General features: G+C 45.8%; 1 protein-coding gene across 7 annotated transcripts; it reads left to right on the top strand.

Annotated features, from left to right (window-relative positions):
• Positions 1-2,457: 2,457 nt before the first annotated feature.
• ZNF217 (zinc finger protein 217) lies at positions 2,458-39,089 on the top strand. 7 transcript variants are annotated; one of them, XM_047067465.1, is made up of 9 exons: positions 2,458-2,536; positions 3,315-3,527; positions 3,965-4,028; positions 13,325-13,401; positions 27,706-29,474; positions 32,831-32,947; positions 33,558-34,982; positions 36,843-36,974; positions 38,887-39,089. In XM_047067465.1, the coding sequence occupies exons 5-8, from the start codon at positions 28,082-28,084 to the stop codon at positions 36,950-36,952; spliced, it is 3,045 nt and encodes a 1,014-aa protein (XP_046923421.1). In that variant the 5' UTR covers positions 2,458-2,536; positions 3,315-3,527; positions 3,965-4,028; positions 13,325-13,401; positions 27,706-28,081; the 3' UTR covers positions 36,953-36,974; positions 38,887-39,089. The 7 variants fall into 7 exon arrangements, with proteins under 7 accessions (XP_046923421.1, XP_046923423.1, XP_046923420.1 ...); XM_047067467.1 differs by lacking the exon at positions 2,458-2,536 and adding an exon at positions 8,506-8,557 and having other exon boundaries at positions 2,972-3,527; XM_047067464.1 differs by lacking the exon at positions 2,458-2,536 and having other exon boundaries at positions 2,972-3,527.
• The last annotated feature ends 105,090 nt before the right edge of the window (positions 39,090-144,179 follow it).

The following is a 144,179-nucleotide window of genomic DNA, read 5'->3' on the forward strand; positions in this document are numbered from 1 at the left end:
TTTTTTTCCCCAAATAGTATTTTTTTTAAGCATCTGTCAAATCTGTCAGTCACCTGCTTAGGGCTATTGTACATTTCTCCAAAACCTCTGAAGTTCACGATAAATAATTGTTACAGTGGTTAAATCCAATGAGAATTTGACATTTCAATTAAGGTTGCAATTGTGTTGCCCCTGCCTTTTCAAAGATGATCAAATATATCACATTGGAAAACCGTGTAATCTTGTTTGGAAATCTTCCTCATGCACTTGCGTCCTGCCTGAGTTGTGCCAGAGAACTTTAATACAAATCAGAAACTTAATTTAAGTAATTGGTACTAAAAAAGAAGCTTCTGGTCCAGTACTTTGAATCTTTTTGGCTATTAATAACCAAGAGGACTGTATCTTCAAGTCGGTGAAGTGTTCACGTATTCTGTTCCCAACTGTGATCTCAGTATCTCTAGCGTGTCCGTGAAGTCTAGAGACAAAGGACATACATGATGCTATCACGGCCACTTTCAATCTGCAAAAATCAGCATACAAGAGGATGAAGAGTGTGACGAGTAAAACAAAGCAGAATAAAGAGGAACAAAGGGAATTATTAAGATAAATTAAAGAACACTGTCTCTGTTTCCAGACTTCATGGCACTCCTCTGTGAGAACCTGTGGGGTGGGTTGAGCCCATGAGTAGCTGGATGAAATGGGAAACTCCAGTGCAGGAAGTGCTACTTTTCTGATGCTGCTAATTAAGGAATGTGGAACCTTCCTTCTGAGTCAGCTTGGTGGCATGTTGAACTCCGTGCTGTTTGATGCTTACATGATTATTGCATGCAACTTTGGAAGTAAAACCAGTCTGTTCCCACTTAGCACTGAAGAGGCAAGAAGTGGTGTGTGTGTGTGTGTGTGTGTGTGTGTGTGTGTGTGTGTGTTTAGATGGTTCCTAACCTTTAAAATGGTCCGTGGCAGCTGGGCTTTTTATCAGCCGATCACATTTACAGCATGGTCTTAGATGGCAGGGTGCTACCCCAGAGAGAGGATTTGGGCCATTTATGAGTTCAGTGAAGTTACACAGGCATACCACAGCATTCTGGGGATTCACCACTATTACACAGCAATAAAAACGTCTCTGTGGGACTGCCAACTCTTCCTGTTTTTATAGAAAAATCATTTCAGAAAAATTGGAGGTAAGAAAAAAAGGTCCTACATATTCTGTTATCAAAAAACAACCCCTTACATTTTTTTTAAAAGACATTTTTTTTAATGCTGACATATTTATTTTGAGAGAGAGAGAGAGACACAGAGTGTGAGGGGAGGAGAGACAGAGAGAGACACACAGAATCCGAAGCAGACTCCAGGCTCTGAGCTGTCAGCACAGAGCCTGAGGAAGGGCTCGAACCCACGAACTGTGAGATCATGACCTGAGCTGAAGTCAGATGCTCAACAGAGTGAGCTCCCCTCCTTAAAAATTGTTAATAAAAATTTTGCAATGCATGTAAAGGTAGAGAGGATAGTAAAATGAATCCCCCCCCCATAGCCCTCACCCCGTTTTGCAATTTTAAGCACATTGCTTCGATTCTCCTGTTTTAAAAATTTGCTTAAGTATTATAAATTCTAACACGTCATTCTCCTCCTGTATGTTTCGGTGTATATCTCTAAAAAATACGTGCATTTTTTTCAAATAACCTACTATGTCTTTATCACAGTTAGTGAATTAACTGTAAGTTCCTGGTATCACATAATACCCAGTCCATACTAAAACGTCCCTGATAAGAAAACCAATTGAAACAATTTTACATATACCTGTATCTCCCTTTTTTGCTTACTAATAAGAAGACTTCTATTTTATTAAAAATGTGATTCTTGCGTCCTGATTTTTCCACTTGCTATTATAACTATTTCCCAGTGGCATATTTTCGCAGCTTTTAAATTTTGAAATGGCCGTGGGCAAGAGCGGGGATAACTTGGAAGACGAACCCTTTCTTTATTCGCGTGTTTCCCCATATACGGGGAGGGAGTATGTGTGTATTTTCCTTCCCCTTCTAGTAAATCTCGTTGCCATGAACATCTTTGTTCGCAGCCCCCTTGTCCTCTATTAGGACTATTTCCTTAGGACTGATTCCAGGAATGTTCTTGCTGCACCCAAATGTATGAACATTTGTCAGGCCCTTGACTTGCCTCGCGGAGTTGTTTACAAAAGGACTGTACCAATTTACACTTCCACTTACAAAGGATGAGAGCGCCTCTATTAAAATGCTTAAAGGCACTGCTTCCCCGAGCTCTTATAAATCACTGGCTAAGGCTGGCTTCTGTTTGTCATATGGTCGCAGCCATCACAAAATAAATAAATACACATTTTCTATAGCTCTAAAAACATGGCATGCACAGACTGCCAAACAACCACAGACTAACTCTGATTACACGAGGAAACCGGGTCTACTTGTTGAAAATGTGGTAATGAGATAGTTTCCACCCAGACGGGAAGCCCGGTTCTGGCGGGGGAGGGGCGCCCGCATTTCTTCTGGTCTCTGTCTACCCACCCGAGGAAGGTAGAAATGATCAGGTCAGCGAGCTCTTCTTTTCCTTTACCAATTTTTTTTTCTTTTTCTTTTTCCTTTTTTTTTTTTTTTTTAAAGCTGGGTGTCTTACTTGGGTCCGTACGGCTGAGCGGGCTGATGCAGAAATACTGGTGGAAACTAGCAGAGACTTCTGATGGCATATGTGTTTCCTGCGAGTGCAGCCTTGCAGCACGGGGGAACCGGGGATTAGGGGCAGAGCCATTTTATCGTCCAAATTCTACTTTGTTTCCTTGGGGACACGTTGTGCTTATTTGTTGACTTCAAATGAGAACTGCTTCAGGAGCGGTTCGTTTCTGTTCAGAGCGTTCTCGGTTTCTTACAAATCCTTGTAGAAAATTCGGTTGCGTGGGTTTGGGAGAAATTTATGGGACAGATTTTTTTTTTTTTTTTTTTGGAGGCAGGGAGAAAGAAGAAACTATCTCATTACTGTCGTGTTTATGGGGGGGGGGAGGGGAGAAAACAAGAAGGAACTTGATAAGAAAATACTTAGCAAGATGGTCCTTAAAAGCCCAGAATCTGAATCTTGAAATTCTTTTTTTTTGTTTTTTGTTTTTCTGGAAAAAGTTCAGGAAAGAGGTTTTATTATCCTCCTTTGCTTTCTTGCTGTTTTTGGCCCACTCAGTGGCTCCGAAGCAGTTCCTCAAAGCGAGTGGGGACAAAATATAATCTCTTAAAATATTTTTAAGAGGACGGGCAGGCTTGGTATTTGTAAAAATACGTCAACAAAATGTGCTAACCACAATTTTTTTTTTTTTTTTTAAGTTGTCAAAGAAGCCAAAGGGATTCGTTAAGCGGACGGGCTGTTTTAGAACGGAGACGTTCGGAGACAATAATGACTAAGGTCATTTTGGCTGATGTTTACTGAGCTGATGGCCGTGTGCCAGGCACCGTTTTAAGGTTTGGTTGTGATTAGCTCCTGTAACCTTCCAGAGCGGGCCCCGTGCAGCGGGCGGCGATGTTCTTCCCATTGTACAGGTGAGGCAGGCAAGTCGAGTCAGCAGGCTGAGGTTTCCCAGCAGCTGAGCTGGGAGCCAGGGTTTGGGTCTACGCTGGCTCTGAGGACCGTGTTTGATTCAGTTCCGGTTTCTGAGAAAATCTGCATGTTCGTTTTTGGGAGCTGCTGAGCCGAAGAAGCCCATTGGCTGTGAGTGAAATAGTGGGGTAGCTGGCTTTGGGTCCACCGCACTACGGAGGACCAAGGCAGACGGCTAATCTTCAGTGTAGACTCCTGATTTCTTGGTCACTCTATACCTCCCAGGGGCGTGGCTCTAACCTTAATCTCCTCTCCAGTATTTTCCCCAAACCCCAGCATCCTGTTTGAGGGTGTGGCTGGAGAGCTGTGGTCGGGAGACAGGGGCTCAGCCACCTGGCACGCTTCCCTGGAGCCACTCACCTCTGACCCTCTTCTTTAGGTGCCTCTCCGGTCTCGCTTGACCTCCAGTTTGGAGAAGGTGTCCAAAGAACCCTGAAAGGCAGGTAGGCATCTCCCAGCTTCCGCGAGGATCACTCGGATTGAGGTATCTTTCTTCAAAGACTTCCACTTGCTTTGTCTACACTGAGGAGTCGTTCTGGTGGTCAAGAGCTGCTCAGGTTCTGGAGTGGACAGACTCGGGGCCAGCTCTGTCTGTCTCACATCATAGAAACACTCTTGCTTCTCTTCTCCCGCCCAGAATAAGTACCCTGGCAGGGCCGTGCAGTGGTTGAGAACAGACCTGGTTCTGAGTGCGGGTGAGCTCCTGTGTGGCCGTGGGCAATGGTCTTTGTGACACCAGCCTGTCCTAATTGAACGCTCCCTATGTGCCAAATTCCCCCCAAAGCATTTTAGTAGTGAGGACTTATTTATTCCTCCAAATACACCTGTCAGTGATTACTCTTACCTCCGTCTGTAAAAGGCCAGGGGTGGAGGTGGGGAGGGAGCTCCAGTGAGACGGCAAAGGCAATAGTTGGGTAGCCCAGGGTCTTGGTTTGAACCTGGAAACCCGTTTCAAGAGCTCAGCCCTAGAACTCACTACCTGTCTCACCACTCGGAGGTGTGGCTTCTAATCTGGGTGACGAGGGTACCAATTCTGCCTGGGTATCCAGAAATGGTGCAAATAATGTACTTGGCCCATAAGAAGTACTTAATCAATGGTCACTATTATTATTCTCTAGTCTCCTGAGGCCAAAGTCAACCGCTTAGTACAGAACAGAATGGCATGAGTCAGCATGGGCTTTGGAATTTGTTCGGGCTAGAATTCTACTTCATTCTTGTTGTAGAATCTCAAGCAAGTTAAAGAAGTTAGTAAGGCAGAAAGTGAGTTAACCTCGAATGGCTACGGTCTCCTCATCTGCCAGATGAATTTAAGTCTACAGGTTATCAGGAGAATGAGAAAACACTATGATCGGGTAGGTCAGGTGTGGAATTAAGACTCTGGCACATAGCAGGGGCTCAATAAATTGTTTTATTTTTCCCTTTTTGTTACGCTTTGTCTTACCTCTTCTCACTGTTACCATTATCGTTGTTGTTGTTGTGCTGTTGTACTGAAAATATGGACACGCGTAAATATCTGAGTGATTGCAGCAAAGGAGGACTCTTGGTTTATCAGTTTGTTTAATAACACTCTTAATACCTCCGTCAGATCATTATTCCTCTGTTCATACTATTCACTGGCGCTCAGGTTCATCCAGAGTAACGTCCTGTCCTCACAATGCCCCACATGGTGTGGATCTCGTCCACCCTCGTTTTATGACTTGTGTCCCCTTAGTGCTCCATGCCAGTCACAACATCACGCCGGCTTCCTTGCTGTTCCTTGAACCACGGGGCATAACGCTTCAAGGTCTTTGCATGCCGATCCCTCAGCTGGGAGTGCTCTCTCCCCAGAGGGAGCCTCTACGTGGCTCCCACTGTCACCCCTTCTGATCTTTACTCAAATGTCTCCACCTGAGAAGTCTTCCCGGACTAGCCTGTTCAACATTACCCTCACCGGCTCCCTCGACTCTCTGGCCCCTTTCCCCGCCCCCTGTCTCCATAACACGAATCCTTTAATTCTTTAATTCTTTTCTAAAGATTTTACTAAAAAATTTTTAAAGTTTATTTATTTATTTTGAGGGAGGCGGGTGCAGAGAGAAGTAGAGAGAGAGAGAGAGAGAGAGAACCCCAAGCAGGCTCTGTACTACTGTTGGTGCCAAGCCCGATGTGGGGCTCGATCCCACAGATCATGAGATCATGACCTGAGCTGAAATCAAGAGTCAGATGCTTAACCGACTGAGCCACCCAGGAGCCCTGAGATTTTATTTTTAAGTAATCTCTATACCCAGTGTGGGACTTGAAAGCACAACCCCAAAATCAAGAGTCCCGTGCTCCACTGACTGAGCCAGCCAGGTGCCCCATAGCGCTGATCGTTTAATTCACGACAACATTAAGTGTTAACTCCGTGAGGATCGGCATTTTGGCGGGTTTGCTTTCCTGCTGTATTCCCAGCACCTAAAACAGTGCCTGGTACCCAGTTGGTCTTACTATTTGTTGAGTGAGACAGTAAATGAATGAGTGAATGGAAGAACCAGGGAGCATATTTACTTCAATTGAACAGCTGAATATTGGGATACTTTCCTGGGTGCTGTGATTTGGAGGAAACCGGCCTTCCCGTTGAGGAGTCTGTAGTCCATTCAGACAACATCCGGGGCTGGGCATAACCCAGCAAATGTCATAAAGGAGGCACTGAACAAAGAGAGTGACCGAACAAAGAGCATAGTGGCATGTGGAGAGGACCATGGGGGATGGGTAGGATGACTACAGACTGATTTTTGGACATATGTGGCATGTGGGTTTGGGGAGATTCAAAATGAAGGTGGGACAGGTAGTGGGCACAGAGCAAGGAGAAGGGTTAGTAGAGAATAGTTCATTAAAAAGCAGTATGTGGAGGGGCGCCTGGGTGGCGCAGTCGGTTAAGCGTCCGACTTCAGCCAGGTCACGATCTCGCGGTCCGTGAGTTCGAGCCCCGCGTCAGGCTCTGGGCGGATGGCTCGGAGCCTGGAGCCTGTTTCCGATTCTGTGTCTCCCTCTCTCTCTGCCCCTCCCCCGTTCATGCTCTGTCTCTCTCTGTCCCAAAAATAAAAAAAAAAAAAAACAAAAACGTTGAAAGGTCCGTGCTGCTGTCCCAAGGACCAAGAGTAATAAACCTTTAAAAAAAAAAAAAAAAAAAAAAAAAAAGCAGTATGTGGAAAAAAAAAGCAGTGTATGAAAATACTAAGTATTTTATTCTCCATTTTTAATTTCTCAGAGTATTTAATGTAGTTTGGAATTGTATGCTAATAGGCAGCTAATTTTTACTTATCTGGGTCAAATATGAGTGTGTTTTACATGTTAAAAGATTAAAATATTTAGCTGCCAGTAAAGGGTCCTGAATCGTTGCCCGTATTTGAGAATTAACCAGCTTTTATTCATGCATTTGCATATACATTTCTTTCTTATATTGAGACATGATTGGCATATAACCTCTTAGCTTCAGTTGTACAATATAATGATTCGATATTTGTATGTAATGTGAAATGATCAGCCTATATATTTCTGATCCCTGTGTAGTATAAACACGTGTATATATTATATATAATATACAAACGTACACATACATATGTTATATATATATATATATATATATGCATTTCCTTTAGAGAATATACTATTGTGTGTGTTTAAACCAAAGAATGGCATACCTTTTGTGGCTTCATTTATTTATTTACTCCATCATGTCTTGGTGATTTAGCACATGGGCATATATAGCACTATTTCATTCTTTCTGACTGCTGTCTATATTCTCAAATTTGGATATATCATAGTTTATGTGGTCATTTTTCTCTTGATGAACTTGTAGGTTGTTTCTTATTTGTCACGATTATAAACAAGGCTGCAATGAATATCCTTATGTATGCTTCTTTGAGCCCCTGAGTGATTATCTCTTCAGGGTAGTTACTATAATTATATGCTAATATATATATTTTTTGTTTGTTTTAATTTGTTTAATGTCTGTTTCTCCTATGAAAATATAAACTCCATGAGGACAGCAATCCAATTTGTTTTGTACCTCACTCTTTAATTACTACCTAGCCAGTGCCCGGGACAAAGGAGTGGTCAATAAATGTTTATGGAATGAATCTGGCTGAAAGGTTGGCTGGGGCCATGGTGTAGTTTTGCATCCTAAGAGAGGGAACTCGGACTTATTTGGGTAAATTGGAGAATTTTGTACAGGGCAGCAGAAGGATGGTTATTTGTGGTATTGAGGAAAAATTTACTAGGCTGGGAAGAAGACAGGTACTCGAGACCCGGTTATGAAATTATTATGCAGATCAGAAGGAAAAGACAGGATGGTAGGAATATGAAAGGAGAGGGTGCACTTGAGAGCTACTTGGATGATAGGATCTGTAAAACTGAGTAACTGATTAGCTGTGAGGGGCCATGTAAAGGAAGGCATGGAAAGTTGAGATCCATTCTAGGACATTTTCTCTTTTTTTCCTTTCTTTTCTTTTCTTTTCTTTTCTTTTCTTTTCTTTTCTTTTCTTTTCTTTCTTTTCTTTCTTTCTAGGACATTTTCTCTTTCTTTCTTTCTTTCTGGGACATTTTTTTCTTTTCCTTCCTTCCTTCCTTCCTTCCTTCCTTCCTTCCTTCCTTCCATTACTTTAGAGAGAGAGACACAGTTCAAGTGGGGAAGAGGGGCAGAGGGAGAGAGACAGAATCTTAACCAGGCTCCATGCTGAGCTTAGAGCCTGATGTGGGGCTCGATCTCACAACCCAGGGATCACGATCTGAGCCAAAATCAAGAGTCAGACACTCAACCTCAACCTACTGAGCCATCCAGGCGTCCCTAGGACATTTTTCATTTCACAGATGTTTATTGCCTCCCAGCTGTGTGCAAAAGAGCACTCTGCTAATTGCCTTTGGGACGTGAATTTGCATGACCTTTCTTCCCTACCTTCAAAGGAGATCTGGAGTCTACTGGGGACTTTGGAGGACTTGGAGGAAGAGTAAGCAGGTACATCAAGAATGCCAGGGAGGGACTGAGGTGGGAGGGGCTAGCCCCGGGGCAACCAAGTGAAATATTGTTGTTCCAGGATTGGGGGTGGGGAGGAATGCTGGGTGAGGATGTTTCAACCCTGCCCCAGAGACACTCACTCATGGCTGACTGGTGAACATTCAGGAAATAGGATGTCGAGAAATGTGCATCAGTGTAGATTTTTAGAAGAGAGGAGATTTCGGCTGGTGACAGAGCTGGGGTTTGACATAGGGTTCAAATGGCCCGCTGGCCTCAGTGTCATCTGGAAGGTTGGGGAACCAACTGTCAGCTGGGTGGCCTCAGGCGGGCTACTTACTCATCTTGAGTCTCAGTTTCCTCTTGTTAGAGCAAAGGCAGTGATAACTTCAAGGGGTGAGATTTGGCTAGTCCAGTGGCCAGGTAGGCTTATCGGTGACAGCTCTGAGTCTCTGAGCGCGCCCTCCACACGGGAGAGAAAGTAAACGGTGTCCTCCAGTTTGCCACGTCTTCTTTGTTGCACCAGGTGCCACCTTTCAGGAGCGAATCTCTCAAGGAAGAAACACTTAACTTGAAGTTCAGTGGGTCAGTTTTTCTTGCGTTTCTTTCCAGTCACATCCCAGTGTTGGTGGGATAAAGTCCCCCCACCAATCCCGCCTGCCGCATTATCAGGGATTTTGTTTTTATTCTAAGAGACATGGGGAGTTTTAGGCAGGACCCTGATGTAATCAGATTTGACTTCTGAAAAGATCAATGTGACTTCTGAAAAGATCGATGTGACAGAGAGGTGATTGTCTGCGCTTCTGCTGGAATGGTAGCTCGGTCCACGTAGAGCTCCCTTCCCTCGTAGTTGCGTCCCAGGCCCGTGGCAAACAATGCTGGCCACATTCTGTGGGTTGAATGCATGTTTGACCTCTCTGCATTTAAAGCAAGGCTAAAAGTAGCCGTTGTGTTACTAGGAGGATGTGATGATAATAGATGTAAAGTGCCTGGCACGCAGTTATTTATTTACTTATTTTTCCGTCCAGTATTTAATGAGCATCTGCTATGTGCTGGGCTTGGTTCAAGGTCCTGGGGAAGCACCAGCAGGGTGTGGGGGTAAGACTTGGCCAGTGTCGACACAGGAAAGGAGGCTGCCGTTTTATTGCCTCTGGGCCTTGGGAGAGCTGCTTAATCCCTCTCTGCCTGGGTTCTTTGTCTAATAAATGGAAAAATATAAACCCTACCTCACAGGGTCATTAGAGGGGTTAAATGAGTTACAAAGTGAAAAAGCACACATTAAGAATTCAATAAATGTTAGCGCTTGTCAGCTAGCCTCCCGGCCTGCTGGCTCTGCTGTTGGCAGAGGATCTCTTTGAAACTTTGGTGCTCTGGTCCGCACCATCCATCCATCCCGAGGCAGAGAAATAAATGCAGGAGGCACTGCTGGGTGGGAGTCTGGACAAGTGCCTGCCCTTAGTGGCGTTAACAGTCTGATTCAGACCAAAAAACCAAAACAAAACAAAACGCAAACCACAAAAACAAAAGAAAATGAAATCTCTAACCAGCTACACAGATAGCCCACTAGACCCTTAACTCACCCCGGAGGGAGAGATGGAAGGAAGAGGAGAAAACAGGACAAGGAGCCCGTATGCTCTTCTCAGCAAAGGGTGGAAGCTTGGGTGTCAGGACTCCTGTAAGTGCTGCCAGGGACGCTGAGGCCAGAGTCCCAGGTATACTCAAAGACAGTCCCACGTGGGGCGCCTGGGTGGCTCAGTCGGTTCAGCAACCGACTTCGGCTCAGGTCATGATCTCACGGTTTGTGGGTTCGAGCCCTGCGTCGGGCTCTGTGCTGACGGCTCGGAGCCTGGAGCCTGTTTCCGATTCTGGGTCTCCCTCCCTCCCTCTCTGCCCCTCTCCTGCTCGTGCTCTGTCTCAGAAATAAACATGAAAAAAAAAATAGTCCCACGAAAAAGTAGAGCCCTTTGTGGAGGGATACTCAGTGTTGAGGGGCAGAGTCGTCATAAAAGCCGCCCTGTGTTGTCAGACACCCAGCTCCCCTGTGGTTTGACCCCGACAAGCCAGCCGTCCAATGAGGCAGGCAGGGAAGGGGTTAGCATCCCCATTGGCAGATGAAGAAAGAGAGCCAAGATCCCAGGGACTGGCCTGAAGACCCAAATCTCAATTCCCTCCCCACCGGACCTCTCTGCAGCTAAGCTGCGTGTTTTACTATTCCTTTCGGTATGCGTTTGTTGTGAGCGCATCTACTGATCATTGCTGTGGGCAGACATCTATGCAGAGATGGAGTGGTAGTCGGAAATACATTTTCAGAGTTGAGGGGAAGGGCACCTGGGAGGTTGAGTTGGTTAAGCGTCTGACTCTTGGTTTGGGCTCCGGTACCGAGCTGGCGGTTCACGGGTCCAAGCTCCGAGAGAGCTGACCGTGCAGAGCCTGCTTGGGGTTCTCCCTTCCTCTCTCTCTGCCCCTCCCCATCTCATTCTCTCAAAATAAATAACAAATATGTGTTTGGGAGCCCTCAACATCTAGATGGCCTTTTGGGCCATTGGGCTGTGGATGGAATCATCTAGGGAATGAACAGGAAAAGAGACCACAGGGCACCAGCAATGGGCCTTGGGTGCTTCCAAGGCTGGAGGTCAGGGAGAGGCGAAGGAACCAGCCAAGGGTTCTGAGAAGGAGCCTCCAGTGAGGACCAGAGGGGGCGGTGGTGGAAATCGATAGAACGTGGGGTTCCAAAGCAAGGGAAAAAGTGTTTCAAGGGTGAGGAAGGGGTCAGCTCTATCAATATATGAGGCAGACATACTATCTGTTGTCTGTGTGTTTGTCTGTCTCCCTCTAAAAGGGGGCAAACGCTGGGGCGCCTGGGTGGCTCAGTCGGTTAAGCCTCTGACTTTGGCTCACTCCGGTCACGACCTCCTGGTTCGTGAGTTCCAGCCCCGAGTCAGGCTCTGCGCTGACACTCCCCCCACTTGTGCTCGGTCTCTTTCTCTCTCTAAAAAATAAATAAGCATTAAAAAAATAAATAAATAAAAAGGGACAAACGCTTTGTTTTGCTTCCCGCAAGCTCTGTCTCCTGTGCCTAGAACAATGCCGGGCCTCCCCACTCGCCCCTGCAAAACTCTGGGTTCACAGCTCTGTAATGTGTCTCATTTGATTCTCCAGAGTCTTATAGAAAAATAGGTATTTACATAATTAATAAGTATATATACTTCCTTTCCAGTTTTATTGAGATATGATTGACATATAACCTTGTATAAGCCTAAGGCGTACAACATAATGATTTGATGTAGGCATACGTTGCAAGATGATTAGTTAACATCCATCACTCCATATAGTTACAGTTCTTTTCCTTGTGATGAGAACTTTTAAGGCCTTCCTCCTGCTCTTCCACCTCTTCATCATCACCACATTTGGTGGAGAAGAAAACTGCAGCCCAGAGACACTAAATCATATTCTAAGGCTAATGCAGCTCTCAGAAGGTGTAATGGAATAGTTGAGACAGGACCCGTGGGGAGAAGAGGTCCCGAAACCTTGTCAGAGGGAAGCCACCCCCTCCCCACTCCCAGGCACAGAAGCCACCATCTTGAAAGAAAGGGTAGGGGGTGCCAGGCAAAGGGAGCCACAGGTCTGAAGGCTCTGGGTCAGAGGGAAGGCCTCAGGGCTGAAGCTTAGAATCCCACGGAAGGGCTTCCAAAACTTGAAGCTGCAGGTTAGGCAGGGGCCGGGTGTACAGAGTCGGGGAGGCCAGCTCTTGGAGTTTGTTCTTTAACCCCCCTCTCCCCTCCCCAGGCCATAGGAAGCCATTAAGCAGGGCGGTGACAGGATCTGATTTACCCTGTAAAAGATCTCGTGGACTTAGGGTGGAGCTTGTATTGAGGCAAACTTAGAAAGGAAGAAGGTGGCAGACGCCTTACGCGCTCCATGTATTTGGAGGAGAGGGTGAGAGGTGATGGTGCTGTGTTAGAGGCGGAGGGAAGTGGACAACGTTGAGCTATATTAACATAGAAATTAGTGGACTAAAGGTGCATGTAGGGTGATGGAGATGGAATAGAGTTGGACTTCTGGGTTTTGGCTTGAGTAAGTGGGCGGATCCACGTATCGAGATGAGAATGGGCATCAAATTTCAATAAACTTTGTTAGTCACCTTCCTCCTCCAACCCCTCCCCTTGTGCCAGAGCTCCCATCTAGAATATCAGGTGAGTGCAGAAAGGTTTCAAGGGGTGCTCTGAAAGTCATGTGACACATGTAATTAATATACATGTGTATATTTTATGTTTATTTATTTTTAGGTTTACTTTTGAGAGAGAGAGAGAGAGAGAGAGAGAGAGAGAGAGAGCACAAGTGGGGGAGGGGCAGAAAGAGAGGGGGTCAGAGGATCCATAGCGGGCTCGCTGCTGAGAGCCCGATGTGGGGCTCGAACTCGCGAACCCATGAGATCATGACCTGAGCTCAAGTTGGGCACTTAACCTACTGAGCCACCCAGGTGCCCCGACCCATGTCATTTTTTAAAGAAAGTTTATACATTTACATTGTGAGTGAAGTCAGCCTTGAAAAGCATCCAGGATATTGGCGGAAAACAAAAGTCGAGCCCGAAGAGCGGAGGGGGAATGGGACAGATACAGTTAAAAATCAACTGTGCTCTTTGCACATCATCAAGGTCGATTAATTTAATCAAGTCATGATTGCATCAAAACCTCAATTTGAATTGAGCCTTATACTTGGCCCCTCCCTTTTCGGTTTGCTTGGAAAAACCAGTAATCTCATCTCTTGCAGTATTGTTCCGAGCCAGGTGGGCTGGCAAACTCCGAGAGAAGTCTCCAGGCTCCAGACGCTGCCTCCACTTCTGAAAGGTGATTTCTGCGATTTATTTTTATCATCTATTATTGCGATGTTTTATAGAGGGCTTAAAATTTCGAGAGGACTTGAGTGGGATCAAGAAACTTACTGGAAGGAGAGTTGTGTGGCTTTCCCTGGAGTTGTTGGGTGATCCGTCCTTAATTTAGTGCATTCAGTCGTGTTAAAAGGGCTGCCCTGGTTTCCTTCTCAAATGTCCTTTGTAGTTAGCAGGAGCTGGCAAGGTTCGCCTTAACTTTTTCATTTTCTTTTCCTGCTGACTCCTCACTGCAGTTTTTCAGGTTTTCCTGCTCTGAACACTGCATTCTTTTAAGTCGAGTGTCTATGTTGGCTCCATTTCAGCTCCAAGGATTTACGTACAGTTTCCAAAACTGTTTTTCTGTGATAGTTCCACAGGAAAATAAATACTTGTGAAATGGGAAGATCGTATTGCATTGTTCTTCTAATGAAGGCGAAGTCTCCCAGGATGATTCCAATAAATGCTAAATGTAGCAAATTAGAAGGGTTTTTGTTTTTGTTATTAGATCTGAGAAGGCTGTGTCGCAGGCAGCATCTGGAGAGAAAACCAGAAGTTAGGGAAATGAAGAGGTCTCCTATCACGAGGATTAAATCAGAGATAATGGTGCAATTTTCTAAGCGTACACTGGGAAATATATCTTGAGGAGGGCCGGTCTGTTTGGATAATTGTGAAAAACGAGGTGTAGCTGATGTTTGTCGCGTTAAGGAGAGGTGAAGTGGGGCTTTTTCGACCTTTCTCCAAGTAACATGTGCAGAGCATCAGCTTCTATGGGAAGGGACGTTTCTGGTCCTATTCTTTGTTTGTGTTGCTTGCCTCTCCGCAGCACCTGACTCCTTGAGAGATAGTCTAGCTAGGAGTGATGGCAAAACAGGATTACTCGTGGGTGGAGCTAAGTTTATGCAGACCAACGCTTGGTTTTCCATTTTCATTTCATAGAATAATAATGAGTTCTTCCGCTTTTACTACAAGACCAAATGCTCCCAGTGTTCTCCTTTACTTTTGGAGTTTCCACTTTTAATTGTTTTGACTATGCATGCTTTCCAAGTAAATCTTAAGCGTGAGTCTTCCTGTTTTAAAGGGGGAGACTGTGTCTCACAGATGCCCTTACAGCAAATGCAGATCGTTCCATGTCCATTTAAAAACACAGTACGTGTTTGCAACCCAGCACTCAGTCACTGGCAGAATTTTTGCAACGATTTCCCAGTTTTATTGGCACATCTCCAGGAACAGGGTTCTTTGTAATTCTTTGCTCAAACATAAGGATGGCATACAAAACTCTGAGCCGATAGATCAGTGAAGACAATTCTCTTTTAATTTTAAAAGCTACAACATATACAAGGTTTTTGGGGGCGGGGTGGGGGGAGGAGGAGAGAAACAGTAACTAACAAACCATAGGATGCTATTATGCTAACAAAGTGGTAGCTTTGTAAGGGCACAGAGAAAAAGCACAACCGTTTTTTTTTTTTTTTTGCTCAGAAAATGATTCAGGAGCAACAAGGTCTGAGAGCCAGAAGCCTCATTGTTCTTAGTGGAACCATTATTTGTCAAAACATTTGATTGTTGCCCTATCCCTTCTGAAAAGTTTGGACTTTTCTTTTTGCTCAGTTTTGACACTAGAATTTTAACTCTCAGTGCTATTGTGTTTACAGCATTCAAGGTTTCAGAGTTCAAAGGTTATCCATTAACATGTAGAGTAAGGCTACACTTAATGTGGAGCCTCAACCTGGTTCCACTTGCTCGTAGTTTGTTTTTGTAGCAATGCTCCAAGCCCGCTGTTTGGAGAAGTTAAATGAAGTTTCTTGTTTATGAAGAGTGCCCTTGGATTGCGTGTTAGGATGTGACTACTTATAAGGGTTTAAAAACTATTTGAAAAGAAGGTATTTGTCTTCTCTGAGAAAAGGAACCTTAGTACTAGAAATGATCAACATCAGTGTACTTGGGTGGGGAAAAAAAAAAAAAAAAGGAGTTCTGGCCGAAGAATTTACTTCTGGCACTGCTAATTGTGAGTAAGTAATTGGTTCACTTCCTTTTTAAAAAAGACTCACCAGACCATATGTGGGGTTAGTAGTTATATATAAAATGACAGCAAAACATCACACTTGGCAAATTCTCCCCCTCTGCTAAGAAGCTGTCTCTCAAAATTCCATTTTCTATTAAGAACTCCACTGCTCACCAAGCAGAGCATTTATATAGCTCCCCATGTATTAAATATATCCTTTAAGTGCCTTTCTTGATAGGTTTTAAGTTTTTCCATTTTGGATACACCCATATCCCATTAAAAAAAAATACTTTGCTGTTTTGTTTTCGGTGAGTTGCCTAGCTCTGTTTACATTTGAATTCGTTTGCATTTTGGGGCAGAAAACTTCGTGGTTGTGATTGTTGCTTCTGTGGTTCCTCCTGGGGCGAACCTAAAATGAGGGAACACAGACAGGCCTTCGGAATCGTAACCTTTTTTCTCCTTTTGTGAGCAGGGAAGGGTAGGAAACGCTCTAAATACGTTGTTTCTGGGAAGGAGGGGGCAAGGCTAGTTTTGTCCCCCCCCCCCCCCCCGCAGTTTAAACTCGGTTTCCTCCACGTGGGTTTCTATCAAAGCCAAGTGGATTCTTGGAACCCAGGCCAAGTTTAGAAATCTCAAGTTATAATAGCGGCGCAAGTCGAGCCCTTTTGGAAAAACAACAATTACAGGATAGCTTTATCAAGATACCCATTAAACCATTTTAATCATGTCACCTCCGCGACCTTGCTCACACTTGACGAAAATCGGAAGATATGCTTGTGCACTTCACTTTCTGGCCTGCTCAAATGGGCGCAGAGGCTTCTGCTGGTAATTCGGGATGACCCGGAGTGCTACTACCCGCCCCTCCCTCGCCTGGGCACACCTTGCGAGGGAGGGGGAGGCGGCGAGGCTGAGGCCTGGATCTGCGCCTGCGCGCTGCCCCCGGGGGGGGGGCCCCCCCTTGCGTACCTGTCACTGGAACCGCCGGAGCGCGCGCGGGCCACGTTTAGCCGGATGGCGGGAGGCGGTGTGTGTGGAGAGGCGGGGGGTGGGGGGGGGGGAAACTGTGTGTGGGGGTGGTGAAAGGCGCGCGCGTGCGCGGGAATCTCAGGCGAGAACGGGAGTGCGCGCGCTCGTCGGCTCGCTCGCGTCCCGGAGGCGGAGTCCGCGGCGGTGGGCGGGGCAGGGGCGCGCCTGCGCGGACCACGTGGCTCGGGGGCGGGGCTCAGGGGCGGGGCCGCCGCGGCCGGTGAAGGCAGGAGGCGGGGCATCTCCGAGCGGCCGGGCCGAGGGAGGGCGCAACAGCTGCTCCCAGAGCACTTTCTGACCCAACAGTCCCCCAGCGCCGGACGCGCCGCGCCCCGGCGGCTCTAGGGACCCCCCGCGCCTGCACTGTCCCCGCGCGGACGAGTAGGGGGCGCCCGCGCCTTTGCCCCCCGTGCGCACCCCCGCCCCGCTCACCTTAGCCCCGCGCCCGAGGTGAGCCCGGCCCCCAAATCCCCCGGGCGGGGGAGGGGTGGGGGCGGGGGGGCTCTCCCTTGTTGGGGGGGGTGGGTCTTCCAGGCGCGGCTTCTCGAGGCGCCCGGGGAGATGGTTTCGCCCCGCGTCCAGTGGCCCCCCGTCTCTTTTGGGGGGCCGGTGCGGGCGCGGAAGCCGGGAGGTGTCCGCACAAAAGGCCGAGAGAAACTCCCCGTCGCCTCCCCTCCCTCCTGCCTTCCCCGCCCCCTCCCCTCCTCGCCTGCTCCCTCCTCATTCAAACCTCGGCTCGCTCGTGTGGTGTCAGTTCAGTCCCGGCCGCCGCCGAGCGAGGAAATGGCCGAGGAGCCGGAGCCGCAGGTAAAGGGGGTGCGCCCCCCGCCCGCGCCGGGCCCAGGGGCGCCGCGCGCCCCCTCCGGAGTCCCCCCGAGCCGCCCTCGAGTCTCCCGTGCTCGTTAGCTCGCCCCCCTCCCCGGATGACCCCCGCCCCGCCCGGCCCGGCCCCCGCTCGTGCTCTCTGTTCCGCTCCTCTAGGGCGCCCCCTCCCCACCCGGCTACGGAGCGATCCCGGCAGTGAGGAGGTGCGGGGCGAGCCCCCGGTGTGTACAGTGTTTTACCATCACACTCACTCTCGGGGACTGACGGGAGGGCTTGGGGGCGGGGGAGTCCCCCCTTCTCCGGCCCGGGCCGGGGGGCCGGCCGGAGAGAGCCGGGGGCTGCGTGCGTGCGTGGGTGGGTGGGGGGCTGTTCCGGAAAAGTTGGGTGGCTCCGCCGGGCGGCTCTCCGGGTTTGCCGGCTTGGCCGTGGGGGGCGGGCGGAGGTGAGGGGGCCGGCGCAGAGCCCCCCGCGATGGCCCCGAGGGGGGGCCGGGGCAACTTGGGAACAGCCAAAACAATGCGTCCTAACAGGCGTCCCCCGCAAACAATGGCCGGGACCGTCCACACGGGCCGGGCGGAGGGCGCGTCTACAGGGGCCGAGGGAGGGGCTTGGCGTCGCCGCAGACCCCGACGCACACCCCAACGAGTCCCCGGGCGCCCCCAAATCCGTCCCCGGGATGCCCGGTCTCCTGCCCATCCCTGAGTAGGCGGTGCACGGGCTGCGATTCCTGGATGTGTGTGATAAGGTGTTGTGTTTTTTTTTTTCCCTCTTTAATTTTAAAGATTTTTTGAAACTTTTTAAATAGCCCTTAAACGCTTAAAGAATATCTTTATAACTTAATTCTACTTGGAGTCCCAAAGCCAGCTGGAAGCAGAACTAGTAACTCTAAAGGGCAGGAAGGATTGAAATGTTCGCCTATAAGTGTTTCTTTCTTTCTTTCTTTTTTTTTAAAAGGGAAGTTTCTGCCAGGAGGCGCTGAGTGGCGAAACCGCGCAGTTTCAGATGTAGAGCCCTCTTCTCTCTAGCTTTGGCCCCAAAATGCGAGCTGCACGGGATGGGGAGGGGAGACGAGGGCGCTGCTGGGGGCCCCTGGAGGCCGGATTTGGGGCGGCCTGAGCGGTCCTGCCCGGATGGGGGCCAGACCTGCAGGCCGGTACCTGCGCCCCGGGGATCGGGACAGACGTCCAGGTCCCGGGTTGGAACCCGCATTTTGGGATTCAGGGAAGGGCCACCGAGGACGGGAAGTAGCATTCTTGGGCGGGTGGGATGGGGGTGGGGTGGGGTGGGCAGGCGGGGACTTTTCCTAAAGGTTTAGTTACAGGAACAGGAAAGAGCCACCAGTGGCCACTTCTGGGACCCCAGTGGCCTGCTTACACAGGGAGTAGCAGAAACTTTATTTTCTCTTTTTTTGTTTCCCCAAGAAAAGAATAGTCGCTTTGGAGTTTAAGGCTTTGCTGTGTTCCTCTTTGAAATTCCTTGAGCCTCAGTTTATCTTTCTGAATCAGCCTATAGGGCTTGAAGCGCTGGCTTGAACATTCCTAAACGTGTATTAAATGCAGGGCTGTTGCAGTGGTCCTTGGGCCAGTTTGGGGTCCTGTGGTATTTACTACATGCTACATACTAGCTGGTTTCCTCGCTTTCTAGATCATTTGGAACCATTAAGCTGTATGTTTTAAGAAGCCTAGGTCTGATTTAGTTCAGGTTGATTCAATTATGTCTTCATCGCTTTTGAGTTGGTTGAATGAGTTGACATGAGATTAAGCCCAACAAAAGAAAAGGCAGGGTAGCAACAGCTGCCGGCCAGGCCTGGCGACTAGGTAGGGGTCTTGGGAGGCCTTGCACCTTCTCTTTTGTATATGTTAAGAAGTACATTTAGAAATGTTCTGTTACTGTACGCCCCCCCTCCCCCGCCCCCCCATGGATGGATGCCCTGGTTGATATCAGCTAAGACTTGAAATACTAAATTTTATAACACTTTGAGTGAATAATCTAGCGTTTCTAAAAAGGCCTGTCGTGTCTGGAGGGGCAAGTGCGGAGTAATAACCTAATTGCTTTTTGTCTGAAAAATATAGCAGTCAAACCACTGGTTTGTGCTTGCTTAGTTAATGTGTCTAGGAACTTTTAAGGTGTGTCCTTTAATGGTAGATGACTTTTTCTGAGAAGTCCTGTTTATTTTAGATACTGTTTTGTTCAGTATCCCAAAGACTCGTATTAGTGTGTGTGCGTTTGATCCTGGTGTTCTAGTGAAAAACCCCTCCCACCGCCCCAAATTGCTTCCATTTTTAATCAGTTATAGAAGGTCTTAAATTCAAGAGGCAGTGTGACTTACTTAAAAATCCTCTTGTCAGTAGCCACAAGGCACACCATTTATTTGGCTTGTTTGTTCGAATAGGGTTAATAATCTGATTGCTTGGAATGTTAATTATTTAGCGTGAAGAAGAGGAAGCCTCCTCCTTGTCGGCTCCACATTGGTTTGCGTGCTGGGGGAGGAAGTGGGGGAGGATTATGACTTCTCCAGGCGAAGGACACACTTTTCCTTAGTGTCCAACTTGGTTCCAACCTTTTATCTTCACAGCACCTTCCAACGCTTGGCAGTGTGACCTTTGCTGTTTTTTAATAACTTGTTAAGATCGAAGTTTAGCAGTGGTCTGGGGTTCATATCCTTCCCTTTCACTTCCTAATCAAAAAAAGGAACTAATACACCACGTTGATAAAATTTGTAGAAAATATTTTCCCCCTTCACCCTGAAGAATCTATTTAGATAACAGCTTGATATCTCCCCCCCCCCCGCCCCCCCCAGGTAGTAGAGGGGAAGAGGACGGAGGAGTGCTAGGGTTTGCCTTTACTCTTTAAGGTGGAGGCTGATTTGCATTCTCTTTGTAAGCCTCCATTTTTTGGCAGTGGAACTTCTGGGAGGAGTAGCCGCCCGTCTCCCTTCCAGTGGACCTTTAAAGAGGAAATCAGAAAATAAGACTTCATCATCCAGTCGCTTACAAACTGATGAAATCATTAAGGAATATAATGGCCTGGCAACGACAGAGTCCCTCTCTCCTCATTTCAGATAATCACTTTACTCTCTTTTAACAACATTTATGATGAAATGGCATGTTTTTGCCACAGCAGGGTTGCCTTTTCCCAACCCTGGAGCACTCTTAATTCCGAGACGCTTGATTAGAGCCTCAGGGGTCCCCAAAGATGTGTTTTCCCACTTTATCAAATTACATTCTTTTCTCCCTGTTGTCACAAAAATGATATTGGTTGATAAGAACTTTTGAGTAGTTTTAATGACTCTTGACTGCCTACTATCTACTACTTGATTTAAAAAAAAAAAAGATACTTTGATCTGACTCTTTTAGGACTGTGCATGATCTGGACCCTTTTTTATGTTTCACGTGAAGCTGTGTTTCCATTTGCCCAAAGACCATTTCATTGTCTTTCAGTGTTCACATTGTCCCATCCCACACATGCCAGGATGGCCTGTGTGTTAGGTTTTTTGAGGTTGCTGGGGATGACTTATTTTAAATGGCTCATTGCTAATTTCCTATTTCAGTGTAACCCCCTGGCAGTTTGTTTAGTAAGTGAATTGGGAAGTTGAAGCCAAGGTCCCGAACAATGGCTATATATTTTCAAGGTTTAGAATTGTACAGTAGGAACGAGAAACCTGAGACCGTTGTATAAGCTGATGAGTATTCCACTAGAATAAAGTAAGTGCAAGGAGATTTTAATTTAAACGACTCCATCTGGAATACACCTGATAGTTTTCAAAGAGTTACTGAGGTGTTACAAGTAAAAACCTGGAAGGTGTTTACAGAATAGCTACTGAGCTGAAATGAAAGAAATCCTAATCATATTAAATGCTCCAAGTAGGGAAAGGTTTAGTTACAGCCTGTAAACTAAAGGAGGCTGGAAGAGCCTCGATTTGTACACCTCACCTCCAGATTTGGGGGGGGGGGAGGGGTGTTAACCAGATTAAAATGCACGTGGAAGAATGAATTACACAAAGACAGCAGGAAATTTCTGAAATTCGGGAGAGGGAAAGCTTGATCGTCCTAACCGAATGGCCTCCTTTTGGGGGCAGCAGAAAGTTCTTGAAGTGTTGGCTGTTAGGAAGGGAGGCGATCTGGACGATTCCTCTCCGACCGATAACACAGTTAGGCAAATTGGTAGTGGTGTGTGGGGCAGAGGATTTTGAATGGAGACCACGAGGGCAGCTGGAAGTCTGACTTTGAGGAAGTGCGACCACCGTCCTTCTCTAAAATCTGCCGTTCGGGACGAGGAAGCTCAACTCTTGTTTAGAGCTGGCTTCCAAATAAATGCTGGGGCTCCCCCCCCCCCCAGCAGCCAGCTGCCGCCACAGACCGCCCCTTTATGCTTAACATTGGAATGTTCATTAAACGACTTCACATTTGAACATTTGTTGACTGACTGTTCTTAACATCCCATTACTTCCTGCCCAGGCTAACTACATAACTGAGTTACTGGAAATCAGGGGCCAGTTTGGTAATTTTATGATCACATTGAGAAATAAAATTACTAAACCTGAAAAGACAGCCGGGGAAGTTAAATGAGAGAATTAGTTTGAATTCCTGGGCTTTTGTTCCGAAGCTTTACCTAAGTTGTTTTTGACCTCCGCATTCCTTCAATTCGGGCTGAAGAGCTTCTGTTACCCGGAGTCAGATGCCAGTTTTTTAATGGATTCGTTTGTGTTTTGTGTATCGTTGTTCATTAGTTGCCAGCGTGTCAGGAAACGTTTTGAATTTAAACTGTGGTTCTGTGGACCGGAGCTAGAGTCCACATCTGTTTTGTTCTCGAATCCCATTAGGAGAACTGCTTGTTTGTTTGTTTGTTTGTTTTTTCTCCTACCTCTGTCCATCGGGGTGACTTCAACACAGTTCATTTACACCAGAAGACGTGTGTTTTGGGTTTTTTAAAATCGGTGGCTAATTTTTTTTTTTCAGTCCAGCATACAAATCTAAGGAACAGTGATTATATACGTATTAATTGAAAGGAGAACTTTTCCCTGAGTTTTGAAAGCAAACAGGTGACTGAAAAGAGCCAGACCTACAACCTTAGTATTTACTCAACAGAGATAGGGAGGGGAATCTTTGAATGTTGGCTAAAGAAAGAGCGCCTGCCTTAAAAGGCCGTGCCCATGTTTATATTTAATCTGGTTCGTTAAATAGGGTATAATCAAGAGCACTCACCATTTGGCCTTGTGGAAAAAGTGGTGTAGGTGTGTGGGGTAGCGTTGTAGGGTTAGGGTTCTAGTTCCTTCTATACCTATATATGCAGTTATCTGTGTGTGCAGATACACAAGCGTTTCCTTTGTGGGGAGCGAGAGAATATAGGTAAAGATAGGTTGGCTTTTTTTTTATTGAAATCTCTCTTTGGTGCAGTTCTGTCTAACATCTTTCCAAAAGTAGTTAAGGTGTACTACTGGTGAAGTAGCAGGAATGGAATCTCACAGACCGCAAGGCTTCATCTGATGGCTGCATTAAAATTCTTGTTTTATTCATTTCCCTTATAGTTCTCTTTTTCCGATCAGGATGGGATTTGTCAAAGCCAGTTTACAGACCACAGGATCTGTTAATATTGATAATACCGAAACTAAAACTAGTTATGTGGCTTCAAGTTCACGTTGAGATCCTTTAACTGACCTTAATTGATTTGGAATGAATCAGGCAGAGTTTTTAATCCCGAGACTCAAATGTACGAATATGATTGTATATTTTTATAGTACTCTGGTCTCTAATTGTATTTAGAACTGAGCCCTTATTATAGTTTGAGGAAAATGAGATGGCCGTAGGATCTTCCCAGGCTTTGCCTTTGAACCGGCCAATGGCTTTTTTATTTTTAAGCCATTTGCTTTTGACTAGTTTTAGATTGTGGTGCTGAATATAACCTTTTGCATATTTTAATCTTTTCACTGAACTTTTAAACATCTTTTCACAGCTATATTAGGAAAGTTGGGTTGACCATTCAGCTCATGGGTGTGACCTTGGTGATTTCCTTGAAATCGTGTTGAAGGATTTAAAGTTACAGGTTTGGATTGTCGCTGTGGCGTAACTATGTACAGTTCTCCTCACTTGTCGGATTAAGGAAAAAACTCCTATGTGTAACGTACAGAAGGAACATTTATAGAAAAACTGTTAAGTTTCCTGACCAGATCTTGGAGATAATTTCGCCCTTTACAGGATACAAATGAAACAGGCCAGAGACTAGCAGTTCGTTTGGGTGAAATACTTTAATGATCATATATTTGGACACTTCAGTGACTCGGAGGGAAAAAGTAGAATTGCAGGAATACTGCATATTACTTAGTTATAAACAGAATTGTGTGTCTTTGACAGTTTTTGAGGACTTTGAATTCCTCTTGCTCCATCATAGGGTCATAAATATTCCATATCAAAAAATGTAAGATAACCTGTTTAGCTAAAGTGGAGGCATGCTGTCTGTAAAGGTTAACAGTGTGAGTACGTTTGTACATGAAGGACTATTCCCAAGTCACAGCAATTGTCAGCAAGGTGGCATTTCCTTCTAATTTGCTGTGCTTAAGCACAAATTATTGTATTTTTTTCATTAAGCATTGTATAATGTGTAATATTTGCTAATTTCAAAATCTGTAGATAGTGGCAGAATCTCCGGAGCTTTACTCACCAAGGAGCATCTGCTTTAAAACAAAACAAACAAACAAAAAACAGAAATGGCCTAAAGAGCATTAGACTTCTATATTAGGCACTTCTAAGCAGTATGGTTCCTACTGTTTTTCAAAGATTATGTTGTTGTAAATTTTTTTTAAAGTATCTAATCACAGTATAAAGTAATCACCAGGACTCTTGCGGAATACGAGGTTATGCCGGATAACCTCTTGCCTCGGGTGCCTTGGGGGTGTATAGCTGAAGGTTAAGTGTATCGTCTCCCTGAGTAAAGGTTTAAGAACTTTTTTTAAACACTGACAAACAATTTTGCAAACTGCCTTTCAGGAAGCCTAGTATGTTCTGAACGCTCAACTTCTCTGCAAACTAAAAGCATTTAGATTCTAGGGGTCGGATTAAGATCCTCCCCCTCCTTCCTCCTCCAGTTCTTTGTGAAGACAGACAACTTCCTGGGCCGGCAGTGCCTTGGTGTGCCTGCCGTGGCTTCTGTGTTGCTCCACCTGGAGAACGAGGCTCTAGGAAGGCTGTGTGTGGGTGTGCACTTCACTCGACTGGAATGGTTGTTATTAACAGTAATTAGATTAGAATGTGTATTTTTTGGTAAGTTTTGTTATTATTCAAGTATTATTGCAGTCACTGTTAAAGATTGGGGGTTTTGTTTAGCAGATTGGTTTTAAGTGATACAGGTAATTGGTTTATAGTTTAAGGAAGTGTTTAGTCTGCAAACGGTTTCTTAAGTCAAGAGTCCGAGGCATTTGTTGTCAGATTTTCCTAGCTTGTCCTGCACGTCTGTTTTGGTGGGTCAGTAAGGAGCGTAGTTTTAAATCTAAATGATAAGGTTTTGCCTATGCTGGTCAACTTCAGGGTAGGATTAATTAGGATTCTTGTTTTTTTATTATTACACCCTTGAAACTGCAGAGAATGGTAAATTAGATGGCAGCCATGGAGAGCCGTGTAGAAAGAAGTTCTCATGAACATTCGGGTTAATTTTAATATCAGATCAGTTCAGACTGGTGACTGTGGCCAGAGATGTGCATTACTGATTGTATACCTGTACTGATGATGTTAGTGTTTGTTAATTTATTCACCAGGGGTTTATCGAGGGCCCGACCCCATGCCAGGGACCCCTTCTAGGCATGGGGACATCATGGTGAACAAGGTCGACAGGGTCTCTGCTCCTGGGATCTTCAAACAGGTGGCCCAGGGTTTGCAGATGTTGGCTGAGTAGTAAGGATTGCCATGACTCACCGGGAGTCTAGTGCTCAGGACAGTTGGGCACAGTCGATGGCCATCACAATCTGTGCCAGAAGCTTCCCTTGAGGAGGAAGTGCTTCAGGTTTTGCCTGGGAGGTTCTCCTTCCCCATCTGACCCTCGTAGGAGACTGCTGGAGCTGGGGGGCCTAGGACGTCCTTCCCCTCATCTCCAGGCCTCTGTTCTGCTCCTACTTTTTTTTTTTTTTTTTTGCACTGTGTCTCCTTTACTAATCCTCTAGGTCTTGTGTTAGAAGCTGATGATGACTTCTTTAACCCAGATATTTGAACATTTCAGAGATAAAAATTGAAACTAAACTGAGGCATTTCCTTCTGGTCACGTCATTACCCTGGATTGGAAATAATAGGGATGTTATGTACCCACACCATGTTTCTAATTCAGAGGTTGAGTTTAGGAGTGGTGTCTTTTGGGGAAAGATTATTTGTAGGAAACTGGAGTTCCCCCAAACTTAAAATACCAGAGAGTAGTAAAATTTCTGACATACGTACACACACACACACACACACACACACACACAGGTCCAACATAGAGGACTAACTTTGATTTTGGCAAATTAGGACATTAAAAAAGGTACTGATTGCTATTGCCACTCTTTCATTTTAAAAAAGCTAGTTTGCAACCCCCAAATAGAAAGGACCTCAAATAGAGGACAGCCTCTATTCAAATTGAAATTAATCTGTGTCATTTTGTGTAGGACTCACTGAGTTGTTTCTCTGTTTTTCATCTAGATGTTGCCAGTGAAGACAGTGTTGTCAGTTTGATAACTGCTTGTCTAGAGTAGGTACTGTTATTTCTTCAGTTAAAATATTACCTGGTACACCGGCATTCAGTAAATACAGACTACATAGAACCCTAAATTATCAGTTACGTTTTTCAAATATCACTTAATATCTTGATTGGGAAAGCATCAAATATTCTTTGGTGTCTGTCTGTCCATACATGTAGCTCTGCCCCTGGAACCCTAGACATTGGGAACTCTTAAGGGTGATCCTGTAATTTAACTGCCTGCAGTAGGTAGATGAAGGTGAGGTAGGTCGGTGGTGGTGACAACTTTAAGGTTGTGACTTAGCCAGAACTAGAACTCGGGCCTTTGGAGTGTTCTGTTAAAGCCCACCAAGCTGGTAGCCAGCCCAAGACATTTATCCTCCATTGTGATCACAACAAAGGACTCAGAAATTAAGATAAAACACTTCAGTACCTTCTTTCTTTTCCCTAATCTTTGATCTGCAGCCTTATTTAGAAAAGCTTAATGTTAAAGATCTAGTGTATTCAAAACTAAAGATAGCAAAGAGCATGAGAATTTTCTTCTATTATGAGTGTAAAGAAGGGGAAGAAATGTTTCCTTGTCTTCTCTGAGCCTAGAGGCCCTTGCTCTTTGAGGAAGTGGAGAGAAGGAAAGTCAAGTCAAGGTGGTGGGAGTAGTTTGCAAGTCTTTTTGTTCTGTTGGGTGGAATTAACAGACTTCAGGTTAAGTAGCTGAGTCTATTTAGAAACAATTCTGTGCTTGCCAGAAAGGTGGAGGGGAGGGTGTTGGGTTTGGAGGTTAATTCTTCTCCAAGAATGAAAATTGGCTTCTAAATCTGAGCCTACAGAGCCACATAAAGTAATCATCCATTTTTCACCTGGCCAGTGCATAATGGGAAGGGTGGGTTAAAAGTGGGAGGACCCGTTTTCTGATGAAAGACTGAGCCATGTTGACCCTGCCGTGTGGAGGATTTTCAAGTGTACCCTCACCGAGTAGCCTGGTGTGTGTGTTTCCTTATTTGTTGTGTGCACAAGGGAGCCCTACCCTGACTTTTGTTGAAGGCAGTTTCTGCCTTCTGAAAAAGCAGCTGGGATTTGGGCGGTGGGTTGAGGGCTAGAATATCCTGTGAACCAAAATGATTCAGGTTCCCCTTGGCCACGATGAGCCTCATTCTGAGGTGTTCTGTAGTTTTTGAATGTGGATTTTAGGAAAGGTTCCTGTTCTCGTGTGTGTTGTTGGCCTGTGCGTGTGTGATCTTCGAGGGTGCTGTTCGGCATTTGTGTCTCTTGACTGTATAGAAGACAGTTTGAAGTTCGGGCTTTAAACGTTTTATTTAGAGAGGGCCTTACTTGGCATTCTTCACAGTTGGTATCGTCTCTAGATTTGCAGGGGCTCTTTGTAAGGACACACATTGCATTGCAGTGGCATTTAAACTGCATTCAGCTGAATTTAACCGTTTCTGTCTTGAATCTTAAAGTTTAGACTTCAATCATTAGAGCACCACGTTTTCAGTTTCTTCCCTGGATGAAAATCCAGCGATTTGGTAAGTGTCCTGATTGGGTAAAATGCTAACGATTTAATTAACGGGCATGTTTACCAGGATGCGCGATGTTAGTCGAAAGTGGAGCGGACGAACGAGGCACCTCTTCTGCCACGAGTGGACCAGCTGTGCGTCGTCCACACCGGGCTTCTCTTCCCTCTGGCCACAGCCAACTAACCATTTCTGTGGTTTTTGGTTTTTGTTTTTCCCCCTCTAGGTTTTGGAAATCCCTGGTCTCCAGGTTGCTGGGATTGACTTCTTGCTCAATTGAATCACTCACTCAATGGAGACAAAGAGAATGAACGCTCCGTGCTGACTCATATTTGAATCAAAGCGCTGGGGAGTCTGTCTGCCTTGTTTGTGCAAAGAACCAGTGGTTGGCTCTGCCACCGAGCTTCCTAAGACTTCTGAAGATAAGAAGCTACAGGAATATATACTTTGCTTTTGAACTTTTGTAACAAATACTTGTTCTCGTTTTAAGTCCAGGGCTGCTGGGGGCGTGAGTGACAAGTCTTACAAGTGGCCTTATTCCAGTTCCAGAAATCCCTCCACCGGATTCTTATTTTGTATACAATCCTAAAGTGCCAGGAAACATGCCAACTCAGTCCCTGCTGGTGTATATGGATGGACCAGAAGTTATTGGCAATTCTCTTGGTACCCAGATGGAGATAGATGATGCCGTGCCCATAAAAGGGACCACCACCGTTCCTTTCCGAGCTACGCAAGAGAAAAATATAATCCAGATCGAAGGATATATGCCCTTGGACTGCATGTTCTGCAATCAGACCTTCACGCATTCAGAAGACCTTAATAAACACGTCCTGATGCAACATCGGCCTATCCTTTGCGAGCCGGCCGTTTTGCGTGTGGAAGCGGAGTACCTGAGTCCTCTGGACAAGACTCAGGTGAGAACGGAGCCTCCGAAGGACAAGAACTGCAAAGAAAACGAAGAGTTCAGCTGTGAAGTGTGCGGGCAGACGTTCAGAGTCGCTTTCGACGTCGAGATCCACATGAAGAAGCATAAGGACTCCTTCACTTACGGCTGTCATGTGTGCGGACGGAGGTTCAAGGAGCCCTGGTTCCTTAAGAACCACATGCGGACACACACCGGCAAAGCGGGGGCCAAGAGCAAACTGCAGCCGGGCGCCGAGAGCCCCGCCACCATCAACGAGGTGGTTCAGGAGCACGTGGCCGAGAGCATCTCCTCTCCTTACAAAATCTGCATGGTTTGTGGCTTCCTGTTTCCAAATAAGGAAAGTCTGATCGATCACAGGAAGATGCACACCAAAGACACTGCTTCCGGCAGCGGAGGCACACAGACAGACTCTCCGCAGGGGGGGATGCCAGCTCCGGGGGAAGAGTTCCTGCAGTTCTTGAACTTGAGGCCCAAATCGCACCCCGAGACCGGGAAGAAGCCCACCAAATGGATACCTCAGCTCGATCCGTTCACCACCTATCAGGCCTGGCAGCTGGCCACCAAAGGAAAAGTCGCCGTCTGCCGAGAAGTGAAGGAGCAGCCAGGGCAGGAGGGCAGCACCGACAACGATGATTCGTGTTCCGAAAAAGAAGAGCTCGGGGAGATTTGGAACGCCGGAAAAAGCCATTCCGAAGGTTCTGGAAAGCCCAAGCCCAGCAAAAGCGGCTGCGCGGGCCTCTCCCAGGACAAGGAGAAGCCCAGACCCTCCGGCGGTGAAGTGCCTTCCGTGGAAGCCGACCCAAAGCTGTCCGGGAACAAAGAGAAGCCGACGCACTGCTCTGAGTGTGGCAAAGCCTTCCGGACCTACCACCAGCTGGTCTTGCACTCGAGGGTCCACAAGAAGGATCGGAGGGCCGACGCCGAATCGCCAACCATGTCTGTGGACGGAAGGCAGCCTAGGACGTGTTCTCCGGACCTAACCACCGCCCTGGACGAGAATGGAGCCGTCGATCGAGAAGGCGGTTCTGAAGATGGGTCTGAGGACGGACTTCCGGAAGGGCTCCATTTGGGTAAGTGAGGCGCTCCGTTGCGTGCTGTCCTTCCTCCGCCTCCAGTCCCGGACAGCGCTGGCAGGTCAGGGTCGGAGAGCCGGGGTTTGGGTCCAGGCTCTTCTGGTACCCTCCTCGTTGTAAGTTCACCTAACCTCTCAGGGCTTTGATTTTTCTCAAGCTTTCTTCCTGTTCTGAAAACTGTGTGATTTTTTTTTTTTTTTTTTTTTTAATATCTGGCTGACAAGCGACGCACATTATCTTAACTGGGGCAGTTTTGCCCCCAGCGGAACCTGGTAGTGTCTAGAGGTCTTTTTGGGTGTCACAACTGTGTTCGTGTTGTGCTGCTGGCGTCCGGTGGGTAGAGGCCAGGGATGCCGCCGAGTGTCCTCCCGTGCCCAGCACGCCCCCCCCCCCCCCCCCCAGCAAGTCATTGTGTGGTCCCAGTGTCCCGTGAGGTCAGGGTTGAGAGACCCTGGGCTTTGCTCCGTTCTTCCGGCCAACCTGATCTCATCTACAAAAGCAAGGTATCCTTCGATACAACAGACTTCCCCTTCCTTCAGTACCCAGCGTCATGCATTTATTCCAGATGGTTTTCTAGGGTCACGAAAGGCACTGGGAATGATATCAGCCAGAGCAAGGGTACTGAGAGAGTTTGGGGCTACCTGGTACCCTCTCCTCTCCTGTCTGGGGGGACTAGTGTTCGTTAACGGTTAGCTCAGGAACTAAGCCCATTTGTGCTCAAAACAGAGGGAACGCGAACGCACCAAAGATGTTTTAAAGGAATCTCGCTGCTCAGGTTTTCAATGTCCTAATGGCTTTTATAGGAGACAGAAGCTGTCACTGACACATTGTGTCTTGAGGCCCAGTGGACATTAGATCTAAGGCAGAGAGATCCCACCCGTGTGCTTCAGGCCTTGCCCATCTGCACTTAAACCAGAGACTTGGCATATCCACTTAGTAAGATTTGGTTTGAATAAAGGACTCTCCTGCTGGAAGACAGTTAAAAGAACCCCTGCGTCTTCAGCAGCCGAGTGATGGGAACGTGAATTAGTCTTAGAGAAACATGATCATTCACAAAAGTGGTCTTTGGTTTCAGCCGCTGCCGCCTTTCGCTGTAACTTGATGGCTGGCTAGTCAGAACTCGAGTGTGAGACCCAAGATGAGTTTGACCAGATGATCCTCCCCAAACCAGTGCCCTGGTTCTTTTTCTGATCACGTGATGGATGTGAGAACAAGCTGTTAGTTCCTCTGGAGTATTTAGAATGGTTGGACTTGGATGGGACACAAGGAAACCTAGCACTTAGCATACTACAGCCTTCGGGAATCTCGAAAGCACATTATGGTGTCTTAATGACATCATAAAGAAGGCCTTGAACACAGACCTCTATCTTTATAGTGGTCCCTGTTAGCGTGGGTCCCATTCTCAGGGGCATGTAGTAGTAAATGGGGAGATAATTAGGTCCGCCAGCTGCCCTGAAAGAAATGAAATGGCCAGTCACATTCTGCCAGCGGGTGGTGTGGGTGGTGTGGGCCGGAGAACCGGGTGGAAATCTTGGTGGTTGGGCAGATAGAATGCCCCATGATAATCACTGGGAGCGCCGCGACTTGCCTGGAGGCGGGTTCTCCCACTGCATTGTTTTGTGGCGGATTACAGGTTGCTTAACATTTCTTTTGCCCTGATTTCTGTTTGCAAAATTTGGTTCGTCAACCCTTGTCTTCCACCTCCCAAGGATCATTTCAACAGCCTATTGGTAAAAAAAGTTTGCAGTTCTTTAAAACTCAGAGGTGATGCCCAAGGAGCAGGAACCAGGTATATGTGGGCATTTCGTGTCCTTTGTTAAAAGAGAGGCATTTCATAACTTTTTGGGTATGATGCAACATAACAAATTCTGATGCATACTTGGGAGTAGGAAATTGCAGTAAAGTTCAGACTTGGCTAGGTGGGTGTGATTGGAAGACAAAGCTAGGCATTCTGTGTCGAGAGAATTGATTCTCCTTAATTTGTATCATGACGGGGGTGGTTTCCATTTGGCTTACTGTTTTTTTACCATCAACCTGGCTTTCTTTTAGATTTACTTTAAAGAAGATCAAAAGACAAAGTAAACATTTTGTTTTTATATTTGTTCTACTTGAAAATAGGTTTAACAGTGGTTATTCGTGTAATTCTTTAAGTCTTCATGACATCTTTTTCCATCAGTGCTTGTTCCTGCTGTTTGAGAATGTTTAGAGCTGGATACATTTTCCTCGGGGAGTTGAGGGGGAATCATGCAATCTGGTCTCTGTCGTACTGGAGGCTGCCCAAGGTTTGCTTATAAACTGCTTTGTAAATCTGTAAACCAAATATATACAGTCCAAAATGCAGAGTGAGGAAGGAGCAGGGAACGGAGGCCTTTCAAAGGTTGGAGTTTGGTTTTCAAGGCAAAATGGCCAGTTTAGTGATGCTCAATTTTAAGAGATGACTTCACTTCTCTTGTCCTCATTGTGCAGTGTGTGTAGTAAGAGGAGGTTGATCTAGAACTCTGACACTCAGTTTTGTGGGAGTGGGTATCTTAACTGGAGCAAGTCGGTCTTTTGGAGGGCTGGAGTTTAAATACAATAACCCTTTAAATGAGCGTCCCCGGCAGACCTTTACTCTCTTGTAGCAGAGATATATTCTCCTGGTCAGTGCAGAGTTTGAAGTTTCAAGTTTAACCCATTGTCACTTGGGGACAGATTCTGATTGGTCTCAGGTATATCTTGTCCACATGAGTGCTGGCGAATGATACGGTTTGCTTTCCAAAACATGCTAAATTTTGACAAACAAGGTGTTTGACCCAATGCCAAACCTTTTATTTTCTGTGAAGATTAGGTTGTGCTTGCTACCCTCTAGTGGTAGCTGGCCTGATCTTAGGATCGCCTTCTGTCTGGTTGGGAAAACTGGCAATTCATATTGGCTCAGTTTTCTAAATCAGTTACTCTGAAGAAGCTGGTTATTGCAGCCAGCGAGTGTAGGTCCAGCAGGCATGTCGCAGACGTGTTGGGAGAACAGAAAGTTGCCCATGCATGTCAGTCTGTTAAGTGATCTTTCCTGTGATTGAGGCAAATGAGGAACGGACTCTTTTAACGATCCACTAAGTTGGCTGTACTCAGGAAACAAAAAATAAAACAAAACAAAACAAAAAAGGCACGCATGTTAAAAAGCTTGCAAGACTTCAGATGACCTCCAAACAGTGTTTGGTATGTTCCTACCCTTTCTGGTTTACCCCAGCACTAACATATAAAAGCTATTTTATGCTTTTCCAAAAATGCTTCCATCAAAAATACTTAAAGCCCACTTGTCTTACTCATGTACTCGAGCTGTCTTCTTACATAAATATTTTTGTTTCTGCTTCAAGATAAAAATGATGATGGAGGAAAAATAAAGCATCTTACGTCCTCAAGAGAATGTAGTTACTGTGGGAAGTTTTTCCGTTCAAATTATTACCTCAATATTCATCTCAGAACGCACACAGGTAAGGAGCTTCCTAGATCTTTAATTCTTACTGGCTTAAACAATTATGATGCGGTTCTTTGTGTTTCTTTTTTTAATATTGTTGTTCAACTATTCTGTTAGATCCTTGGAGAATAGTTTGAGTCAATGTGTAGTGTGCTAATGGCAGTCTGTTAGTGTCATTTTGTAACTCGAGCTGTTCCTGATTTTGAACTTAGTTTATTTACTTTCTGACTATTGTAGCCTCTCATCTTATTACAACTTGCTCTTTATCTTTAGTATGTTTTAATGCCACAGCTTTTTTTGGTATTGGTTTTTATGATTTGGGATGAAACGAGAATATGTTTAGAATTGCCTTGAGATTGTAGAAGCAGCTGTACCATAATGGTTTACGAGGCTTAAGATTAAGTAAGTTTAAGGTGCACTATTTAAGACGCTATTCACATTTTCAAATACTCAGTGGAGTGAGGGTGATGAAGCAAGCAGCTGGGGAAAAACCCCAGATATGAAGGTCAGCAGGGAGAAAGGAAAAGGAAAGACCCTACATTCTCTCTTAGATGATTCTAGTTTCCAAAGATCTGGTTTGACGCTTTCCATAAACTCGTGTAATACAGTGACATTTGTTGTTTTAGGTGAAAAACCATACAAATGTGAATTCTGTGACTATGCTGCAGCCCAGAAGACCTCTCTGCGGTATCACCTGGAGAGACATCACAAGGACAAACAGATTGATGTTGCCGCGGAAGTCAAGAACGACGGGAAAAACCAGGAGCCCGAAGATGCACTACTTACCCCCGACAGTGCGCAAACCAAAAATTTGAAAAGATTTTTTGATGGTGCCAAAGATGTTAAAGGCAGCCCACCTGCAAAGCAACTTAAGGGGATGGCCTCTGCCTTTCCGAATGTTCTGGGCAGCACTGTCCTCTCACCAGTTCACAAAGATACTCAGGATTTCAATAAAAATGCAACCGATGACAGTACTGATAGAGTCTGCAAAACTCCTGCCCCCGCCTATTTGGATGCGTTACCCAAGAGAGCGGCGGGTGACCCTCAGGCGCAGGAACCCACGTGTAGAACAGAGGTGGGGGTCCCCGGAGGTGCGGCCCATGCGGCCGAGGTCGGTCACCGGGAGAAGCACGCGGGGACGGCGACGGCAGCCGAGGGCAAGCACAAGGCCGGCGCGGACTGCCAGGAGAAGCCTCTGAACCTGTCCCTCGGGGCGCTTCACGGCTGCCCGGCCATTTCTCTGAGCAAAAGTTTAATCCCAGGGATCACCTGCCCATTTTGTACCTTCAAGACCTTTTATCCCGAGGTTTTGATGATGCACCAGCGACTGGAGCATAAGTACAACCCCGACATCCACAAAAACTGCAGGAGCAAGTCTCTGCTGCGAAGCCGGCGCACCGGCTGCCCGCCCGCGCTGCTGGGGAAGGACGTGGCCCCGCTGGCGCACTTCCCCAAGCCCAAGGCCAGGCCCGCGCCCGCGCCGCCCGCCAAGGCCGCGCCGGCCGACCGGGACCGCGACCGGGGGAAGCCGGGCCCCACCGCGCCCGCCAGGCCCCCTCCGCCCCCGGGGCTCGACCCCAGCACTTTAGCGCCCAGCAACCTGAAGGCGCCGCGGCCGCCGCACCAGCCGCAGCCGCAGCCCGGCGGGACGCAGGGGGTCGCCCGGCCGCCGGCAGACGTCGCCAACCCAGAGAGGGGCCGGAGGCCCGAGGCCAAGGCCAGGGCGCCCGCCGGCCCCGCCCCGCCCGGTCCTGCCGCCGCCGCCGCCGCCGCCAACGGCTGTGCGGAGCGTCCCTGGGCGCCGCGGGGCCGCGACCCCCCGAGCGGCCGCCCCGCCGAGCCCGGAGAGCCGCTGCCCAAGCGGCCGCGGCCCGACGCCGAGCCGCCCGCGCCCACCTTCCGCCGGGCCTTCGAGCTGCCCAAGTACCACGTGGTGCGCGGCCTGCAGTCGCTGCTGCCCGCCGAGTGCGTGTGCCCGCCGCCCGCCGCGCTGCCGCCCAAGCCGCGGGCCGCGCCCGCGCCGCTCTTCGCCTGCGGGCCCGCCGCCGAAGGTGAGGCTGGGGGAGGGGTGCGTGGATGCTCTGGGTCACCCCCGGGAAGGTGAGGCTGCGGCTGCGGTTGGGGGGCTGCGGACAGGCCCTGGGCCCGCCGCCGAAGGGGAGGCTGGGGGGGGGGGGCGGGGGAAGAGGCCCTGCCCTCCCCCTCCCCCCCAAGGGGAGGCCAGGGGAGGGGTGGATAATAGGCCCTGGGCTCGCTGGGGAAGGTGGAGGGGGGTACCGACCCTAGGCCGCGGGAGTGGAGGAGGGGGTGGGCCCTGGGCCTGGGGGCTGCTGAGGGTCAGGGGTGGGGGGATGGACAGACCGGGGGCCCACGCCCTCCAGGCTGAAGGCCACACTCCCCGCCCGCAGCCAGCTCACAATGCTAGCGAGGTCCGGGGCGCCCTGGGCAGTGCTGGCTCCCCACCCTTCATGCTGAAGCCCTTTGGAGCCCAGCCCAGTCTGTCCCTTCGCGGGTGTGAGTGGTGTGTGGGTGGGCAGTGTCCCCACTAGCCGGTGACAGATGCGCTGTGAGCCCCCTAGGAGCATGCGTCTTCCACCAGGAGCAGAAAGTATGAGAACCTCAGTGGACATTCTTTTGATGCTAGGACTCTAATATTTGTTAAATATTCAGCGCATTTTAAAAGCCTCACCCGTTTCCCATATGGACAATTTTTTTCTTAAATGATGAAGTGTTTTATTTAGATTTGGTCTTTCTTCATCTTTTGGAAACTCTGAATGCCACAAGGTTAGCAAGTCATATACATCTTGTAATCCCTTCACATACTAGGCACACAATATACAGGGTCATGCGTCAATGTAATATTATCAACACAGCATAAACATTTAAGCAGTAGATAACGTTTCACATAAAAGAGGCTCTATGCATCATATGGCCTGACCCCACAGAAAGCAAACGTTAGAATGCTATTTCAGCGGTTACAGTGTTGGTAGAATCAGTAGAGTTAATTTGTTTCATACCCATCATATATTTCCATAAGACATCCGTAAGGAAGAAGGAAGGGACAAAACCCGTTTTTCCCCTGTGGGTAAATTGTTAAAAGTCGAAGATGACTTTGGAGTTCTCCCCATGGAAGTGTTTTCAAAACCCCTGCTTCCTTCCGGCCTCTTTCCCTTAGAGGCCTGGGGCGCTTTACCTGTGCAGGTGAAGAGGTCGATCAGTGTGTACCGGGGAGCTGTCCCCACGAGGCCGACTTAATTAAACCACTTCCTTTGTCCGATATAAGCCCCGCTGGTCTGTGCAGCCCCGAAGAGAAATCCATTTTCAAACCTCTCAGTTTGTATTAATTTCAAATTAAGGGTTCTGTGTGGCGACAATACTCTTATCAAGGATAGCTTGATGCCAATTGATATGGTAGGGATAGCAAATTGTAAAACAATTGCTTTTACACACTCCAGTGAATTTTCTAAATCCTGTGATGAAATACTAATTTTTACAGCCTTTTGATTAGAAGTGTCTATTTTTCTCCCTATCGGTTGTTAAAACGGACGTGAGTCAAAACTTTGCCTTTACTTGAAGAGTAGGGCTCTGTGTTGCAAGTGAAAGCCTCTTTTCAAACATCAGTATTTTTTCTCCTCTTCCCCACAGTTATGGTTCATGATGCATGTAGGTTTAAGATGACGTCTACCACCATTGTTTTGGGCTTTATTCCCCCCCCACTCTGGTGCCGAAACCCGAGATTGTAGCTTACTTACAGTTACTAATGTCATTCCTACTAATGACCACATGGCACTCAGATAATTTTAGCTTCAGTGATTTAAAATTTTGTGCTAGCAAATGTCCTCGAGGCACTTAAAACCATTTCAGTTGTAATGTGCTTTTGTGCGTTTTTTTTTTTTTTTTTCTACAATCAGGAAAAAGGCCTGTGTCATATCAACACTTATCTAGCAGCATGCTACAGAAGAGAAACTATGAGAATTTTATTGGGAATGCACATTATCGACCAAATGATAAAAAAACTTGATTTCCTGTTTCGGGTAAGAAAGGTAAGCATATATGATCTCTTGATTTTAGTTAATTGAAAATAAACCATCTAGTTCATTCAGTAGAATATAAAGTAAAATTATTTTTGATTTTTAAAGTGTTCTTAAGACCTCCAGTGCTCAGGGTCTCCGGATATCCATGATGATGGTAACTAATAACAATAGTACCGACTGGAATTTAGTAAGCATTTATTTCGTGCTCAGCCTGGAAGTGTTTTTATAATCATGACCTCATTTAATCCTTCCCACATGCGGGGGGGGGGGGGGGTCATTAGGCCAGGGATTAGCAAACCTCCACCTGCTTTTATCTGCAAAGTTTTACTGGCACACAGTTGTGTCCATGCCTTTCCATATAGCTGATGGCTTCTGAGCCACATCAGCAGAGTGGTAGTTGTGACAGAGAGCGCATGGCCTGCAAAGCTGAGAATATTTACATTTACATTCTGGCTCTTTACAGAAAATGGTTGCTGGGTTGGGAGTTCCCGTGCACCCTTTACGGATGAGGGTACCGAGACTTGGGTCGCATCCCACTCTTAGTTCTGTCCTAGCATGACCCAAAGCCTGGGCCCCAACCCTCATGCTTAAGAGCTTGTTCAAAACCTCGGTGCATCCTTATCTGTTCAGGGAGGGGAGCGGGACAGGAGCGCGGAGGTGCGTTTTGACAATGTGGTTCACATGGCGAATGTATCTAACTGTAGATATGCAGAAGACTCCAGCGGGACCCTCAGAGTTGTGTTAATTCCGTTGAGTTAATTCCGAGTTTGGCCACAGGGCCTGATGTCCGCACAAGTTACTCTAGACCTCATTTACCAATAAATTGAATGACAAGAGCTGGGTTTATGGACAGATTTGAGTTCTCTCCCAGAAACACTTTTCTTGTCTAACGCCCACCATGTCCTCCCGGTCCCGTGGCAGGATGTCTCCCTCTTGTTTGCATGTGGGGCCCATCGGGCTGATGCAGGTCTATGCTCCTTTCTCCCCTCACTTAGTGAAAGTAGAAGGAGAAGGAAGTGTTGTCGCAGGAGCGGGATTCAGCCCCCTCTCCATGAAAACAAAACAAATCGTTGATGGATTATAAGGCACAGCTAATTTGTAACAGGTTACTTGCACTGTAGGGGCACAGTCTGTCAGTCACAGAGGATGCCACTGTCCTGTTGGTCCCGCCCCGGCCTCTTTCTGTAACCTCTGAGCATCTCTGCTTGCATTTCCTCTGCCTGGAACGTCCTTCTGCATTCTGGGTGCCAGATGACCTCTCTCTGATACGCGGGACCAGTTAACATCATTTCCTCAGGACGTCTGCCGGGAACCAGGGACTTCCCTGGCCGCTGCCCCTTGCTTGTGCAGTTCACCCCCACGTCTGCCCCTCTTACCTGTGTGCCCCAGTTCACTGCTAGCTCCGCTTGAGAGGAGAATGCTTTGTTCACTGCCTCACCCGCTGCTGGGACCATCACTGATCAAACCCGTTAGATGTTGGCTGAACAGATAATGTTATCACCTTTCGGTTTCTTGTGGTGGCCTTTGCCAGGCTTCGTGTAACTGATGCAAATGCTGATTCTTGGTGAAATCGTCTTCGTTAAATCACTGTTCAGAATGTAGTAGTATCCTCTGGGGTGGCGCAGCGTTGTGTAGAGTCCTGGTACTTTCATTGCAACGATTTTTTTTTAAGGTTTAATTTGTTAACCTCCACCCCCATCGTGGGGCTCGAACTCACAACTGGGAGATCGAGTCACATGCTCCACCCACTGAGCCAGCCAGGCGCCCCTTCGTTGCAACATTTGAGCTTAAGGGGAACTCCGTGCATTTCTAGATCCCTTTGGTTCTGTTTATTACACTTCTTTATTAAAAGGAAAAAGATTTTCCCGAGCTGTTTTCAGTTTTATCTTGATCCGCTCTCTTGAACCTTTTCCCCCCGTAGGACCCGATGGATGTGTGTTCTGTCCATGAAATTGAGTGAGTCCATCCTTTGAGAAGGCAGATGGCGGAAGCTCGTGAAATAAGCTGTGACCGTGCCGTGCATGTAACATACCAGGAACACTACGGTTTTGTAAAGTTGTTCTGTTAACTTTTGTACCAAATAGCAATAAAAACCATAGTTGGAACAGTTGGGTTGTACGCAAATGGAGACTGCAAATCTCTATTTTGTCCCCGAATAATATTTTTTTTAGAGTTGACCAAATAAGGAGTCTTTTGCATACTTGAGCGCTGCTGAACACAAACCATCCGGGTGGGGGGGCGGGGGGGGGGAGAGTCTATAACGAACGCTTGCACCTCAGGTAACTCTGTACATACGTAAGTTCGAAACCTGCTTGTTCAGATACTGTGCGTCCCCTTTCTCTCTCCTGTAGCTCATCCCCATGAGCAGCTCCTGCTGTTTGTGTTCTTTCATGGAAAATGTATGTTTAAAAAAAAAAAAAAATTCCCGATGATTTGTATTATGTTAAATCCTCCTCAGTGCGTCGTCTTAACAAAATTGTGAACGGAAGTATCGACCCTCTGTGACTATGTGCTGCATATACTGAGGTCAGCCATTCTGAATTGGGTGCCCTTTCATTGCAAGTTTCAGTCTGTCAACTGAGGAAGAGTCCCGATCTGCGACCCTTTTCTGAGAGCAGCCTGTGCCCCGTAGGGTTTTTAAGCGGGCGTGTCTACAGAGAAGTGCGTCTGTCCTCTTCAGGACAGCCCCATATCCAGTAAACATACCAAATTCTGTGTGGAGTTACTTACTTTCTATCAAGTTCGTCACTTTTGTTGGAAAATTCAGGGTTTTTTTTGGCTCTCGCTTAAATTGGTATGTAAAAAACCTGAAATGCTGAATTACACACGTGAATTTCATATATTGGGAGCGGTTTTAAAGGACGTGAAAGCGTTTGGGTAAATTTTAGGTTTGTATCTGGAAGTCCTGGTGTGCCTGGCCTTTGGGTTAACCGTGGACGTACACGAGTTAATTGCAGACACGTTGATTCTGAATAAGGAACTGCCTGCCGAGCCTTCTGGTAATGGGGAGGGTGCGATCTGGTTCTTGACCTCAGTTGTCTTCCCAGTTTTGGTTGTGTTGAGCAACCAGATGTAGTTTGGGTTTTAAAGTGAGGATGGCCACCAGCTGGCTTACTACTAGATGTTTTAGACTTTTGTTCCCTTCCACATGCTGTCCGTGGCTGAGTTTATTCAGCAGTACGTGGGTTTAGCAACCACAAGATATTTTATTAAGAAAACTGTTTCAAAAATAAATTTGCACTGTTAAGTTTTCTTGCCCTGCCCTTCTGTGTTAGAGCGAGAGTAAAGTCCTACAAGAATCCTGATTTTTTTTGTTTTGTTTCATTATGCAACACGAAGCGTACTTGACCGAGAAGTCTTAACTCCCGTGGGAAAGGGGGACCTGATTGGTCTGTTGGCCTTGTAGTGAAGTGCTTTGTATCAGGAGAGACTAGTACACTATCCACCATTTTTCCTGTTCACAAGCTGAGCCATATGTACATAATCTAGATTTTTGTTTTCATAGTTTTGCACTTTTATAGCCTATTTTTGAAGATTTAACACATTTGCAAGATGATTGACTTGATCTTTGCCTAATCCAATGAGTGTTACAGAAAGCTCGCTGTGACTATAAATGTAAATCTTTAAAAGGGGATACGAGATAATAGAGGGCTGAAATTTAAACCTGTATTTAAAAAAAAAAAATCACCAAATCTATTTGAAAACAAGTCAATTCATGTCATGCTGAAATTTGGGGGGCTTTCAGATTTCTCTTTTCTAACCACATTTCTCAATTTCTGAATACATAAAAATGTCCTTTTTTCCACAGCCCTTGTCCTCCAATTTTTTTTTTTTTTTTTTTTTGTCCATCAGTATTAACTATTGGGATACTACTGGTTTTGTATGTTTTTTTTTTTCCTTTGAGACAACAGTACATATAATAGAGGTACAATCCGTTGGATTTTTGTTTATGTATTTATTTCATTCCAGTTTGATTTATTTTAATTGTTGATACTTGTCAAACAGTAGACATTACTTGTTTTATTTATGATATATTTCAGCTTAAAGTTATGTTATTATATGTGGATGTAAATATAGATTTGGTGTTTTGCAGTCTTGGTTTGGGTCTTTATTGCGTCCCTCGTTTCTGCTTTTAACTTTTTAGAAATACAACTTTAAGCCTGCAGTTTAGTAGAGGGGTTCGTGTAATGAATCCTCACCCTCGCCAGCAGCATTTTTTTCTCCCCCGAGTATTTTAAAGCGAGTCTCAGACACGATTTAGTTTCATCCCTACAACCCTTCACTGTGAGTCCCTAACGGATAAGGGCTTTCATGGTCACACGTAACCAACCACAATGTCCACACAGCCTTGCAAAAGTGTCATCTTAGATTTGGTCAGTTGAGTTGTGATCAAGACCCAAACAAGATCCACTTAGTTTAGAAGATCGTTATTTACTTATTTATTTATATTTATTTATTTTATTTTATTAAAAATTTTTTTTTAACGTTTATTTATTTTTGAGACAGAGAGAGACAGAGCATGAACAGGGGAGGGTCAGAGAGGGAGACACAGAACCGGAAACAAGCTCCGGGCTCTGAGCTGTCAGCACAGAGCCCGACGCGGGGCTCGAACTCACGGACCTCGAGATCATGACCTGAGCTGAAGTCAGACCCTTAACCGACTGAGCCACCCAGGCACCCCTAGAAGATCGTTTTTTTTTTTTTTTTAAAGGCCTGTTTTAATTCACATCTCCCGCCACACACACCTTAGAGGACATTTTAGTGAAGAGGCTGGGTCATTCGTTCTGTAGAAGTTGGCACCTTCTTAGGGTTTGTTGCATATTTGTGGTTTCATCTGACCTGTTTTTCCAGTCTATCTCCTATAAACTGGTGAATTAAATCTAGGGGTTTAAAGTAGATTTGAGCTCAGTTTTGGGGAGCAGGGGTCTGTGTGCTCCCAATTGCATCACTTCTGGACATGTACAATATTTGGTTTTCCAACCTGTAGTGAAGTTTGATCAGTGGGTTCAGGTGTCAGACTAACCAGCCGTAATAAAGTTCCCCATCAACCTTTCTCCTTTGGGTTTTAGCAGCCACTGATGAACATTAGGGATGTTACAAAAGGTGATTTTTTTTTTTTTTTTTAAAGTTCTGTCATTTCCTCTGCATTTATGATTGGACAGAAGACCTCATGTGATTATTTGATGACCTTGAAATACAGCTTAAACAAGAAAGGATAAATAAAACTTGATTCTCCCCCTTCATTAACCAGCCTTGAGAATAATGTCTGGTCCCAGACAAGACTGGTGAATGAACTTTCGAATTTTTTGTTAAGAACTCATTGTACATTTGACAAGTTGTAAGCAAATTGCAGGCATCATTTTGACGCTCAGAATCTTCGGGGTCTCTGGCCGACAGGGTCTCTCCTTCAAGTTGGCTCTGTTTTGGACAACACTCTGGAGGCTTCTTAGTTTTAAGGCAGGCGTTCTGAGCTCTCCTTGACCATTTCCTGACCCGGACCTGGAGAGTTACTTACCTGAGGACCCTGGGTTCCTTTTCTGGGAAATGGTAATTAGAAATGGTGATTTGGGGGTAGGCTGCTTCAACCCCAGGGCCTTCATAACAGAGAAAGGATATATATGCTCTTAAAGAGTAAAACAAAACAACACTTGAATGAATTATATTGCTGTTTTCTGCCCTGCCCTCCCCTCCCCTCCCTTCCCCTCTAACCTCTTTCTTTCCTTCCCTCTTTCCCTTTCTTCCTCTTTTCTTTCTTATTTTATTTTTAAGCAATTTCTAAGCCAAAGAGGGGACTCAAACTACAACCTTGAGATGAAGAGTCACATGCTCTACCAACATAGCCAACTAGGTGCCTCTATATTGGCTGTTTCTGTCTCAGAATTAAAATAGTGCTTTTGTTTCTTTGATTTTTATATTGGATTCTCTGAAAAGTTGGGTTCCCGATACCCACATGGCTTGCTTTACCCTACTACATACAGCAAGGAAGTCATGATGCCAATATTATTACCAACATTCTAAGGGAAGATTTCAAACTTGTTCAATTTCACTTGTTTGTAAGTGGGTTCTCTCAACTGGTGGTCCCAGATTAGCAAAATCATCATCGCTGGGAAGTTGCCAGAAATGCCACCCTTCAGGCTCACACACCCGCTGAATCAGCAACTTCGGGGGTGGGGTCCGGCCGTCCAGTCTTCCGTGGTCCCTGCTGTCTACTGCGTAAATTCCACTCGAGAAACGCAAGCATGGTTGAGGGAGCCCAAGCTTCTTTATGTGGGCTTGCCAACATACGCTCTTGGGTTCAGTGTTTTCCATCTTGAGATCCTACTTTGTCTTTTTTTCCTTTTAAATACAGTTTCGTTATGTAAAACAGTTTCTTAAAACCATGAGACCAGGTATATAGCCAGAGAAGCTCACTAGCTTTTCATCCGTTCCAGCCTGCTCCCAACCTTCTATAAAGCAACCATTTCATAAAATTAGTTTTTGATTTATCCTTCCATTGTTTCTGCAAAGATCGAGGTGCATTTCTGTTCAGATGCCCTCAGATGAAAAGGAGCATGTAATACACGGTAGTGCAGGCTGACTTCAGTGGTTTTATTTAATTTTTCCTTAAGAAAGCACGCTTTTCTCCTGAAAACCTAATGGCTCCAAGGGGGAAAAAAAAATCACATCTGGAGAGGTGAAGGACGTTGGTGGCCTCTCTGCCTGTTTTTAATTTTTTTTAATGTTTGTTTATTTTTGAGAGAGCGCAAGTGGGGGAGGGGCAGAGAGAGGGGGAGACCCAGAATCCGAAGCCGCTCCAGGCTCCGAGCCGTCAGCACAGAGCCCCACGCGGGGCTTGAACCCACGAACTACAAGATCATGACCTGAGCCGAAGTCGGACGCTTAACCGACTGAGCCACCCAGGCGCCCCTCTGCCTGTTTCTATTCATTCCGCGTGTGTTTGTTTGTTTGCCAAGTGCTTCGCGCTGGTGCTGGGCGCGGGGGGAATCTGTGTCCCATGAACCAAAGTTGGTCTTCTACCTTCCTAGAGCTAACTAACGTCCTCCAGGCGGGTGCCGAAGACGGGCTGAAAACCGGTAAACCCAATTGTGACCAGTTGAAATAATGGAAGGAAACCAGCAGGAGACAGAAAGAATGTGGAGCACAGAGCTGAGGGGTGAGGCCAGCTTCTGAACAGATAACTAAAGGATAAAGGCTGCTGGCCTTTTATTCTTTGTTGCGGCTCTTCTGTGCCACCCACAGAGGGTGCTTGGCCATCGCTCTGGCCCCCGCCCACCGGGGGGCCAGTAGCACCCCTCCCCGTTGCGGTTTTGTAACCACCCAAAGTGTCTTCAGGCAATCCAAAATGTCCCTGGGGTGCCAAGTGGTCCCAGTGGAGCACCGCAGCTCCTGGGACGAATTTGGAGTTCGGGCAAGAGCCCGAGGTACTGAGTCTCGAGGATTTGGGGCCATGATGGAAGTTCAGGGAAGGCCTTTGAAGGTATCCGGGCAGATGGTGGCATCAGATTTACGTTTTAGGATAACTCTGGAAAAAACCAGAGAAGCAGGATGACAAGATGTCCACTCTGCGTTTGTACAAAGTCTTACCAAAGAAGAAAAAAAAAAGTCAAAACTTTTTTCCTGCCCTTTTTACCCTTAGTCAACCCAGGGAGATTTCATCATCACTTTGGCCCACACATCAGACTCCCGAATTCCTGTGGCTGTTCTGGTCTCCCCCTCAGAATCCCATTCCCAAGCCCTGACCTCCCCCGGATCCTGACAGACCAGGGATTCTTTGCTCTAGAGTGAGAAGTTACCTAAACTTCCTAGATTTTCAGGCATCCGTAAGCTCATTAGAATGATAATTAAAATGTCCTCGAGCTAAGCGCCTGACAGGCATCATCTTTGTTTGTCTAGGGACTGATTGCCACCCTCAACCCCGGGGGATTTTCCCTTTAACCCCCAGCAGCCCTGGGTTGGGATTTTAGGAACAGATGAATCCTTTCCAGAGTCCTCACCTCTGACAACACAGGACCCTGGGGTTCAGAGGTCTGAGTGCATCTGTCTGCATCGGGACCGCCTCCAGCCCTGCCCCTGAGGCCAGCTGTGTCCACGCAGCCACCCAGGCCTCACTGACATCTGAACTCGACATGCGGACGATTAAAGCACCAGCCACAGCTTTCCCCCGGCTCCACTGAAGGCTCCAGACCCTTCAGCCGCCTGGGAGAACTCATTTCCTCATCCAAGCGGAGAGCAAGCCTGCTGCCTCTTTTCCTGCAAAACCTCTGGGCACACACACACAGATTGCCTCCTGTCTCCTCCGTTGCTATCCTCTCTGCCAAGCCACTCTTCCCCCGGAGGGCAGCCATCGCCTCCCGTCCCCCTTCCTCCCTGTTCAACCTCCTCTCCCCCGGCCGGATCTCTACGTGGGTGTTGGAACTCTTTTTTAACATGCAGATAATTTTACCCAGGTCCCTGTTCAAACCCTCCACGGACTTTCAGTCGTAGGATAAAACCCCAAATCCTTGGCCTGACCCCTGGCCTCGCTTAGCCTTCTTCCCTCATTTTTTACGGCAGCCCCAGAGGCCTTGGTTCTCCTTCTGGAAACTTCTGGGCACCTTCCTCTTTCAGCAGTGGTATCCTTGCTATTTCGAGGCCTGGCAACACTTTTATCTCGGGTAGCCTGCCCCGCTCCCTGACTTCACCCGATTGTGCGCGTACGTCACCTGCCCCGAAGCCTTTCCAGCCTCCTTACGTCTGTATCTGGTTATTTTTCCTCGTAGCACTCACTACCACCTGCCGTTAGGGTGTGCACTTGAAGGTGGGATCCCCAGGGGAAGGAATGTATTGATGTTTCCCCTGGGCATAGCACAAAGCTCCTCTCTCCTTCAATATATGCGGGGAGGATGGAGGGATGGATGGATGATGAATGGATGAATACGATTTATTCCAGCCCAGCAATCCTTTAATGGCAGAGAGGTGGTCTCCTAGAATTATCTCCGAATAACCTCCTACCTGTGAGATTATCCGCTGAGTCACTGCAGGTAAGCATTTCCATCTACCTGTGGCAAAAACGTAAAGCACACTCAAGGCTTGTTAGTTTCTTATGCCTTATACATCACTGTACCAAGTGGAAGGAGTTTCACAGGCTATGCATGGGTGGGGAGGTACTTAAGAAGACTAAAAGGTAATTAGGATCAGGAGAGTTTTGGTCTGGAGTATTTGAAAGGCTTTTTTCCAGGGCGTGGGTGGGTAGAGCGAGCGGTGAAGACGGCTGGTGGGCAGAATTTGATAATCGCATCAGGGGACATTGGAGACACTGCCCGGAGACAAGCGTTCCTCACATCTGAGACGTTTACACTTTGACAGGTAATCTAAACAGAGAAAAGCTTCTCGTGGTCCACGCCAATGCAAGCACCGTTCATCATAAGAAAGGTTAACATCATGTGACCATTCTTTTTTTTTTTTTTTAATGTTTATTTATTTTTGAGACAGAGACAGAGACAGAGTGCGAGCGGGGGAGGGGCAGACAGAGAGAGAGACACAGAATCGGAAGCAGGCTCCAGGCTCCGAGCTGTCAGCACAGAGCCCTGATGCAGGGTTTGAACTCACAGACCGTGAGATCATGACCTGAGCCGAAGTTGGACCCTGAACCTACTAAGCCACCCAGGCGCCCCTGTTTTAGTTTTTAAAATGTTTGTTTATTTATTTTGAGAGAGAGAGCTTGAGCAAGCGTGAGTAGGAGAGGGGCAGAGAGAGAGGGAGAGAGAGAATCTTGCAGTCAATGCAGAGTCTGACATGAGGCTCGATCCCACGAACCGTGAGATCATGACCTGAGCTGAAATCAAGAGTCAGATGCTTAACTGACTGAGCCACCCAGGTGCCCCAATGTGGCCATTCTTAGAACTTCTGGCTTCAGAATCATTTGTAAAAGGATGCAAATTATTCAGGGTCCTCAAAAGTTTTTGTTTACGTGGATTATGCCTGTTGATATTTGCCATAGTAGAGTTTAAAACAATTAAGACATCTATTAATTCAAGAGGAAAAATAATTAACCCCCTACATGTTAATATGAATAACACATTTTTTTCATGGTAAATAAAATTCCCAAAGCGAAAGAAATTTTCCAAGAAGAGTGGCAATGTTTCACTTCTTTGTTAACTCTTTAGCGCCTTAGTAAAAGAGTGGGATGGTCATCTTTGCCACTCATCCTGTCTTTCTTGACGTCCCACTTCACGTGGCCCATGGAAAGCAAGTAACTTCATAATACGTCTTTCTGACCCTGTGGACCCCCTGAGGGGCTTGGGACCCGGTGCTTCTGGAATAGGACCGTGATCAAGGGCTTTGCACGGGACAGAGATAGTGCTTTAACACCTCTATTTTCTCCACTAAGAACCCACATTTTGGGTGCCTGGGTGGCTCAGTCGGTTAAGCATCTGACTTTTGGCTCAGGTCATAATCTCCCGGTTCAAGAGTTCAAGCCCCACGTTGGGCTGCCTGCTGTCAGCACGGAGTCCGCTGCTTCAGATCCTCTGTTCCCCTCTCTCTCTGCCCCTCCCCTGCTTATGTGAGCTCTCTCTCTCTCAAAAATAAATAAACATTAAAAAAAAACAAACAAACAGATTTTGGGGGTGCCCAGGTGGCTTAGTCGGTGAAACATCCGACTTCGGCTCAGGTCATGATCTCACGGTCCGTGAGTTCAAGCCCCGCGTCGGGCTCTGTGCTGACAGCTCAGAGCCTGGATGGAGCCCGCTTCGGATTCTGTGTCCCCCTCTCTCTCTCTGCCCCTCCCCTGCTCACGCTCTGTCTCTCGGTCTCTCTCAAAAGTAAACATTATAAAATAAACGCATTAAAAAATCTCCCACATTTTGCACAAAAGCACAGGTAGCATATGATTGCACTTATGTGAGGTTCCCAGAATAGTCCAATCTACAGAGACAGAAATTGGAATGGCTGTTGCCTGGAGTGGGGGTGAGGGTAGGGAAGGAGGATGGAGCGTTTGATGGGGACAGAGTTTCAGTTTGGGAAGATAAAAACATTCTGGAGGTGCATAGTGGGACTGCATAGCAAAGTGAATGTATTTAACGCCACTGAGCTGCACACTTAAAAATGGTTAAAATGGGAAATTTTATGTTACGCGTATCTTACCACAATATAAAAAAACCTCCTGATTTTAAAATTACAAGCACAATACGTCTTTACGAAAAGGCAAGCCTTGTGTAAATCTAGAGTAAAGAGAGTGAAACTCCATCCTCTAAAGGGAAACACCTTTAATAATTCAGAATCTGTGTCTTCTGATTTTCCTCTATGCCCATACTGTTACTTATTACTGTTATCAGAAATGGGGCTATTCTATAGCTTTCTTTTTGTTTTTTTTAAAGTTCACTTATTTATTTTGAGAGAGAGAGAGAGCATGAGGAGGGGAGGGGCAGAGGGATAGAGAGAGAGAGAGAGAGAGAGGGAGAGAGAGAGAATTCCAAGCAGGCTCTGTGCTGTCAGCACAGAGCCCGGTGCTGGGCTTGATCCCACAAACTGAGATCGTGATCCAGGCCACAATCAAGAGTCAGACACTTAACCGACTGAGCCCCCCGGATCCCTCCCTGTAGCCTTTTTTTTTTTTTTTTTAATTTTTTTTCAACGTTTATTTATTTTTGGGACAGAGAGAGACAGAGCATGAACGGGGGAGGGGCAGAGAGAGAGGGAGACACAGAATCGGAAACAGGCTCCAGGCTCCGAGCCATCAGCCCAGAGCCCGACGCGGGGCTCGAACTCACGGACCGCGGGATCGTGACCTGGCTGAAGTCGGACGCTTAACCGACTGCGCCACCCAGGCGCCCCACCCTGTAGCCTTCTGAATATTGTTTTCCCCCCTCAACTTAATATATAAATACTGAGCATTTACTATGTGCCAAAGACAGCACTAAGGGACTTCACGAGAATTATCTTAGGTGGCCAGTTTATCCTCACCATTTGACAGATAAGGAAACTGAGGCCCAAAGAAGTTGAGTAAGTTGACCGTGGCTGGTAAAGGGGTTGAGCTATGTCTGTGCTTTTAATGGATAAGTCGCTGGCTACAGTTTATACACGAGTTTTGAAATAATTTTTATTTTATTTTATTTGTTTTATGTATGTATGTATTTATGTACTTATTTATTTTTGAGAGAGAGAGAGAGAGAGAGAGAGAGAGAGAGAGAGAGTAAGCGGGGGAGGGTAGAGACGAGGGAGAGAGAATCCCAAGCAGGCTTCGTGCCACAAGCACAGAGTCCAATGTGGGGCTTGAACTCACAAACCAGGAGATCATGACCTGAGCCGAAGTTGAGAGTCAGATGCTCAGCTGACTGAGCCACCCAGGCGCCCCACATGAGTTTTGTAAAAGCTGGATATTTCTGTGAATTTAGCTGAAGCCATCACTGGGATTTGATTACATTTGGATTACATTTGATTACATTTGGAACCAGGTCCATTTGGAACCTGGTCTCCAATTATGATGAAGGTGATGAGCACAATATCCTCCTGCCAAATTGTATGTGAGAAGTGCGTTCTTAAAGACGATCAATACTGGAAAAGTTTGAATAATTCAAGACTATTTTTTCCGTAGAACTAACTAAAGGGAGGACTCCAGGCATTTTAGCTCACGCTGGAACGTGTTCAATAAACTGCACCACCAGGTGGCGCTGTTGTAAACTTCCTCTCCCGGTCCCACCGGCTTTGACATTCAACTATTTGCGACAATTTTTCAAAGACAGAATATCTGTGATATTTTATTATTTTATTTTATTTTATTTTATTTTATTTTATTTTATTTTATCTTATTTCATCTTATTTCATCTTATTTTATTTTATTTTATTTTATTTTATCTGTGTTATTTTTTTTATTTTTTTTTATTTTTTATTTTTTTATTTTTGGGACAGAGAGAGACAGAGCATGAACGGGGGAGGGGCAGAGAGAGAGGGAGACACAGAATCCGAAACAGGCTCCAGGCTCCGAGCCATCAGCCCAGAGCCCGACGCGGGGCTCGAACTCACGGACCGCGAGATCGTGACCTGGCTGAAGTCGGACGCTTAACCGACTGCGCCACCCAGGCGCCCCTTATCTGTGTTATTTTAAATGTTGCAGGGTTGGGGGGCAGATGGAACCTGGGTGGCTCAGTCAGCTAAGACAACTCTCGATTTCAGCTCAGGTCATGTTCCCGGGGTTGTGGGATCGAGCCCCACATCAGACCCTGCTGAGTGTGGAATCTGCTTGGGGTTGTCTTTCTCTCTCCTTCTGCCTCTCTCCCCTCCTCGCTTTCTCTCTCTCTCTCTCTCTGAAATAAAAAATAAATTAAAATTAAATGCAGGAAATATGAGACTCTATCGTGGTTTTATTGAAATATTTATAATTTTTATAGTTCAACATTCCATGAGCTAGCCTTTACCTTCATTAACCAGTTTATTCCTCGTACATAGTGATTGTAACCCTGAAGCAGAACGACAACATTCCTGTTTGGGTATTCGATTTCCAGTAATGTCCAAAATTCAGTTTAATTATTTTATTTTATTTTTTTAAAGAAAGAAACTCTGGTTGTCATTGTCGTCCTCACTGTGTCCTCAGATGCCGGCTTCTCAGAGAGAGCCCAGGCAGGAAGGAGGCACCTGTGGCTTTTGACTTCCAGGGAGGATGTAAGGCGAATAGGTGCCTGACGAGGGGTGAAGTCCTAAAAGAAAAGGAAATCTGGAGGGGCGCCTGGGTGGCTCAGTCGGTTAAGCACCTGACTTCGGCCCAGGTCATGATCTCACAGCTTGTGGGTTCGAGCCCCGTGTCGGGCTCTGTGCTGACAGCTCAGAGCCTGGAGCCTGCTCCCGATTCTGTGTCTCCCTCTTTCTCTGCCCCCTCCCTGCTTGGACTCTCTCTCTCTCAAAAATAAATAAAACATTAAAAAAAATTAAAAAAACAAAAGACTATGAGGTCCATGGGGGCAGGTCAGGCTCAGCCATGCCCTCATTATTTATTTATTGAGGGCCTATCATGTGACAAGACAAAACTCTTTGGCGTTATGGAGTAATCAATAAGTATATTATATAGTATGTCAGAGCTTATAAGAACTAGTAGAAAATTAATTGGTAAAGAGGGGTCAGAACTCAGGTTGGGGATGGGGATTTAATTTCAAATAGGATAGCAGAAAAGTCCTCACCCAGGAAATGAGATTTGGACAAAGACTTGAAGGAGGTGAGGGTGTGAGCCACGTGGTTATGTGGAGAGAAACACTGCAGGCAAAGGAAACAGCAGGTGCAAAGGCCCTGCATTACTCAAGGACAGTGAGAAGGTGCAGGTGGCTGGCTCGCCCAGTGGCTGAGGAGAGGTGAGGGGAGGGGAGGGGAGGAGAGGAGAGGGGAGGGGAGGGGAGGAGAGGAGAGGGAAGGGGAGGGGAGGAGAGGAGAAGGGAGGGGAGGATAGGGGAGGGGAGGGGAGGAGAGGAGAAGGGAGGGGAGGATAGGGGAGGGGAGGGGAGGGGAGGAGAAGGGAGGGGAGGATAGGGGAGGGGGGGAGGGGAGGAGAAGGGAGGGGAGGAGAAGGGAGGGGAGGATAGGGGAGGGGAGGGGAGGAGAGGAGAAGGGAGGGGAGGATAGGGGAGGGGAGGGGAGGACAGGAGAAGGGAGGGGAGGAGAAGGGAGGGGAGGATAGAGGAGGAGAGGGGAGGAGAAGGGAGGGAGGATAGGGGAGGGGAGGGGAGGAGAAGGGAGGGGAGGATAGGGGAGGGGGGGAGGGGAGGAGAAGGGAGGGGAGGAGAAGGGAGGGGAGGATAGGGGAGGGGAGGGGAGGAGAAGGGAGGGGAGGATAGGGGAGGGGGGAGGGGAGGAGAAGGGAGGGGAGGAGAAGGGAGGGGAGGAGAAGGGAGGGGAGGATAGGGGAGGGAAGGGGAGGGGAGGGGAGGAGAGGGAGTCTTGCTGACGGGTTGGAAGAATTTTGGCTCTTGCTCCCAGCCACTAGGGGGCTTGTGCAGAGGATTAACATGATTAATCACATTACGTGACTTAGTCGCAGCTGCATCCCCAGCAACTAGCCCAGGGTCTCCCCATGATGGGACAAGGTCACTGAATCATTGATCCAATGAGCCCACCTTCGAATGGGGTTGGACGTCCGTGCCGCAGAGACACGTGACAGGCTGCTCACGTCGAGCTTGATTTCCATTTCTGGAAGACCCTATCTGTCGGTGAGCCTGACCCCCACGGGGAGGGTCTGGAGGGCTTCCTGGCAGAAGTGCCATCTAATGTGAGACCCGCACGAGGAGCGGTTTGCACCTGCTGGTCCCTCTGAACCTCCCCCCCGGGAGCCCGTCATCTTGTGGCCAGTGGGAGGGACCACGTGGGGCTGCCACACTGTGGAACAAGATCCATGGTTTTATCGACCAGAAGCGGAAAGGCGATGTCAAAGAATCAACAGCAGTACTTGAACTTTTGGTTGAACTTGTATTAACTCTCCCTCATTATTATCGATTCGGTTTTGAAGGTGAGCAGGCAAGTGTAGCGAATTGGAAAATGGAATCCTCTAATGACTCCTTTTACTGCTTTTTGTTGATCCTTAATATAAAACAAATAACCATAGATCACAGCCAGCCCGACGGCCCCCTTTCATCTACAATACAAATGACACCTGGAGGTAAGGAGCTTAAGGACTTTCAGAAGCAGCCTCACCCTGACCGGACCCCGGCTGGCTGGGCGAGGTCCTGTTTTACGCAGGTTTGAATTATGCATTTTCTAAAATTGTGGGTTAGACACGTGGGGAATGGGGTTCCGCCGTGGGTACCGAACGTGCGTGACCCCCAGAAGATTATTTCTTCCCCAGGAACCTTATTTCACGCAGCGGGAGCCCAAGTTGGCAGAGACGTCATTGCCACACGGTGGCGTCTCCTCGTCAGGTAAACAGGAATTTGGGCAACCCGTTGTCGGGATTAGGCTGGAATTTGGGGGCGTCAGAGCATGTCACGGCTTTGGGTTTTCTCTCCTTGAGAAGCCCGCAGCTACTCTGTAGTCCCAGACTCGATAGACCTTTGGAACCAAAGAAAACATTGCTTTTTATTTTTTAAATATCTTTTTAATGTTTATTATTTTGAGAGAGAGAGAGAGAGCGCACAAGAGAGAGCAGGAGCAGGGGAAGGGCAGAGAGAGGGAGACACAGAATCCAAAGCAGGCTCCAGGCAGAGGCCGACGTGGGGCTCGAACTCACGGACCATGAGATCATGACCTGAGCCGAAGTCGGACGCTCCACCGACGGAGCCACCCAGGTGCCCCTCATCTTTCTTTTCTGATTTTATTTTATTTTATTTTTTTTAATTTTTATTTTTTTTTTAATTTTTTTTTCAACGTTTATTTATTTTTGGGACAGAGAGAGACAGAGCATGAACGGGGGAGGGGCAGAGAGAGAGGGAGACACAGAATCGGAAGCAGGCTCCAGGCTCTGAGCCATCAGCCCAGAGCCTGACGCGGGGCTCGAACTCACAGACCGCGAGATCGTGACCTGGCTGAAGTCGGACGCTTAACCGACTGCGCCACCCAGGCGCCCCTCTTTTCTGATTTTAATAGAAATTAAAATGAAAACGTCCTCACGGGCCCCCAGAGCTCACAGACCTAGGCATGGCGCCTTCTGGGGCTAAGGGAGGGATGGGCCCCCAGCGGGATGGAACAGGAAGTTACAGGGGGAGGCCTTTCTTCCTCCACAGAAACCTGGCCTCACGCTTCCCACCAAATCTCTGTCCTTCAGGGGGAAAGGGCTGAGCGGCCAGCGCTGCTGGGCAGGCCACCTTGGCTTTTCCAGGCCCTCCGTGACCTCCGACCCCCTGCCTGGGTTCCCTTTCGCCTCAGAGACGTCCCCCAAGAGGCCCACTTACTTTCTGTATCGCTTTCATTTGTTTCCGGCGCGCACTGCCTGGAGTGCCCACCCTTCCCTGCCTGGCTCTTACCCTGCGGGGCTGAAATCACCAGCTTCTCCTCTCACTGCCCCCAGCAAACCATAAGCTCCTGGGGGAGGGGGGCAAGAATGGAGTTTGTGATCCATCTGTAAATTAAACTTTAATAAAAAAATGTTAGTCAGGGGACGCCTGGGTGGCTCAGTCGGTTAAGCGGCCGACTTCGGCTCAGGTCATGATCTCGCGGTTCGTGGGTTTGAGCCCCGCGTCGGGCTCTGTGCTGACAGCTCGGAGCCTGGAGCCTGTTTCCGATTCTGTGTCTCCCTCTCTCTCTGCCCCTCCCCTGTTCATGCTCTCTCTCTCTCTCTCTCTCAAAATAAATAAACATTTTTTTTAAATGTCCATTTTTAGAAAAATAAGGCTGATAGGCTATTGGTGAAGTCGATAAGCGAGAACCACACTTTGCATCATGAAAAAGAGTCCTACTAACTGTTCAATAGAACGTGAAAGACCGTGGATCTCCCGAGCAGGTCTATCATGTGGAGAATGCTGGGATTTTGTTCGAAAAGATGAATACTTCCCAAGGAAATCTTCTCATTTGTGTAGATTTCAATTTCACCAACTTTATTACATTTTCAGGATTCTTCCCGCAGCTTCTCGGAGAGCATCTCAAGCTTCGGTTAGTTAATATTCAGACAATTACATTTCATAATCAGTCACAAAATGGTACTTTGCTGTTAAAGCTGTTGAGAGATTCCTGTTTTGAAAGAGCTTTTAAAGGTGTTCAGAACACAGTTGGTAAATTCGGCAAGATGATCATTTGGTAGCTTGATTTTCTCAGTGAACTCGGCTTTGTTTCTTGGAAAGCTGGAGGGGTGGGCGACAGACTAGGATTTGGAGTATGGACAGGATCAGGAAGGCCCCTTCTTCTAGCGCCCACGGCTCACAGCGGGTTTTCACACACACGCATACGTACAGAGACATATTTGCACACACGTATGTATGTTTGTTATGGACTGAATTTTGTCCCCCCGCCTCCCAGATCCCTATGTTGAACCCCTAGACCCCAAAGTGGTGGTGTTAGGAGGTGGGGCTTTTGGGAGGTTATTAGGTCTTAAGAACCAAGCCCTTACGATAGATGAGTGCCCTTGTAAGAAGAGGCATGAGCTCTCTCTCTCTTTCTCTCTCTCTCTCTCTCCCAGCCACATGAGGACACAGCGAGAAGATGGCCATGGGTGAGCCCGCAAGAGCATCCTCACCAGGAACCAGAATGTTCAGCCCCCAGATCGTGGGACCTCCCAGCCTCCAGGACAACCCAGTCCATGGATTTGTGTTACAGCAGCCTGAGCAGACTGTGTTTTTCTTTTTTAAATAAATTTTTGATTCGGGAATCATTTTTTGCTTAGAGAAAAGTCATAAAGATAGTACAAACAGCCCCTGTACACCCTTCACCCAGGTCCCCTGATGCTGACGTCTTATGGACCCATGTTGGTCTGTCAACACTAGGAGGTTACACCGGCCGATTTCTTTGCTCCGAACGTACTCGTTCTCTTACTGACGTCCTTCCTTCTGTTCCCAGATCCAGTCCAGGCACCACTTTACTTTTAGTTGGCCACGTCTCCCCAGTCTCTTCTGGTCGGTGACCGTTCCTGTCATTTTTTTTTGGTGACTCTCACAGCGGTAAGAAGTGTGGTCAAGGGACGTCTGGGTGGCTCAGTCGGTTGGACATCTGACTCTTGATTTCAGCTCCGGTCATGATCTCAGTTTGTGAGATCGAGTCCTGCGTCGAGTTGTGCACTGATAGCATGAAGCCTTCTTGAGACTCTCTCTTTCTCTGTCCTCCCCCACCCGCTCTCTCTCAAAATAAATAAACTTTAAAAAAAGTACAGGGCAATATATTGTGGAATGTCCCCCCATCTGGGCTTGTGTGCTGTTTTCTCTTGCGTCGCCTAGGGCTATGGGTTTTGGGGACACACACGACAGAGGTGAAGGGCCGCCCCATCACATCATTATCGGGTGCCTAACGACATTCACAGGCAGACATCAGCCTTTTTAAGCGACCAAGGTTACATGTGTATTTTTACGTTGTTACACATTTGATTGTCACGAGCCATGGAATAAACCCAGGGAAGCTGGGATGTCAGGCAACGCTTCAAGGTGAAGTATTACGGGTTTAACGAGGAGGGCCAGGCCTGGCCCTGTCTTCAGGGAATGGGGAGACTGAGAATTCCAGAATCTATGTACCTTTGCCCACGTGATCCAGCCTGTGGGCGGCAGACCCAAGATTTCAACGTGGGTCTAACTCCAAAGTCCCCGTTTTGTGTTTTGTGTTTTGTTTTGTTTTTCTTTTTTGCAGCAGTGACTCCAAATGACATTACTGATAACAAAACGCAATGGCCAAAACGCGAACAAAAAGTGTTTGCTAAAACTTCTTAAGACTTGGCTGTGAGCCCGGCACGGTGTCAGTTGTGATGCGACCATTATCTTGTTTAATCTTGACTATTGACTCACGACAAATAAACCGTAGATTCCTCTGTTTGTCAGATGAAGAAACTGAGGCTCTGAGAGGCTAAGGAATGTGTTCAAGGTTATAAAGCGGGCACACTGTTGAGTTGGCATTGGAAGTAGGGTGTTCGACTCTAGGGCCCAAGTTCTCTGCATCCCTGTATCACACACACTGAAAGTGCTTTTAAAATATCCATCCGGGGGCGCCTGGGTGGCGCAGTCGGTTGAGTGTCCGACTTCGGCCAGGTCACGATCTCGCGGTCCGTGAGTTCGAGCCCCGCGTCGGGCTCTGGGCTGATGGCTCAGAGCCTGGAGCCTGTTTCCGATTCTGTGTCTCCCTCTGTCTCTGACCCTCCCCCGTTCATGCTCTGTCTCTCTCTGTCCCAAAAATAAATAAACGTTGAAAAAAAAAAAATTAAAAAAAAAAATATCCATCCGGGGCCCCTGGGTGGCTCAGTCACTTGAGTGTTGACTCTTGGTTTTGGCTCAGGTTGTGACCTTGAGGTTCGTGGGTCTGAGCCCCATGTTGGGCGCTGCATCGGCAGCTGGGAGCCTGCTTGAGATGCCCTCTCTCTCTCTCTCTCTCTCTCTTTCTGCCCCTCCCCCCACTCATGCTGTCTCTCTCTCTCTCAAAATAAATAAACTTAAAAAGAATCTATCCATATTGATACATGGCAGGACATGGATGGACCCTGAAAATGTGATGGTAAATAAAAGAAGCCAGACGCAAGAGGCCACATATTGGAGGATTCCGTTTTTATGAAATATCCAAAAGAGGTCAATCTGTACAAAGAAAAAGCAGCCCCTGGCTGCCAGGGGCTTCAGGGAGGGGAGAACGGGGGAGAGAGGGCCAAATGGACACGGGCGCCTTTTTCCGGTGATGAAAATGTTTCGAAACTCGATAGAGGTAGGAAGTCACTAGAAGCTATTACATCGTACACTGCATTTATTTATTTATTTTTAAATACGAAATTTATTGTCAAATTGGTTTCCATACAACACCCGGGGCTCATCCCAACAGGTGCCCTCCTCAATGCCCATCACCCACCCTCTTAGTTTATTTATTTATTTTGCGAGGTTGGGGGGGTGCGGAGGGAGCAGAGAGAGAAGGAGCGGGAATCCCAAGCAGGCTCCACACTGTGAGCGCAGAGCCCCATGCGGAGCTTGGTCTCACAAACTGAGATCATGATCTGAGCCAAAAGCAAGAGTTGGACGCGTAATCAGCTGAACCACCCAGGCCCTCCTCCCCGATTTTTAATCTAAATGATCCTAATTGCACTTTGTGACTATTCAGTCTCTAACGCTTGGAACAGCGACTGACACACTGGTCCCTAAATAAGTGTATTGGTAACCTTTAGTGACAAAAGCCACCAAAACTTCTTTTGTGTCAGTTGATGAATTTTTACCTTATTAATGATCACATTTGAAAAATTGTTTTAGGTATAACACATTCTGGGCATATAATTGAGGCTGTATAAGAATTGAATAGTAGGGGTGCCTGGGTAGCTCAGTTGGTTAAGCGGCCGACTTCCGCTCAGGTCATGATCTCTCAGTCTGACTTCGAGCCCCGCGTCGGGCTCTGTGCTGACAGCTCAGAGCCTGGAGCCTGTTTCAGATTCTGTGTCTCCCTCTCTCTGACCCTCCCCTGTTCATGCTCTGTCTCTCTCTGTCTCAAAGATAAATAAACGTTAAAAAAAATAAAAAAAAAAGAATTGAATAGTAATGAATGCTTTTTGAGCTCTTATTCATGCCAAGGAACACAGCCTGTATTTTGTTTTCAATCTGTCTGTCTTGATTTCACAAATCACGTGTGGGGCCCACCGTTCCATTTTATTGATTAGGAAACTGAGGCCTGAGGGAGCGTTCTCTCCGAAGTACAGCCTGGATTCACACTCCCATCCTAAAGCAGTCTCTATTTAATTGGGTTACGTTCTCCCTCTGGAAGACTCTAGAACCCTCAGAACCCAGACGCAGGCAGAGACCCCACTGTAGTTTTATTCAAATCACCCGGCGTAGCCACCTCCTTAAACCCTGGGCCGAAAGAAAGGTTTTCCCCCAGGCCATGGTAACGCAGCCTCTGCCCACACGGGGGCAGTCTTAGCTAAGAATAGCAATTACTGTGCTTTGGGAACAAAGGCCGGCCGCCCCAACGGAGAAGCTGGCTGCCGCATTTCTAGGCCAACTTTGGGAAATTAATCAGCAACTGTAGAACTCTGGGTAAACAAATATAAAACAGATCAGGCACCAGCTCAGAAAATCACGGCAAGGATTCGCACCTATTTAAGGGGAGGGAAAGGTCTCCTGGCACGGTCTTCCGATCTTGCCCGGAGGTGACCCGGGGTTTACTCCCTCTGGGCTTATGTTGTCACAGACGGATGGTGACCCCCCAGGAAAGGGCATCACTTAGCCGCGGAAGAACGTTCTCAGTCTTCCTTAGAGGGCAGGCAATTGCCTGGCACGCTTATTCCAAAAGCAGATAAAAGCAAGTGTCCAGGATGACCTTTAATTTTGGTGGGGGGCAGAGGTTTTCAGATTTTCGGAATTCATTAACCAATAACAGTGGGAAAAAAATCCTGGTGTCATCAGAGGGATGGATATCACGGCTCGATCTTGACAGTTAAGGGTATTAAGAAAAATACGGTTGGCATTTCCTATTGCCATCATTTCTATGGGCAAGACAGTTGGAAAAATGGAACCGAACATCTAAAGGAGGACAGTCCTTTAAATTGACCAAAAAAAAAAAAAATCTTCTTGAAAAACAAATGAAGATTGGAACAAAGATGGGGCGCCCAGGTGGCTCAGTCGGTTAAGCGTCTGACTTCGGCTCGGGTCATGATATCACGGTTTGTGGGTTCGAGCCCAGCATCAGGCTCCGTGCTGATGGTTCGGAGCCCGTTTCAGATTCTAGGTCTCCCTCTTCTCCCTGTCCCTCCTCGGTGCGTGTTCTCTCTCTCTCTCTGAAAACTAAATAAACATTAAAAAAAAAAAAAGATTGAAACACAGATCCACCTTGGGAGGCATTATTCTAGAGGTGTGAATTCCTTTGGTTGGAGAGAAATTTCAAGAAAACACAGGACAAGGAAGTCGTGACAATTTCCCTAAAGGCACTGGGCACTCCCACCAGACAGAAGAGCTCACCTCTCCTGGGCATATTCAATGGGCCTTGTTCCCCACCCTTCCTTCCCCCCATTGTCTCATTTGATTCTTAGAGCTCCCCTCTGAGATAGGAACTTTGCAATCTTCCCATTTGGAAACCAGTCCCGCAAGAGTTGATGTAACCTGCAGGCAGCCAGCGAGGCTTTGGCCCTGAGATTTGAATCCAGACCTTGGCAACGCACCCTTCTGGGCACTCCCCACCCCCAACCATTGGGCTACACTGCTTTGCTCTTTGGTTGTTCAAGTTGCTTTAGAAAGAAAAGCTGTGGGTTTCCTGATCATTAAAACACAGCCACCCCCAGCTGGCCGTCAACAAACAGAATCACTCATCATCTTTCAGTTCCAAGGTAGCTAATGTGTGAGCATGTTCTTACTGTTATTAAAAACAAAAATGGGGGGAGGGCACCTGGGTGGCTCGGTCAGTTGAGCGTCTGACTTCGGCTCAGGTCATGATCGCACGATTCGTGGGTTCGAGCCCCGCGTCGGGCTCTGTGCGGACAGCTCGGAGCCTGGAGCCTGCTTCGGATTCTGTGTCTCCCTCTCTCTGCCCCTCCCCCACTCACGTTCTGTCTCTCTCTCAAAAGTAAATAAACATTAAACAAATTATAAAAAAAACAACAAAATGGGGGAGCATCTGAGGTTGAACTCTGTAAGTAAACTTGCGTCGTCCTTAGCTGGCTTAATAGAATGTGATAAAGCATTTTTCCCAGCTACTAATATCCTCCATAGCCATCATTTAAAAAAAAAGGGTTTTTTTCATGTCTGAGAGAGAGAAAGAGAGAGAAAGTGCATGAGCGGGGGAAGGGCAGAGAGAGAGAGGGGGACAGAGGCTCTGAAGCGGGCTCTGTGCCAGCAGCAGAGAGCCCCATGTGGGGCTCAAACCCGTGAACGGTGCGATCATGACCTGAGCCAAAGTGAGATGCTCGACTGACTGAGCCATCCGGGTGGACGCCCGGTAGACATGATTTTTGAAAGTTGTAACATCTTCCACTGATGAATGAAACATGTAGTTTGACAGTGCGATCCTCTGCTTCGTTTTCTTAGTCTGTAACCAAATGCCACAGATGCAGTGGCTTATAAACAAAAGAAAGTTATTCCTCAGAGTTCTGGAAGCTGGAGGTCGGAGATCAGGCAGTGTTAGCACGGTAGGGTGGTCTTCCCTTTCGTGGGCAACAGACCTCACGTGGTGGCAGGGCAGGGGAGTGCTGAGGGCTTATGAGGCCCGTTCCTATGCAGAAAGGTCCCCCCCTCCTCCCCTAATCACCCCCCAGAGGCCCCACCTCCTAACGCCATCACACTGGCCATTAGGTTTCAACCCAGGAATTTGGGGAGCACACACACACACACAGACCACAGTGCTTACCTTACGTTTCCAAGAGTTCGTCGTTTCTAGAAAATACTGCGTTGGGCATCTTATCCTTGTGCATTTAGTGTTTCTCACATTTCAAATTTCTTTATGGTTAGATTTTTCAGGGGTGGGGTTAATGGGTCAAAGGCTAGAATATTTAGCGACCCCTCAGAAAATATGCACAACGGACGCACATTTTGATTTCACAGTGGCCCAGCAGAAACAGCAATACTTGTTAGATGTATCACACCGTGGCCAAAGCACCAAATTTGTTCAAATCCGGTTAAAAGATCACGTTTACTGTTTCCGCCAAAAAATGCGGCTCACATTCTGCTAGACTCTAGAGCGCCAGTTCTCAGATGTGGGCAATTTTGTCCCCTCAGGAGACATCTGGTAATGTCTGGAGACTTTGGGTAGTCGCAGGTGAGGGGAAGGTGTGCCGTCCCCGGCGAGTGGATGGAGGCCGGCGGGCTGTTACGCACCCCACATTGCACAGGCCAGCTGCCGGCAAGGAAGTATCTGGACCCCAGGCTCAAGCCCTCACCGGAATCCAGAGTTGTAGTTCTACACAGGGTAGCTCGGCTGCTTTTGCGTTATAACAGCAGAGCGTTTCTGCTGGTGATGTGGATGGTGTAACCCACAGAGTCTAAAATATTTACTGTCTGGCCCTTCACAGAAAAGGTTTGCTGATGCCTGATCTAGCATCGTTTTATTTTATTATTTTTTCATGTTTATTTCTTTTTTCTTTAAAAAAAAATTTTTTTTTAACGTTTTCTTTATTTATTTTTTTTTTTAAATTTTTTTTTCAATGTTTATTTATTTTTGCGACAGAGAGAGACAGAGCATGAACGGGCGAGGGGCAGAGAGAGAGGGAGACACAGAATCGGAAACAGGCTCCAGGCTCTGAGCCATCAGCCCAGAGCCCGACGCGGGGCTCGAACTCACGGACCGCGAGATCGTGACCTGGCTGAAGTCGGACGCTTAACCGACTGCGCCACCCAGACGCCCCAACGTTTTCTTTATTTTTGAGACAGGGAGAGACAGAGCATGAACAGGGGAGGGTCAGAGAGAGGGAGACACAGAATCTGAAACAGGCTCCAGGCTCTGAGCTGTCAGCACAGAGCCCGACGCGGGGCTCGAAGTCAGACTGCGAGATCACGACCTGAGCGGAAGTCGGCCGCTTAACCGACTGAGCCACCCAGGCGCCCCTATTTATTTTTGAAAAAGAGAGAGACAGAGCATGACCGGGGGAGGGGCAGAGAGAGAGAGGGAGACACAGAATCCGAAGCAGGCTCCAGGCTCCGAGCTGTCGGCACAGAGCCTGACGTGGGGCCCGAACCCACAAACCGTGAGATCCTAACCTGAGCCGAAATCAAGAGTCGGATGCTTAACCGACTGAGTCACTCAGGCACCGCAATCTATCGTCTCTTTAGAATGTCTGTGTGTTCCCCTGAAAATATGATTCTTGAAGAAACTCTTGGAATACTACGGTAACCAGCATAGTCTCAGTTAAAATAGTCCTTTCCATAAAATATGTTCAAATTTCTGTTTTAAGTCCTTTGTGAAATGAGGCAGGACATATATTTTAAAATGTCAAAATAAAAGGCCATATGACTTAATCTAATATATACGGAAATATCTATAGATTTTCTTATGGGAAAAGAAAAGAAAAGTATCTCGTTCTATTTGGTCATTTCTGGGACCGGGCTAATCAAGACATCTTGAAAAAAAATTACATTTCACTTTTGGGGAAAATAATCTGAATGTAGAGAGAAGGGGGCATATTCCTCAAGGTCTTGCCATTCCAAGACCGGGATTAATTTAGTCAGCTCTGGCTGCTGTAAGAAATATACTGGGGACAGGAACTCAAACCACAAATGGATTTCTCACAGTTCCAGAGGCTGGAGGTCCGAGATCAAGGTGCTGGCCGGTTGCGCATCTGCTGAGAACGGGCTTTCTGGCTTGCGTATGGCCATTTCCTTGCTGTGTCCTCGCAGGGTAGAGAACCGAGGGAGGAAACAAGTCCTCGTCTCTCTCTCTCTCTCTCTGTCTTTTAATATTTATTTATTTTTGAGAGAGCACGAGTGGGGGAGGGACAGAGAGAGGGGGACAGAGGAGCTGAAGCAGGCTCTGGGCTGACAGCAGGGAGCCCAACGTGGGGCTTGAACTCAGAAACCTCGAGATCATGACCTGGGCTGAAGTCAGATGCTCAGCCGACCGAGCCGCCCAGGTGCCCCTCGTGTCTCTTCTCACAAGGGAACTGGTTGCATTATGAAGGCTTCACTCTCGTGACCTAGTTACCTCCCTCCGAAAATCCTGTTGGGGAGCAGGGTTTCAACCTAAGCAGGTCATTATTAGTATTTTTTTAATGAGCATCCTTTTAATACAATCCAGATCATTCCGAATATACAGTGCTGGGTCTTCTGTCTTCGTTTCCCACCCGTTGTCATCGGAAGCATTTTTGTCATGGGTTCTCCCAGTGGGGCCGAGCAAGGCTGAGAGTGCAGTGATAGGGCAAAGGAAAGAGGGAAAGGAGACACTGGGTAGGGGTAGGGGTGGGTGCGAGGGTTCAGGAGAGAGCAGGAAGGGAGGACGCGCGAAGGGTCCTGATGTTAACAAGCTTGCTTAACTCTCAGAGCCAACCGAGCCCATGGTCTTTTTTCCCCCCTCTTTAACCTACTTTATCATTTTTTCTGGCTTAATTGAGATATAACTGACACACAACACTGTGTGAAGTTCCAGGTGTGTAACCGTGTTGAGTTGATACACTTAGGTATTGCAAACTGATTACCACCCTAGCCTCGGCTAATGCCTCCACCGTGTCACCTAGTAACCATTTCCTTTTTGGTGAGAACAGTGAAGATCTACTCTCTTGGCAACTTTCAGGCACATAATACAGTATTGTTGACGGTAACCACCATGGTGGACATTAGGTCTCGAGACCTTACTTGTCTTCGAGCCTCTGCTCTTGACCTCGACCCTTTCTCTGTTCCTCCACCCTAGACACACCTCGCGATCGGCAATTCACTTGATGTGGGTTCACTCTCACCCTGCCTCTCTGCCGGCGGCCAGGACGTGCTGGGCACCGATCTTCGTTGATAGAATGAAGGAACACCTCTAGGCTTTCCTTTCTTGCCGACGCTCCAATGATGTGTGGTTTCTTCTAGTGGCTTCTTGCTGGTAATTAGGGTGGGTGGGATGTCCCTGCTTCCCACAGCTCCCTGGGGTGGTTCTCAGTGGGGCTCAGGAGCAAAGCTGGCACGTCCTGCTGGTTGTAGCATCTGATGCCTGCCCACTGCAACAGTGCCCTTGAAGATGTCACTCTCTGTGGCAGGTTCTGCCTCTCGAAGTTCCAGTGGTTGCCCATCCTGAGGGGCCAGGGCGGTGCAGCTTCCCTGAAGAAGCTTCCAGAAGGTTTCTATCCCCAGCTCATTTATCCATGTTGTGTCTCAGCTTCTGATCCTGTCCTTAATTCAAAATGTTGGCATTATCTTCACCATGGCTTTATTTCGGGACATGAATTTTTTAAATTTTTTTTTTATTTAAATTTTTTTTCTTCAAAATCTGAAGTGTCTGATTTATTTATTTTTATTTTTAATTTAGAGACAGAGAGAGACAGAGAGAGAGAGAGAGAGAGAGAGATGAAGCACCGGTGGAAGAGAGGGACAGAGGAAGAGAGAGAGAATCTCAAACAGGTTCTATGCTCGGTTCAGGGCCCATCATGGGGCTCGATCCCACGACTCTGAGATCATGACCTGAGCCCAAATCAAGAGGAGGATGCTTAACCGACTGAGTCACCCAGGCCATCCCTGATTTTGATTTTTTAAAATGTCTTATTTTATTTTTGAAAGCAAATGCAAACAAGGGAGGGGCAGAGAGAGAGGGAGAGAGAGAGAATCCCAAGCAAGCTCCGTGCCATCAGCACAGAGCCTGATGCTGGGTTCGGACTCACAAACGGGGAGACCATGACCTGTGCTGAACTTGGATGCTTAACTGGCCGAGCCACCCAGGTGCCCCCTTGATTTTGATCTTTTAAAAAATGCATTAGAACATCATTCCCCCCGATTACTGAGGTTTTAGGTGACCTTTTACATTTCATCCTCAAATGGATGCCTAACATTCCTTTCCAGCCTCAGCTCTGCCCAAGCAGTGATGCTTACGCTTAGAGTCTCGTAGAAGCTTCTCATGAATCAGGTCCTCTGGTTGGTGTCCCCTCTCTTGAAGCTGGTCCCAAAGACGACCGCTATGCCACCCTCCTCGATTGCCCTCTTCCCTCCAACTCACGCCCAGGGGTGATGTTCCACCGAAGCAAATGCATCAAACACATGCCCACGTGCGGACAAACAGAGCCCCACTGATGAAATGCTGCAATCTCCTCCTTCATCCAAATCAAAGACTTGCGCCATTAACGCGTGCAAGGGGACTTCTCCTGGAGGCCACCGGACTGCTAGTTAGCTCGGCAAACAGCTGAGCTCTGAATCAGTTTGGGCTTGCCGGGCTCTCCCTGCTAAAGAGGGCCGATTTTTCTTCCTTAAAGAGAAGACCGTTCAACTTCACAATATCTCCGCACTCCAAAGAGAGAACCTGAATCTCTGGAAGACTGTTAGCATCCTTACCAAAACGCTCATTTACACCGACGTATTAACCACTGATGATAATTCAAGGCATCCCCAAAATGTGCTGGCAGAGATCGAAATGTTACGCTAAGGAGAAGAATGATCGGGATGGGATTTTAGGCATCTGAATAGTATTGGGTTTCACTCCTTTAGGCCCTGAGACCCAAATATTAGGTTGTTGAAAGAGCAAAGAAGAGGGGTTTTAGAAGAGGGCTCAACCAAGTCTATGCCACTCTACCTTGACCTCTGTCCTCAGCGTTTCACTGTGGTGTGGGGACTGCGGGCACTGCTTTCAACTTCCAACCCTGTGCTTTGAGTACATGGTCTGAGCCACGGTCTCCTCATCTGTGAGATTTTTGTTTTCTGCAAAAAGCTTTCTTGTTTCTGTTTGTTCCGTGGCTCGGGAGAGGGCGAAGGGGTGGTTGAAAAGCTGTCTACTGGCTGCGGGAGACACTCGGGCACCAGGGGGATGCCAGAGGGCCTTTCAAAGAGATCCTGGCCCAGCCCCGCCTGGAGGCGGCCAGACCGCGGAAGTAAGTCAGGTGGTTGCCCATCTTCTTGATGAGTTGCACCTGCTCACCTAGGACGTGGTCCCCCAGGAGAGATGGGGTATCGATGGTACCAATTTCACACCGTTGGAAGGATTTCATGAGTCCATTAATTCCAGTTGAAGGGGGCCTGGCACAGAGTAAACACTCAGTTAAGGCACGCTCTTCTGAGGTAATTTTGTTTTGGTTATTCGTGGAGGTGGACAAACATGAGAGATTGACTCTTGCTTTTCCAGAAGGTTCTTCTGGTTTTTAAAAAATTTTTTAAAAATATATTTTGAGAGAGAGCGAGGGAGAGAGCGAGTGAGCAGGGGAAGAGCAGAGAGAGAGAGGGAGAGAGAGTGCCGAGCGGGCTCTGAGCTGTCAGCACGGAGCCCGACGCGGGGCTCCGTGTCGCCGTACATGACATCATGACCTGAGCTGCAATCAAGAGGCAGAGGCTTAACCAACTGAGCCACCCAGGTGTCCCTCCCTTATGATTTTCTTGATAACATTTTCTCTTCTCTAGCTTACTCGGATTTTCGACCGCCCGGGGGGTCGGCACCCCGACGTCTGCATTGTACAAGATGCACCGTGTGTCCTGTCTGGGGGTTTGGGGGAGAAGGTGCATTGCTTCTCTCCTCCTGTCATCTGAGGTCAGCTTCTGCCCCTTGATGAGGGAGCATCACAAGTCTACAGACGTGCTATCAACACGGGGCGGTGCCCCTCTGTGCATCGCTCGCCGGACCTCAGCCCTCCGTTACAGGTGCCATCACCTCCCAGCCCATCCTCTGGGAGGGGTTCTCAGCCTGGGCGTTGCAGGGATAGAATTTAGCAGATCTGAGAACTTGCAAAGGAAAAAGTCTCACACATTTACATTCACCAAGTTGACTTCTTTTAAAAAATTTTTTTAATGTGTATTATTTAGCTTTGAGAGGGAGAGAGAGAGAGCACGAGCGGGGAGGGGCAGAGAGAGAGGGAGACACAGAATCCGAAGCGGGCTCCAGGCTCCGAGCTGTCCGCACAGAGCCCGACGTGGGGCTCGAACCGACGAACCGTGAGATCGTGACCTGAGCCGAAGTCGGACGCTTCACCGACTGAGCCACCCGGGCAACCCCCAAATTTACTTCTAATGTAGCAATTTCTTGATTACTGCATAGTAGTAGCAATACCCAAAGTTTTGCCAGCCGTGGAAGCCACAGATACTTTGCTATCACATCCCGACAGTTGTGGATATCCGGAAATATTATTCACTCATCATTGATGTTGGGATTACGGCAGGTATTAAACTCCGCTCTCACTCTTGTTACTCAGTGCGTTCGTCCAGAAGCACCTGTGTTCCGGCATCTCAAATTTGTTTTTTATAGACGTTTCAGTGATTTCATTTTAAAAGCAATTGACTTTGCTTGTAATCCCATGGATTTTATTTTATGTGGTTTTCGACGTTCTTCCGAGCAGGGTTTTGCGGGATTCGCCAGACTGCCCTGGGGGGGGGTCTCTGCCACACAGAAACAGTTCCAGAACCCCTCCTTTGGACCGACTTCCATCGTTTGGAAACAGCCAGCCTGAACGTGAGACCGGAAGAGAAGGCTGCCACATTCTCTTCCCTTTCTGTCATCCGACAGCGTCGAGCGGGGTCATCCCACATTTACAAATGTCTCAGGGGCAACAAGGAGGCTGGCAGCCAGGAGGCCGGGGCTCCAGTTCCACTGCGGCGACCTGGGTGGCCCCGGCTATGCCACACAACCCATCTGGCATCAGCTGCCTCTGGGGAGGTGAGGGGACGGCAAGCTCCAATGCTGTCAGGGCCGGGGGGGGGGGGCCCCAGGGTGGCTCAGGAGCGTGAGAGGATGTGTGTACCTGTGAACCCGGGAGGGGGGCCTGGGGCCCTCGACACATTTAAAGAGAACAGTGGCTACTTACCTACAGCCAACGGGCGCCAGGTGGGGATGCGACCCCAAGGTTGCCAAGTCTCCGGAGTTTTTTTTAGAAAAGCCCGGAATCGGGGCGCCTGGGTGGCGCAGTCGGTTAAGCGTCCGACTTCAGCCAGGTCACGATCCCGCGGTCCGTGAGTTCGAGCCCCGCGTCGGGCTCTGGGCTGATGGCTCAGAGCCTGGAGCCTGTTTCCGATTCTGTGTCTCCCTCTCTCTCTGCCCCTCGCCCGTTCATGCTCTGTCTCTCTCTGTCCCCAAAATAAATAAAAAACGTTGAAAAAAAAATTAAAAAAAAAAAAAAGAAAAGCCCGAAATCTTGGGGCGCCCGGGGGGCTCCGTCGGTGAAGCGTCCGACTTCGGCTCGGGTCACGATCTCGCGGTTTGTGGGTTCGAGCCCCGCATCGGGCTCTGTGCCGACAGCGGGGAGCCTGCTGGGGATTGTGTCTTCCTCTCTCTCTGCCCCTCCCGGCTCCCTCTCTCTCTCTCTCTCTCTCAAAATAAGTAAATAAACATGAAAACAATTTTAAAAAATTGTCACAAAAAAGCTTGAAATCGGGATTTTTATGGGAACTCGCCCTTATGAAAATATTGGTTCAAAATTTAAAAGAGACCTCGGATAAAAGCAGTACCTTTGCAAGCTTCCGGCTGATGTGCCCTGGCCCCCGTGGCTCCGATAATAACGAGGATGAGGGCGATGATCCACGCAGGCACGGAGCACCTGTTCTGTGCCAGGCACTCGGGGCTCACGAAAATTCTGTGAGGCAGCGCTATTATTTCTGTATCTTAGACGAGGAAACTGGGTGCAGAGAGGTTAAGTACGTACCCACAGTTGCCCAGCTAGGAAGTGCACGAGCGGGGTCTTGAATCTAAGTGACCTGCCCGCCGACGCAGCCCTGAAGGACCCCTGACCACGGAGGATGATGCCCCTGAAGGCGTGTGATGTGCTGTTCCAGTAAGCACGTCCCTCTGCGGCATAGTGACGGTGGAGGTCCTGTACAGACAAGGACCTTTTTCTGGGTTGACTGACGGCTGAGGACCGATGCTCTACCCTCACCCCACACCTGTGCCGAAGGCCCCAGGCCGTTCGAGCCTTGAGATGGGCAGGAGCCCCAGGAGGGCCGAGGTGACCTCTTCCAGGGGCCCAGGGGCCTTCAGGATCAAGGTCTGATATTTGAGGACGTGTGGCTTGCATTGTATCCTCCCAAAAGATTTGTCCGTCTGGAACCCCAGAATGCGACCTTTTTTTTTGGAATAAGAGTCTTTGCAGATGTAGTTAAGGTGAGGACCCCAAGATGAGATCATCCTGGCTCAGGGTGGGCCCCGAGGCCAGTGAGACAGAAAGAGGAACCCAGCAGACACAGGGTGATGGCCAAGTGCACCCAGAGGCCAAGATTGCAAGGGCAAGGCCATGAGCCAAGGGGCACGGAACAGCCAGAAGCTGGGAGAGGCAGGAAGAATCCTTCCCTGAGGCCCCAGGAGGGAGCTCGGCCCTGCTGACACCCGCCGTTGGGACTCACAGCCTCCGGGCCCGGGGGAGGAGGAGTCTGCCGTTTTAAGCCGCTTAGTTTGTGGTAATTTGTAGTCACAGCCCTCCGAAGCTCAAACAAACAAATAAGTAAAAATAAAAAGAGGGAAAAAGAAAGCTCCTCTTCATTCAGTCTCCGGACGGAGACCAGGGCTGCTGGGGTGTTTGTGGGAGGGACACGCAGGTGCCTCACCTGCTCGGGAATGTGGCTCTGAATTCTAAGCATCTTTCATGCCGGCGCGCTCGTGCATGCGAGCGCAAACACACGCGCGCGCGCACACACACACACACACACACGCACACGCCTGTGACACGCAGACTTGTCTCCTGGCCGTGATCCGTGGCTTTGCTCTCGCCCTTTTCTGCACGCATCAGGGGCCGAGCAGGCTGGAACCCTGGCCTCCACGCTGACAAGGGCGGTTTGAGCGGCCTCTGTTTGCCCGAGTGCAGGGCGAGGGCCGCGCTTTTCCATCGAAGAAGGAGTTTCAGGCTTTGATAAATGACCGTTTAATGCTGGCAGCACAGCTGGCTAATCACTGGGCAACACCAATCATCATAATTAGTGATGGACTAGAAGGGCGAGGTCCCAGCCTGGCCGTCCTTCTCGGCCTGACTCCTTGCACTAACCCCTCCTGGGCCCCGGGGACGGCAGGAAGCAAAGGGGATCGTCAGAAAGAGGAATGTTCTCTGGAAGGCTGGACGGGGCCTTCTGAGGAGCCCCAAACCTGAGTGGGCTCAGGGGAGGCGGGCCTGGAGGAGAACCACAGACTCGCCACATCATCCAACTTTTCAAGAGAATCCAAAACTCCAGGTTATTTTGTTGCTTACTGGGATTAAACAGACACAGTGTAAAACTGACCATCTTTGCCATTTCAACTCTGTGACATTAAGTCCATTCCCACCATTCTGCCCCCATCACCACTCTGCAACTCTAGAACGTCTTGTCTTCCCAAACTGAAACCCCGTCCTCACCGAATCTACTCTCCCCTCCCTGTCCCCCCAGCCCCGGGCAACCACTGGTTTACTTTCTGTTTCTATGAATTCGAGCAGGTTATTTTTAAAATTTTTTTTTTCAACGTTTATTTATTTTTGGGACAGAGAGAGACAGAGCATGAACGGGGGAGGGGCAGAGAGAGAGGGAGACACAGAATCGGAAACAGGCTCCAGGCTCTGAGCCATCAGCCCAGAGCCCGACGCGGGGCTCGAACTCCCGGACCGCGAGATCGTGACCTGGCTGAAGTCGGACGCTTAACCGACTGCGCCACCCAGGCGCCCCGGAGCAGGTTATTTTTTAAAGAGTGAAATCTCTTCCTTCGAGAAAGTGGACTCCTTCGCCACGGGCCACCAGAATGCACCCGGGATTTCCGGCGTTCCAAATTATCGCAGCCCAAACCCGACCCTTGACTTTCCCATAGGATCGTGCTCGCCGTTTGACCTCTGTCCTCTCTTACCCCAAATGCAGCCGTCAGCCAACCCCGTCAGGATGACTGTCCACAGCTGTCTTGAATCTGATTGCTCCTTACCATCTCTTCCATTTCGGTCCTAGGTGTTTCAGGCAAAACACCTTGGCCTGGACCTGAGTGGTCAGCATTGCCCCGAAGGTATCTCGTTTCTCCTTGGGGGCCCCACAGTCTGTTCTTCTCCCTAACATCTCTGGTGGCTTTGGAACCAGACAGCTTGGGTTCAAATTCTGACTGTGACTTCTTGTTCACATGATTTTGGATGCATCTCGCAGTGTCTGTGTGCTTCAAGTGGTTCATTAGATGAGTAGAAATAGGAGTGGAACCCATCTTAGGGGATGGAATGAGTTTATCCACATAGAGCCAATTAATGCAAAGGATTTTATTATTACCATCATAAAACAACCATGGTTTCTATATCTATGATTTCAAAAGATAATTATTTGTGTGTCTATCCATCTCCTACTTGGAATCCCTGGAGAATAGGGACCTTAGCTAACTGATTTGTGTTTCCCGAGTCTGGACCATGATTTGAACCAATTTAGGAAGTGCTCAATTAAAATTTGGGGAAAGAGGGAAGGAAGGAAGGAAGAAGGAAGGAAAAGAAGGAAGGAAGGAAGAGGGAAAGAAGGGAGGGAGGAAGGAAGGAAGGAGGAAGAAGGAAGGAAGGAAGGAAAGAAGGAAGGAAGGAAGGAAGGAAGAGGAAGGAAGGAAGGAAGAGGAAGGAAGGTAGGAAGGAAGAAGGAAGGAAAAGAAGGAAGGAAGGAAGAGGGAAGGAAGGGAGGGAGGAAGGAAGGAAGGAGGAAGAAGGAAGAAGGAAGGAAGGAAGAAGAAGGAAAAGAAGGAAGGAAGGAAGAGGGAAGGAAGGGAGAGAGGAAGGAAGGAAGGAAGGAAGGAAGGAAGGAAGGGTGGAAGTTTCTCCAGTGAAAGGTTAGGACACACCTAATGTACCACGTCTGAAGAGAGAACCTCTTCCAGGGTCCTGGGATGGGTGGGATCCCCACCTTCACCCCAGATCACAGGAGCACATTCCCTTCTTGTTCTAATTATTGACAAGTAACAAACCATCCCCAAGCTCAGTAGCTTAAAGCCACGACCAGTATATATCTGTTGATTTTGTGGGTCAGGAGTTTAGCCAGGGCTCACCATTGCTCTTCATGGTGTCAACCAAGACCATCCGAAGGCCGGTGGATGGGCTGGTCTTCAAGGTACAACGTGGTTTCACTCAATGTCTGGTGCCTTGGTAAGGATGGCTGTGCCGCTGGGCTCAACTGGGATTGTCTACGACACATGGCTTCTGCCGTATGGTGACGTCAGGGAGTCAGAGTCCTTCCGTGGAGGCTGGATTCCCCTGGAGGAGGGTCTCAAGGGGCTCAGGTAGAGCTGCAGGCGGGGCCTCTTATGACTAGCCCCCAAAGTCCCAGGACACCCCTTCTGTTGCATTCTACTGGCCAAGCAAATCACTAAGGCCGGCTCAGATTCCGGGGGAGTGGGTTCAGATCCTACCTCGCCGTGGGAGGAGTGGCCAAGGACTTGTGGCACCGTTGATCTCCCACACTCCGTCTCTCCCTTGCAAGTGTTTTAAGCCAGGGGTCACTAGGTCTCGCGGACAGTTTCTAGTGACTCTGTGGATGCCCTGAACGTGGTTTTGTACAGATGTGCAAAATGCGCATTTTTTTTCAGGGAGATGGGCTGTCAGGAAGACCATGAATCATCCCTGCACGGTGGTCTTTCTTTTTACTGAGCCGTATCTCATCTCATGGCTTACACAATTTTTCCAAGAAAACATCAACAGGGTCACGGAAGCTATTCAAATCATGCAGAATGGCAGGCCACCCTTTCATCCCCTGCCCTCCTCCTCTTTCCTCGGAGAGAATCCTTAACGTATCTTTCAAGATGTTTCCCATGCTTTACATAGAGGTGCGAAGTTTTTGCAGATGTAAACAGCCTCATTCCCTGCATCTATATATTTGCATTAAAAAAATTTTTTTTAACGCTTATTTATTTTTGAGACAGAGAGAGACAGAGCCTGAGCAGGGGAGGGGCAGAAAGAAAAGGAGACACAGAATCCGAAGCAGTCTCCAGGCTCCGAGCTGTCCGCACAGAGCCCGACGCGGGGCTCGGACTCACGGACCGCGAGATCGTGACCTGAGCCGAAGTCGGACGCTCAACCGACGGAGCCACCCAGGCGCCCCTTCAGTAGAATAATCTTAAAAGGCTCACAGCCATAACTCATTTCACTGCCCCCGTTTTCGCCTCCCAACCCTATGAGAAAGGCCCTCTGATCTGACCCATTTGACAGAGAAGGAAGCTGAGGCACTGAGAGGTCGAGAAACTGTCCTGAGGTCCCATCTGTAGTCATCTGGAAGAGCTGGGACCTGAATCTGTCAGGCCCAGGGCTCATGCTGTTCCCCATTAGTTTACAGAATTCTCTAGACTCAAGCGGGGGTGATTTGCCAAGGACGAGGGAGAGATGCAGACATGGGTTCCTTAAAGAGACGCCTGCTGAGTGCTCTACCTTTCAGCGAGACCGGCACCTGTTGGCGTTCATTCTGTAAGGAATGAGCCGTGAAAACAGAGGTCTGGCATTGGGAGCCCAGGATAGCGAGAGGGGGGCGGCAGGGGAGGGGGGGAGGGTGAAACTACATCTCATGCAGGGGTGGTCACAAGCTTGGAGCCACTCTCTCTGGGTGGTGTCCTCGCCTGCCGCTTCCTACACGTGTGATTTCAAGCGGATTACTCCACTTCTCCTGCCTTGGTTTTCTTTTCTGTTACTTGAAAATGAAATTGTTTATCTTGCGTGACAAGGGACACCTGGTGATAATGTATGTGGCGGTGATGTGGACAGCGTATAATGTATGTGGTTACATGTGACACCTGGCACACTGTAGGTTCTCAAGAAAATCTAGTTCCCCTCTAGGGTCTCGCTGTTCCCGGCCAAGAAGGAGGAGTTGTACATTAGGAGGTGTATTTTGATGGTCAGGCTATCATTTCTCTTTTTGGGAATAATCCCTTGATTTTTTTCCTTCTGAGGGCTTCCCCCCGTCTACCTCCTTGGGCTCTGGGTGGAATTCACTCTACCCCTGAATCTGGGAATGAGCCTGGAACTCAGGGCTTGGCCACTGGTACCCTCTATCCTCTGGCCATCTGGTTTGGGGATAAGCATGTGACACAGTGGGCACATTGGCCAGGGTAATGTCCCGCACTGAAAGCTGGTCTTCCCTGGTCACTTAGGCCGTGCGGGAGAGAGATGAGCACAGAAACAAAGTCTGTTAGTGGGGAAGAAAGGGACACGGTGCCGGGTAAGGACCCAGCAGTGCCCAACACAACCGTTTTCTCATTTTTAGAGCCGAAGGAGCAGAGAGATACAGAAGCTTGCCTGAGAACAGCCACCTGATTCCAGACTCCATGTTCTTAATCATAATTCCATAATTTGCATTTTTGCTTGCACAAGGGCACGTTGGTTTTCTGTACAACTTTGAACAGATAGAATAAATTCCTTGAGGGCATGGGCCGTATATGGACCCCCCTCCAGTTTATCCTCAGGACCCAGCCTGGTGCTCGGCAGAGTTGGGGGTTAACAAACGTTTGGTGAATGAATGATTGAAGAAGAAGGCCATGGAGCGGGGCTGGGGATGGGGGGTGGTCCTAGATCTTTCGGTCTCCAAGAACTACCCGAGCCACCTTTTAGACTCGGATGGGTGTAGAAATCACCTGGGATCTACCACGCTTTGGGAAACAAAGTCTGGATGACCATGCTTCCCCGTGGCAGTGACTAGCCGCGTAAAGCTCTCAAGCATTTGAAACACGGCTTATCCGCGCCGAGATGTGCTGTATGCGTAAGGCACACAGCGGATTTGGACGATTTATTAAAAAAAAAAAAAAGACTGTGGAATATATTTTATAATGTTTCTATTATAGGTTAAAATCATTTTTTTGGATACATTGAATTAAACAAAATATACTATTCAAACCTGGCTCTTGTTTCTTTCAGTGTGGCTACTAGAAATTTCAAAGTACATGTGTGGCTCACGTTATATTTCTCTTGGACAATGCTGGTCCCATGAGTGAGAAAACGGGTCTTCAATTGCTGAGTGTCTATCCCTACCCGACCCTGAGTCAACAGGGCCGAACACCACAGAGAAATCAAGAGGGAGGAAGACTGAGGAGAACTGTGGATGCCAGCATTTTCTAGCAAGAGCAGGGTGTCAATGGTGCCAAGAAAGGGATGGCATTCCTGACTGCGGGAGAGGATGGGGAGACTGCGGGGATTAGGCGTCTCTGGTCAAAAATTTGATGACATTTTGTTCCGTGTATGAAAAAGACCCCTCGGGTAAAGGGGGTTTTCATGGGCAAGCTCCATGACTCTGCTGTTCTTTCCCCAGGCGGATCCCTAGAAAAACTTCCACCCATGGACCAGGAGTCAACTTCAAGAGTATCTCTTTGCCAAACACTGTAACAAACAGAAGGTCTGAATCAACCGATGAGGAGCAGGGTGAATCAATCGATCAGGAGAACTTTTGCCCCGAACGGAGGGAGCTGGGATTGTGCTTTGCAGCACGGACACAGCTCAAAAACCAACATCGAGCGAAAAGCGAGTTGCAGAGAGATAAGGACAGAATGATACCGTTGGCATGAAGTTTAAGGAACACAGAAAACAACACTATATATCATACAGGGATAAAAATATAAAGATATTCACAGGCACACATCACATTCGGGATAGTGGTTATCTTGGGAAAGAAGGAGCGAAATATGATCAGAGAGGGGAGGGCGCACAGGGGTCTCCTGTAAAAGCACTTTGGATGTAATTATTTCTTCATTAAAGAAAAACAGCTGCTCAAAGCCATAGTTCGTTATGAGCACAGAAGATATAGCCACTGTAATCTTACTGTTAAAATTCCTTCTATGGCTCGGTCTGCAATTAGTTTCAGTTTTTAATCCCTGCTTTCATTTTTTTTGTGTTTATCACAGACATGCATACCCATGGTTAAAAGACCCAAATCACTCTACAAGTATTGTTAACCAAGTAAAGTCCCCCCCCCCCTTTTTTTTAAACCGGGTGGTAAGAACACAGGTGTTTGCTTTGTTATTCTCCAATACCTTTTTATAGATCTGAAGGATTTCATCAAAAATGCTCAGACATTCGTAAAATCATTATAAAAATGGATAAGCTTCCTTCAGAGTAGCTCTCTGTCTACAAATGTAGTGATCTTAAGCTCTTCTAAAACTGGGGTTCGTCCACCTCTCATCCCCTTAGCTTCTTTGTTTTCTTGGAGTCAATGATCGCTCTCACTGTCTCTTCTGTTTCCCACTTGCCATTGGAAGTTTGGAAGTTTGGTGGGGGGGGGTCATAATTCAGGTGAGTTTTTCTAAACTCTGTTGGGTGTGGTGCTGGATACAGTTTAAAAAGTATGATCAGCTAGAGAACCTCTTGCCCTGTGATATCTAGGTGAAGAATGCCTTGAAGTCCTCATTCCTTGAACCAGAGCAGTTCCAAAGCTTTCCCAAAGATTTCCTCTAATTCCTGTGGGGATTTAGGGAATTTAGGGGATACTTTCTCTTGGTCTCTTGTTTCTGTCTCTTGTACTGTCTCTTTCTCCTCCCTGCCTCCCTGAAACTCTGTCCTGCCTTCATCTTCCACTACAGAAACTCAGGGCGCTTGGGTGGCTCAGTTGATTAAGCTTCCGACTTCTGCTCAGGTCATGATCTCGTGGTGCGTGGGTTCGAGCCCTGCATTGGACTCTGTGCTGACAGCTTAGAACCTGGAGCCTGCTTTGGATTCTGTCTGTCTGTCTGTCTGTCTCTCTCTCTCTGCCCCTGCCCTGCTCATGCTCTGTCTCTCTCTCAAAAATAAATAAACATTAAAAACAATTTAAATGACAGAAATCCACTCACACCAATCATTTAATAGGTATTGAGGACCTTATCGACCATTTCTTGGAACAGAGAAGGGTTTTACATATCAACATCTGAACATATTTTCTGGGGATCGGTTGGCATTGGTCTTCCTAAAAGGTCTGTAGGGGCCTTTGTTGGTTTTGCGTGTCTAGTCTCCTTCCTCTTTCTGCTGGTACCACAATTTGTATTTTCTTTGGGAAACCAACCTACCTAGCTTTCAGGTTTCTGGGTGAACCAAAGCTCCGTGGGGGTAAGACTAGGTAATTGTTATTATCCCCATTTTATAAAGAAAAAAAAAAGTGGGACCTCATGAGGTTTGTACGTGATAATGAAGATCAAAGGGCTAGTGAGTGTATGACTTGGAATTTGAATTCACATTTAATACTAAAGCTTGTGTTCATACCCACTATGGCATAAGAATATCATAATGCCGGTGATGGCCATATGGTATCCACTCCTGGGCTCTATCTCCCTTGCAGATTCTCCATTGAGCTCCAAATCTGTATATTCAACTAATATGTAATAACTCCAATGGAATGTCTGATAGGCATGTGGAGGGTTTAAAAAAAGGTTCACAAGTTCTTTGACACAACATCCTTCAAGGAGTGAAGCTTACTTTCCCTCTCCTTGAGTGTGGGTTGAATTAATGACTTGCTTCTAATAGAATATTATGGGAACGACAGTGTTTGAGTTCCATGACTAGGTCATAAAAGGCATTGTGACTTCTGCCTGCCTCTTTCAGATCACTCACTGTGGGGAAAGCTGGCTGTCGTGATGTGAGAACACTCAACAAGTCCTATGGGGAGACCCACATGGTGAGGAACTGAGGCCACCTGCCAATGGCAGTGTGAGGGTGCCATCTTGAAAGTGGACCCTCCAGCCCCAGGCAAGCCTTCACATAAGACTGCAGCCCCAGCTGATATCTTGACTGCCACCTCATGAAAGACCATGAACTACAGCCATCCAGCTAAGCTGCTCCAAGTTCCTGACTCACAGAAACTGTAAGGTAATAAATATTTGTTGTTTTAAGATACAAAGTTTTGGGGAAATTGATTATGCAGCATTGGACCGTTGACATATGCAGCATATGCACCATTGACATGTCCAGAGCTGAACTCCGAATCTTCATTCTGCAAATGTAATTCTCCCCGTCTTCTCTATTCAGAAAATGATAACGTCATGATTCTTGTCCCTCGTGATAAAACCTTGAAGTCATCCTTAAAGCCTGTCTTAATTTCATAATCCAAATCAGAGTCCAGAGTGCTAACAATTTCATAATCCAAATCAAATGGAAGAGCAATCTTATTGTCCTAACTTTAAAATGTATTAAAACATCCAATCATCTCGTCCTACATCCTTAGTTACTACCCTGGTCCACCCCCATCACCTCTCACTAGGTTTGCTGCAATTACTATCTAATATCCCCCTTTCCCTGGTACACCCAGCATCAATTCTAAATACAGCCAGAAGGATCCTTTAAAAATATGAGACAGATGGTCAATTCCTCTGCTCCAAACCCCTCCTGGTTATTTTTTCTCCAGATCTATGAGCTACTCCCTTCTTTCACTTCCTTCAGATATTTGCCCCAATATCACCTTCATGAGGACTTTTCTGACTCCTGAGCATTCTTCATAGTGTATATTTTGCTTGTTTATTTTCTCTCTCCCTTCCAAGATGCCATCTACTCAAAGAGAGGGACCTTATTGTCTCGTTTGCTTACTGCCGTGTCCCCAGAACCCGGAATGATTCTTGCACATAGTAGGTACCCTATAAATATTTACTGGATAAATGCATTGTTGTTTCCTAAGAGCTCTTGTCCTAGGTGTATATCAGACCTACCTGGGAAGCCAGTTACAAATAAGAATGCCCAAACACAATCTTAGGTACCCAGTTAGAGTCTGATGAAAAGTAGGGGATTGTAGGATGCATCCCTGGGAATCTTTATTGCATTAGTCCTTCTGCTCTTTCAGCAGAATTTGTTATTTCTGCTTTAACAGAGGCAAGGAAAATAGTAAAATATATTGAAATTGGTTTGTATTAAAAGAACTCTTTTGTAGTTAGGGCAGTAAATTATAGACATAGGATTCAATATAGGCCATAAATTGAATATTTCAGTGTGAGTAGAGTTGTATCGACTGTTCCTTTGGGGATTAGAGTTTATTTCCTAAGCTTTTGTTCACTACATCATGAGTCTTTTCAATAAAACGATCTCATTGCCTGACAGCCAGACAAGACTTTCAGTGATGCAAGGGGATTTTATCGGGTGTGGTTAACTCAGAAAATTGTTCTCTGAAGATACTTTATGACCAAATATTTACTAGTGTCCCTTAGCAGGCCTGGTTAATTTTCAGAATACCTAAGAAAGCCAATAAATGTGAACGAAGACACACATGCGCATGTGCGTGCACACACACACACACACACACACTTTCACAAATACACATCCACTATTTTTGCTATTCTGCTTTAAGTAAAGAAAAACCAAGAAGTGTTACTGAAAAAGAAAGCTTAATGATATCATGACCTTGATATCAAGAGTTCTTGGGCAGATGAAAAAGATTAGGATTGGTGGGCGTGTCACACAGAAATTTAAATCCATCCATCCACCCATCCATTGAACAGGTGGGCATTTGCTTTATAATACTTGGGTTCAAGGGTTATAATTTATTATTTTTCTAACAAAGAAAATTTGTCCTACCCTTTATCAGAGTTTGATGGAAGCAAGAAACAAAATCGACTCTTCAGTTTTGAAAATACACAGGGTAATTGACAAACCACCAGGGGAAGCACTGGACTGGGGGAGGACAGGAAATGGGTCAGCTCTGGGGACGTAGGGGTGAATCAAGTCTCTCTTGGATGAGAAAGAGTGTGAGCAGCCCTCACCCCTGCCTACCCCTTGGCGAAGTCTGAAATGGTGTGGCAGGCACCCTCTGAGATGGCCCCTTTTTCCCAGTGTTCATGTCTTTGTGTGATCCCTTCCCCCTGAGTGTGGCTGGACCTAATGGCTCATTTCTGATGAAGAGAATGAGGCAAAAGTGAGGGGAAATCACTTTCGTATTTGTTGTAGAAGACTGGCTTCCGTCTTGTGGCACTCTCTTGTTTTCTTGTCTGCTGGCTGCATCGAAACAACGATCGTGTGTGAGCTACCCTAAAGAGAATCACACGTGGTGATGAACTGACAGAGGCCTCCAGCCAATAGCCAATGAGGAACTGAGGCCCTCAGTGCCACAGCCCATGAGGAACCGATCCCGCCCCCACCACTGATTGCACTTCGAAGTGGATCCTGACCCGTTGGAACCTTGAGATGAGCCCACAGCTGCGGCCGACACCTTGGTTGCAGTCTGTGAGAGGCCGTCAGCCACGCCTGGATTCCTGCCCCACTGAAACTGTGAGATCATACGTGTTTGTTGTTTCAAGTTGCTAAATTTTGGGACCATTTGTTATGTGGGATGTTAGTTTTGTAGGGCGGCCATAACAAAGTCCTACAGACTGGGTGGTTCAGAGTGTCAGGAAGTTATTTTCTCAGGGCGCCAGAGGCCAGAAGTCCAAAATCAAGATGTCAGCACATCCATGCTTGCCCTGAAGCCTCTAGGGAAAGATCTGGTCCTGGCCCATCTCCTAGCTTCTGGTAGCCTCAGGCATTCCTCGGCTTATAGATGGCCATCTCCCCTGTGTCTCTTTACATCGTCTTTCCTTGGTGCGTCCATGTCTGTGTCTGTGTCCAAATTACCCTTTTTAAAAAATAAGGGTATAAGTCACGTTGGATTAGGGCCCACCCTCATCTTAAATTGATTACATCTGCAAAGACCCTATTTCCAAGTAAGATTGCATTCACAAGTACTGGGGCTTAGGGCTCCAACAAATCTTTTTTGGGGGGTTGGGGGACACAATTCGACCTAACAGCCAGCAATAGATAACTAATTTGGAGAGTTAGCCACCCCCCCCCCAAATTTGGGCGCAATCACTAGCAGAAAGGGGAAAATGGATGCTACCTCATATGAAACAAAGACCCCAAGGTATATTACAAATTCCCATCCAATAGAACTGAGCTGTCAGATTCAGGAGTCACCAGCCACAGGTGGTTACTGAGCACTTGAAGCGTAGCTCGTCCAAACCGAGATGTGCTGGGAGTACACAACACTTATTGGACTTTGTAGACCTAGAATGAGGAGAAAAGAATGGAAAATACTTTTCAATGCATTTTTGATACTGATTCCATGTTGAAATGGTATTTTGGATATATTGGCTTAAGTGGAATATATTATTCAATTTAATTTCACCTGTTTACTTGTTAAACGTGGCTACTAGAAAATTTAACCTTATGCGTATGTGGCTTGCATTATATTTCTGTTGGATGTTGTTGCTTTCTCACTTGGGATGTTTCTACTCTGTCCTACTTGGAGGGGATTTTTTTTTCCCCACCTTCGACTTAAGCAAAGCTTCAAGGTTCTAGAAAACCATGGAAATGGGCCTCTGGTCTTGATTGCACTGTGATCAAAACTGAGATACTTGCTGGCCAAAGGCTCTTTATTCCCTCAAAGCCAGGTGGCTCGCCTTTTCCAAGTTTGAACATAGGATCTTTTTGCTAAAGTGGCCAAGCCACAGCACCCTTCATCCAGCTGTAGAAAACTAGAAGTTTCCACATCAGCACTTTCACTAGATGATCAGCCCCTTCGGGAAGGTTGGGGGAGATGACAGATTGATGCAGTTCTCCATCGGCTTTCCATCCCTTGGTTCCTAGGACTGGGCCATTGGTACCTTGCTTTCCTCCCCCACCCCTTGAAGGTTCTCTCTCTGGACAATCAAGATCCTTCTAGCATCTTCTATTTGAAAGCAAGGGCTTATTCATTCTTCTCTGGGGAAAAGAGACACTGAGGCCCAGGCTGCTTTCAGAGGATGTGGGCAGGGAAGATATCTTCTACTATTTCTATATCTCGAGCTGAACAAATTAATATTTTAATGACTAATCCACAAATTCATTTGTAGAATGGATATATTTATTGCCATATTTCAAAGCTCTTTTCCCTAAATTATCTTCATTTATTCAATAAATGTAGGGAGTGGTTACTCTGCCAGGCACTTTGGGGATTAATTGGTGACCAGGCAGACACAGCTCTCTTACTGAATTTATAGTTGAGTGAAGGAGGCAGCATGGGGCAGACAACCAAACAAATAATTATCACCTTCTGGATCAATGCTGCTAAGGAAAGTGGAAGGGCTGTCAGAGGCGCGTCCAGGAGAAGCTCACTGTGGTGTGTGTGTGTGTGTGTGTGTGTGTGTGTGCGCGCGTGAGCATGGGAGTGAATCAAAGAAGGCTCATAAAAACTGAGATCTGAAGGATGGATAGAAGTTGGAGGTGAGGAGGTGAGGGATGAGTTATTACTTTTTTGAGCTCTTAGACTGAGCCGCTGTTCATTTGTCCATTCATCCATCCATCCTCCCATCCCATCCATCCATCCATCCCATCCACTCACCCACTCACTCATCCATACAACAAATACGTCCTGAGCATCTACTGCGTGGCAAGCACTGTCTTTAACAACATGTAGACAGTCAACATGTAAACTGTGGTCCTTAGCCTCAGCACTGTTGACATTCGAGGCTGGGTCATTCTCTGTTGTAGGGCCGTCCTGCGCACTGTGGGACATTTAGCAACATCCCTGGCCTCTACTCATCAGATGCCAGTAGGGACCCGCCCCCAGTCCTTTCAATAACAACATCTCACGGTGTCCCCTGGGGGTCAAAATTGCCCAGTTACAGACCACTGATGTAAACAAATAACTCTATAAAATCATAGCAGGTGGTGATGTGTCCTGTGAAGGAAAATTTTAGGAGAATAGAGGGGGAGGAGTTAAGCAGGACACTACTGGGTGGCTCAGTCAGTTAAGTGTCTGACTTCAGCTCAGGTCATGATATCTCTTGGTTAGTGGGTTCAAGCCCTGTGTCGGGCTCTGGGCTGACAGCTCGGAGCCTGGAACCTGCTTTGGATTCTGTGTCTTCCTCTGTCCCTCTGCTGCTTGCCCTCTGTCACTCTCTCTCTGTCTCTCTCTCGAAAATAATAAACATTAAAAATAAAAAAAAAAGCAGAGACATAAAGTGTGGAAACAAGTCACACCTGGGGAAAGAGTGTTCTGGGCAGAAGGAATCGTCAGTGCAAAGGCCCCGTGGTGGGATGACTTGGGTGTGAGGAAAGAGGGGCAAGGAGCCAGGAGTGGTTAGAGAACAGAGGTGGGAGGTGATGTATATACTGAGCGTGGGCTCAAGTAGCCTGTGGTGACATCTTGGGATTTTACTTTCGGTGAAGAGGGAGCCACTGGAGGGTTTTGAGCACAGGCGACGTGATCTGATCCTTTGTTTTCAAAGGATCCCCCTGGCTGCTTGGTCACCGGAAGGTGATAAGAGGAGAAATGATGCAACCACTCGGGAGTCAAAGTGAGAGAAGGAGGTGGCAGTCATGATGGAGAAAGCAGAGGGACACATGAGGCTCCTCATTGCCCCTGCTCTCGACTGGCACACCCCACGTACCTCGGCCTTAGTACTTAAAACACATTATGTGATGATATCGAAACGACCTATTTATATGTAGATGAAATCCTCAAGAGCAGAGATCAAGCCTCAATGATCTTTGTGCCCCTAAAAATTGTCACAGGACTGAGGATTTAGTAGGAGCAGCAGTGAGAGCCTCAGAGCCCCGACTGACTGGACCTTCGTCTTGGGAGGTCCCTTGTGTGGAACCCCTGTATGTGGAGACCCCAGGCTGACAGGGTCGCGGGGAAGGGCTCTGACAACCCAGTCAGACATACGCTCCAAGACTGACGCATCCACCGGCCAGTCTGGTGACTGTGGGCTGCTTTCTTCCCCTGTCTGGACCTCAGCTTTCTCATCTGTAAAATGGGAGAATGATTCCAACCGTGTAGGTTGTTGTAAAGATTAAATGAAGGGATTTAAGCAAAGTGATTGAGTCTCCCTGGGAACATTCAGCTGTGGCTCCCGATGGTCTCCAGTGAGGGGTGGGCAAGAGCTTAATGGCGGTGTGGAAATGCGAGCTGTGCAGCCGCTCTGGAAAACAGTACGGAGGTTCCTCAAAGACTAAAAATAGAACTACCCTACGACCCAGCAATTGCCCTACTAGGCATTTATCCATGGGATACAGGGGTGCTGTTTCGAAGGGACACACGCACCCCCATGTTTATAGCAGCATGATCAACAATAGCCAAAGTATGGAAAGAGCCCAAATGTCCATTGATGGATGAATGGATAAAGAAGATGTGGTCTATATATACAATGGAGTGTTAATCGGCAATCAAAAAGAATGAAATTTTGCCATTTTCAACTACGTGGATGGAACTGGAGGGTATTATGCTAAGTGAAATTAGTCAGAGAAAGACAAAAATCATATGACTTCACTCATACGAGGACTTTAAGAGACAAAACAGATGAACATAAGGGAAGGGAAACAAAAATAATCTAAAAACAGGGAGGGGGACAAAACAGAAGAGACTCATAAATACGGAGAACAAACTGAGGGTTACGGGAGGGGTCGTGGGAGGGGGGATGGGCTCAATGGATCAGGGGCACTAAGGAATCTACTCCCGAAATCATTGTTGCACTAGATGCTAACTAATTTGGATGTAAATTTAAAAAAATAAAAAAGAAAACTAAAAAAAAAGAAAAAAAAAAGAGCTTTATGGCGGTGAGTAGAAACATACTGATATTACATATAAGTAAATATATAGGTATATATGTGTATGTATATATATGTGTGTGTGTGTATATGTATATATAAAATGCTTTAAGTATTTTGTGATGCTTTGTAATGTCACAGTGAATTAGCATAATAAGATGTGTATTGTTTCTACGTAGCTAAATGATGGCATTGGGTTGATAGGCACGTGTTGCATCACCCCAATAGTTTAGAGAGTGCTGGTTAGACCAGTTGTGCTGACTTCCTGAGCTTTCTCTTGAGTCCTTCCTTAAAAATACTATTTCCTTGGGGCACCTGGGTGGCTCAGTCTGACTTCGGCTCCGGTCACGATCTCGCCATTTGTGGGTTCGAGCCCCGCATCGGGCCCTCTGCTGTCAGCCTGGAACGTGCTTTGGATCCTCTGTCCCCCTCTCTCTCTGCCCCTCTCCTCCCCTGCTCTCTCTCTCAAAAAATAAATAAGCTTAAAAAAAACATTATTTCCGGGGCGCCTGGGTGGCGCAGTCGGTTAAGCGTCCGACTTCAGCCAGGTCACGATCTCGCAGTCCGTGAGTTCGAGCCCCGCGTCGGGCTCTGGGCTGATGGCTCGGAGCCTGGAGCCTGTTTCCGATTCTGTGTCTCCCTCTCTCTCTGCCCCTCCCCTGTTCATGCTCTGTATCAAAAATAAACGTTAAGGGGCGCCTGGGTGGCGCAGTCGGTTAAGCGTCCGACTTCAGCCAGGTCACGATCTCGCGGTCCGTGAGTTCGAGCCCCGCGTCGGGCTCTGGGCTGATGGCTCGGAGCCTGGAGCCTGTTTCCGATTCTGTGTCTCCCTCTCTCTCTGCCCCTCCCCCGTTCATGCTCTGTCTCTCTCTGTCTCAAAAATAAATAAACGTTAAAAAAATTAAAAAACAAAAAACATTATTTCCTTGCTCACACCCCTCAAGTATTCCGATTCTTCAGGCCCAGAGCTGGCCCCAAGAATCTGCATTTAATGGCTGCTCCAGAGGATTCTGATGTGTAATCGGGTCCAGACCAGCGTCTCCCCACAGTGAAAGTGCGTCGTTACTCACCACGGATCTTGCTAAAACGTGGATTCTGTTCAGTGGCTGGGGTTCCACGGTTCTGCATTTTGAGCAAGCTTCTGGGTGACGTCAGAGCTGCTGGTGCAAGGCTCGCACAAAAGGTAGAGAAGCCCAGACCCGGTTCTCCGAGTGCGGGCCTGAGAACAGCCGTATCCCCCCAGCAGTTGGGAGGATGCTCTGGGTCGGGCCCCGCTGAACCCCGGAAACCGCTGGACCCCAGGGCAGGGCCAGCCGCCTGTGGTTCGACAAGCCCTTGCAGGTGGTTCTGATGCGCGCTCGGGTTTTTGAAACGCGGTGGATGAGGGAGCTCTGGTCCCCTGGGCCCTGAAGGCCTCTCTCCCACCTTCTGTCTGCAACCTCACCGAACGGACAGCCTCGAGCTGTCCCGTTGCCCAAAGGTGGGTCCCGTGCGACCCTGGAGCCCCTCCTGCCACGGGCCTGCCTTCAGAACTCTCGCTCTCCCTGTGTCCCCAGCACTGCAGGCGTGCATCGTTGAGCTGATGTGACAGGTAGCATCCGTTGAGAAGGGCTGACGGGCCCTCTCGTCCGGGCGTGATTGACGGCGCCCTGATCCGCGGGCAGAGAATGGAACGCCTCCAGAAGGATGTGTGCTCTGTAAATAGTTGACATCATCTACCCCGAAAACCTGAAAGAGAACTTCATTTTTCTTTCTTTTTCAGGGAACCCTGAAAGCAAGTCACGGGACACCCTGAAGTGTAATTAGTCTGGCAAGGGAGTTTCTGACTGGGCCCCGGGGACCTGCGATGAGGGACAATTGTAGGTGCCTTTGTCTCTTTGCAATTCGAGGTAGGTCAGGGTCATTCACCGGTGACCACGGGAATCCCAGCTCCTTTAACATGGGAGCATGCACACTGTCGCCTGGGCACACGGCGGGTCCTCATGCAGCAGACCTGGGGAAGGGCCTGAGATTCTGTATTTCTGACAAGCCCCCACGTGCCGCTGTGGCCAGCAGTCAGAGGACCACACTTTCCGCAACCTTCCTGCCGCCACCGCGGACCTAGTGTCCGGAGATGGCTTTCGAAGGTCAATCGGGGGGCTTGGCTTTCGGCGTTAGACTTGGGTTTGCATTTTTGCTCCACAAATTGCTAGCTGTGTGACTTTGGGGGAGTGGGCTCACCTCTCTGGGGCTGCATTCGGTGGGGGGGGTTAACGAGGACATTTACAGTGTAGGGCGGTGTTTTTTTTTAAATTGCCCCCTTGAAGAAGTTTCTTTGGACTTTTTCCTCCCGAATCATCTCCCTCCCCGTGAAATTCTAATGCCACAGATGCGCAGGATATCTCTTTATTATATACTGTGGTGCTTTGGAGGAGCACAAGGCGTTGTAATAGCTAAGATTTTTCACTCCCCGCGAGTCCATGTTGGCCCGCTCAGGAGCGGTGTCACCCTGTTGAGAATGCTGACTTTAGGGCAACGGTAAAGATTAAGAAAGGTGATTTCTGTCAGCTACCTGATACGGAGTAAGTGCTCAGAAATGGTTAAGTATTAATGTGTGTTGTAGAGACCACATGTTAGACATAATATAGGATTATTAATACAGTATATGCTATTATCACACATCATATATCAATATACTATTACGCATATCATATATCTTATCATATGTCTTCTCTCTCCACCTAATGCCTGCAGGTTGGGTGTGGACGGAAGAACAAAGGTGCAGAAGGAGGCGGGAAAAGACACAGACGCAAGCTGAGGCGGCCGTGTGAAATGCCACAGGAGTTCAGGATATGAAATCAGGCTAGGGTCTCAGGTTCCCTTCACCCCGCCATGTGGCCTCGGAGATGGTGTTCAGCCCTGCTGGGTCCCTGTGTCTTCGTCTCTACCCTAGGCACGGCACACTTTTCCTCTCTATCGTGCAGCGAAGAGTAAATCCAAAAGCACATGGAAGGAGACCATGACAGGGCCGTTGTTATTTGTGCCAAACGCACCTTCACCGGGGGCCCCCCGCGCCATGGCCACGGGCCATGGCACTGGGCACGAGCCCTACCCTCTGGCGTGGTGGCAGGCCAGCAGGCAGTATATGTTGTCGCAGGTGCACACATCGCAGGTGCAACCAGAGAGCAGGACTTTTCCTAGACTGGAGGTCAGAGAAGAAGGTAGGGTGAGAGCATGTGCAGAGATGCTGAGGCCAGACAGTGCCTGGAGGGTGCTGAGATTGAAGGGCCCCCCGTTTGAACGTGCCAGAGGAAGCGAGTGTCCCGGAATGGCAGGAGCCAGCCCAGGAGGGGTCTCAGGCCAGCTGAGGCCAATGGACTGATTCCAGGGCCATAGGGAGTCATTAAAGGCAATCAATCAAGGGATGGGGGCGGGCAGGCGTAGCTGAGGGCGCAAGAAACATCTTAGAACATCTTGTGTTTTCTCAAATTCTTTCCATTTCCTTCGGGGCAGGAGGAGCTTAGTTCTGGAAACTGGGAAGCAGACCAAAGGGGGGACTGGATAACTCAGGGGCAGATGAGACATCAGTTCATATTTCAAAGATTTTTGCCTGTCACACTTGCTTTGGTGGAGAAGTGTCTCTCCTCTGTTACTCATCCTACAGCTCTCCAGACTTCACCGCTGGCTCTTGGAAGTCCTGGGACACTTTCTGCCCACATCACAGAACTTAGGCCCAATGATTACTTTATGGTAACAAACCATCATTTTATAGGGCCTGCCATTTGCCAAAGCTCATGCTAGGAGCTTACAAGAGTGTGGCCTTCCCATATCACAAACTTGGATCTGAATTCCAGGTCCACCTTGTCAAGGGGTCTGTGCTTGGGGCAACTTGGGTCTTCTCAGCTGTAAAATGGGGCATGAGTCGGTACCTCCCGGGGTTGTTGGAGGATTGGGACGCTTCTCAGCATTACCTTTCACTCACTAGGTCAGCATCAATACATAGTATATGTTAGGGTATTAGCTAGGACTCATTCATGCATTCATTGATTCTCTCCACAAATATCATCCCGGACAGCTGTGATGTGTAAGCCATGATAGGCTGTCTTAGAAGTTGGGGATACAATGGTGAATCTGCCCTCAGGAATCTACAATCTAGTGACAGTGTAACGAGGGTCAACAAATGCTTTTTGGGAAAGGCCAGGTAGTAAATATTTTTGCTTTTGGGGGGCCCAAGAGACAAAATGGAGTGAAACCCATGTTGCCAACTTGAAAGGGTGCCTGTAGCCTTTTCATATTAGCTCCTTTCACTTAGTAATATGCATTTAAGATTCCTCCATACCCTTTCATGGCTTGCTAGCTTGTTTCTTTCTCGTGCTGAGTAATATTCAATTGTCCGGATGGACCACAGTTTCCACTTGCCTACTGAAGGACGTCTTGGTTGCCTTCATGTTTTGGTAACCATGAGTAAAGCTGTTAGAAACATCCATGTAGAGCTTTTCGTGTGGACAAAAGTGTTCAACTCCTTTGGAGTTGAAGCATGACTGCTTGATTGTATGGTATGGAGTATGTTTAGTTTTGTAAGAAACTGTCACACTGTCTTCCAAGATGGCTCTACGGTTTTGCATTCCCACCAGCAAAGTAGGAGAGTTTCTGTTGCCCCACACCCTCGCCAGCATCGTTGTTGTCAATGTTCCAGAACATTCTATAGTGTTGTCAATGTTCTGGCTATTCTAATAGTGTGTAGCGATGTCTCATTGTTGTTTAAATTTGCAATTCCCTGATAACTTGCCATCGGTATACCGTCTTTGGTTAAGTGTATGTTAAGGTCTTTGGCCCATTTTTAAAAATTGGGTTATTTGCTTTCTTATTGCTGAATTTTAAGAGTTCTTGTATATTTTGAGCAACAATCCTTTGCAAATACTTTCTCCCAGATTGTGACTCGTCTTCTAGTTCTCTTGATATTGTCTTCTGTAGAGTAGTTTTTAATTTTAGTGAAGTCCAGTTTGTAACTGTAGTGAAGTCCAGCTTATCAATTATTTCTATCATGGATCATGTCTTTGATGTTGTCTCTGAAAAGTCACCACCATACCCAAGGTCATTTAGATTTTTCCCCTATAATGCTTTCTAGGAATTTTATAATTTTGCATTTTACGTGTAGGCATATGATCCATCTTGGCTAGTTTTTAGGAAGCGTGTACCTTCTGTCTAGATTCACTTTTTTGCATGTGGACTTTTGGTGGTTCTCTTATTGAAGAGACTGTCTTTGTTCATTGCATTGCCTTTTCTTCATTGTCAAAGATCAGTTCACTATATGTACGGGGCTGTATTTCTGGGCTCTCTCTTCTGTTCTATTAATATATTTGTCTGTTCTTTCACACCGTCTTGATTACTGTGGCTTTAGAGCAAGTCTTGAAATTACATAGCCTCAGTCCTCCAACTTTGTTCTCCCTTAGGATCGTGTTGACTGTTCTGGGTCTTTTGCCCTCGACAGAAACTTTAGAATCAGTTTGTCAGTATCTATAAACTAACTTGGTGGGATTTTGACTGGGATTGCCTTGATTCTATAGACCAAGTTGGGAAGAAGTGACATCTTAAAATATTGAGTTTTCCCATCCATAAATATGGAACATCTCTCCGTTTATTTAGTTTTTCTTTGATTTCATTTTATTTATTTGTGTATTTATTTATTTAATTTAAATTTTAGTTAACATACAGTGAAATATTTGTTTCAGGATAATGAGCATTTCGTAGTTTTCCTCAAGTAGATCTTGTACGTATTTTGTTTTATGTACCTAAGTATTTCATTTTTGGGGGGTGCTAATGTAGGTGGTATTGTGTTTCTAATTTCAAATTCCCCTTGTTTGGTGTTGGTGCATGGGAAAGTCATTAACTTTTGCTTGTTAACCTTGGATCCTCCAACCTTGCTACAGTCACTTAGTCCAGGAGTTTTTTTTTGTCGATTCTTTCAGGTTTTCTACATAGACAATCATGTCATCTGTAAACAATTATAGTTTGATGTCTTCCTTCACAATCTGTATACATTTTTTATTTCCATTTCTTGTCTTATTGTATTAGCAAGGACTTTCAGAATGACGTTGACAAGAGGTCATGAGAGGGGACATCCTTGCTTTGTACCTGCTCTTAGAGGGAAAGCTTCAAGTTTGTCACCACTAAGTATGATGTCAGCTGCAAGTTTTTGTAGATAGTCTTTATCAAATTGAGAAAATTCCCTTCTGTTCCTAGTTTACTGAGAGTATTTATCATGAATGGGTGTTAGATTTTGTCAAGAGCTTTCTCTGCATCCGTTGGTATGAACATGTGATTTTTCTTTTTTAGCTTGTTGACATTAATTAATTTTTGAATGTTGAACCAGCCTCCCATACCCAGGATAAATCCCATTTGGTCATGGTGTCCAATTCATTTTACGTATTTTTGAACTTGATTTGCTAATATTTTACTAAGGATTTTTACATATATGTTTGTGAGAGATATTGATCTATAGTTTTCTTGTAATGTCTCTGTCTAGTATCAGTGTTAGGGTAATGTGGCCTCATAGAATGATAATGTTGGATTTTCTCTGCTTCTATTCTTTGAAAGAGATTGTAGAGAATTGGTATGATTTCTTCCTTAAATATTTGGTAGAATTCATCAGTCAATCCATCTGGGCCTCATACTTTCTGTTTTGGCAGGTTATTAATTATTGATTCAATTTCTGTAATAAATAGAGGTCTATTTAGATAATCTATTCTTGTGTGAGTCTTGGCAGATTGTGTCTTTCAAAAAATTGATCCATTTCACTTAGGTTATCAAATTTGTGGGCATATAGTTGTTCATTGTATTACTTTATTATCCTTTTTATGTCCATGGGATCTGTAGTGATGTTTTCCCTTTTATTTCTGATATAAGTAATTTGTGTCTTTTTTTTCCCTTGGTAAGCTAGAGGCTTATCAATTTTATTGATCTTTTCGGCTTTTGGTTTCATTGATTTTCTCTGTTGATTTTCTGCTTTTAATTTCACTCATTTCTGCTTTAATTCTTACTACTTCTTCTGCTTACTTCATATTTAATTTATTTTTTTCCAGTTTTCTAAATTGGTAACTTAGGTTATTGATTTTAGATTTTTCTTCTTTTCTAAATTATTCATTCAATGCTATAAATTCCCTCTAAGCACTGATTTCACTGCATCCCACAAATTTTGATAAGTTGTGTTTTCATTTTTATTTAGTCCAAAGTGTTTTAAAATTTCTCTTGAGATTTGTTTTTTGACCTATGTGTTATTTAGAAGTGTGTCGTTTAATCTGCACATATTTTGGGATTTTCTAGCAGTCTTTCTGTTATTGATTTCTTGCTTATTCTATTTAATTTCTAGAGCAGGCATTGCATGATTTCTATGCTTTTATTTATTTATTTATTTATTTATTTATTTAAAAAAAATTTTTTTTAACTTTTTAAATTTATTTTTGAGACAGGGAGAGACAGAGCATGAACAGGGGAGGGTCAGAGAGAGGGAGACACAGAATCTGAAACAGGCTCCAGGCTCTGAGCTGTCAGCACAGAGCCCGACGCGGGGCTCGAAGTCAGACTGCGAGATCATGACCTGAGCGGAAGTCGGCCGCTTAACTGACTGAGCCACCCAGGCGCCCCGATTTCTATGCTTTTAAATTTGGTAAAATATATTTTATCTTCCAGAATGTGTCTATCTTGGCTAATGTTCTGTGTGAATTTGAGAAACATATATATTCTGCTATTGTTGGATGAAGTAGTCTATAAAGGTCAACTGTGCTCAGTTGATTGATGGTGTTGTTGAGTTTGCCTATAGCAAATTCTTACTAATTTTCTGTCTGCTTGATCTTTCCATTTCTAAGAGAGAGTGTTGAAGTTTCCATCTATAAAGGTGGATTCATCTATTAATCTATTTCTCCTTGCATTTCTATCAGTTTTATCTCATGAAGTTTGATGCTCTGTTGTGTGGTGCATATACGTTAAGAATTGTTGTGTTCTTAGAGAATTTAATCCTTTTATCATTATCCCTTCTTTATCCTTTATAACTTTCTTTACAGTCTGCTCTGTTTGAAATTATTACAACTACTCTCGATTTCTTTTGATTAATGTTAGCATGGTATATTTTTCTCCATCCACTTCTTTTTCTTTTTTAATTTTTATTTTTGAGAGAGAGAGAGAGAGAGAGAGAGACAACCGAGGGAGAGACAGAAAGAATCTTAAGCAGGTTCCATGCTCAGCACAGAGTCTGACTTGAGCTGAAATCAAGAGTCAGACGCTTGATGGACTGAGCCACCCAGGAGCCCCTCCATCCACTTCTTTTTAATCTATAGATGTCTTTATATTTAAAGTGGGTTTCTTACAAACAACATAGAGCTGGGTCATGTTTTTTAATTCACTCTGACAATGTCTTTTAATTGGTGTATTTAGACAATTGTCATGCAAAATGATTGTTGATAATGTTGGATTAATATTCACCATATTTGTTACTGTTTTCTATTGTTTCTATTTTCCCAATTTTCATATTTTACTCTTTTCTGTCTTTTGTGGGCTTAACTGAGTATTTCATATGACTCCATTTTCTCAACTTTCTCAGCACATCAGTCATTATTCTTTACTTTTCAAAATGATTGCCCTAGAGTTTGCAATATATATTTGCAAATAATCCAAATCCACTTTCAAGTAACACTATCCCACTTCATGAGTGGTGTGAATATCTTATAATAATGAGATAGCTATAATTCCTCCCTTTCATCCCTTGATCATTGTTATCATTCATTTTTCTCATATACAAACACACGTGTGTGTGTGTGTGTGTGTGTGTGTGTGTGTGTGATATGCACATAAGCATACAGAACCAAATATATTTTGAGTATTATTATTTTGAATAAACTTATCTGCTAAATCATTAAGAATAGGAAAAATAAAAGTTTTAATTTTACCTTCACTTATTCTCTCTTTGATATTCTTCCCTTCTTTATGTGGGTCTGAGTTTCTGACCTAGATTATTTTCCTTTTCCCTAAAGAACTTCTTTCAACATTTCTTGCAAAGAATTCCTTCAAGTTTTGTTTGTCCGAGGACATTTTTATTCCTCCTTCACTCTGAAGGATAATTTATCATGGTACAGAATTCTAAGTTGGTGGTGTTTTGTTTTTTGTTTTTTTCTCTCAACACTTTAAATATTCCGCTCTTCTTGACTGCATGGTTTGTGAAGGGAAGTTGGAAGCAATTCTTTGCTCACTTTGAGGTAAAGTGTTTTTTTCCTCCAGCTTCTTTCATTATTTTTTTTATATTTGCTTTTCTGTAGTTTGAAGATAATCTACCTAGTTTTTGTTTGTTCTGTTTTTGTTTTTTGGCATTTATCCTGTTTCGTAGACTTCCTGGATCTGTAGTTTGGTGTCTGACATTAACTAGAGGAAATTCTCGGTCATGACAGTTTCAAATATTTTCTCTCTTCTTTTCTCTCTTTCTTCTTCTTCTTGTATTCCCATTACATGTGTGTTGTGCCTTTTGTGGTTGTCTCACAGACCATAGATACTCTGTTTTGTTTTCCTTTTTTCAGTCTTTGTTTCTTTGCTTTTCAGTTTTTGAGGATTCTATTGGTATGTTCTCCAGCTCAGAGATTCTGTCTTCAGCCATGTTGAGTCTACTAATATGCCCATCAAAGACACTATTCATTTCCATTACAGTGTTTTGCCTTTTTTAAAAATCTGTAACATAGTTCTTTCTTAGAATTCCCATCTCTCTCCTTATATCGCCCATGTATTCCTGCACGGTGTCTATATCCCTTAGCATATTAATCATGGTCTGATAATTTTGATATCCTTGCTATATCTGGTTCTGATGGTCTATTCAAACTGCATTTTTTTTTTGCCTTTTGAGATGCTTATCATTTTTCCTTAATAGCCAGACATGATGTACTGGGTGAAAGGACCTACTATAAATAGGGCCTTAGTAATGTGGTGGCGAGGTGTGGGGAGAGGGGACTGGTCTACAGTCCTACTATTAGGTGTCAGTGTTTTGGTGAGCCTGTGCCTCTGGGCTGTGAACTTCACAAGAATTTCTCAGTCTTCCCCCATTCTCCCACCTTAGGTGGTTAGGAAGGCTTGGGCAGCTTGGGGTTGGGTGTTTCTCTTCCTCAGGTCAGTTAGGTTCTGAGAATACCCCAGCAGGTTAGACTCTGGTTAACTAGTCTGTCTTGAGGGCAGGAGTTGTTGTTTTTTTTTTTTAAATTTTTTTTAACGTTTATTTATTTTTGAGACAGAGAGAGACAGAGCATGAACGGGGGAGGGGCAGAGAGAGAGGGAGACACAGAATCTGAAACAGGCTCCAGGCTCTGAGCCATCAGCACAGAGCCCGATGCGGGGCTCGAACTCACGGACCGCGAGATCGTGACCTGAGCCGAAGTCGGCCACTTAACCGACTGAGCCACCCAGGCGCCCCGAGGGCAGGAGTTGTTAAGAAGAACAGAGTGCTCTGGTGTATTTTTATTTTTTATTATTTTAATTATTTTTGCAAATGTTTATTTATTTTTCAGAGAGAGAGAGCACAAGTGGGGGTGGGTCCAAGAGAGGGGGACAGAGGATCTGAAGCAGGCTCTGCACTGACAGCTGCAGGCCTGACGTGGGGCTTGAATTCACCAACCCTGAGATCATGACCTGAGCCGAAGTCCGACACTCAACCAACTGAGCCACCCAGGCGTCACGTGGTGTATTTTTAAATGGTTCTTTTTGCTCCTTTCCTCTGCAGAAAGCTCAAGACTTTTCTCTGATACTTACTGTGGGAATCTGGTCGAGCTCCTGGAGGTAAATCTCACAACATTGTGAGGGCCCCTCCATGGCTGGGTCCTCCTAGGGTTTTTAAGTGTCAGAGTTGTCTGCACTGAGCCTCCAGAAACTTCTTATTACAGTTTAGTTGTCCTGTCCCCACAGTGGTTCCCATGGTGGTTTCTGACCCGAGTCTCCTCTCTGTTAAACCTCTACTCCCTGTATTTGTGTCTGTTCCTTCAATCTTGGGGGTAGAGGTTTGCCCTGTGTCTTCTCTTCTCTTATGGATCCAAGCAGCATTGTTGATGTTTTCAGTCTGTTTAGCTTTTTGCTTGTTGGTAGGACAGAATGTTGACTTCCAAGCTTTACATCCTGAATCAGCCTGTGGCTGCTTTTTTAAAACAAATTTTTGTGATTGTGTATTTTTCTACCACATAGGTGCACCATAATTCATTTAATTCCACCTAAGAACACTTAGGTTCTTTCCAATTTTTCACAGTTATAACCAGTGTTATGATTGGACATTTTTATTAAATAGATCTCTGTATATCTTCACTTATTTTCAGAGGAAAACTCTCTAGAAGAGTAATTAACCCAAGGGCATGCACATTTTTAGAGAAATTGTCAAATACTGCTGAATCATTTTCCAGAAAGTTCTTATTCCTTTTGCTCCCAGCAGCAATGTGCGTGGATGTCTTTTCCTTGAGCTCTCTCCAATAATGGAGACATTATGTTTTATTTTTGTCAGCTGACTAAGTGCAAATGATTTCTCCTTGTTTTAATATATGTCTCTTTGGTTATTACTGTTACTTGATATTGTATTAAGTGTTCATTGAAAATTTATATTTCTTTATTTACATCCTATTGGCTCATGAATTTTGCCAAAATTTTTCTATATGGATATTTATTTATTTTCTTAGAGACATATAAACACTCTTTACATCATTAATTATGCTAAAACAATTAACCATGTATTAATTCAAATAATTCCCCCCCATTTGTGACTTTTCATTGTATATATGGTGTTTTTTGTTCCTTGCTCCTAGAATTTTAGTTTCTATAATTTCTAAATTTTTTTTCTTTAATGTTTATTTCTTTTTGAGAGACAGAGACAGAGCACGAGCAGAGGAGGGGCAGAGAGAGAGGGAGACACAGAATCTGAAGAAAGCTCCAGGCTCTGAGCTGTCAGCACAGAGCCTGACACGGGGCTCGAACTCACGAACTGTGAGATCATGACCTGAGCTGAACTCGGATGCTCATCCGACTGGGCCACCCAGGCACCCTTATAATTTCTTATTTAGCATTTGTACCTGGAAATAACTTCCCTGCCTGATATCAGGTAAGTATTGACCTATATTTTCCTCTGGTTTTGGGATTTCACTTCTAGATTTAATTCTTTAATTCATCGGAAATATAATTTAATAAATATGAGATATTTAACTTAGTTGTTTTCCTGAGAAATTTGCCAATTGTACACCATTTTATTTGTTGTTAATGCACTTTTTAAAAATATTTATTTTTGAGAGAGAGAGAGAGAGAGACAGAGCATGAGCAGGGGAGGGGCAGAGAGAGAGGGGGAAACACAGAATCCGAAGCAGGCTCCAGGCCCTGAGCTGTCAGCACAGAGCCTGATGTGGGGCTCGAACCTATGAACCAGAGATCATGACCTGAGACAAAGTTGGGTGCCCAATCGACTGAACCACCCACGCGCCCTTAATGCACTTTTTTCTTTACAAATTAAAAATTCTACTCTTATAATATGCTGAATTCTTATTTAAATGTTTAATATATTCCTGGGAATTATTTTGTTTTTCACTGAGTTGTTTGTTCACCGTTGTGCCAGTAGGCATTTAAAAATGATTACAGCTTTACAGTATATTTTCATGCCTAATAGGTACATTCCTTCATCTTTTAGTTTTCCTACTCTATTATCTTCATTTGTTCTTTAATTTTGAAAAGGCAATACACGCACTTAATAAAATCAATGGGGCTATATTGTTTTCATTTTGTCAAAATTTTCATTATTTTATTTTATTCTTTAAGATTTTATTTTTAAGTAATCTCTACACCCAACATGGGGTTTGACCTCACAACCCCTAGGTCAAGAATCACATGCTCTACTGACTGAGCCAGCCAGGCGCCCCGGGACCGTGGTGGTTTCAAACGGCCAGTTTGTTGAGTATGCATTCAGATAGGCGCTGAGCAAGATGTATGACACATTGGATACATTTGGGACTGTCGAAGGACCTCAGTTCGTCCAGCCTGACCCCTCTTACCTTGGGAGCTGTGTCTTGCCTTTTTCAGGACTTGCCTGTGTCTGGCTTCTGCACTTGGACTAGTGAGGTTCTGCCTTGAGTCCACTGGCTTTAGAGCAAGCACACTCACTTGCACTCCCGACTTCCTCCTTTCCTTGCTCCTCATGGAGACCATTCCAGATAAGTCAGGTGAAACTCATTGAGGCCCCTGGCAGTCCAGCAGGGTGGGATAGCTCAATAGCATGTTCCAAGATCTAGCAGATGACAGTCTTTGAGGCCAAAAAGTCCTTAAGAAATGCTTCGCTGCCCTGGGGGTAGAATGAAAGGGGTAGATCTTGGAAGGTTCAGGCAATGAGTGAACAGGGGCAAGGGAGGCAGCATTTCAGAGATAGTGACTGGGGCGTCCCCAGATCTCCAGGAAAACAGCATTTATTTATTTAAGAAATATTTTTTGGACACCCACTGTGTGTGGGACTGGGCCACACCCGGGACTGGGAATATGTGAACAAGACACACGCTGATTTCTGCCCTCACGTGTGGCCTGTGGGGGAAACTGACATCATGCAAATGAACACAACAGGAGTACGTGATTGGGGCTCCGGAGTAAAAAGAGAGTGTTCCCGATGGGGGCTCAGGGAGCACCTTTCAGAGGGTTCAGTATCAACGCTGATACACTGGGGATGTAAGGACACAGCGTGGTGTCTTTTAGGCACCGTTGGAAGGTAGTGTAGAGGGAGCTGGGCGCACAAGGGGGAAGATGGGGTCAGGGAGCCGGCAGGAGACGGATCGGGCGGGTCTGGGGAGGAGTTTGGATTTTATTCTGAGTGAGATGGGCTGCGACAGGAGCCTGCCCGTGTCCCTGGGCATCGGTCCTTCCCTGCCTGCCGTTCATCTCTATTTCCAACTCCACCCACGTGACTCTGTGCCTTGGGGTGGTCTTTGGCCACTGAAGCCTACCTTTTCCAACCTTTGGGCTGGTTGGAAGTTCTGGGGAGTTGAGGCCCCCTGCCCCCTCCCCTTACCCTGCAGCGGCCCTGCACTAATAACTGAGCTAAGGTGGTGCATAAATACCCCAGTTCCCATCTCCGTAGGCAGAGTCACTGAGGAGATGTTCTGCCCTGGCTCCCAGAGTTCCCAGCGGGATTCGCGCCATTGCTCAGGGGGGGTCATTGTTCTTAAGGCCCCTTTATCTTATTGACATCTTTTCATCTCCCGTTTCCCTTCCCCACTCACTCCCCTCTTGGCATCTCTTGGATTCATCTCCCATGTAAACTCTCCTCGCGTTTCGTCTTGAGGCTTGTTTCTGTAGGAAATCCTGGGTGTTGGAGGGTCTTGGGCAGGGGTCAGCAAACTATAGCCCATGGGCCAAATCCAGCCTGTTGCCTGTTTTTGTAAATAAAGTTTTATGGGAACACAGCTATGCCCATTTGGTTATTGTCTATGGCTGCGTTTCACCACGGTAACTGAGTTGGGTTGTCGGGTCAGGGGCCACAGGTCTCACCAAGCCAAACCTATTTACTGTCTGACCCTGCAAAGAAAAGGCGTGCCCGTCTTTGGTCTTGAGGAGCAGAATGGCGGGGTCCGTTTTACTTTATTAAGAGATCACTCCAGCTGCAGGGTAGAGTGCAGATTTGAGGACAGAGGGCTTAAGGACCAGTTAGAAGGCCAACACAGAAATCTAGGATGATTGCAAAGTGAACAAGACTTGAGTTGTATTTTGAAGTTAGAAACAGTAGGACCTGTGCATGGATTGGATGGAGGAAGGGAGAAGTTCAGGGATGTATCCTTGTGTACTTTTGGTTCTTCTAATGCTCCTTGAGAAATTACCTTTATGTTCAGTGTCACTTCTTCAGGAACCCTCCATGACTTCTCAGCTTGGTTGGGGGCCACCCCTGAGCCCCTGGCGTCCCCACCCGCATCCTGTCATAATGTTCTGTTCTTCTGTTGATCCGGCCTTAGATCACAGAGATAACACATAGATAACAGAGCCCGGATTCCTAACACCATTTGACTCTAGACTCTGCTCTCGTGACCATCATCACAACTATCGGTGTGACCCTCGGATGTAGCACCGAATAGGTGCCCAGTAAATAGTCACTGAGTGAAGGAAGACCAAGAGCCCTTTGGTTTGCTCCAGACTGCTTATCCTGACACCCTGCCTTCGCTGCTTCCCCTCTCCCCACCTGTCTTGCTTCTCTCGCTGGGCTCTCATAGTTTACGGCTCAGACATGGGGCCATGGCAATGAAGTGGAGCTAACAGGTGATAGGATAGTCATCATAATTTAATGAGCACGAGTCTCATGTAGCCACACGATACGGAGGCCGCGGGCTGGCTGTGCACAGGCAGCAAATCATTTCTGGTGGGCATCAGCATCTGCTTGGGCAGCTCGTGTGTGAAACATGTTCCAATTCTCCCAGGACATTAAAGGAAATGGAGGGAGGACATAGGGAAACTGAGTGTTAAGCAGGGCTATCGCTCTGAGGTAGAGAAGGCCGGGCCATCTCAATCATGTCTGCCTTCTGCCTTCATCCTTGAATTTGTGAGACAGCCACCCACTGCCTCCGTGGAGATTACCTCATAAATTACACAGGCACAAGCTGACCGGATTTGAGAGCATGCGAAGGCAGCCGAGAAACCAAGCAAGGGTGCTGGCATTTGTGAAAAAAAAAATAAAAAAAAATCTTTTGGGGATGAGGGTAGATGTCGGAAGCAGGTCAGTAGGTGTAAGCAAGAGAGAGGCCCAATGATTTCCTCGCTTGGCCTCCCCGGGGGTCAGTGCCGTTCCTCCACTGTCTCCTTTCCCTCTCCCTTGCCTCTCTCCTCTCTTGCCATCTTTAAAAAACACACATAGGCAGAAATCAATCCATCAAATGTCATTACAGATTTATTAAGCCTGATGTAGAAAGACATTTAACAGTAACATCTTCACAAAGCATAAAAAGAGCACTTCTATTCAGTCTTGTGCTTTGAAAATCTAAATATATTTTTATCATATAAATAATTCTTTTCATGTTTTAAGTGCATCTGCGTGGTTTTTTTTTTTTTCTTTCTTTCTCTTCTTCTCTCTTTTACTTTTCATGTCTCGATTGGCCAAAGCGGAAGTCGGCGTTGATGGAAACGGAGCCATTTGCCAAAAGCTAATGGTAGTGAGAGGCATGCCTGTGTGTTCTACCGTATCAGCTGGGTGTCACAAAGGTGGTTCAATATCCGCAGCATTAGAATGAGGGACAGCCTCCAGCAAAATCATAATGGAACACACCCAAGTACTCAATGTTGGCCATTGGGTTTCCTGATGCAAATTACGGTAAGGTTTCAGATGGGAAACAGTCTATTTTCCACTGCTGAGTGGGAAAAAAAAAGACATCCTTTTTCTCCCAAAGGAAAGAGTGATCATGTGTAAAAATGTAAATAATACGCTTATAGAAACCTTTCTGATGGAAATGAGGGGCTCCATATAGCCTTGGCGAGGGCGTCATTATTTTTTCCAGAATAGCTAAAAAAAAGTAGCATCTATTATTTAGGGCTTTAATTACAGTTCTCAAAGTAGAATGATTTTCTTAAAAAAAAAACCCCGACTCTTGAGATGTAAAAAATAATGGCTTTTGCGACATAATTTAAGGGTTTTCTTCATCTCCACCATCAGAATTTATTTCTAGTGGTAAAACTGTATTAAAAAAAATCTCTCCTCGTAGAGATAATTTCAATGCCGCAGCATCGTACACAGGCATACATCTTAAGTGCGCCCGAACGAAGTCATTTTTATTCAGCGAGGGGCTGATCCGAATGTTCCTTCTGACCTGCTTTAAGTTATATGTGATATCAAGACCAGATTGTTTATAATTAGGAGAGAGGACAGGAGGGTGGCACCAAGGGACAAAGGCAGGAGCACCTTTTCTGAAAATCCCTGCATTGTTTTTTTTTGTTTTTTTTCCCCCAAGCTGGGTTGTTTGTCTTTGGGCAGTGACAACTTGGCCAAGCCTTTGGAAATTTGCAAATAGCGACTGCATTGAGTCCTAGCATTCAGGATGATGGGGAGTAGTCAGCCAAGGGCCAGCCAAGGGAAGCATTTTCGAGATCCTGGAGAAGTGGGCACGGGTTCCTGCCTATCTGTGATGAATCTGTTTGGCCACAGGGTGGTATAATTTTCCTAGCAGAAAACTTTTTTTTTTTTTTTTCATTGCAAGGACAATTTATAATCATCAAAAACAAGTGAAACATGGTTTTGATTAAAACAGCCTGTTGGCTCAATAATCTCTGTAATTTTAAAAACATCCTTAATGCAGAAGAAGAACACGCCGATGTCAGGAACGGCCTGGGGCCCCGTTACAACAACAACCGGATAAGTAAGGAGAAAAATTGCGAGGTCATAAAAACAAAATTAAGCTAATGTTTCAGATTTCGACAATTATGAATTCTTCCTCTAAGAAGACATTAAAAAATTTTTCAGGCACTATTAGATACAATACAAAGAGGATAATTCTACATGGATGAGTTTGCAGTTTTCCCAAGGGGTGAAGCATGCCTTTAAAGGAAAACTCTGGATTAGGACGCGGGTTCCTCCCTAGATCCAGCAGTTGGACGGGACTCATGCAGACAGACAAACTTGGGTCTTAGAATTTCTTTGTAAAGTCCAATCTAATCCTTTCATTAGCTATTGAAAGAGAATGACCAGGAAAAAAATTACAAGCATATTTTTTTTTTTTTTCTGTACAAAAGAATCCCCATTGTGGGCCAGTTTGGTAGGAAACAGAAACAGGCAAATATAACAAAATCTGTGTTCATACATGGAGATATAGTTAGTATATACAAATATGTACAGTATAAAAAATGTACGGAAGGCTTATGTTCCCAGCCATCCAAGCTGCATTGTACATGGGGAAAACAGCCTGGCTTTTCCTCCTAATATACAGGCAAATGTATTATATACAGCATGCAGGCGTTAGAAAATTAGTGCAATTGCACAGAAACATTCTACAGGTATGGTTGTAGTCATCTTTCTTTGAAAATGACTAGTCTGCTTTCCTAATATAAAAACGTGTTTGCCTTTCCTCGCTGGCAAATAAACACTTTCCTTCAGAGCAAGGATGAATGTGATTCTCCCAACTCACTCTGCTTTAGAGTCCCACTGCCTTTTCTAAAAAAAACCAAAAACAAAACCCCCCAAACCCCCAAAAAACCCCAAAAACACAAACACAAACACAAAACAAAACAAAAACAACCTAGAATTCACACAACAGGGCAAATGTGTTGGGAACATGGTTGATACCAAATTCCTTAAAAAGCGATCTGGGTTCCGCAGTGTAAGGGCTGGTTGGCCATTAAAAAGACTGTACGGATCCAGTACCTTCTGGAGCTTTAAGGGGGTTGGAAGTTTATGATTCATGCTGACGGTGCCTGGCTTTTAGGAATCGAAGTCAGGAGACATCAGGCGGATATGAGTATATTAGAGACCAAAAAGGATAGCGGGTCTCGAGATATCGTGACATTTAAGAACCCTGAGCCAAGTGAGAATTGTTTCGTGTGTCAGCTTTTCTGGACTTACACTGCATTCTGAATCTGCTGTGCTCGAAGCCAAAATATTGTGTTGCAAAACCGGAAAGTTCCTGTCATATTTAGCCCCAGTACAGGATGGGAACGGTTTTTCCTTCTTCTCCGCAAACCGGTTGAACTTTGTGTATTTAAAAAATATACGAACACATTTATAATTCCTGAATGTTATATGGGTCATTTAACAAGTGAAAATGTTCCTGTACAGTCTCCACGTTTGCGACATAATCGTATGATTGTGCAAGTTCTGTAACTATAAGCCTCTGCCTGGGGACGGATACCCAAACACAGGTTTCAGGTTCAAGATAATTCAGCGAACACACTGAAATTCATTTTCTGGAGGGGTTGAAGGGAGTGGTAGGTTTTTTTCTTTTTTTAAGTAATGCATTTGTTCGAGTTTTTCAACTTCTCTTGGGGGTTTTCACAAAAGAGTTATTATTTGTACTTCCAGAAGCGCTTTTAAGCAAATAAACATTGTAGAAAGGGCTGTGAGGATTTAATCTGTCTTTTTCAAACAGATCGTTTGTTAAAAGGCCTTAATGATTATCATATGGCTATTGGTAAACTCATTTGTGTGCTGAAAGGTTGCAGATCAAGGTGCCTTTCCTTGGAAGAGCCATTTTACTTGGAATATATTTTTCCAAAGGAAATGGACAGAGCCCTGTTGCAGAAATAGCATTCCACCTGGTACTAGCATTTTAAAACAGTCCTATTCTAATCCATAAAACATTTCTAGTTTTCCCTGAAGCCTTGGGCTGCCTTGCGCATGAATAATTTTTGGAGAAACACCCACGCCCGTTAGCCCATTGTTCGTAACTATTGGAAGAAGATTAACCAGAGCCTGGAAATTGTATATCTGCGTATGCCTCTGAATCTGTCACAGGAAACCAAAGGAGATAAGTGGCTTTTACTTTGGATGAAGAGGTAAAATTCCCCTGTAGAAATTCTAAAGATGATTCACAAGTTTCAAAATGTTTAATCCTTCCCTACAATGGAAACATGTATCTCTGTCTGGGGGGATGGAAATTTGTATCTCGTTCTCCTGCTCAATCTTTGTCTAAAAGCATTTCATGGATATTTTGAGAAAGTGCCACATATAGGAAGGGAGAAAATGAAATTAGCATTTTAACATCTCACCGGGGAAAAAAATAAACCGAAAGTTCAGTTGTGATTTTTTTTTTTCTTCCTGGCCTAATGCTTGTTCCAAATAGATACCACTTTATTACTCTTTAGAATGGCATGTGTATGTGTGTGTTTAAAGCCTTCGAGATTTCTTATTTACTTATTTATTTATTTTATATTTATTTAAAAAAATTTTTTTAATGTTTATTTTTTTTTTGAGAGAGAGAAAGACAGAGCCCGAACAGGGAAGGGGCAGAGAGAGAGGGAGACACAGAATCCGAAGCAGGCTCCAGGCTCCCAGCTGTCGGCACAGAGCCCGACACGGGGCTCGAACTCATGAACCGTGAGATCATGACCTGAGCCGAAGTCGGACGCTCAACCGACCGAGCCCCCCGGGGCGCCCCTATGTATTTATTTTTTTAATTGAAATTCAAGTTAACATATAGTGTGGTATTGGTTTCGGGAGTAGAATTTAGTGATTTCATCACGATCATTATCACTATAGCTTTCATCCACACACTTTTATGCCTGTAGAGAGTAGAGGATAATGTGAAAATGACACTTTTAATTTTTTTTTTTTAGACAAAAACATTTAACAAGGTTAAAAAATGAAACCCAGTGAAAAAGATTGGAACACAGTCAGATAACCGGTGAGGTGACAGATGGAAAAACAACAGAATGCATGCCCCTTTGAGGGCCTCGTAATCTTTGGATTTAGTGTGAAAAGTTTCAGAAAAATCATAGACTTTTACTGTGTCACTGTCTGTAGACCCTGGAAAAATAACAGTGAATTCATGTATATGTACATCTCCTCACTGCTTACCCAGAGTTACATAAATGCTTCCCAAAGATGTCATTTCATTAGTTTGTTTTCTGCATTTCAACTAAGTTCAGCGGCTTGTGCCTGGGACGTTAATGATGCAAAACTCAACCAAGCAGGCACATTGTGGCGGGGCAGGGCCGGGGGGGGGGGGGTGGGGGGCGGGGGTGGGTGGTGAGTTTTCAGAAATCTACTTGTGACCTTAGAGAAATTCTGTGGGGACTGTCTGGGCTATCCAATATATTCTGTGATTATATTCTACATTTAGGCCTTGACCTATTTTTAAGCTATTTCCTTTCCGTATGCTTTTCAGAAGGAGAATTCCCCCTTCTGAAATATTGTTGTTTTGAAAACCAGGAATAAAACACAAATGACAGAGGGGTTGGACCCTCTCCGAGCTCCTCTTCGAGGCGTCTGGTATCAGCTCCCTCTGTCAGAAGCCGTGATAAGCACAGGAGGACTAGGACGTTGTGTGCGTTAACTGCCCTATTCCATAGCACCTCGAATAGTGTCGTGCACACTGCAGGTGCTCCCTAAAATTTGTGGAATGAATTTGCCGAAAAAACTGTGCTTCCCAATCTGCCTTGTGCCCCCGGTGCTTTGTAACATGGTGTAGATTTGGTGAATTTGCTGAACTCTGAAATGGGGCCAAATACATAAAACTCAAGGATTTATACACACTCTTTTCCAATGGACATTTCAGTTTGCAGCTGGTTGGTGGTCTTAGCTAGAAGGAGGGATGGGGAAGGAAAGGCAGGTTCTCACCCTCACCGATCCCCGGGGTTGGTGTCAGAATGGAGATACTTGAGTGTAATTCGCATATTTGCACGTCATGTGCCTTTCCAGTTCTAAAGTTCCATTATATCAGCACTGCGTTTATTCAGAGAGAGGAAGAGAGTGGTCTGAAAACAGATACAAACATTCTTCTGAGCTCATGTTAGTGTTTCCCTCCAGAAAGAAGTTTCTAGAAGCCTCACAGGGCTTGCCAAATGAAAGACAGGCCTGGTCTCTAGAAATATCCTGAGAGCTGTGTTTATCTCACAGCGAGAGCCCAGATCTTGTTTCCTAAGGAGAACGTTGGCAGCTGTCCCTCAGCAGTGACATTTACAGTTACCAAGTGACAATTCATGAATCTTACCAAATTTATCAATATTTTTGTCTCTCGCCTCCCCACCACCGCCCCCCCCCCCCCGAGAAATTGCGCTAACGAAACCATATAAATTAGATGTCGAAGCAGATGATTTATTTTTTCTTTCTTAGAAGGGAAACAATTTCCACGGAGTTGAGAGTTGTATTGTCCCCCCCTCCCCCCTCGTTGGAACAAGAGCTCAAGAATCTGCTTCTGAAGGGGTAGCAGCGGGATCTGGATTACGTAACTTGATCCAATAACCCTGGGTTGGAGCAGGCGATGTTTAACAGCTTCAGGAGCCCCAATGCTAATGCACTGATTTTCCTTTAATAGAATTTTGTTGTCGAAGGACAGTGCTCAGTAGAGCCCACCCTTCGATCTTAACCCATGCGAAGACTGTTCCTTTCCAGTTGAGCTCCATTCATTTCTGGTTGAATAGGTCGAGCAAAGACAGACCTCGCTGTTCTCAATTCACTTTATGATCCTCCCATCATAAAAAATAATATCAGCACCTTGCTTTTCATGTCAGAACTACATTTGAGCCGCTATTCCCTATGCCCATGAGTAAATCCCATAAAAGCCGCCCCGTTTGCTATTTTTTCTTGTGGGTGATTGATTGATGGATGAGTACTGACACTCCAATGAAGCTATTTCGACTGCCATCTCAATCCGATGATGTGAGGGGTATATTTTCTGTCCATGCCTCATTACTTCAGAATGACATTCCTGGAACTTCATTTACTTTTTCCCTCCTTCCCCGAAGCGCCATATTTTTTCCCATCTAGGTTATGCATGCTATAAAAAAAGCAATTTGCTATTATATGTGGCATAAGGGCAACACTTTCCCTAGGAGGTAAATAAGAAGTTTTTTTTTTTTTTTTAAATCCCAATGTTGAATTTAGGGATCATGTCAAAATTTCCAAAGCAATTTCAACAGGCGGCTTCCAGGAGAAATGGTGAAGAAGACATTTGGTTTCGTTTTGTTGGTGTTGAGCTTTTTTTGTGTGTGATAACCTTGGTAATTAAAGCAACAACAACAAGAAGGAAATTGGTTTTTGTTTGTTTGTTTCAGAATCATCTAGTTCCTAGTGTTGTACCTAGAATAGCTTAAATATTTCGCCTATAGCTGAGTAGCAGTTTATAACACAATCCAGACTTCATTTGTCCTTTGAGAATAAGGAGATTCATTGTTTAAATGCAGTGATAGATTTTTCTATTTATAGATTGCTTTCAGTTGTATAGAAAATGCTCAACTAGAGTAAACAGATCTACCCCTGAATTTCCAAACTGTGCACTAGGTATGCAAGACTTTTAATATTAAAACATGCTCTTAGCTTTTCCAAGTTGACTTAGGACCTGATTTTAATCTGTGTAATACAGTATTCCCGTTAATAATAATGTATAATTAAGACATCCGTTAAAAATCCATAACGTTAATTTAATGGAGAAAATCTAATACAGCTCTATTGGAATTTTTACGTTAAATTAACTTTAACGGGCTTTTAATGGATGTCTTAATTAGATCTCATTATTAACGGGAATATTCCGCAAATTAAAATTGGGCCCTCAAAGTTTTAATGAAAAAAGTTGCAGGAACACATTTAAAATGGACACCTTATTTCATGCTTTCTGTTGCCTTTCGGGCTCAGCTGTGTTTCCAAGTCCATAAACAACAGGTTCTGCGGAAAGAGATCACCAGGAAGGACGAGCTGCTGCACTTTCCACCCTGCAGCCATCTCACCTTCTTGCTTTCGTCCAGATCCTGCATTTCACCAACTTCCCCAGCGCTGCCAGCCTTCAGGTCTCGTGCGCGCACTTAAAACCGTGTGTTTGTAACCGACGAAGACACGATGAGAAAAGGATGCCCGCCTCTGCTTGGGAAAGAGTCTTTGGCAGCAACACGGTTAAGCCCAACTGTTGGAACAACTTTCACAGAAGATGAACATTGTTCGGAGGTTTTCTTGGCTCCAAGTCTGGTCTAACTTAATAATTCTTCCACTTGGCGGTGATTCATGGCTCCCCGGTGCAGGGGCAGGACTGGGCAATCCAGGTGCAACCGTAATTGTTGCTCTGAACAGAAACATTTCCTTTAGACAAACGTTCCCAGAGGGGTTATAAATAGGAAATGGACATTACGGTGAAAAGTAAGCGTCCAAGGGTCTGCATCTCGTGCAGCTCGCTTGGACGTTGAACTATGAAGACTGCTACCCCCTCCCCCTCCCCGCCTTTTCCTGCCAAGTGTTTCAGACCGACGAAATAAGCACATCAGTGTTCTCAGTCATTATTTTTCTTCAGTGGCACTTGGTTTTCTCGTGACAGTGGAAAGGGGACCGTGGAGAGGAGACTGCCTCATTGCAGTTTATCAATGAAAATCTAATATCGTCCATAAGCAGAGAAGTGGAAATCAATACTTCATTACCAAATTGTTAGTAAGAATGAAGAGGGATGGCTGGGGTGATATATATATAGATATATATATATATATATATATTTTTTTTTTTTTTGGCGGTCTTCTCAGAGCAGGGTGTCAGGAGGAGTTCAATGTCAGAAGCAGGTGGTAGACGGATTCAGTGTGAGGCGATCCAGGCTGGAAAGTTGAAACTAAGGCATTTGTCCTGTAATGGGAGTCAGAACAACAGAAAAAGATACATTATTTTCTGAGGAATAGCTCAGCGGTGGCAGTTTAGGGGGAAACACCTCTAACGTATAATGTATGGAAGAGATATTTATACATTCATGTTCATAACAGCGTTATTCACAACAGCCAGAAGGAGGAAGCGACCCAAATATCCACTGACGGACGAATGATAAACAAAATGTGGTCCATATACGTACAATGGGACATTATTCGGTCTTAAAAGGGAAGGAAATTCTGATGCGTTCTGACAACATGGATGAACCTCGAGGACATTGTGTTAAGAGAAAAGAAGGCAGTCGTAAGACACTGTATGACCTCCTTTCCAGGAGGTACCTAGAAGAGTCCAACTTAAAGAAACACAAAACAGGACTGGTCGTGGCCAGGGGCTGGGGGCTGGGCAATCATTGTCCAATGTGTAGAGTTTCAACCTTGCAAGATGAAACCAGTTCTGGAGGTGAACAGGAGTGCACAACAATGTGAATGTACGTAATGCCACTGAACTGCGTGCCTGAAAATGGTTAGGATGGTGAATTTTATGTTTAGCGTGTCTTTCCAAAATTGAAACCTATAGTGTATGACTTTCCCGCTATAAAGCATTCTGAAAAAGAAAAAAAAAATTCACCTATGGCCCCACCATCCAGACAAGGCTCCTGTTCACATTTGGCTGTATTTCCTTCTAGTTTTCTTTCTCCATTCATTTTTGTTAAGTGTTCACAGTCGTAAGTACCCGCTATGTAATGTTCTTCTCTGATTTCCATCAGCCTCCACAACTTGGAGGCCTCGTTGTAAATAGCTACACGAGTTCTGCCACCTATATTATCGGAATTTACTAAAACATTCTCAAGAGGTTGGACGTTGCATTTGCTTCCAGTTGGTATTCAATAGTAGGTAACGCTGTGATAAACATTTTTGTGTTTAAAGCCTTGCAGTCTGCTGGGATATATTCATAGGTTTAAATTGCCAAAGGTGAAGTTCCCGAGTCAAGAGATAGGAACATTGTTGTGGTTGGGGAAGTGTGACTTAAAAGTGTGCTTTGCTACAGGAGATTAACTGGGAGAATTTTTTTTTTTCAGATATGTGCTATTTGGATTACTGTAAGAATGCATATAATTTCCATTAGCCCAATGTGGATGGCACTCCTTGTCTACATCTTATTATTTAGTGGTTTTGCCCATTTCAGTGAGGAAAAACACCTTGGACTTAGATACAAGTATTTTTTTGGAAAAGGAAAACCTCCAAGTTTCTAGTAGAAGAATAAAGACAAGTTGAAAATTGTTGGCATTTGATGTGTGTAAAGAAATTATCCACAAAATAACTACAACGGGCGTTATAAGTGATTCCTTGGTATATATACTTATAGTATATATAGTTACTATATACCTACCAAATGCCGGATACTTTACCCATATTACCACTAACACTTGAAATCATCCCATTTTAAAAACCAGAGAGAAAGGTCTCAAGGAGGCTCGTGACTTGTCCAAAGTCACGCAGCTAATAAAAAGCAGAGGATGGCTTTAAATTTGGGTCTTTCATTTGGAAGCTTCTATGGTCAGTTCACCCCCCCCCCCCCACCGCGTGCCCCCATCTAGATTACAAATGGTCACGGTCAGTGGAGGGAGTCCTTTCCCTTTGACACTTTGTTTGCATCTCAGAGACCAAGTAGTCTTCCTTCTGACGTGGTTGGAACCCCCTGGCAGATCCGGAGACTTAAGGAGGATGGTCACGCGGTCGGAGGAGAGTGATGATGGATCAAAGAAAGAGGAAGAGACAGCCGATCTTAAGGGGTGAAAGTGCCTTCCACTGTGAGGCAGGATGAGGCCTCGGGTGGAGGGTTCACACGCACTCTATTCGACGCCCCCGTCTCTCCTCCCTGACATGACATAAACGTGACACTGGTTTTAGAGAGCCTTGTTTCACTTGGCACTTCCTCGAACCTGCTCGAGATTTGATCAACACCCCGACTTCTCTGGCTGGGTTTCTCTTAGGGCAGAGTTTGCTCTGGGAAGGGGAGCAAGGAGAAGGAAAAAGTTCTTATATTATAGACCCCCTTCTTGGAAATTCATAATACACATTAGCACCTTAAAGGTTCTGAGAAGTCCTGCCACCAAAACTCAACCCAACGAAACACAATGTGTCTTTAGTTAACCCAGTGCCGCCCAGATTTATTTGATGACTCTTTTCTTCCCCACAAAACTCTCACAGATAGGCTCGAGTGTTATTTTCCTGGAAAATAGCTTCATGACATAGCTTGTGTAAAAGCAAAGAAGTCGCTCAGCTCCTAGGATCTCAGTCCTGACCTCATTATTGACTTTCTGTGGTTCTTTGCTCAGGTCCCTTGTCTCTTTGGGGGACTCAGTATGATAACTTGACATTCCCTGCGTTCCTTCTATGCTACCCACGCTAAGCCCATGCCTCCCCACACGTCAGCGTCATGATGCTGCAATGTGGGAGGGAATACGTGTCTACACTTAACAGCCTGTGAGATGGAAATTTAGAGAGGTGAAACCGTTCGGCCTGCGGTCACCTGGCTGGTAGGTGGGAGAAAAGATACTCAGGTTCAGGGTTGTCTGGGCTCTTAAACCATACGGTCTGGGGTGATGTGGTAATGTTGTAAAGTGTTAAACACTAACATTATTAATAATTCAGAGGCATTTCTCCAAGAGTTTATCTGTACAGTTAGTTACTGAGTTGAATTCTAGATACGAGCGTCTTCTATTTAAACCTGACACTGATGTTATTTCTACCCGACAGATCTCCTTCCATTCCACCACGATGGACTGAAGTGATGGATTCTTCTGGAAGGTCAGTGTTCCTGTCCTAAAAGAGAATGGTAAAGAAGAGAACTGAATCTCGGGCCACTTTGGGACGATGTATCTTTTCTTACGATTTCTTATCTTAGAAGAAGGAGAAGCACTTTAGTTTTCTGTAGGTCTAAAGACGAGACCCGGCCAGAAAATCAACACTGGAAAATGCAGGGAATGAGAGCTACTGGTTTTACTTCTCACTGTTCAGAATGAGGTGTGTAGAATAATTTCGCTTGCGTTTCCACTGGTTGTTGAGGGCACGCTTTGCGGCTGCGTGGGTTTTCCCCCCCTCTCTAATACGTGAAGCTACTACTATAAAAATAAAACAGAAATAAATAAAATTTTTAATTACATATCTAAAAAGTCATTGGCAGTGTTCATTAAGGAGCTTTTGTGAGGGAGAGCCAGGCGAAGAGATGTAATTATTTTTGTATTAATTACACAGCCACCAACAGATGGGTAGAATTATATCTACTTTAATTTGGCCATGCTACGATTTTTAATCCCTCTGGCAAATCATTTTGGTTGGCCTTCCTTTCCACGCCCTCGCTCGGGCCTGCCTCTCTCTTTCTCTAGTTTGTCCCGTTCTTCTCCAAGCGGCACTGTTGTCCCTGGGGTGACTCTCGTGGTTGCAACAACGCTGGGCACAGCACCAGCGTTTCATGGTTAGGGGCTGGGAATGCTAGACATCTTGCAATGTGTGGGACAGCTTCTGCCAAGGTGATGGACTCCCTCATCCTGCACCATTTTTGAAAATCTCTCTGTGGAGTGAGGTTTCTCAACCCTGCACTGTTGATATTTTGGGCTAGAAAATCCTTTCTTTTCAATATTTATTTATGTACTTGAAATATTTATTTTAGAGAGAGAGCACAAGCGGGGGAGGAGCAGAGAAAGAGGGGGACACAGAATCCAAAGCGGGTTCCAGACTCTGAGCTGTCAGTGCAGAACCCGATGCTGGGCTCGAACTCAAGAACCATGAGATCATGACCCGAGCTGAAGTCGAACGCTCAACCGACTGAGCCACCCAGGTGCCTCTGGGCTGGATAATTCTTTGTTGTGGAAGACTGTCCCTTGCTTTGTAGGGTTTTTAGCATTATCTCTGACCGTTACCCACCAGATTCCAGGAGCAGTCCCCTCACCTTTGAGCTGTGACAGCCCAAAATATCCCCGGACGTTGCCAAATGTCCCCGAGGCAGAGAGCAACATTATCTAACACAGCGGTTCAGAACCACTGACATAGTGGCAAACGTTTTATAATTCTTTGAGCCTAGAACCGAATTCCATTTCACATATAAACACAAAGTCTTTTGTGCACAGTTTCAGAGACACTGCGTTGTCCAGAAATAAAGCTGGCTTGCAAACAAAGAGAAACTGGCTTGTTTTCTTTGGAATTTTCACGGGAGTTATTTGCCATTTAAAAAAATTAAGTCACCTCTGGCGTTGCCACTGGGGTATTTGAGACGCCCATTCCACAGCCCCGAACTGACCTTGCACTTGTTACTGCCATGTTCACAGGGAGTCTGCACTTAGGAGCACGCAATGGACTATCTCATCACCCTTTGAGGACCTCGTCCCTGAGGATGGCCCACAGAACAGCCGCCCTGACTTACCCGGGAGTTTGTTAGAAACGCAGAACACTGGGGGGCCCGGGTGGTTCAGTCGGCTGAGCGACTTGGCTCAGGTCATGATCTCGCAGTTCATGAGTTTGAGCCCCACGTGGGGTTCTGTGCTGACAGCTCGGAGCCTGGAGCCTGCTTGGAGTCTGTGTCTCCCTCTCTCTCTGCCCCTCCCCCGCTCTCACAAATAAATAAATAAACACTAATAAAAAAAAAGAAATGCAGAACACAGGTCCCCAGCCCTGCTGAACTCAGAATCTGCGTTTAACAGGATACCGAGTGAACCTATTCCCACTCGAGAAGACCTGATCCGGTCAACTTTAGGGCCTGAACGTTTTCCTTTTGTTTCTCATCCTATGGTCACTGCATCAGACGAATCCGTGTCAAAATTATGTGTCTAGGCTGGTCATCTGACCTATGAATTTCCTTTCTGGATAGTAAAGGGGAAATCCTAAAAAGTTTACTGGGAAATGTCCACGCCGGGTGTGCGAAGGGTGAGGCCCTCCCTGCTCTACATGAGCCCTGTGTAGACAGCGGCATCCGGTTTGTAACATGGAGTATCTGTGTTCCAGATGCACACATCCAACTGGCTCCTCGACGCGTCTCCGGGCACATCTCACAAGTTACGTCGGAGGCAACTTTCGCAAAAGCAGGGAGCTCGAGTTCCCCGGCCCCCGCCCGGTCCTCCTCCTGGGTTTCTTTTCACGGGAAATGGAAGTTCAAACCGCTCAGTTGCTCGGGCCGAAAGTCGGCTGATTCCGGGCACCTCGTCCTACGATTCCTCGCCAGGATCTATTTCCATGCCCTTCCCCAACGCCCCAGTTCCAGCCCGTGCGCCTCGTCTCCAGGGGACCGTAGTGCCCTGTCACTGGGCCGCCTTGCCCCTTTCTGGGTCCTGCCGATCATTTTCCGTATGGCAAACAAAGTCAGCTTAGGAAAACCTTAAATAGATCGAAGCAGTCACTCCCTGTTTGCTCCCAGCTGAGAGTCCTTGGGTGATCTCCACTGCACTTAGGAAAAACCCTGTTTTCCTTTTCTTTTTTTTTTTTTTAAAGTTTATTTATTTATTTATTAGCTTTTTAAAATGTTCATTTCTTTTTGAGAGAGAGACAGAGAGCGTGAGCAGGGGAGGGGCAGGGAGAGAGGGAGACACAGAATCCGAAGCAGGTTCCAGGCTCCGAGCTGTCAGGGAAGAGCCCGACGTGGGGCTTGAACTTACAGATTGTGAGATGATGACCTGAGCCAAAGTCGGATGCTTAACCACCTGAGCCACTCAGGTGCCCCTGGACTGTGTTTTAGGTCATAATAGTTTCCCAAGCAGATAAGCCAATGTCTGACACATAGGAAGTACTTGATAAATACTTGCTGAGCAAATGAAGTCCTAAAGACCCCATGAAAGAAGAATTTTCAAGTATTTAAGACTAAGATAATACAAAAGAGAACAATAGGTTCACCTGGAATCTTATCTCTACTTCTATGAAAGAGACAACTTAGAGCATGTAAAGAAAAAAGAGAAGAGATTAGAACAATTAGTCCAAGGAAACAAATGGACAGGAGGAGACTTTGCCATCTACTTGGTACTTTTAAGTTCAAACAATAAATTATTTTGTCATTTTGAAACAATTTACATCTTTTCAAATTCTACATAATGTATCTTATATACATTATATCTATCTATCTATATCTATCTACACTTTTCTGAAATATATTGGATAAATATTAGTAACCCCAAAGATAAAAATATTGAGGCCGTGGGAGTTTAAATAATTTGCTCCTATAATGATTAGTGATGGAATTAGAATATCTGACTCTGAATTCAGGGCTTCTTAAAACTGTTTGGTTAAAAATGAAAAAAAAAAGTGAACTATAAAAGCTGAAAATATATAAAGTCTATTATTAAAAAAAAAAAGGCTGTGATAAGAAAGGAAAGTGGTTATGGAAACGTGTGATTCCCAACCATGTCATCCTGGGAGAAACCTGCAGTTAATATTTTTTCAAATTGATTTCACAACTTGAAAATCCAAATTGGCTCACCTACATTGCTGAATTTCATCATTAGTGCCTCACCTAATTTTTCCTAAGAGAAATCTCTGTGTGCAGAAACCCTTAAACTTTGGCGGACCAATTTCAGTTTTTAGAACCAAGAAAGTAATTGCTTAAATGTACTGAATGCTTTTCATGTGCCAGACACAGCCCCATGTAAGCAGGTGGGTGATATTTTAAAGTATTATCTGATGTGTTTGTGCCTTTTCTTGATTTCTTTCTTCCAGGTAGTTTTCCCACCATTGAAAGCAGACACTGAGGTGAATTGCTCTTGAAAAGAGGAGGCCACAGAATAAGCCAGACAGAATGAGGTGGCTGACTTTCCGAGTGATGAGAGGGACCTTATCTTATCTTTCTTCTTTTTTTAACGTGTATTTATTTACTTATTTATTTATTTTGAGAGAGACAGAGAGAGAGCGCATGGAGGAGGGGCGGGGGGGGAGGGGCAGAGAAAGAGGGAGACAGAGAATCCCAAGCAGGCTCCGCGCCGTCAGGATGGAGCCTGGCTCAGAGCTCCAACTCACGGGTTGTGAGATCATGACCTGAGCCACAAGTAAGCGTCAGACGCTTACCCACCTGAGCCACCCAGGCCCTCTGGGACTTTATCTTTCTTATAACAAATCTCAAAGAGGTTGAGTCAATAAGAAAATTAAAAGTTCTATAAAAGTAACACGTGGGGAGTGACTATTGATCTTGGGCCCGCCACTTACGCATTATTTCCGTGAATCACGTCAGTAGTCCGGGGAGGGGGTGTCCAATACCATAGGGGAAAAAGTTACTGTTTAGGTGACTGAAGTGACTTGCCCAAGGTGACCTGACAATAAATGGGAATGGATATTACTATATTCAACTGGAATATGTCTTCCCTGGATTTCAGAGCTTTTCCTCTTAACCGCCAAACAAATTGTTCCTGACATCGGACCCGAGACCACAGATTCTTTGTCAAGGGGGTGTTTGATTAGACCCTTGACGAATAGGACTCAGAAGTATTATTGATCTTGGCTCTTGGTTGTCCTCTCCTTGGTAGGTCTAAATCCAGATGACACATAGGTCACATTCGACACACTGGAAAATCTCAACTTTTGAACTTCCTTTTCTAAAGCACAACTTGTGATAAATCAACCATGTGTCTCAAATGTATGATATGTGCTCCATGACACAAACCAGTCAGCCAACTGCCCACAGCTCCTAAAGGCGAGTTTTTCTGTGGGTTTTTTTTTTTAATGTTTATTTATTTTTGAGAAAGAGAGAGAGAGAGGATGCACAAGTGAGGGAGGGGCAGACACACACACACACACACGCACACACACACACAGAATCTGAAACAGGCTCCTGGCTCTCAGCTGTCCGCGCAGAGCCTGAGGTGGGGCTCGAACCCATGAACTGTGAGATCATGACCTGAGCTGAAGTCGGACCCTTAACTGACTGAGCCACCCAGGCGCCCATTTTTTTTTTAAGTTTATTTATTTTGAGAGAGAGAGAGAGAGAGAGAGAGAGAGAGAGAAAGAGAGCAGGGGAGGGGCAGACAGAGAGGGAGAGAGAGATAGAGAATCCCACGCAGCCTCCACATTCTCAGCACGGAGCCCGATGCGGGGCTTGAACTCAGGAACCATGAGATCATGACCTGAGCCGAAATCAAGAGTCAGATGCTTAACCGATTGAGCCACCCAGGCACCCCTCTTCCCCCCGTCCCCCTTTGTTTTTATCAGTGCCAGAGCAAACACTTTCTAAGCTGACATCCACCCTATACCATCGACTTCTGAGCGTCTTACCGAGTGGATGTATTGGAAATAATTTTACAAACAGTTTCCCCTTTGGTCTACTTAATGGGCATCCCTCGAAATGGTTTCAAATCTCTTCACCACTGCATTTGGAACGGCTGTGGAATGAAACTGGCAGACACAGGGTGACATCTTGGACCACAACAACAGCAACAACAAAAATGTCAGGCAAGAAGACGCGGGGCCTCCAGAGAGTGGCGCGGACGCCGTCACTAGGTATCATTTGTGTCCTTCCTTACGTGCCAGAAGGTGTCAGTGACAGAAGAAAATCTTCTCCTTAAAGCTCACTCTTCAACTTCAAGACTACCCAAGTAGTTAAGAGACAGGAATGAATGGAACGGCATGGGGGTTTGCCCTGTGAAAATCTCCTGACAACAAATAATGGGATTATGGAATCTTAACTGCTGTACAGTTATCCCTAATTATAACCAAAGGTACGTCAATCTAAATAAAAATGATAAGGCAGAGAAAAGCATCCTCCGCTCCCTTCCCCAACTAGCATTTTAACACGTATCTCTTCTCAGTATGATGCTTTGACAAAGCTCAGATCGGATAATTATCGACGAAAGACATGGAACCCTGTGTTAAGTAAAACATATTTTTGCAGAAAGGAATGGTTTCAGTTTTAAATATTTGGTTTTTTACCGTGGGAACCTCCTACTATCTCTGTTGCAGTCTATCACAGAAGTCATGCATGAGATTTCTGCCGGACATTCAGCATCAGGAAAGATTTTGCTTATTCTTAAATCCTGGTATATACATTTTCTTTATGGAAAAGATGAATCTTGGGATGGATCATGTTTCCATTTTTGCTTTCACTACTAGGAAGCTCAGTGTCCGTTTGGTAGCCCCACTTTAACAACTATGTAGCCTCTTAGGGCTCCAGTCTATACTCATTAACTTCTTTTTGTATTCACTCTCCATTTTCCTTTGGTGTATTTGTTAATAGCTTGGCTCTGTCATTCATTAGCTGTGTGATGTTGGGGGAAATGACCCATCGTCTCTGAATCTAAATTTCCACATCTGCAAAATGAGGTTAATAACAGTACCTTCCACACATGGTGCCTGGTACACAATAAGAATATAGATTGAAAAGAGCAATTTTTGGGGGGCACCTGGGTGACTCAGTTGGTTAAGTGTCCGATTTCGGCTCAGGTCATGATTGCATGGTCTGTGAGTTTGGGCCCTGAGTCAGACTCTGTGCTGGCAGCTTGGAGCCTGGAGCCTGCTTCAGATTCTGTATCTCCCTCCATCTCTGACTCCCCCACATGTGCTCTCTCTCTCTCTCTCTCAAAATAATAATAAACTTTTAAAAAAAGTATAAAAAAGTGATTTTCTGCGGCACCTGGGAGGCTCAGTCGGTTGAGTGTCTAACTCTTGATTTTAGCTCAGGTCATGATCCCAGGGTCATGGGATCGATCCCCGAGTAGTCGGGCTCTGCGCTGAGCAGGGAGCCTGCTTGGGATTCTCTCTCTCTCTCACTCCTTCTGCCTCTCACCTCTGCTCGCACTCTCTCTAAAAAAAAAAAAAATAAAAAAAAAATAAAATGAAAAGTGATTTTCTTATCCCAGACTTGAGCCTCTTCTACAAAGCTGTAATCATCAAGACAGCATGGTATTGGCACAAAAACCATGTCTGCATAGACCAATGGAATAGAATAGAGACTCCAGAATTGGACCCACAAAAGTACGGCCAACTAATCTTTGACAAAGCAGGAAAGAGTATCCAGTGGAAAGAGACAGTCTCTTTAACAAATGGTGCTGGGAGAACTGGACAGCAACATGCAGAAGAATGAAACTAGATCATTTTCTTACACCATTCATAAAAATAAACTCAAAATGGATAAAGGACCTGAATGTGAGACAGGAAACCATCAAAACCCTACAGGAGAAAGCAGGAAAAAACCTCTCTGACCTCAGCCACAGCAATTTCTTACTTGACACATCTCCAAAGGCAAGGGAATTAAAAGCAAAAATGAACTATTGGGACCTCACGAAGATAAAAAGCTTCTGCACTGCAAAGGAAGGAAACAACAAAACCAAAAGGCAACCAACGGAATGGGAAAAGATATTTGCAAATGACATATCGGATAAAGGGTTAGTATCCAAAATCGATAAAGAACTTACCAAACTCCATACCCAAAAAACAAATAATCCAGTGAAGAAATGGGCAGAAAACTTGAATAGACACTTTTCTAAAGAAGACATCCAGATGGCCAACAGGCACATGAAAAGATGCTCAACGTCACTCCTCATCAGGGAAATACAAATCAAAACCACACTGAAATACCACCTCACGCCAGTCAGAGTGGCTAAAACGAACAAATCAGGAGACTCTAGATGCTGGCGAGGATGTGGAGAAACGGGAACCCTCTTGCACTGTTGGTGGGAATGCAAACTGGTGCAGCCGCTCTGGAAAACAGTGTAGAGGTTCCTCAAAAAATCACAAATAGATCTACCCTACGACCCAGCCATAGCACTGCTAGGAATTGACTCAAGGGATACAGGAGTGCTGATGCATAGGGGCACTTGTACCCCAATGTTTATAGCAGCAATAGCCAAATTATGGAAAGAGCCTACATGTCCACCAACTGACGAATGGATAAAGAAATTGTGGTTTATATACACAATGGAGTACTACGTGGCAATGAGAAAGAATGAAATCTGGCCCTTTGTAGCAATGTGGATGCAACTGGAGAGTGTGATGCTAAGTGAAATAAGCCATACGGAGAAAGACAGATACCATATGGTTTCACTCTTATGTGGATCCTGAGAAACTTAACAGGAACCCATGGGGGAGGGGAAGGGAAAAAAAAAAAAAGAGGTTAGAGTGGGAGAGAGCCAAAGCATAAGAGACTGTTAAAAACTGACAACAAACTGAGGGTTGATGGGGGGTGGGAGGGAGGGGCGGGTGGGTGATGGGTATTGAGGAGGGCACCTTTTGGGATGAGCACTGGGTGTTGTATGGAAACCAATTTGACAATAAATTTCATACTAAAAACAAGTGATTGTCTTTTATGACTTTACTTCCTTGCATACAATATAGCACCCCAAAAGGGCTATGGAATAAGACGTAGAATCAATTAAGAAAATCCATACATAAAATTTTGCTTATGTGTTAGATATAAATAATCACTGGGTCTTGGAAAATGAATTTTTCTCTCGTCCTGGAAACTTAAAAAACTAAGTAGAAGACAGGCTTTTTAGTTCATGCTTTAAAGGTTGAAAAGATATCAGTTGTCAATTCAGATGTGGAACTCAGAAAAGTTTTCCCCTTTTATAAAAAGAAAGGAAGAAATAGCATTTCCAAACATTTGATGTGGTTATTAAGAAGAAGAAGGTAGGGGCGCCTGGGTGGCGCAGTCGGTTGAGCGTCCGACTTCAGCCAGGTCACGATCTCGCGGTCCGTGAGTTCGAGCCCCGCGTCGGGCTCTGGGCTGATGGCTCGGAGCCTGGAGCCTGTTTCCGATTCTGTGTCTCCCTCTCTCTCTGCCCCTCCCCGTTCATGCTCTGTCTCTCTCTGTCTCAAAAATAAATAAAAAACGTTGAAAAAAAATAAAAAAAAAAAGAAGAAGAAGGTAGAAAGCAGTCATAATACCTACCATCAGGTGCTCATGATGAGCTCTGCACTTTACTGACAGTAGATCGCATTGTCCCTATTTAATGATGAGAAAATAGAGGCTGAGATTGGTTAAGCGATTTAACCCATTTCCGATAGGCAGCAAATAGTAGAGCCAGCACTTGGACTTAGGTCTGTCTGGCTTCAAAGCCTGCTCGCTAGCCAGTATGTATTGCTGTCAAAGGAACTAACTAGAATCTTTTAAGGGCACACTGCTCAGTAAGGCTATATAATGAAAAATAAGGACTGAAAAACTGTCCAGCTGTTGTCGTACTCTCAAGAAATAAATTAGAAGGATGGCGAAGATCAGCACAACGTGCTGACAATGGAAGGGAAAATGTCCTTGGTGGTTTCTATGTTAATTACAATCTCATGTTTGGCAATTATGGAGCTCACATTTGACAATTCTCATATATGGTTGATTTTGGTGCACGGCCAGGGAAGAGAGAAAGCAAGCAATTTCCCTGTACCCATTTTTATTGAGCCACATTCATATACTCCAAAAGGGCACTTAAATTGTTTGAAAGAGGTCTAGATGCTGGCAAACACCACCATAAACAACCCGGACAGCTTAAAGTCCAAACGGCCAATGACATGATTCACAATGGAACCTATCTTCTCTAAGTGGAGTGCAGAGCCAAACGTTATTTATTACAACTAACTTACAACCCGGCGAGATTCACTGCATGGACACAGCTAGGGGACTTCACAGCTGCCTAAATGTGAGTTGTTGGCGTTTAGGAAGAACAGCATGCCCTCCAAGTATGACAAATCAACAGGGCAGAGTTTTTTTTTTTTTTTTTTACCCCTGTGATTATGTGTCTAAGCCCACAGCAACACTGTTGGTAGTGTCGTCTACATTGGAAAAGGGGATTAGTGGGTTGGAACCCATGTTTAGATAATTCAGTAAACTCTCCCACTTTCCAAGAAGAGTGCCCCCCCACCCGTTTTTAATTCCACAAAACCCTTTCCTCTTAATATCCAACATCACAAACGTATTGTATTGTATAATGATAATGTGTTAAGTGCTTTACAAGACATACATTATTTCATTCAATCCTAACTAAAATACAATTTAACAAATATGAAATTGTATTATTACATGGCATGTGTTACACAGTAAAAAGAAGTTATTATTTTCTTAAATTTATTTTGAGTGCCCCTTCTTTTTAATGATCGTTTCATTCATTGGGTACCTACTCTTTGCCTGAAGCTTGACTGCTGTCATTTTGTGTAATTCTTATAAAAATCTCCAAATGTAGCTCTCAATGAACCCATTTCAGAGGTCGGAAAACTGAGAGACAGAGCTTTAAGTGATGGGACCAAGATCTTGTGCCTGGGGAGTGATAGAATGGGATGTGAACCCAGGTTTCTCTGTCACCCACGTAGCCTGTTGCTTCATAAAATTAACTGGTCCCTTTACCAATTTGATTACTACCGGTAATTATCAATCCTCACAAAAGATTTGGGAAAGATGAATTATTTCCTCATGACAAATGAAGAACCAGAGGTTCAGGAGGTTAATTCCACCGGTTCACCCACACAGCCATTTCCTAGAGAAGCTGGAGTGAAATCAAAATTTGTCTGGATCTCTAATCCAGTCTCATTGGACTCTGTGAATGTTTCCCAAAGGATAGTATGGAACGTTCGAGTCCCTTGAGATGTTCTAAGAAAAAAAGATTTTTTATTCATTCGTTTATGTTTCAAACAAAACCTCTTTGGAAACGTCAAGCCCCTTCCCACCTCACAGTTTTTGCACCTGCTGTATGCCTTACCTAGAAGGCGTCTCCCAGGACCCTGCCTGGATAATTTCTGCTTCACACTTGATCACTCATCCACGGGCTTCAGTATCATGTCCTCAGAAAGACCTTTCCTCTTCCCAGAATCTAGACCTTTTCTTATCCCAGAAAAAAAAATCCAGAGTTTTTTTTTCTCTCTCTAGCTCCAATTTGCCATCAATAATGTTTGTGTGAGTAGTGGTTTAATGCTTTTGTCTTTTCCTCTAGCCTTTCGGAGGGCAGGAATGGTGGCGATTTTGCTCGACAAGTCTCCCAAGTGCCAACCCAGTGCCTGGTTTCTGGGTGTCCATCAGTGAAAAAACAGGAGTTTTTCTTCCTACCTTTCCCATTGCTCTACCTTTGTGGAATCATGAAAATGGAAGTGATTGACCTCAGGGATCCTCTCTGCGCCTGCCATTTTGCAGACGGCCACCTGGAGGCCCAGACTTCACATGCATTGGATGACGACAGTATGAAGGAACGCCTGCTATTTTTCAACCAAGGGTGTTCTTGACCTGGAGCCCAAGTGTTGAACCAATGACGTCTAATTTCATCCTCAAGACGGATGAGGAAACTTGAGGTTTTAAGAAGCTTGCCCGCGTTCACAGCTGGTAAGTGGCGCAGAATCATCTGTGCCTGGTGCCTCTGGCACTTTCTCCTCTCGGGCCTTACTCCACCTGGGAGTCACCTGGGAGCTCTGAGATACTCATGCCTAGGTTCAGTCTCAGAGGTTCTGCCTGAATTGGTTGAGGGTATGGAACTGGGCATGGGGATTTTTAAAAGCTCCCCGGGGGGTTCTAATGGGCCGTCGAGGTTAAGAACCATTGCTGTCACGTAGGATTGATTGATTTATTGATTACTGCCATTTAATCGATTCCCCTTCCTGCAGAGACTCAGTAGAATACATGACTTGTACAATTCGACTACAACATTCCTTGCTTCCGTCTCTCTTTTTCTGCCCCCCCCACCTCTTTCCCCTCCCGACTGCAAAATCTGCATTTTTATGTGGGTTAAATTCCTTCATGACACATACAAATATGAAAAAAACCCACGACGCACTTAGACTTGTAACCCACTATTGCTTATAAACGTAGCGGCCATTACTGACAAGTCCCCACCAAGATGGTCTAGTTACTTCTCCAAAGAGTAAGCAACTAAATTTCCCTACAAACAAAGAATTCATACGAGACCATCAAGACCCTGGGGTCTGTTTGCTCTTCAGTAGTTACAAAGACTGCTGTGACCAGATAATGAGGAATCACCTGGTGTCAGGTGCCCCGTGAGGCTGGTGGGGGACGGACAGGCCCCCACAACCAAAGCGAGGTGGGCACGATCAGCGGTACTGTTCTACAAAAGGGTCAGCTGGTTCATGAAGTGATGAACCTCCCTCTTCTTACCCCTCCCCTGTCCCCTCCCCCTGCACCATCACCACTAACCTCTCTGCTTCCTAGAGGCTTCCTCAGACTCTGACCTGTGATCCTGTTTGTGCACTGAAAAAACACCGAACTAGGTCCCCTCCCTTGAAAGAATTCAAGGCTTTCCTCCCTCCTGGGGTCAGCTGTTGAGAAGCAATGATAGGGATTTATAAAATCCACGAGGAAGCTTTCGCTCCTTTCAAGCATAGCTATAAATGAAAGTGGTGGGGTGGACCTCTCACTTTTGTGTCAAGAAAGTGAATGGAAAGCTTGTTTGGAGGGTTCTGTACCTACAAGCTGCACCCTCGGAGGCCAGGGGCAGGGGCAGGGGCAGGATGGTAGTGGTGAGAAGCAGCCATTGATGTTAAAGTAATAGTAGGAAAGCTTCACTGATAGGCTATGCGGAAGCCAGTGTTATGAACTGAATTGTGTTCCCCCACAACACAATTGTATGACTGAGCCACCGAGGCGCCCCTTGACAATATTCTTTCAACAAATATTGGGGCAACATGTGTTTGGTGCCGGGCACTGGGTACCTTCTCAATACAAGGAACAGAGCAGGGAACACACCAGACAGGACCTTTGCCTTCAGGGGGTCTGAACTGCGGAGGGAGAGGAGATGGGGTATGAGACCATAGGAAGTCAGGCCAGTGCTGTTTGTGAGCTCCAGCCCCACATTGGGCTCTACGCTGACAGGATAGAGTCTGCTTGGGATTCTCTCTCTCTCCAGCCCCACATTGGGCTCTACGCTGACAGGATAGAGTCTGCTTGGGATTCTCTCTCTCTCTCTCTCTCTCTCTCTCTCTCTCTGCCCCTCCCCACTTGCACTTTCTCCCTCTCAGAAGAAATAAGCTTAAAAAAAGTGAGTATCTGTTGGTGTGAATGGCAGTAAGGCCACTCTGAGAAGGGACCCAAGAAGCCTCTGTAGTAGGTGACATTTGAATTCAGACCTGAGAGAGGAGAAAGGGCTGTCCATGGTGTGGGGAGCTGGGGGCCTACAATGCCCAGGTGGAGCGTTCACGGATGCAAATCCCCAAAGATGAGACAGGGCTTGGCCATCAGAGGAAACATAACAAAGCCAGCCCAGGTGGAGATTCAGCCCAGATGAGCAAAGCCAACCCACCAACAACCAAGAGTAAAACCAAAGCCACAGCCCCCACTCTATGGTCTTTGGGGCAAGTCCCATCTGTTGTCTGTCTTTAGATGGTCTACGAGCTAAGAATGATTTTTACATTTTTAAAGGCCTGAAATAGATCAAAAGAAAGACACTATTTCATGACACATCAAAATTACATAAAATTCCCATTTCAGAGTCCATTGATAAAGTTTTATTGGCACACAGACACACACATTTGTTTACGTATAACTTATGGCTGCCTTCATGCTACAAGGGCAGAGCTGAGCAGTTGTGACAGATTGTATAGTCCGCGAAGTCTAGAATATTTACTATCTGGCCTGTACAGAAGTTTCTCATCACTTGTTCTTTTTGGAAATAGCTCTTTTTGAGTGCCTGTGGATGTGACTTCCCTCTACTTAACAGTGGGTCCTTTTTTCTCAAAAAGTCTCTAGACGGAGATGTCCATGGAATGCTGGCTCCTTGGATTAAACACTCCAGAAAGGTCTATGTTACTCTTTGCTGATTTCTGGTATGCATCCTTAATTGGATGAATATGTGTTGAGAGATTTTTCTGTGCCCGAAACTGGGCTAGGTACTGGATGTTCAACTTGGAACCAGATGGTTTGGTCCTTGCCTTCTTGCGGTTCATGTTCTACTTAAACACATTTTCAACAGACCTTTCTTCTTTTGCTCATAGCTGCCTCCGCACCATCGGCATGGTAGGTGTTTGATTTATAGCTTCAGAGTCAAGCCAATCAAATGTATGCCATATTCCCATCGATGCCCTTTTACTTAGGCGATGTTTCAGTAAGCAACAGTGGGAAAATAAGATGATGAAAACGTATGGGATCATTTCCACACTCTGAAGGAAAACGTCACCTGACACCCAGGCATAGAATTTGGGGGATACATGAACTTGTGTGGGAAAGAAAATTACATCTTCCATTTTACTGACCTCTAACTGAAATCATTTCCTTCATTTATGGAGGACACCAAATCACAATAGTAGTAGTCACATCGTGATTTTGACCACCAATATTTTCACCAAAACAGCACAGATATTTTTATGTTGTATTACAGTTGTTGAAAATATCTTGCAGTATCATGTACACTTATGACTTTGAAATCACAGTGGTCATTAGCCTTAGTGCTGGTCATACTATGTAATGGACATAAAGAAATTCATTTACTACTCTGTGACACATGGGTTTCTTTAGTATTTGATAACTGTACTACTGTGACTTTTTTTTCTTAAACCCTAGATAATTTACTTTATGCCTTTAAAAGCATTAGTTTTGAGAAGGGCTCCATGGGCTTCACCAGTTGGCCAAAGAAGTTCACAGCCTGAAACAATGACAAATTTTCATAGTCTAAGGAACCCAGGGCTCCTTACATGAAATGATTCTTAACCTTAGATGAACATTACAAGAAGGTTGGTGATGCCTGGAATCTTGAGTAGCAATTGTTACTCAAGGCTTTCAAGTTTATAGCGTAGACAAAAGATGGTATTATTAAAAGCAAAATTTTTTCTGTGTATGTGTGTGTGCATTTGTAAACACACACTTGTTTATTTATTTTGTCTGAAGACAGGATCTGTAGCTCTCATAAGGTTCTCAAAAAAGTTCTTGGGGCGCCTGGGTGGCGCAGTCGGTTAAGCGTCCGACTTCAGCCAGGTCACGATCTCGCGGTCCGTGAGTTCGAGTCCCGCGTCGGGCTCCGGGCTGATGGCTCAGAGCCTGGAGCCTGTTTCCGATTCTGTGTCTCCCTCTCTCTCTGCCCCTCCCCCGTTCATGCTCTGTCTCTCTCTGTCCCCAAAATAAATAAACGTTGAAAAAAAAAATTAAAAAAAAAAAAAGTTCTTGATCCCAGTATAAGTTCAGAACCACCGTGCTAGAATGAATCTTAGGATGGGGACTTTTCCTGAGCCGGGAGTGATTCAGGAATAGTGAATGAAGAGCAGTCTCAAATATCCAATATGGCTACTCTCTGGAGAATGTAATTTCTCTGAGTACGCCTCCCCAACTCTGGTCTATTCTCATCCAAATCCCGAACCTCAAGTTCTTCCAAAACCAAGAAAAATTTCTACAAGGAGCTAAATAAGTGGCCACAGAAGTGTTTGTATGAAAGATTCTCTCAATATCTGCTTTTATGTGAGGAGGGTTCCCTAAATTAATCTTTATTATCACATAAGTGGCTTTTCCCCTTGTGGTTTTAAATTAAGATACCCTGGACACTGTCTTTTCTTTCTTCTTCTCCACATATACAATCAGACAGCCAGGAATTTTAATTAGACCTCCTCTATTATTAGAACACAGGGAAAAAAAATTCATGGCTGGTCGGAAGGACCTCGAGCTAGGAAAGAGAAAGGTAATCATTTAATTTGTTGTTGTTTCCATAAATCAGGGCCCAGTCATCAATTTCACCACATATTTGAGAGCACATGTTATTGACAATGTGTTCGTGGAGAAAAATGGAGTTTGTTGGCAAAGTTGTTCCATTTTCTAAAGATTAAATTGTTCATTGTACAGGCCGCCATCTGCCCTCCCTGGAAGAGATTTAGTTGTTGGCAGAGACATTCAAAGTCTAGAAGACAAAGTTAAATCTTTTTTTTTTTATTGCTATGCATAACCAAAGGCAAGTTCATTCATTCACTCATCCATTCATTCAATATTTATCGAGTGTTTCCTATGTGAAGTTTAGCTTCCAAGCAATGGATGTTTGTAGAAAGGCCACATACAGCCTTAGAGCTGATTGATAGTTCTGTGGTCTTCATTCATGCATGAGACCCCTGAATGGCTAGCATTTATGTCTCCCCACCCAACCTGTGTGCTACCAGGAATCCAACAGAATTGTGGCGAGTAAGACAAGTTTCTTCCCTTCAAGAAGCTTCTGGTCTATAGAGGGCACATAAGGCAGACACATTTAACAGCAATACAACTGCAACATATATCTTGAGAAAAACCCAGAGAGAGGCAGAGCTCATTTTTGAGTAGAAGACCGTGGAAGAACTATGACATGAAACTTCCTATATGTGATGTTCTTTTACACATACACGATCCTGTTGTAGAAGCAGGTATTCATATCCCCATTTGGCGGTGAAGTTATTGAGTCTCAAAGAGATGCAGTACTTGGGTCAAGTTCACATAGCTAATATAGGCTGGTATGAGGGCTCACTCTCCCTTTCAACTATAGGTCTGGCCTCTGGGTCATATAAAGCGGGGTCTCAAAGTCTCTCAAATTTTTACAGTTTAAGTTCTAAACCACTAACCTTGACCCATTGCATGAACTGCATCTGAAGCCACTCTTATCCTCTTCCTTACTCATCTGAGGCTTTCACTCACTGACTTCCTTTTGCTCCTCACACTTGATGAGGCACCCTTGGTCACGACCTTGACTATAATTTAGATCTTTATTTTCAGACCACATTCTCTTGAGCAACCCTGAGTCTTTCCATCTTCAGGTTTGACCTGCTTCTTAGGCTCTCCTTACCTAGGTTTTCCCAGACCCTCCTAGCAAACCCGTTCATTAATTCAATCCAATAATGAATTCACTAAATTAATTATTGTGTCTCTACAGTGTGGTACTGTACTAAGTGATGATCCAGATTAAAAAGATCCCTACTTTTATGGTCTAGGGAGGAAAATGTCTTGGGGTAGACACCCACAAACAACAAAACCATTACAATGGAGGCAAACACTACGCAGCAAAGAATTTGGATTCATGAAGGAGACTATCAGGGCTTTCTAACCTAGTCTGCATGTATGCTTGGGTCTATCTTGGACAAGACAGAAGATGTCACAATAGACTTTTATGAGGAGCATCTTTTATGCCAGCATCTGAAGAATTAGTTGAAACTAACCCAGCCAGATAAAGGATTGAATAAAGGGGATTCTTAACAAAGACCCAAAACAGTTGGCTGTTAGGCAGGAGGGAATTTGACTTGTGCAAGGAACTGAAAGAAAGCCATTGTGGTTGGGGTGCGGAGGCAAGAAAGACCTAAGCGTTCTATGTCGTTGAGGTTAGCACAGACATTTTCAACAAAATTATTTTTCTTCGGCCCAGCATACTGAGTATCTAATAAGAGCTGATTTCCATTCCCATTCCAAAACAAGTTTGGGATGTATGGTTTGTAAAAATATGGATGCTTTATTCCTTATGGTACATTTGAGTGTCTTAATTGGTCAACTTTTAGATCTAGATGGTTATGAACCAAGAAATAAAAAGATTACATTTTGTCACTAAAGAAGAACCATCCCAACCCTCACACCATGTGCACGCAGTATAAAAACTCGAGGTTGTCCTTTATGTAGAATAGCTGTATAACGTTTTTCTGTGAATGACATAAACAATATGACGTATTGGTTTAAAATTTCAGTCAACTTTTCCCAGAAAGATTTTCCAATCTGTTTCCCAAGATGTGCACTTCAGGCTGGGGAAGTAAGATTTATGGTCTTTTTTTTTTTTTTTAACTGGATTAAAAAAATGTTTTTTGTGTTTATTCATTTATTTATTTTTTTATATGAAATTTATTGTCAAATTGGTTTCCATACAACACTCAGTGCTCATCCCAAAGGTGCCCTCCTCAATGCCCCTCACCCACTTTCCCCTCCCTCCCACCCCCCATTAACTGGCTTTTGAGAATGGAGAGTGATGTTAAGGGGGAGAGAAGAGAAGGGCATTGTAAGGAAAGGATGAACTCTCAAAGCCACAACTTGGCACTTTTTATTTTCTTTTCCTGGCAGCCTAAATGACTACTAGAGAGAAAAATGTGGTCTTCAGAGTTTCCTTTCCAGTAAAATTAGTAATAATCCCTTATTAAATCATCAACAATAATAGGATAGGGACAGATGGGTTTTGTATAAGTATACATCAGCAACAAAAAGCAATCCCTGTGATTTTTGAAGCACTTCATTGTCAAGGCAATCCAAATGCCTTACATGTATTCATTCTTTTTAAAAACGTGTTTGCTTATTTATTTTGAGAGAGAGAGTGCACACGTGTGTTCTCACACGAGTAGAGGAGGGACAGAGAGAGAGGGAGACAGAGAATCCCAAGCAGGCTCCACGCTGTCAGTGCAGAGCCCCACATGGAGCTCGAACTCACGAACCGTGAGATCATGACTTGAGCCAAAATGAAGAGTCTGATGCTTTACTGATTGAGCCACCTACGTGCCGCAGGTATTCCTTCTTCTTACCTTCACATAACTCTTGCAATGTAGCAAAAACTCTCTAAGGAGAGAGAGAGAGGAAGATGTATTTTAAAGATGGTGAAATGAAGAGATCAAAAGCACAAGCGAAATAATTAGTGGAGCAAATATATCCAGTATTGCTATGTCTCAATTCATTTCAATAAGTATTAAACGAGTAAGGCGTAACCACTCCCTTCTAAGAGTCACAATTCAGCAAGAGGGTTAAGACATGGCCGTTTATTGATGTCTTTGTTCCATCAACAAACACTTGAACACTTACTCATGTCAGGCCCTGATTTCAATAAGAGGGCCTCAGCAAGTATATTAGGCAGGTGTGGTCTCTGCCCACAGGGAACCCATTTACAATCTGGTGAAGAAGGTGGAACACAAACCAGGTAACAAAAAATAGATCAGTGTTGCCAAACGGAAGTTATGGCTGTACCAGAGGCGGATGGGGGGTGGTTAATGTGTGCATAAATAATAAGCATTGCAGAGCAGACCCTGGGACACTCTTAATGGGGTGGGGGAGGAGGTGGGTCCCACAAGGCAGTAATCATGTATAATTGAAGAATCAGGAAACAATAAAGGAAATCGAGGGAAGCTGAGATAGGCCTTGAAGAAGGGGAGGACTTTAACGGAGGAAGATGGGGCAGACGGTATTCCATGTGGAGGGAACAGCCAGGTATAAGGATGCAGACTTGTTTGGGGGAGTGTTGGTAAGTTCATTTACCCAACACATTGCTTAAGAAATGTGATAGGACACTACTTATTTCCTTATTTTTGTCTATGTAAAGTTTTTTTGTCTGTTTCTTTTTTTTTTGTCATTTTAACCTAAACTCAATGAGGCCAGGGACATATGTTGCCTTCTTCAGGGGCTATTGCCAGAGTCTTCAACAGTGCCTGACGCATGGTGGGTGCCTCAGGAATATTTGTTGAATGAGTAAATGGGAGTTAGAGATAATTATATAACTATTGCATGCTTACTACATGGTGGGCACCATGCTGAGAGCTATTACTGTTCCTTTAACCCTTACAACAACCCTGTGGGTGGAGAGGAGGATACCGAGGCAAAGAGAATCTAAGCAGCTTGCCCAGCTCGGATGTGAACCAAGAACTTTCTGACTCTGGGGAACGTATGTCTAACTGCCATGTGATCCTGCCTTTGCGTATGGCCCAGCAGTTAAGGGTCATTACTGATGACATCAAAAAGTGGCCTGGGGTTAGCTTGGAGCCTGCTAAGGATTCTGTGTTTCCCTCTCTCTCTCCCCCTCCCCCACTTGCTCTCTCTCTCTCTCTTTCTCTCTCTCTGTCTGTCTCTCTCAAAAGTAAATCAACATTTAAAAAAATTAAAAAAAAAAAGTGGTCTGGGGTGATCTGGGGAGGACCACAGCAAAGTGTGGGAGGTGCTGAGTCATCAGAGATCTACAGAGGAGAATCAAGTGATAAAGCTTGCTCCCGTCTTCTCTGTAAATAAGTGATGATTACACACATCGTGTTTTGTAAAGGTGTGTAAATTGCCCAACAAGTTTTTAGAGGGATCCTCTTTTTTTTTTAATCTAAAATTAAGGAACTTTATTTCAAATTTTCTTTCATCCCGGTTCAAGTATTCAACCTTTTTCATAAATAGCACATAATATGCTTTAAACAAGAATTCATTCGTTGTGGGTGATTTTCATTTATTTCATGTAATTATTATCTGCTATGTAATTATAATTCATTAGTGTCTTTCTAAAATTTTTTTTATATATGTGGCATCATTTATTATTTTTACTTACATTTTAATTAATGAATATACAGTGCAATATTGGTTTCAGAAGTAGAATTCAGAGATTCATCACTTACATACAATAGCCAGTGCTCATCCCAACAAGTGCCCTTCTTAGTACCCATCACCCATCTAGCCCATCCCCCCCACCCACCTCTTTTGAGGGTCTGCTGTGCCACCTGCCAAATACTTTGCTTATATGGTCACTAATCTTTCCAGCCATCTTGAAAGGTGGTTGTTATTGTTTTCCTTTTCCAGGTGAGGAAAACGTCGTCCCGAGAAGCATTAAATTATATATCCAAAATCACACAGCTTGTGTAATTGGAAACTGAATGGAGTTTCTTTGTTTTATGAAACTTTGGCTAACGCCACAAAGTTAAGGACTATGGTAAAGCCACATGCTTCGTATTTTAAAGGAAGTTGCCACCAAGTGATGAAATTAATGTCATTGGTAATGACATATCCACATCGTGGAATCTCTGATATGATGCCCTAAGAAGGGCCGTCATTGCTATGGTATTCTTGCCCAAAGCGCATAGCTTCAATCTAATCATGACGAGATGTCAGACAAACCCAGACTGGGAGGCATTCTATGAAGCAACTGACCAGCGGAGGTCAGTGTTAAAGTCAGAAAAGATAAAGGAAGATTGTGGGATTTTTCACAGATGGGAGGAGAAGGAGACACAACTGAATGTGAGAGCCTAAATCAGCAAAATTGAGCAGTAGCAAAAGGAAATGTGGGTAATACTGAAATAAGGTCTAGAGTTTGGTAAATATTATGGAACCATTATTCATTTCTTGTTTTTTTTAATTAAATTAAAAAAAGTATTAATGTTTATTTATTTTTGAGAGAGAGAGAGAGAGAGAGTGTGAGCAGGGGAGGGGCAGAGAGAGAGAGGGAGACACAGAATCTGAAGCAGCTCCAGGCTCTGAGCTGTCAGCACCGAGCCCAATGCGGGGTTCAAACTCACAGACCGTAAGATCATGACCTGAGCCAAAGTTGGATGCTCAACTGACTGAGCCACCCAGGCACCCCCATTTCTTGGTTTTGATCATTGTACCATGGTTAGATAAGATGTCAACATTACAGGGAGCTCGGTGAAGCTTCTTCCTACTATTTTTGCAACTTGAAGTCCAAAATTATTTCGAAATAAAAAAGTTAAAAAAAAATAAAAAGGGAGTGGAGAAACTGTTATTTTCATGGGATTTATTAAGTGGTAGAACAGGCCATCGAGCACCATTTTTCCTACCTGCTGCTGGCCCATCTAGGTAAGGACTAGAGAGATTCATTGGAAAACTGTCAAGGGGGCCCCAGAAGCCGGGGGAGTGACTCTACAAGAAGCACTTGAGAAGGATTGGGTTCCAGTGAGGAGGGGAGATTAACACCTAACTTCCTGTTGGACAAAGCTCACGCAGCAGACTCTCTGGTCTATACTCATGTCTATGGAGAAGGAGGAAAGATATGGGAGATTGATGGCAGAGCAAAAGAGCGACAAGCAGCTTCCCTACACTCTCACTGTTTTGGTAAGGAAAAAAGATGTGCAAGTTGTCAGTAGGTCATGAGCTCTCCTGCTGCTTGCTGATGCCCAGCCCTAGACAGGAGAGAGGCCCTTAGTGGTCAGAGCGTGGAGAGTAAACCATGAGGGGGCAGATTAAACGTCTAGGGGAATGGGAAGTCGTCCTGAATGGAGCACATCTGTCATGTCAGGATCTGGGACTTCCAAGGACCCCACCCGAGAGGCAGGCCCCAGATGCCTGTCCCACAAGGGGCATCACCTGACAAGAGAGGATGCTTTACTAATCCAAGAGGTTGGCCCCCAACCCCCTTACTCCTCCTCTCAAGAGTCAACACTCTTGTTCAGTATGGCTCTAAAGGCTGTGCTCTTTCTCTGGGCCCAGCTGTCTCCCTCGTGTCCTTGGATAAGTCTTAATTAATCAAGGCAGGAGTTCCAAGTAGGATGGCCCGACATGTGGATAAAACCAGGTCCGAAAATCATCAAAGTCGCCCTTTGGGTTTCTTCTCCTGTGGTGGGTTTCATTTCCTGAGCGCATTAGTATCCTCGCTGCTTTGGCAGAGAGTTGAAATGATTCCTGGGATTGTATTTCTGGACGCTGGCCAATTCACACAGTCCCAGGGTTTCTGGCCAGCCCAGGCACCAGCTACACTACAGCCGTGGCATTAGGCATCAGACTTTGCTGGACATCCTCCCCTTGGCCAATTTCCATCACCAATGAGTAGAATACTCAAAAAAGTCAGTTAAATTAGGCTTGGTAAAGGGACACTGCATCTTTGAGTAATGAGGTTGGGAAACAGGGAAAACATTTTCCACTAGCTCATGTCTCACTGTATGGCATTCCGATTTCATGACACTTCATAATAAATCATTGCTTATCACTCACATGGGAACGTAACATGGCTCCAGTTAAGATTCGTTAGAGATCGTCAAGAAGAAACATGAATTGTTGTATATCAGGGTTTCTTGATCATCTTCCTGGCCACTGTAGGCACTTTTTTATCGTTATATTTACTGTAACTGTTGTTTAAAGCATAAATAAGTGGAAGGAAAGAGCACCAAATATGAATAATGAAAATAAATTTATCTTATTTATGTGTTTACGCAAGCATTTGACAATTACTCTACATAGCACTTTGCATCCAGCCTGGGTAGCTGTTACATTCAGAGAAGCTCCTTAGTCTTTGAGTTTCTCCCTTTCTTTTCTTCCCCCCTTTATTTATTTATCTTTAATGTGAAACGCCAGCACATTCATATTCAAGGCTGGAGGCCCTGGCAGTCTGAGACTGGTTTACTGAACCATAGAAGCCTTGGTGCTCACGACAGAGGTCTACTGGCAGACATATTCGTTGTAGCTCTTCGTTCAGATCCAAGAGAGCAAGGGACAGTGATTAAAAAAAAAAAAAAAAAAAAAAGGAAAAGAGCCAGCCGTTGGGCTAGGGCGGGGGGTGCGGGGGGGGGGAAGTTGCAAAATAAAACCTTTATTTGAAAGATGATCCAGCTGGTTTGCTATGGGATGAATAAGGACTTTTGTGAGAAAGTCTTGGCTGTCGAACCAGACCACCCCGGGAGGTTTGCAATAAAAGCACTAAAGGTTATAGGGCTTGTGGACCCTTCAACATAACCTAGATGCTTCCTCGATGGGGATGTCCGTAGAGGAATGTTCCGGTGGGTCTGGACGGTTGAGGCGGCTGCCAGTGTTAGTTGTGGATGGACAGGAAGCCACAAGCCGGTCCCTGAAATGCTGACAGGGGCTCTCGGATTAACTCCTGCCAAACCGACTTCCCTAGAGCACCCTCCCGGTCACGTCAACCTCTCTCAATTGCTTCCTGGTGATTTCCAGCAGAACACTGCAATGCTGGCACTGAGGGACTCACCCTGGCTTTTTCCTGCCTGGTCCCACCTTATCACACACTAAACAGAACCACAGTTGGTAGGAGGGATGGCCATCAGTAGCTCTGTCACTGGCACCCATAGAACCTTCTGGAGGAGTTGAGGTAGAAGAACCCGCTGTGGAGGGAGGTCATTGCCTAGCAGCCATTTCTGGTTCTTGAGAATATGTAGAACATTCCAGATCATTCTACAGAGAAAAACACCACTAATCCAGAGTTAGAAATGGAAATGAGGGTTTTCTGGGGACCCGGGGCTTTAGTAAACCATGGCCTGCCAGAGCCTTGGGCTTGAAGCTGGAAGAGGAGTTTTGTTTAAACTCGGGGTGATGTAGTAGTTTGCCTGGAGCTGTGCTGGCTTTAGTCCCCTGTGTGGGGAAACCCCTGGGTACCAGGCAAACTGGGATGGTTGCTTGCCTCATTTAGACTTTAAAGTTTCTCGGGGATGCTTTTCCTCACTCCAGTCCACCCCTTGGTCTTCACACAGCTGGTGTGGCTGCTCTGATGCTTTCCCCAACAGCTATGAAAGCCGACGTGAAGGTCAAGTTTGGAGACTGCAGAGACAGGCAAAGCGGTGGCCACAATCTTTTAAATGTGACGGTCCCTTAAGGATCTTCCATTCGCGGCATCGTGTTTTCTGAGCGCCCCCATGTGCTCTCCACGAGTTTCAACGGTCCAGGGCCACCACTGTTGGAGGAAGGGCTAGTTCCCAAGGTCAGCACGGGTCCTTTCTTTTTTTTTTTTTTTAATTTTTTTTTTAACGTTTTAATTATTTTTGAGACAGGGAGAGACAGAGCATGAACGGGGGAGGGTCAGAGAGAGAGGGAGACACAGAATCCGAAACAGGCTCCAGGCTCTGAGCTGTCAGCACAGAGCCCGACGCGGGGCTCGAACTCACGGACAGTGAGATCGTGACCTGAGCCGAAGTCGGACGCTTAACCGACGGAGCCACCCAGGCACCCCCAGAGGTCCTTTCAACTCACTCTCTCTGCTCCTCACACCTACCCTGTGAACTTCGTATTATCCGGCCCATTTTACAGATGCGGCCACAGTGGCTCAGAAGGGGTTAAGTGATCTGTCCAAGTTCTCCCAGCCCGTAAGTGGCAGAACTACCAGATCTGACTGCAAAAGCCCGTCCCATGTATCACGCACATTCATATCTGTTAACTCGTTTTCACCCTGAGCTGACGTCCAGGCACTGGTGAGCCATGAGAAACCAGAGGCTCAGAGAGGCTACATAATTTCATCAAGGTCATACGGAGCTAGCGAGAGGAAGAACCCGGTTCTAAACCTACCTCCATTCTGAAGACTTCCGAATCTGTGTTACCTAAGTGTCTTCAACCTCTGGGCGGGGGAGAAAATGAAGACCAGAGTTTCTTAAACTTCTCTCGTCTTTGGGATTAATAAAGATGCAATCTGAACTGTACTATTTCATATTTGAATACTTTTAAAGTGTGTTGATTACATATTAAAATGGTACTTCCCATGTTTTCTAAATATTTGAAAGATCCTTCTTAACCACCGTGACAGAAACATTAAGGCTCACTTACCAGATTTATAATGGCTTTAAAAAAATTCACGGCACTTCAAGTAATTCATCACTCCGTTTGGTTGGGGGAGACGCAAGGGTGGCCACTTGCGTGCAGGAAAAAATATTGGCAAGAAAATGTGGCAAATGCTTCCAGTAAAGGTGCCCATTTGGAATTAAACGGTGATGGATGTTTAGAAACCCGTCTGGATGCAAAACCGTAATGTTTGCAAATGGTCCTGTCTCGGGATGGCATTCGCATACCCAGTGTTCTCTGCAGAACCGAGGACGTGCTATTAAAAAGGCAGCCGGCTCCTGCCCGCACACCCAAGTTTTATCCGAAGCGGGATGAGAAATTACTGGAAATTGGGTTTTACTTCAGAAACGCTTTAATAACAATCGCACGCGGAGCTCCGGTCCACACAACGCACAGCTTAATTCCATCGCGCACCTCCGCTTAAAAACAGATATCGAAACCGGGGAACACATAGTTGACAACGCCGTTAAGGCAACTTCGCTAACGATTTTTGAACAACCTCCAACCGAGGTCTAAATGCCGACAATATCCATAAACAACTCTATGCTGCCCAATTAGGGAGACAGAGACGCAGCGTCCTGTCAGGAGATTTGCATGGCTAAGAGTCTGAGATCAGAGAGCCGTGAGGGATGGCTCAGAGTGATGGGGGTGTGCAGACGGATGACTATCATTACGATATTATGGGGACTCACACCTTCCCAATTACTGGCAGGATTCATTAATTACCACTGCATTTCCCTAATAGAATCCGCGCTCCGGCTTATCAGCGCCTTCCCTCTGTCTACCTAAACCCCCACTCAGCAGTCGGTCACCTATGAAAAATTAGACAGTGCAGCGTGGAGTGGCCTATTTAAAGGAAAGAGAAAAATGAACGTGGGAAGAGGAGGGAGAAAAGAAAGTGCAGTCAGGGAGGAGTCGAAAGTAACAGACGCAGCATTCTCTCTGCATGGGGCGGGTTTTTCCTTCCTGGAAACTGCCACGGAGGGAGATTAGTGGCCGATCCAGGGAGATAGACTGTGTTGAGTCTGGACACATAACTATCTCCTTTACACACACACACACACACACTCGTTCATTCCTGCTGAAAATCTTCCAAGGACTTTGCATCATATATAAAAATAAAATCTAAACACCTGCCCATGCCGATAGACTCATCTTCCGTCTCTTCCTCCTTTCCACCTAAGCTCCACCTACTCAGGCCTTCTTTTTGTTCCTCTAATACAGTAAATTCGTATCTGCCTCAGGACCTTTGCACTGGCGGGACCTTCTTTTCTAGAACATGGTTTGAGTGGGCCAAATTCAGCTTGTAGCTTATTTTTGTATAGCCCCTGAGCTAAGAAAGTGTTTATATTTTAAAGGGTGAAGGTGCCAAGACAGAAAGAAAGAGAAAGAGAGGAAGGAAGGAGAAGAGAAAGAAAAAGAAGGGAGATGAGGGGAGGAGGGGAAGGGAACGGAAGGAGGAGGAGAGGGGAAGGAAGCCGGAAAGTTCTGCCGACCCCTGGTTAGAACAACATCCTCCCCGATCTTTTAGGAGTTGGCTCACTTTTTACCAGTCTCCGCCCAGAGAAGTCGTCCCTGAACACTCGGTCTGGAGTGGGCACCTGTCCCCCGTCACCTTCTACACTCCTTTGCCTCACTTCTTTCATAGCACTTATCTCCAGTGAATGCTAATTTATTAGTTGTTTTATTCTCCACTCCGGGGGCATATTAGACTCACCCAGGGAGTCGTTAAAAATACCGATGCCCAGGCCTGCCTCCCAGAGGATTTCTTTCCATCGGTCAGGATAGGGACCCAGACACGGCCATCCGTACATGTGTGAAGCTTCCCCCGATTCTGTTAACCCCTTGAGAACCCCTGGCTATTGCCTGTCTCTTCCCGCTGGAATGTTGGCTCCACGAGATCAAGAACGTGGTCTGTCTTGCCCACTGCTGTGGTCCTGGCACAGAGAACAGAGGAGCTGCTGACTCCGGGCTCGACGGATGAATTAAAGGATATTTATCATCCATACGTACAAAGAATTGAGGACGGCAGCAATGTGACAGTGACGTAGGGTCTCCCAAGCTGAAGTTATGCATCACAAACGGGTGACAATTCCAGGAACCCCGCGCGATTGCGGGAGACTCAGCCCCCATTAAGGATAATGGAATGTGAGCTTCCGTGCTGTCATCTTGTTACTATCAACAGCATTATCAGTTATCAACTGCTTTTACAATTATGCACAGCGATTCTCCCTGCACGAAGATTCAGCAGCCACCGAACTCGCTTCCTCTTTTAAATTAAATATACTGAAAAGAGCAGAGATTTCAATCCCTCATCTGTTCACAGATGAAAAAACATTTCCAAATCGTCAGCGATCACATTTTTTTTTTTTTTTATTCTTAGGACGGCCAACTGTTCCCAGTGATTTCGATTACATTTCCTACCTATTATTTCATGTAATGGCATCCCTTAAATTTTAAATTAGCTTTGAAGAATAAAAATAATTGAATTCCTGCTGTTTTGTGTACATAGAGGGTGACAGGAGCTAATGTGATAATTTAAACTGTAAATGAGTCTTCACTTTGTGTTCATTAATTACAGCTAATTACTGAATTACAAACCTCCTTGGTTAGGCACTGTTATGTATTCATGTAGCATGTTGAATCTCCAGCTGGTATAAAACTGTTTTATAGACTTACAAGCTGACATACCATGCGACCGCTGAAACAATTCAGTTTGAAAACAAGGGGGGTGGGAACGCGTAACTGCAAATGCTTCTTGGAATTAAAAGAACAGACACAGTGCTTCCAACTCATATCTTTGGGGATAGAGGATCTTGCACGTATAATTAGAACAATTCATGCCACGGGAAAGAAAAAGAGTGCGAGGCTGTTCTCCACTCTGGGTGAAAATCTAGACTGTAGCGTGTAATTTGTGACACTCAAGTGTTCTGCCCTTATCTCCTTGTTCCCTGGAAACTAAGCATCATAATTATTTATTAACTGATCCTGCTTTTAATAATAGAAGCATAAAGGATGCCAGAAATCCTGCCCGTTCTTTTTCGGGACCAGAAATGGCTGGAAAGAAAAGATGCACACAGAGAGGTCAAGGACTAGGTCAAAGTGAATTCTTTCTTATTAGGTTAAAAACAATGTATTTTTTTTTATAGTGAGCAAGGCACTTTGGATTATTAAACATTAGTGTCGCCTGCATAATTTCTGCCTCCAGACGGAAGGCTGTGTGATGTGTAGTGCGCTGAGATTTTCCTTAAAAGACTTAGTCGGAGAAATACGCAAAGGGACGTGTGACCTCCGTGGCCAGGATGACGGTTTCAGAAGAGGAAATACACAAAACCAGTGGGTAAGTTCTTTAGCCCCATCTCTTGGTAGTTTCCCATTTATTTGCTAATTTTACCGAGCATTTATCTTATGAGAAACAAAATGGAAGGATCTGTGAGGTACCAAAAGGTGAATCATCAGGGATTTCACACCTGCCACAGGTAATCGTTGTTCCCTCTGGGTTACAATGCTGGTTTCCTCTGGGGACCCACCTCTCTGTTCTCAGGCCAGATGCTCGTGTTGGGCTCACTCCACTGCCAAGATACAGGGCAGGGCGGGATTCTAGTCTGGCCAATCCCTGTGGTTCTCTTCTCCTGGCCACAGTGATTGGTCCAGGGATGGACACATGACCCAAGTCAGTCCAATGAAAGATTTTTGCTGGAACTCTTTTCTTTGGAGAGGCTCATCCTTGGGCTTCCTCAGCCCCGGGGTGGTTTCTGAACCACCACATGGTGGAGAACGTGCTTGGGAATTACACTCCTGTGGAGGAAACAATATCTGAGTGGCACAGAAGGCCAGATTCCCAATGACACCACTTAAGCACGGCATCCAGCTTTGCCTGAATCTGGTTGACCTCCTTGACCTTCACAGGAGCCAGGAAATTGCTCTGGGCTTAAGCTGGTTCTAGTGGATTTTCTCTCATGTGTCATCGATAGTCCTGACTAACATATGCATGATTATAAACCAAGATACGTGTCACACCAGAACATTCTGTAGGTGCCTACATTCTGTAGGTGCCCAGAGGAGGAGAGGATCTTTTCTAGTTTGGGAAAAGAAAGGATCCCGGGAGGCTTTCTAGAGGAGGCAGTGTAGCAGTTGGGCTTTGGAGTCATGGAAGGCTTTATATGGGGGGAGGCAAGGAGAAAGGGAGCAAGAAGATGGGACGCCAAAGGAAACCTGAGGCTTGCAGCAGGGTCCTACAGAGTTTCTGGGCCAAGAATACATGAGAAGGAAGGAAAACCCAGTTGAAATAAACCCTGGGGCCAGAGTCTCGGCATCTTTATCCAGGTGTGCTATGCACAGTGTCAGCTGTAGAAGCATAGATAGACCATGGGGTAGAGTGGGCCCTACCCAGGGCAGCCTTGGAGCTTCTGGCTTCGGTTTGGTGAATTTTGCCTTTCTGATGACTTTGGGCAGGCCTGCGGGAACTAGGGTAGTTTGGTGCAGGTGAAAAGAAAGGAGGCACATTACCGACCGCCATTAACCATGGATGGGGATTCCATAGCATCAGTCTCCCAGAGATTGCCCCATGGCGAGGTTTTCACACTCACACATCGGGGCTCTACGAGGTGACCGCCATGATCGTTGAGTGGTTATGTTTTGCCAGACACGGGGTTACATACTTTAAGCGTAGCAGCAACAATAACAACCGTGGCAGACCATAATCGAGTGCTTACTGTATTCCAGACTCTGCACTAAGCTTAACGATGAACATAGTACATCATCATCATTGTTATTAAAAACAAAAATTAACGGCGAAACTTATTATGGGTCAGGTATTGTGCTGAGTGCTTCTCTTTCATCATCTTAACACATTTTCACAGTGGATCTGGGGGGTAGGGAGTATTATCATCGTGCCCCTCTTACAGATGAGGAAGCCGGGTCTCAGAGTAGTAAAGTGATTTGCCCGAAGTCACACAATGAATAAGTAGGGGAAGGGGGCCTAAAAGTTAGGAAAGTTAGGTTTGCAAATCAGTGCTCTTTGGCAACATACTGTAATGCCATTCCTAATTTTGGTTTCTCATATGGATCAGTTTTAACTTAAAACAATTAAAAAAAATTTTTTTTTACATTTATTTATTTTTGAGAAACGGAGTGAGACAAAGCGCGAGCGGGGGAGAGGCAGAGAGAGAAGGAGACACAGAATCTGAAGCAGGCTCCAGGTTCTGAGCTGTCAGCACGGAGCCTGACGTGGGGCTCGAACCCACGAACTGTGAGATCATGACCTGAGCTGAAGTCGGACGCTCAACCGATGGAGCCACCCAGGCACCCCTAAAACAATTTTTTTTAAGTTTATTTATTTGTTTTGAGAGAGAGAGAGAGAGAGAGCACATGAGCAGGCAAGGGGCAGAGAGAGAGAGAGAGAGATTGAATCTCAAGCGGGCTCCATACTGTAGCACGGAGCCCCGGGTGGGGCTCGAACTCACAAACTGTGAGATTGTGACCTGAGACGAGATCAAGAGTTGGACGCTTAACCAACTAGGCCGCCCAGGCACCCCGAGTTTTAACTTTTGTTTAAAGGTCTTTGTGCCCTATACGTTCATCATTCTGTAAAACGAGAAACAAATAAGGAGAGGGCCATCGCGTTGGTGCACACGTCACCCCTTTGTCCTGGTCGTAGTGAGCACTTCATTGCTTCCTTTGCTAGTAGGTTCCCCCTCGATCTTCCTCGCCTGCGTTTCCCAGCGTCTTGCTCTAGAATCTTGCACGAGGCCTGGCGCACAGTCAGTACTCAGAAATTGATGATCACATGGGCTCACACGGACTTGCACCCAGTTAACGTAATCCCTCATCTAAGTTTTTAAAGAGCCAGTATGGTTTCCAAACCAAATGGGAAATCCCTTAAGAAAGGGCGAGATTCCTGGTTCAGAAAGTTTCCGGTCTTTTTTTTTTTTTTTTTTTTTCTGGTATGGACTTTCTTGGTTTTGTTTCCTTTCTTTTATATTCACGGGCGTTTAGAAACACCATGTGAAAAGGAAGCACACATTCTCCTTTTCCGCTTGGAGGAATTTTGGGGGTGGGTCGAGGCAGGCCAGTCTGAACAAACACTCCCAGAAGCCGGGGTGGCCCTGGTGTTCCCTCAAGCCGCTGGGCCTCCAGATCTGCCCGCTCTCAGCTCGGCCAAAGCACCGCGAATGACTGAGGCCCTGGGTGCCCAGCCAGATGGGCACAGGATTGCCAACAGGCCCCGAGAGACCTCAGGAGTTCCCAGAGACTCCAACGACATCTCCACGGAGCTGAGTGGTTTCTGCCGGCCTTGTGGCTGTCCAGACTTCCTCGGTTCCGATCTCGTCTCTGTGTTTGTTGTAGCCAGGAGCCCGCACTGGCCTTAATAGCCACTACATGTGGAAATCGGGTCAAACGTCTCTTAAGGGGCAGCTCAAGTGTCTTGCTTGACTACATCTGGCCTTCGCGAAACCCATCTTCCTTGTTAATCCTTCTAAACCCGATTTCCAGGACCACGTACTTATTATTGGATCTTGCAGTGCTGGGAAACGACTTCTCGCGGCGCTCAGTCTTGATACGGCCATGCTCGTGGTGTTAACACCTCGAGGGTGGAGGCGGAGCCTTGGGGGTTCCTCCGGCTCGGGTTCAAGCCCACATCTGCCACTTGCGGAGTGAATGAGTTTAAACGAACCACTTTGCCTCTTGCGCACTCAATTGCCTCTTCTGTAAAGCGTGAGTGGTAACGCTGTGGGGTCCTTCTGACAATTACATGCGATGCTGTATCTGAAATACCTAGCGGTCATGGCCAGTGCTCCAAGGGTCGTGTTTGTGGTGGTGATGATGGTGATGATGACGACAGCATCTAACAGTGTTTACACAATCCCTTGCACCCAGGACCTTTTTGGCCCAAACAATATTTACATAGTCCACATGTGGTGATTGATGAATGCTCCTTTGGAATGGAAAACGGGTCTCTAACCCCCCCGCTGGCTGCTGGGAAAGGAGGGCCTGGGGGAGGAAGGGAGAAGAGGGGTGACAGCGCATCCTTGCCGCCAGGATAGTCCTTGGGACAGATCCTACCGTTGCCTATTCAATATCCATCCCCCTTCTTCCCTGCTCATAAAATCCTGGCTTTGTTTTCTGTGGCAATTTGCCTAACCAAGTACTCATGTCACAGGGTCTTGCAGCCAGCCAGGGGTGACAAAGCTACACAGTCTGACTGTGGACGTCTAAGTGGAATTCCTCTGGGTTTCCGGGAAAGACTTGCCCCCTGAGAAGAGGGGAAGAGGTGGCCAGCAGAGTTGTCTCACTCCTTCCCCTACCTTGAAGATGGCCACCATGTCTAATGGGAGCAGTC

Source organism: Lynx rufus, unplaced genomic scaffold (assembly GCF_022079265.1).
Source record: "Lynx rufus isolate CCGP_SWC_20201006 ecotype Redwood Valley unplaced genomic scaffold, mLynRuf1.p SCAF_8, whole genome shotgun sequence".
Classification (NCBI taxonomy): Eukaryota; Metazoa; Chordata; class Mammalia; order Carnivora; family Felidae; genus Lynx; species Lynx rufus.

Bases quoted from the DNA above. Each gene is read 5' to 3' on its own strand.
- ZNF217 (XM_047067465.1), top strand. From the start codon at position 28,082: ATGCCAACTCAGTCCCTGCTGGTGTATATGGATGGACCAGAAGTTATT. The intron at 29,475-32,830 runs GTAAGTGAGGCG...TTCTGCTTCAAG, and splicing joins TCCGGAAGGGCTCCATTTGG to ATAAAAATGATGATGGAGGA. The intron at 32,948-33,557 runs GTAAGGAGCTTC...TTGTTGTTTTAG, and splicing joins TCATCTCAGAACGCACACAG to GTGAAAAACCATACAAATGT.